Raw genomic sequence first — 144179 nt, 5'->3', positions numbered from 1 at the left:
CTCTCGGTCTCCAAGTTGTCTGGCCTCCAATTGCAGCTGGTTTCTTAGAAGCAATAGTTATTCTTTCTGAAACTGTACTTTCCCACTCCACAACTTATCTTCACCACTGCATTTACTGGACTGTCTGTGGCAACATCTCTTTGGTCACATGCATGCTCAATGGGAAAAAAAGGAAACTCTTCTGGTCCCGATTGGAGAAGATGCCTCATCCTGCCTTAAGTCAGTGGCCGCCAACTCTGATTTTTTCTGAATAGCAGCAGACAAACCTAGCCAGGTGCATGAGCTCAGAAGCTGATCTTTCATGAACTGTTCACAATACATTCTTGCTAGCTTGTTTTAGGTAAAGCTTAGATTAAAAAATCTGCTCTCAGCTTTCAGATTAAGAGTAAAAAGTTCTAGATCCTTGCAAAAGCCTCTTTTCAGGACACTTACACTGTGTCACACTGATCTCACATGCTGCCACCATCTCCCAGCTTGACTACACACTCAGTCCATCTCTTGATACTTTACTCTGGGAACACAGCACAGGTTTCTTTCTGTCCAGAGGAAAAGAGTCCAAATTTCTTAAAGGAGGGATTTCTGTTATCCCCTTGGAAAATGAGTTAGGCCACTACCAAAAACATTATGCACTATGCCCATTATGGGTTGATTCGGTAAAAGGGGGGAAAGACATTTGGGAAAGGCCAATTGGATTGCGCTGAGCTCAAGCTCATTTGCATGCAGTTTTGTGAGAAATTAAGACTCCTACATGGTGACATCACTCACTCGCTCAGGCTCCACAGCCTGACACTAGATTCTGAGGTTAGGCATTTTCTGTCCAGATCCTGCAGGGGAAACACTCCAGGTTTCACCTTCTATCCAGTCATCACCCTACAGATTCTTTCCCATGACGACAGAGTCTTGTCTGGTTAGTTTTCTGAAGTCCTGAAGCTAGAAGTAACTATTAGAGATACAACTGATATCACAATACCAGATCTCAGTACAATATCGTTTCTGCTTTATTTATATTTTGCAATATTTCTGTTTCCATAATTTGCCAATAAAATTAAGACAACTTGACATGGTTAACAAACAGAGGAATTGGAATTTCTTATTTATGAGCGTAAGTTCAGCCTAATTGGTATTAATGAAACCTAGTGAGATGATTCACATAATTGGAGTGTTAAAAAAAAAATCAATGGACATAACCCATTCAGGAAGGCTCAAGTGAGCAAAAGTGGAGGGGGAGTGCCAGTCTATGTCAAAAATTATTGTTACTGAGTCACTGACAACTTAGAAGCAAATGATCTTGAATGCTTATGGATCAATGTCCTAACAGATAAAGCACAAGTTGGGGGGCAAGTTGGTGTCTGCTACAGACCATCAAATCACACTAGGGAAACAGATGACTAGCTCCTTAAGCACCTATATATTATGTGTAAGAAAAAAACTGCATTAGCATGGGGGACTTCAATCTGAGTGACTTATGCTGGAGTCTCATGCTGCCAGTCATCGGAATTCCTAAAGGTTATACATGACAATTTCCTAACTTAAAAAGTGTTGCATCCAACGTGGGGGATTTCGATATTGGACCTCATCTTGACAGATAAAGAGGAATTAATCACAGAACTAAAAAGCATAGTTAGACCTGGATAACGCCCAGTAGACAAGATCTTTTCAGTCTAGACAATGGGTGGGGAAGGGCCTATTCAGTGCAATAGCCCATTAGGAAAAAACAATAGGCCTCAGAAGAAGCTTATCTCCCACCTGTGGAGCCTTCCTGTGAACGCTCCAAACAGCCTGTGAGTGATGGCTGCTATGACTCTATAAAAACATATGATGTGACCACGTCTCTAGATCAGTGGTTCTCAAACTTTTTTTTCCGCGGACCACTTAAAAATTGCTGAGAGTCTCGGCAGACCACTTAATGATCTTTCCAAACATTGTTTGTACTGTTAGCTAACTATTGTAAAGTACTTTGGATAAAAGCGCTATATAAAGAAAAAATAATAATTAATGTTTTTTGTTCTACAAATAAAAGCGTGTAACTCATATTTTAATATCAGTAGTCTTACTTTTCTAATGTGATGGATGTGCCCTCTCTCCCTCACCACGGCAGTCTCCGAGCTGTGCCTGGGAAGGAGTAGGGGGTTTCCCCCACCGCGACAGTCCCTGAGCTGGGGCTGGGAAGGAGGAGGGGGGGTCTCTCCCCTGCTACAGCATCCACAGAGGTGAGGGTGGGAAGGAGGGCCATCTCTCCCTGGCAGCCGAAGCCCTGGAGAGTTGGGGAAAGTCACCTCTTTCTCTAGCCGCCACAACCCTGCACGTCCCAAAATTCTCCCACCCCCTCACTCCCTCCCACGTACTCCCTATTCCACCCAAGGCCATCTCCTCACCGCACATGTGCGTCTTCTCCAGGGTCCAGGCACCTAATCAGTGGAGCCACGCCTTCATTCTCTTGTGTGCGGCTGCCCAAGTGCGCACCTTAGAAGGAACTATCCGCAGACCACCTGAATGGAGCATGCGGACCACTGGTAGTCTGCGAACCACAGTTTGAGAACCTCTGCTCTAGACTCCATCTTGGGATATTAAGTGTTTTTCCACAGACCAGTTTGGGAACCAAGCTTTGAAACAAAGGGTTCATGCCATAGGCAAAAGCTATATAATGCAGGGAGTGACATCACCTGGGGTTCTTTGCTCCCCATACAAGAAGACTCCTGGAAGCACCTGAGGAACAAAGAGAACTCGGGGCAGTGCTAGACCCAGACTAAAGGGATTTTTAGCCTGTGAATGGAACACCTGGGGATTCCAAGCTGTAAGCAAGTGCAGCTTGACCCTTAAGAATCTGCAGCCTGCTTGTGTCATCTGTTAGGGTGAGAAACTGCTATTCATATCCAATCTAATTACTATATTAAATTTAGTTTGCGTTTTCTGGTTTATTTTCTAGGTAATCTGCTAGCTATCACTTAAAATCTATCTTTTATAGTTAATAAACTTATTTTTGCTTTATCTAAACTAGCGTGGGGGAATCATAACTCAGGAGCAAAAGGCTGTTCCATATTCCTCTCCACATTGAGGGAGGGGGCGAGTTTTATGAACTTACTCTGTACAGTTCTGTGTGCAGCGCAAGACAATATAATTGTGGGTATATAGTCCAGAGGGGGTGTGTGTGCCTGAGGAGATGATAGTTGCCCTAGCTGTAGCTTTCCCATGCAGGAATTGGTCAGAGAGCTTGCATGTAACAGCAGCTGGGTGTGTCCCTACCTGTATGTATGCTGGTGAAAGTGCAGGCTGGAGAGGACTTTGCAGCTTGTCACATCAGTACAGTGTAAAAGGGAGCCCAGGCTGGTGAGTCAAGGGGGCTCAGTGGTAGCTGAGGTGGCACTCTGGGGAGAACCCATCACAGATGTATAAATTGGGGAGTATTCAACTGCTACTGAAATAGTGTCCAGTTCTGATGTCTACAATTCAAGAAGGATGTGGATAAACTGGAAAGGATTCAAAGAAGACACACAAGAACGAGTAAAGGATTGGAAAGCATGCCTTATAGTGAGAGACTCAAGGTCCTCAATCTATTTAGTTTAACAAAGAGAAGGTTATGGGGTGACTTGATCACAGTCTACAAGTACCTACACAGGAAACAAATATTTGATAATGGGCTCTTCAGCCTAGCTGACAAAGTATAACAAGATCCAGTTACTGAAAATTGAAGCTAGACAAATTCAGACTGGAAATAAAGTGTAAATTTTTAATAGTGAGGATATTCAATCACTGGAACAACTTACCAAGGGTTGTGTTGGATTCTCCATCATTGGCAATTTTAAAATCAACACTGAATGTTTCTCTAAATGATATGCTTTAGTTCAAAGAGGAATGAATTCAGGAAAGTCCTGTGGTTATACAGGAGGTCAGATTAGATGATCACAATTTTCCTTTCTGGCCTTAGAAGCTATGAGTTTTAAAAACTTACTCTGGATATTTATTGTTCCGTTTTCCCTCAGAAAAACTGAAACTGATCTCTGGTAAGTCAGAATCAGAAAACATCTTGAATACAAAGTCAAGGACAAAATGAGTGCAATTGCTCTCTTCCAAAATAATACCAAAGTGAGACAAGAACAGTTTATCACATGGTACCTGGCATGGTTTTGATATTATGCAGCATGATATTATGAAATGCCTGACAAAAAGTGATGATTAATATTAACACATTGTTAGTCTAGCCTCCCTGCCCCCGACTTCTTGATAATTTCCAAGTTTATTTTTAATTAAAATATTCAATGTTATTGGTCAAAGTGCTTTTAATATAATGTTATATTTTAAGTTTTATTCAGTGTGTGACAAGAGCAATGAAAAACAAAAAAAATGTTTTTGATATTCAAAAATTCAAAGTTAGTGCAAACCAGATAGCCGATACATAAAAATACACTCCTAAAACTGAATAAACTTCCTCACAGCTGTGTTACGAAGATTAGCCACTGTTTATACAGAGCCTTAAAGATGGAAAGCACTATACAAGGACTATGTATTCTTAGCATTATGGTAAAACAATCATAAATGCATAAGAGTCAGGAAATTCAGAGATAAGTTTCCCACAATAAATGTACTAGTTATTCCAGTCCACAATTACCGTATTTCATATGACAGTGTATGGAGCTATACAGATAGGTTCCCCATCCCTGCCCAGCAACATAATCTACCTAGACATAAAATACGCTAAAATATAAGAACATAAAAATGTCTATATTAGGTCAGACTAATGGTCCATCTAGCCCAGTATCCTTGTCTTCCAACAGTGGTCAGTGTCAGAGGCTTCAGAGGGAATGAACAGAACAGGGTAATTTATCAAATGACCCATCCCTTCTCATCTATCCCAGCTCCTGACAGTCAGAGGGCTAGGGACATCCAGATAATGGGGTTGCATCCCTGATCATCTTGGCAAATAACCATTAATGGAGCTATCCTCCATGAACTTATCTACCCGGTAATTCTTTTTTTAAACCATTTTTACTTTTGACCTTCACAACATCTCCTGACAATGAGTTTCATAGGTTGACTGTGCTTGGGTGAAGATGTACTTCTTTACACTAGTTTTAAACCTGCTGCCTATTATTTTTGTTGGGTGACTCCTGGTTCTTGTATTATGTGAAGAGGGAAATAACACTTCTTTATTCACTTTACCCATACCATTCATGATTTTATAGACCTCTGCCATATCTCCCCCCATCAGTCGTATCTTTTCTAAAATGAACAATCCCAGTCTTTTTAATCTCTCCTCATATGAAAGCTGTTGCAGACCTCCAATCATTTTTGTTGTCCTTCTCTGTACTTTTTTTCAATTTTAATGCATCTTTTTTTAGGTGATGTGACCAGAACTGCACTCAGTATTCAAGGTATTGGTGTACCATGGATTTATAGAGTGGATTATGATATTTTCTGTCCAATTATCTATCCATTTCCTAATGATTCCTAACATTGTTATCTTTTAGACTGCCACTGCGCATTGAGCAGATGTTTTCAGAGAACTATCCACAATGACTCCAAGACCTCTTCCTTCAGTGGTAACAACTAATTTAAACCCCATTATTTTGTATGTACAGTTGGGATTATATTTTCAATGTGCATCACTTTGCATTCATCCACCATTCTGTTGCCCAGCCACCCAGTTTAGTTAGATCCCTTTGTACCTCTTCGCAGTCAACTTTGGACTTAACTATCCTGAGTAATTTTGTATCATCTGCAAATATTGCCACCTCATTCTTTTTTCCTTTTTTAGATCATTTATGAAGATGTTGAACAGCACTAGTCCCAGTACAGATCCCACTATTTACCTGTCTCCTTTGTGAAAACAGAGCATTTATTCATCCCCTTTGTTTCTTGTCTTTTAACCAACTACTGATCCATGAGAGGACCATCCCTCTTATCCCATGATTGCTTACCTTGTTTTAGAGCCTTTGGTGAAGGACCTGTCATAGGCTTTCTGAAAGTCCAAGTATACGATGTCCACTCAATCACTCTTGTCCACGTTTGTTGATGCCCTCAAAATTCCAATTGATTGGTGAGGCATGACTTCCCTTTACAAAACCCATGTTGACTCTTCCCCAACATATCACGTTCATCTATGTCTGATAATTCTGTCCTTTACTTCAGTTTCAAACAATTTGCCTGGTAGTGAAGTTAGGCTGACCAGCCTGTAACTGCCAGGATTGCTTCTGAAGCCATTTTTAAAATAAGTTACATTAATTATCTGTCAGTCGGAGTCTGGAACAGAGGTTCATTTAAGTGATAGGTTACATACCACTGTTTGTAGTTCTGCAATTTTATATCTGAGTTCCTTCAAAACTCTTGGGTAAATTCCATCTGGTCCTAGTGACTTATTACTCTTTAATTTATCCATTTGTTACAACATCTCCTCTACTGACACCTCAATTTGGGACAGTTCCTCAGATTTGTCACCTAAAAAGAATGGCTCAGGTGTGGGAAACTCCCTCATATTCCCTGCAGTGAAGACTAATGAAAAGAATTAATTTTGCTTCGCTGCATCGGGTTGGTCTTCCTCGAGTGGTCCTATAGCACCCTCCATCCAGTGGCTCCACAAATAGTTTGGCAGGCTTCCTGCTTCTGATGTACTCAAAACAAAATTGCTTTAAAGATTTTGTGTTTTTTCTAGTTGCTCTTCAAATTCTTTTTTGGCCTTCCTATACTTTTACAATTCACTTGCCAGAGTTTATATTCTTTTCTATTTTCCTCTATAGGATTTGACTTCCAGTTTTTAAAGGATGTGTTTTTGTTTTGTTTTGTAAAACTACCTTTTACTCTGTTGTTCTGCCACCGTGGCATTTTTTGGTCCTCTTTTTATTTAGGGGTATACATTTAATTTGACCATCTATCATGGTGTTTTTAGAAAATTTTCATGAAGCTTGCTGGCATTTCACTCGTGTTACTATTCCTTTTAATTTCCCTTGAAATAGCCTCCTCATTTTTGTGAAGTTCTCTTTTTTGAAGTTAAAGGTTTCTGTGGTAGGTTTCTTTGGTATTTGCTCCCCTACAAGGATGTTAAATTTAATTACATCATGGTTGCTATTACTGAGCGGTTCAGCTATACTCACCTCTTGGACCACATCCTGTTCACCTCTTAAGATTAAATCAAGAATTGGCTCTCCTCTTTGGGTTCCAGGACTCGCTGCTCCAAGAAGCAGTCACTGATGGTGTCTAGAAATATGTCTACATCCCATCCTGAGGTGATTATGTACCCAGTCAATATGGGGATAGTCAAAATCCCCCCTTATTATTGGGGTTTTTTTTGTTTTTGTAGCTTCTCTAATCTCCCTGAGCATTTTACAGTCATTGTCACCATCCTGGTGAGGTGGCTGGTAGTATATTCCTATGGCTATCCTCGTATTATTCAAGCATGGAATTTCTATCCAGGGATTCTATGGTACTGTTTGATTCATTTTCAATTTTTACTATATTTGGCTTCATGCTCTTTTTCACATACAGTGCCACTCCCCCACCAGCACAACCTACTCTGTCATTTCTATATATTTTGTACCCTAGTATTACCATGCACCAGTGATTATCATCATTCCACCAAGTTTCTGTGATGTCTATTATATCAATATCCTCATTTAATACCAGGCACTCAAGTTCACCCATCCTTAAGTTTTTATCTGTCATATGATATAACTGAATGGGAATCTTTTTCATTTGATTGTTTCTCTTCAGTTCCTACCTGTACTTTATCAACTTCTATCTTCTCCTCTTTACTAGGATACAGAATATTCCCTTAAATAAATACTCCCCTAAAGGATGTGTCGTCCTGAACCATATACTCGTCCGCACGCATCAGCCTTGCCTTCCCCAAGCTCTTAGTTTAAAAACTCCTCTATGAATGTTTTAATTTTACATGCCAGCAATCTGGTTCTGTTTTGGTTTAATTGGAGTCCATATTTCTGTATCCGTTCCTCCTTTCCCAGAAGGTTCCCCAATTCCTCCAAACACCATTCCCTCATCCATGCATAGAGACTCTTCAGTTCTGCATATCTAACTGGCACTGCAAAGGGAAGCATTTCAGAGAATGCTACCATGGAGGTCCTGGACTTTAATTTCTTTCCTAGCAGCCTAAATTTGGCCTCCAGGACCTCTCTCCTACCTTTCTCTACATCATTACATGTACCACGACCACTGGCTCTTCCCTAGCACTGCACACCATTTTAACTAGATGTCTCAAAAAGTTTGCAACCTTCAAACCCAGGACACAATTTACCATGCAGTTCTCCTGTTCCTCACAAATGTGTATCTATATTTCTAATAATTGAATCCCCCATTACTATTACCTGTCTTTTCTTCCAGATGACCATGATGTCATCTGGAAGGAGGGTCCCACCTATGGGATCATTACCATCTGCACCCACTTTATGTTCTCCTTCCCTGAACCTTTCATTCTCCTTAAAAGAGCATAGAGGCTGTCAGACTGGGGGTGGGACTTCTCTAATATGTCCCAGAAAGACGTATCTATGTACCTATGTTTCTCCCTTAGCTCCTAGAGTTTAGTCACTCTGGTCTCCAAAGCTCGTACTCTGTCTCATGAACTGCTTACACTGAATGTGCACATATGCCACCTGCTCACAAGGCAGGTACTCATATATGCTATATTCAGTACAATAAACTGGACAGCCCCCTCTCTGCTGCTGAACTTCTGCCTGCATTATTTTTTACTATTGCAGCAATATGGCAATGTGATCAAGTTACCAAATAGGAACCATCACTTCAAGCTCTTCTATTTAAGCTCTCAAACTTAGCATTTCATTAATTTATTTTTTGCATTTAATGTCCTTGTTTTTTTAATTAAGGTGGAAAAACCAAATAATCACACTGAAATAAATTAAGTGCATTTATTTCACAATGTGCAAAATCCAGTGTGCACAGCTCTAAATATATCCATTTAATTAAATGTCTCATATCTAATGTATATGCAATCATATATATGTGTTTAAATAAAAAACAAAAAGCAATGAATATCTAAGTAGAAAAGAATGTCAGATTCCAAAAAGAATATAGTTGGCAGCTTACCAAGGTCACAACTACACCATCAGGTCATACGTAGCTACCCGTGGGCCAAGCCTACAGGAGAAACAGAAAACATCTAAACAAAACCAAGGAGGCTATTTCTTGAGGACATCCTCAAGAGGAGGACAAACTGCTTTGAGAACAAGAAATAGTCAGGTATTCAGAAAGCCATTCAGGTTCAGAGATGATAACCACTGACAGAATAATTCTTTCATCTTTCAGGGGGTTCGGGTGGTCTACTTTCTCTCTCCATCTTAGCCACATCCATTTGTATGTTTTATTAATTGGGTGTATTAGTGTGGTTGCTATTTTTAGTTGCTGTTATGTATTATTTTACATTTGATTTCCAAAGAGTAGAACAGAAATGACTTCCTTCCTGGCTTCCTTTAAATGCACCACAATCTATTAAGAAAGCAGGATTCTATCACCAACCCCTTTTATTGCTGCCTTCCTGTTTCCAGGGAAAGCTGTATTCAGCAGTGGCTCCTTTACCTTTTCTTACTCCTCTCCTTCGCTGTGCTGCTGGCACCGACATGCAGAACTCTTCTCTACTGGAAGCACCAGCACTCACAACTATCAAAGGACAACCCAGAGCGCAAATTGTGTTGGTATATAGGGTATCCCTTACCTTTCCTGAGTTGCTATATTGTGCCCCAAAATCTGGGCTTTAATTTTAAAAAGTAAGTCTCTAACTGATATGGTTATGAAGATGATTTTCTAAATATTAAACAGCGTGTATCTGATGCAGTGAGGTCTATCTGAATTTGCAGAGACTAAAACAATAGCTCAAAGATGTACTGAATTGCATAGTTAATCTCAACAGGTGAAGACCCAATAATGATCATTTAAAATTAACAATGTTAACATTCAATTAAATTAACTATTTTACTGACAATCAAATCATGTAAGAAAGGAGTCGGGGAATCATTACAAAAATCTTGGCAGTCCACTGCACTCTTTATGGTGCTTGAAAAAGTACCATCACATATCTTTACCCCATATCAGGGAGGATCCACGGCCAAGAAAGCTAACAGAGCTCAGCAGAGCATCCAAGCCCAAACAAGGGAAAGCTAAGCCTGTGGAGCCTAACAGAACACAAATGGTCATATTCTGAAAATCAGCACAACACTATTCTGTCCAGTTCCACGCCACTCCCTCCACACAAAGTATGACCCCTGAGGCCTCCACATCATAGGCAATCCCAAGCTGATCTATTTGTGTTACTCAACAAGATAAATGTAAGCTTTCTTTTTTGAAACTTTACAGACTGAGGACTATACAAACACTAAGTTTAAAATGAAGCTAATTTTGAATTATCCAAGGATGATAAAAATGTCTGACAAACTTTTAGAGATGGAAAAAAACTTGTTTAAAAAAGACTCAAAATCTTCAACAGCATGAATTTTACATATATATTGAGTTTGCATAGATTGTACATATAATAAAATTAGTAAATCACCTCCTGACTGATAAATGATAAAGCATGATCAATTTCTAAAATCCAAAGTTTTCTGAAAGTTTACCACTTGAAGACAGAAGTTTTCTTTTCCAAGCCATAATTGTATCACTATTACTACAGTACTAAGGCATACAGGATATATGTTTTTAAGTTACAGACAACTGGATAACTTCTGTACCAGCCAGATCAATATAAAGTCAACAAGTCATAATCCCAGGAAAATATGTTTATAAAGGCAACATCTACAAAATCTGAATGAGATTATTGTAACATTATTTGGTACTGCATAAAAAAAGTTTACTGAAATAACTGTAGGCAAATAGCAATATAAGACTCTATTATAGAGAATATGTTTAGTGGCTTCATAGTACTGCCCCCTTGTTTAGCATATTACTTTGAGATACTGCCTGATTATATGAATGACAAAAACATATGTATCTCAATATCATTGCTTGTGAAGTGTTTTTAATTAAGCCTCCTTTCCCCACATTAACCATACATTTTTTATTTATGAAGTAGTCTTTATTTGTTTTTAAAATTCACTAGCCTACCTGGCATTTATGGTCTAAACACAGAAAGACACTTTACATGAAATCTTTTAAAATGTCCTGTTTTTAAAGGCAAATATATTAAAATTTTGAATACAACAAATTACTTAATTTGCTTTCCTTCTTTAAAAAAAGAAGGGCTAAAAAGAATTGCACAAGCTTCTCTAACAAGAAAAAAGAGACAAGATATTCAGGCTTTTGAGCAGACACTTCTTTTTTTTTTCTCCAAAATTTAAAGCTGCAGCACAGCATAATCTTAACAGTATCACACTACATCCAATTCACAAAAGAATAATGCTAGCTCATTATTGTTGACGTTATTATGTTAGAAAATAGTGTTAGTTAAGGATAATAGTCTCTTGCCTCTACTGTAGTAAAAAAGATATAGCTAAATTAGACCACATGAATAATTCATTATAGTAGATCTGATTTTGCATTATTTCTGGTGTTACTTTACAATTGCAGGTTGCACTGATGGATAGCACAGATTCTTTGATTTGACCAACCCCGTAATTCTTGGAACTTTCTAAGGCAATTTGAGGCCCTTCTTCTACAAAGGGACAAAACATATAGCCAAAGGTTATTGTGCTGGTTTTAAGAAACATGAAAATTTTGGCCGCTTGTTTTTCTATTTTTTAAAAAAGATATCTAACATAATTTTAAGCAATAAATAGAGCTATTAACTTACCTTTTTTAAACTTGTCTTTTAAAATCCAAAATACACTTATATTTTTGCTTTGAAACATGGTAAACAAGATTATTCCAAATAAAACTAAAATAAATGGAAAGACTCACAGAATTCAGCTGTTAATAATTTAACAAATTCTGAAAGCCAAAGTACAAGCTCCTGGGTTGCTAGTAAGATCTTTCTCAGTAGCATAAAGAAGTTTCCAGAACTCTACAGTGAAGGATGAGATTGGCTGTATTGAAAAAAGAAACACACAAATTAAAAAGGAGTCTTAGCTTTAGTCTTTAATTTCCTGATTTATATAAAGTAACATTATATTATTAGACCCTTGGTAAGTCTTCTAAAACAAAATGTAATACTGTACCAGGTAATATAACATTGCAAAATAAAGCAATTTCAATTTGTAACACAGTCACATAGAAGGAAGGTTCCTGAAGAGCTTAAATAGTGTTTTTCATTCCTAACTTATAAACAGGAAAACTTATTGTCCAAGTGTTGTTAAAGAGATATAGATAGATCTATTTTGATATATTTTATTTTAAATGACAGGTTTCAGAGTAGCAGCCGTGTTAGTCTGTATTCGCAAAAAGAAAAGGAGTACCCGTGGCACCTTAGAGACTAACAAATTTATTAGAGCATAAGCTTTCGTGAGCTACAGCTCACTTCATTGGATGCATGTTATCCTTAAACTTGCTTCCCTTATCATTGTGCTCTTCCTCCCCCTTACCTGAGAGGTATTGGAGGGACAGGAGCCATTGAGGGAAGAGGTCGCTGTATTCTCTTTCTGCCTCATCTGAGTCACACAGCCTTCTCTCCACCTCCTTGCAATGTCTTGACACTCTGCCCTTTAGTACAGGCACACAGAAGAGCCAGAAGAGGGACTATAGGGTACCAGAAAGGGCAAGGAAGCCACTTTGCAGTGATTACCACAGCAGTGCCTACTGACCAGCAAAGCAAATTGCTCAAAACCTATCAATATAATTTTGCAGCAATTTGAGGCCTCTTTTCCTCCTGAATACAGCTGGGAAAAACTTTTCAAGCAAAACCTTTTTTCATCGAAAAATGCAGTTGCAGGTTGACCAAAACAATTTGCAAATTTGGGTTGATTGTAGTGAATTGTTTCTGCTCCCACCCCCACCCAATAAAATTGTTTCATTAGGAAAAAACCTGAAATGTCAAAATGAGTTATTTCAACTTTTCATTCCTTAAAGACATTTTGTTTTGATATTTCTCTCAAATTTAGTTCCAAACCATTTAAAACTGTTTTCAAAATCTCAATATGGGAATGAAATGTTTTGTTTTAGGTGGACTGAAACATATACATCTACCTGAAATTAAATGTTATCACAATTTCCATTTGTCAGATTTCTAAACATTTTCATTTTGAGTTAACCCAGAATGGACCCACCGCCCCTCCTCCCAGAGTTTTCAGATGTGCACCTGAACTGGATAGATTCGGACAGCCGTACTCCTGAGGCATCCTGTGAATGCTGGTTTGGCAAGCTAACACCACTCCTATCTAGCAGCCTTGACCTGTCTCTGCTCCCTGTGCTTTCTCCTCCCCACCCTCTAGAGTACACACATTGGAGTACCCATAATTTGCCCTTATGTTATGAACTCCCAAAAGACAGGAATATTATTGAAATAGTGTGAGCTGAGAAACACACAAATGTGACTGTTATGCTTATTAGTAAATAGACTACAACTAGCTTAAAGATTGTAAGTGATAAGAGAAGCAGAGTTTGCATACATTGTCAAGGCAAAAGAGCTGTTCTGAAAGGAAGGCGAAGATCGCAGATTGTAACTATCTTGATCCTACAACTAAAACTACTAAAGAGGAGCCAGACAGATTTGTAATGTAGTTCACAGCACAATGTACACTCAGAACCAAGGACATGATAACTCAGAATACATCAGAATTCATAAATAAAAATGTCCATGAAAAAAACCCTACATTTCCATCTACTAAAACTAAGGGCACGGCTACACTTGCAGATGTAGAGTGTTTTGTAGATGTAGAGCCTTCGCAGAGCGCAGTAGGAAAAGCGATGCAGTCTGTCCACACTAACAGCTTCAAGCACACTGATGTGGCCACATTTTCGGCACTTTCAGCGGCATTGGGAGCAGTGCATTATGGGCAGCTATCCCAACATGCAAGGTGCTTTTCAAATGAAGGGGATGGGATGGAGTGTGATAGGGAGTGTGTTGTGTGTATGTGGGGTGAGAGAGTGGGTTTTTGGGGGGCTAAGAACATGTCGGTGTGCTGTCTTGTAAATTTAGACAGCAGCAGACCCCCTCGCCCCCTCTCACACACACACAGCATTCCACAGTAATGGTTGCTTTGTCTCGGAGGAGATAAGCAGCTGGCTGTAAGAAACGGAGCTTTCAACGGGCATTTCTGCATTCCTACAGCTGATTCTAAACAATGACAAGAGTGGCCACTTGATTTAAGGGGATTATGGGACGTTTCTGGAGGCTGATCAGAGCGCAGCAATGCAACACCTCATTCACACTGGCGCCGCAGCACTCCAGCGGGGGCACAGCAAACATTATTCCACTCACCGAGGTGGAGTACCAGCAGTGCTGTAGCCGCTGAATCAGAGCACTCTACATGCCTTGCCAGTGTGGACAGGTAGTGAGCTAGTATGCCTGGGGCTACTTTATTGCCCTCAAACTCACAAGTGTAGCCAAGCCCTAAATAGCAGTTTTATGGATAAAATGTGGCATATGTAATATGGACTATTCATCTTTGTAAATTCATCTTCACTATAACTAATGCTGGTCAAGTTCAATTAAGTAGAATGCATGATCTCAGTAAGCTGTGATCATCATTGTTTTAAATTAGCATAAGTACAATATTAATTAAGCATTCTTATCATCACTTAGAAAGCAAGAAAAATTAGGTGTGAAGGGGGAACAGATATCCATGATAAAAACCCTCAGGTCAAAAACATACTAGAACACTATTATTATAGGAGTACTTGTGGCACCTTAGAGACTAACAAATTTATTTGAGCATAAGCTTTCGTGAGGTAGAGCTCACTCCATCAGATGCATGCAGTAAAAAATACAGTGGGGAGATTTTATATACACAGAGAACATGAAACAATGGATGTTACCATACACACTGTAACAAGAGTGATCAGGTAAGGTGAGCTATTACCAGCAGGAGAGAAAAAAAAACCTTTTGTAGTGATAATCAAGGTGGGCCATTTCCAGCAGTTGACAAGAACATATGAGGAACAGTGGGGGGGAGGGGGAAGTTTTACTTTGTGTAATGACACATCCACTCCCAGTCTTTATTCAAGCCTAATGTAATGGTGTCCAGTTTGCAAATTAATTCCAATTCACCACTCGTTGGAGTCTGTTTTTGAAGTTTTTTTGTTGAAGAATTACCACTTTTAGGTCTGTAATCGAGTGACCAGAGAGATTGAAGTGTTCTCCGACTGGTTTTGAATGTTATAATTCTTGACGTCTGATTTGTGTACAATTATTCTTTTACGTAGAGACTGTCCGGTTTGGCCAATGGACATGGCAGAGGGGCATTGCTGGCACATGATGGCATATACCACATTGGTAGATATGCAGGTGAATGAGCCTCTGATAGTGTGACTGATGTGATTAGGCCCTTTGAATAGATATGTGTTTTTGTTGTGTGGTGTGTGGTTGCTGGTGAGTATTTGCTTCAGGTTGGGGGGCTGTCTGTAACAAAGGACTGGCCTGTCTCCCAAGATCTGTGAGAGTGATGGGTCGTCCTTCAGGATAGGTTGTAGATCCTTGATGATGCATTGGAGAGCTTTTAGTTGGGGGCTGAAGGTGATGGCTAGTGGCGTTCTGTTATTTTCTTTGTTGGGCCTGTCCTGTAGTAGGCAACTTCTTTGTACTCTTCTGGCTACCATCAGTGATCTTCCTGAAAACACCATCCTAGCCACTATGGATGTAGAAGCCCTCTACACCAACATTCCACACAAAGATGGACTACAAGCTGTCAGGAACAGTATCCCCGATAATGTCATGGCAAACCTGGTGGCTGAACTTTGTGACTTTGTCCTCACCCATAACTATTTCACATTTGGGGACAATGTATACCTTCAAATCAGTGGCACTGCTATGAGTACCCACATGGCCCCACAGTATGCCAACATTTTTATGGCTGACTTAGAACAACGCTTCCTCAGCTGTCGTCCCCTAATGCCCCGACTCTACTTGCGCTACGTTGATGACATCTTCAACATCTGGACCCATGGAAAAGAAGCGCTTGAGGAATTCCACCATGATTTCAACAATTTCCATTCCACCATCAACCTCAGCCTGGACCAGTTCACACAAGAGATCCACTTCCTGGACACTACAATGCTAATAAGCAATGGTCACATAACCACCACCCTACACCGGAAACCTACTACAGGACTCTCACAGATCTTGGGAGACAGGCCAGTCCTTGCTTACAGACAGCCTCCCAACCTGAAGCAAATACTCACCAGCAACCACACACCACACAACAAAAACACTAACCCAGGAACCTATCCTTGCAACAAAACCCGTTGCCAACTCTGTCCACATATCTATTCAGGGGACACCATCATAGGGCCTAATCACATCAGCCACACTATCAGAGGCTACAATCTACCACAATTTATGTTCAAATGATGGGATCTTTAGTCAAGCTCCTGTGTGCAAGTTAAGCCTAAACTCTACAGCCCATGTTGAAACAAACAGAAAATTCTGTAGCAGCTTCTCTTTAAAAAAATAATTAATTAATATGAAAACAAGCAATAGCCTCAATACAATACATTCTTATTTTTATATTTAAAATTCAGTTTATTTCATAGTGCCCTCATATTTACAGTTTTACATATTTTTGTTTTGTCAATGTTTAATTGCATCACAGAAGTTGTAAATGGAATCTGGAGGTTTTGGCAGCTGCATAAGAGCCGTAAAAGCTTTTGGCACCTCTGGGGGAGGCAATTTGGGATAGGCACATTAACCAGACATTGCTGCTAAAATGATCAGCAAGGTAATAGATGATTGTAGACTTTTCACTGAGGGCCCTCTACAGGATCTATGAATTAATCTGAACCTCAGCTCCCACTCTGGATACTGTACTTCTAAATACAGTAATGGCACATCAAATACATAATCTCCTCCTCCACGCCCTCCTCTTTGAGTTCCTCAACATTATCTCCTTGGGGTTAGAAACTTCAAAGGAAATCAAGCAAGGAGAGCAATTGTATCTGATGGACACACAAGTTTCAACAGCTCAAGGTACCAAAAAAAAATGTATGTATATATGTGACTCAAAGACCTCTTGATGCCAGCTGGCAGAGGGTACGAGGATGTATAAGGGTCTGGAATTTACATTCTAGTTCATCGAAGACTATCACGTGAGGTTTCTACTAAAAGCCAGTGTCACACTGATCATCATAATCTTTGCAAAATGTATGTCAGATAATATGGAAGAAGATGTGTCTGTATATTGGAAATTATGTTCCTAAAGCCCAGTAGTTAAAGGCAGGTCACCCAGCGGTAGCATACCTTAAGTCAGGTAACACCAAGCAGGATATGGGAGACATCTCTGTGGCTGACCATTGTGTCTTGTGTTTCTGAGTTAGTTTAATTAATAAATGAAAAAATGAAAGTAACTACAGAATAAATAGCCAAAAACTTCAAATGCAATCTTCCCCTACAATAAGACACTTTTTTCTATTTCTCCTTTTTCTGTGCCTGTATTTCCCGTCTCCTTTGCACAGGTTGAGTTTCTAAATGCTGCATGTAACATTTATTTCTGCCAGTTCATCCCCATTTTAGTTTCTCCCCTTTCCCTCACTCCAAATCTTTTGGCCCCATGTCTTGAAGGATCCTTCCTATTTGCTCCCACAGATTTCAGTTCACCTCCTCCAACCATAAAGTTCATATAATATGGCAATTTTCCCTGTAATGAGGAGGGCTAGGTATGGGTCTGCGATGATCAGGGCTGGGATTGAGAGGAGGAAAACCAGGATTTTGCATGACAAAGGTGAAAGTCAAATAAGACAGTGGCATGAAGAATTTGTCCTCATTTTCCACCTCAATACTCAGAGCAACTCTAAGCTCCTAAAGGTCCACAAACTTACTGGGGAATGAAGTGTCAAGGGCGACAGAACTCTCTTTTCCTATTTCAAACAAAAGATTTGGAAAGCAAGACACTAGTGCATGACCAAAATGGAAACTTATGCAGAAGCCCGTATGATCTGTTGAGCTGTCCTCACCTGTCATTCTAGTACTGGGCAGGAGTGATGATCTCAAGTACTGGAAGCAACAATCACTATACTTAAACATCAGAGAACAGATAGATAGTAGTGACGCATTCTCACTGCAGGGCACTTGAATATAAAATTCCTTTCTTCCACTTGTCCAGAGAAATTGGAGACCCAATGCAAGGCTCATTTCTTTTCACATGCTTTTGCATGTTGGGGGTGAGGAAGAGGTCATTATATAGACTACAGAAGTATAGTATTTAAATCAAAATTTTATAAAGTCAATTTTTCATGAAATTCTGTGTATCATGTGTTCAGAAACTTCAAAAATGGGTGGGATTTATAAAATCATAAAATAGCAGTAGTTAAATGACCATGCAAGGTAAATGAAATGCCCTCAGTTTGTCAAGGATACAGTAATCCAAGACCAAAAATACTTGGCACACTCTGGGGAATAATCTATCAAAATGCAGCAAGCAGAAAAGACTTTTCACATGAGACTATGTTTTGCAGATACAATATGTTTTTAGACTCAACCAGTACACTAAAAACCTTTTGAGGAACAGAACTTTCTAAATATACTAGGTGGTAAGCAACTAAGCTGTTAGTTGAAGACACACTAGATTCCTCATCTTGGTCTATTTTCCCATCTGGGACAGCAGTTATTGGCAAAACAGAAGAAGTTGCTCAGACATGAAACACACAATTGATGGACCCACATGGGGACCACAAAGACAGCATTTGCCTTGCTTTGACAAATCTTTCAAAGAATTCGGGAATCCAAAAGATACAGGACGGAAGGTGTTGAGAAACATCCTTCTTCCAAGTGGAGAATAAAGGAAATTGATAAAGTTTGCAGATGCCACAAAGATTTGGAGAGTGATAAATAACAAAGTGGGCAGGTCACTGACAGAGCATCTAGATCACTTGGTAAACTGGGTGCAATCAAATAATACACAGAATCATAGAAATGTAAGACTAGAAGGGACCTTGAGAGGTCATGTAGTCCAGTCCCCTGCATTCAAGGGTGGACTATATAATAACTAGACCATTCCTGACAGGTGTTTGTCTAACCTGTTCTTAAAAAACTCCAATTACGGAAATTCCATAACCTTCCTAGGCGATTTGGTCCAGTACCTAACCACCCTAATAGGAAGGTGGGTTGTTTTTTTTGCCCTCCATCTTGTAACAACCCTTTATGTACTTGAAAACTGTTATTATGTCTCCCCTCAGTCTTCTCTTCTCCAGAATAAACAAACCCAATTTTTCAATCTTTCCTCATAGGCCATGTTTTCTAAACCTTTCATCATTTTTGCTGCTGTCTTCTGCACTTCCTCCAATTTTCCACATCTTTTCTGAAATGTGGTGCCCAGAACTGCACACAATACTCCAGCTGAGGCCTTACCAGCGTGGAGTAGAGCGGGAAAATTACTTCTCATGTCTTGCTTACAAAACTCCTGCTAATACATCCCAGAATGAGGTTCACTTTTTTTGCAGGCCCCAGATCCCTTTCTGCAGTCATTCTGCCTTCCTATGCTGTCATTTCCTATTTTGTATGTGTGCAACTGATTGCTCCTTCCTAAGTGGAGTACTCTCCATTTGTCCTTATTAAATTTCACCCCATTTACTTCAGACCATTTCTCCAGTTTGTCCAGATCAAAATTTGTGAATTTTAATCCTATCCTCCAAGCATTTGCCACCCCTTCCAGCTTGATTAATGTATTCTCTATGCCAGTGTTCCCAAACCTGGGACCCCGCTTGTTCAGGGAAAGCCCCTGGCGGACCGGGGCGGATTGTTTACCTGCCGTGTCCACAGGTTTGGCCGATCGCGGCTCCCACTGGCCACAGTTCACCGCTGGGGCCAATGGGGGTTGCAGAAAGTGGAGTGGGCTGAGGGACAAACTGGCCGCCGCTTCCCGCAGCCCCCATTGGCCTGCAGCAGCGAACTGCAGCCAGTGGGAGCTGCGATCGGCCGAATCTGCGGACGCAGCAGGTAAACAATCCGGCCCGGCCACCCAGGGGCTTTCCCTGAACAAGTGGGGTCCCAAGTTTGGGAAACACTGCTCTCTGCCATTATCTAAATAACTTATGAAAATATTGAATAGAACCAGACCCAGAACCGATTCCTGCAGGACCCCACTTGATATGCCCCAACAGCTGACTGTGAATCACTGAGAACTACTTTCTGGTAATGATCTTCCAACCAGTTATGCACCCACCTTTTAGTGGCTCCATCTAAATTTGTATTACCCTAGTTTGTTTATGAGACGGTCATGCGAGACAGTATCAAAAGCCTTACTAAAGTCAAGATGTACCACATCTACCACTTCCCCCCATCCACAAGGATTATTACCCTGACAAAGAAAGCTATTAGGTTGGTTTGACATGATTTGTTCTTGACAAATCCATGGTGATGGTTACTTACCACCTTATTATCTTCAAGGTGTTTGCAAATGTATTGCCTATTTGCTCCATTATCTGTCTGGATACTGAAATTAAACTGACTCGTCTGTAATTCCCTGGGTTATCCTTATTCCCTTTTTATAAATTGGCACTATATTTGCCCTCTTCCAGTCCTCTGGAATCTCTGCCATCTTCCATGACTTTTCGAAGATAATCGCTAATGGCTCAGATATCCGTTCAGTCAGCTCCTTGATCATTCTAGGATGTATTTAATCAGGCCCTGCTGACTTGAAGGTATCCAACTTGTCTAAGTAATTTTTAACATGTTCTTTCCCTATTTTAGCCTCATTTTCACTGGCATTCACTAAGTTAGACATCCAATCACTACTAACTTATTTGGTGACAATTGAAACAAAAAGGTCATTTACCACTTCTACCATTTCAAAATCTTCTGTAATTGTCTTTCCTTCCTCACTGAGTAATGGGCCTATCCAGTCCTTGGTCTTCATCTTGCTTCTAATGTAGTTGTAGAATATTTTTTGTTACCCTCTATGTCTCTAGCTTTTTGCTTTGGCCTTTCTAATTTTTGTCTCTGTATGCTTGTGCTGTTTGTTTATATTCATCACTTGAAATTTGGCCTAGTTTCCACTTTTTGTAAGACTCTTTTTTGAGTTTTAGATAATTGAAGATCTCCTGGTTAAGCCAAGGGGGGTCTCCTGCTGTACCTCCCATCTTTCCTATGCAGTGGCATAGTTTGCTCTTGTACCATTAATATCTTTTTAAAAAACTGCCGACTCCCTCAAACTGTTTTCCCCTTAGACTTGCTTCCCATGGGATCTTGCCTGTCAACTCCCTGAGTTTGCTAAAGTCTTCCTTCTTGAAATCCATTCTCTTTATTCTGCTATTTTCCCTCCTACCATTTCTTAGAATTGTAAACTCTACCATTTCATGATCACTTTCACCCAATCTGCCTACCACTTTCATATGCTAGCCAGTTCCTCCCTATTTGTCAAAATCAAATCTAGAACAGCCTCTCCCGTACTTGATTTCTCCACTTTCTAAAATAAAAAATTGTCTCCAATGCCTTCCTTACATACTTCAATACAGCCAAATATAAGGTCATACGTGTAGAACCAAGAACTTAGGCCACACATACAGGATGAATGACTCTATCATGGGACAAAATAACTCCGAAAAAGACTTGAGCATTGTGATGCTGTCAAACCAGATGCCAGCTCTTGCAAAGGCTTTAAGCCTCAGCCAAACAATGAAAAATTCATTGCTAGAAACTTGTCTACATCAGTGTGGGGCTCCCAGCCACATAAAAAACAAATTACCCAAAACTTAAGATCACCCCACAATACACACCCACAACCCTCAATGTGAGTTTGCCCCAGACGCAGCAGTAGAGAAGGTGAAAGGCCAGTGAATTATATTAGGACTGAATCTTGGGAAGGCAGTGAAGAATTAAGGATGCTACAGTAAATGGCATAGATTGTAAGGGCTGGAGGGACAGGCCATCACCCGACATGAACCATATCCCACACCCCGAATAGAGGATCTACTGGATCTATTAGAGGGGTACAAAATTCATAAGCTCTCGGGACTTGACTTGTGAGTATTAGAAAAATTCCCTTAAATCCTGATGCCCCAAAAAAATCTGCTTATATTGTGGAATCTGGCCTATATGAATTTAAGATTATGCCTTTTGGAATAATTAATGCAGGAGTTAACTTTCAGAAGCTTGCCAATGAAGTGCTGCAGGGGTTACAGACCTTTTCCAGGGCCTGTATAGATCAACTGGCTATTTTCAATAACACCTGGCAAGACCATTTGAACCATGTGGGAATTGTGTCACAAAGGCTTAGAGGAGCCAACCCCACTGTCAAGGTGTCCAAATCCAAAATGAGGCGCCAGAGGTACCATATCTAGGACAGTGGGTGGACAGTAGGCTTGTTCGCCCTAACCCTTTAAAAATAGAAGCCATTCAGTGTTGGCCTGCCCCACAGACCAAGAAGCAGGTCCAGTCCTCTAATCCATCTGGTCATCTATTACTGGAGGTTTGTAAAGGGGTTAAGCAACATTGTGGCCCCCATAACAGATCTTACAAAAAAAGGGGATGCCAGACTGGGTGGTATGAACAGAGGCCTGAGAGAAAGGTTTCACAGACATAAAAGAGGCTTTGTCTAAAGAGTCTGTTTTGGTCAGCTCTGATTTCAGCAAACCATTTGTGCTGTGTACTGATGCGCTTAACATTGGGTCAGATGCGGTGCTGAATCAGGATAGGGTGGAGAACAAGAAGCATCCCATTGCCTTCTTAAGTAAAAAACTGACCCCGCCCCACTAAACAGAAACTATGCTATCATTGAGCGGGAATGCTATGCCATCTTTTGGACTGTTAAGCAACTTAAACCTTATTTGTACAATAAAAAAAATTAAGATTTTGACAGTTGTAGCACAGCTCAAGCTAAGAGGACCAGTTCTAGATTATGTTGGACCCTAGCTCTACAGGAATTTGACATGGAAACAATCTATATCAAAGGGAAACAAAACATCAAGGGGGAAACACATACCTGATAGCAATAGTGAACACCATTGTGCCATTCTCAGCATGAGTCATGAGTTCTTTTTTTACTTTTTTTAGTAGCACTGCAATTCAACTATCTTACACAATCTTCCTTCATAATATATAAGGAGATACAACACATGCCTGAAAGAGCACATCATTCAAATTTTAACACAGATGAAAACAATTGAACGAAAGCACCCCCATATTCACACCCTGCACACCATTGTGATAATCTTTGTACAAAATATGTCTTGTGAAGTATCACTTGAAAATTAAGGATTTGCTGGTCAAGAATATCACGGTGAAATGTAAGTAGTAATATTATATGTAAAGTGATGAATTCCCCTGTATGATGTGGTTAGCACATGTTCAAATCCACTTAGCCCTGACTAGGCAAAAGTTGTTTAACAGGTCTATCCAAAACAAAGAAACATGTTTCAGAGTAGCAGCCGTGTTAGTCTGTATTCGCAAAAAGAAAAGGAGTACTTGTGGCACCTTAGAGACTAACAAATTTATTAGAGCATAAGCTTTCGTGAGCTACAGCTCACTTCATCGGATGCATTTGGTGGAAAAAACAGAGGAGAGATTTATATACACACACACAGAGAACATGAAACAATGGGTTTATCATACACACTGTAAGGAGAGTGATCACTTAAGATAAGCCATCACCAGCAGCAGGGGGGGGAAAGGAGGAAAACCTTCCATGGTGACAAGCAGGTAGGCTAATTCCAGCAGTTAACAAGAATATCAGAGGAACAGTGGGGGGTGGTATTTCTCCCCCCCACCCCACCCCCCACTGTTCCTCTGATATTCTTGTTAACTGCTGGAATTAGCCTACCTGCTTGTCACCATGGAAGGTTTTCCTCCTTTTCCCCCCCCTGCTGTGGGTGATGGCTTATCTTAAGTGATCACTCTCCTTACAGTGTGTATGATAAACCCATTGTTTCATGTTCTCTGTGTGTGTGTATATAAATCTCTCCTCTGTTTTTTCCACCAAATGCATCCGATGAAGTGAGCTGTAGCTCACGAAAGCTTATGCTCTAATAAATTTGTTAGTCTCTAAGGTGCCACAAGTACTCCTTTTCTTTTTAAAGAAACATGTGTTCACTTCAGTTTACCTATTAGTAGTAAATAGTGTCTTGAAGACAGCAAGAGGGGGTAAACAAATTTCTCAAAGACAAAGGACAAGCTGACACCTCTAGCTAGGTGTCATCAAAGTTGATTGCCAATCACCTGTCAAGTGGCCATTATTTGGCAAAGAAGGGGGACAGGAACAAATCGATCTGCATTTTAGCAAACAACATAGAACTTCTGTCACCATGAGACTCCTGTCTCCGTCCTCAGAGCAGGAAGGAACTTTATCTAGAGGCAATCCTCAGGAAAATGCATTTCAAAAGGTGACTGGGCTATAAAAGGGAGGAGCATGAACATCCCAAGGTTTCTCTGCACCCTGTCTCACTTTCTTTCACCTAAAAGGAACCAGCCATTTGACTTTGATAGGGAGATTCTAACCTGAGAATTTAGTCAGCCCTATTGCTGGGAATATGTGGTAAGGATTTTACCTTGAAACAAGTTCCAGCTACTAGAAAGTGTTTCATCTTTATTTTTCTTGTCACCATTTCTGACTTTAACACCTTATACTTGTACTCACTTGCAATTTATCTCTTTGTACTTAAACAAACTTGTTTTATTTTTTGTAATCAGAACTAATCCAGAGTTGTGTTCAAACTGAATTGTTTGAGTAACCCCGGTTAAAATAGCAAACTGTTGCATATTGACCCCTTACAGGGGCAATGGACCTCTAATAGCTGAACTGTCCAGGAGAGAGCTGAACACATGTGTTGGGGAAAATTCAGGACTGGGAGTGTGTTGGGCCACCCTGCAAGAGGTAACCATGGCTGGTGGAAGCCAGAGTGTGACTGGTCTGTTGCTGACAGGCTGCTAGGGTCAGAGTTGTTGGACCAGGGCTGTAGCTATACACAGATACTCAGGGCATGACCTGCATGCTGTTTGACAGTTTGTGAGTGGCCCAGGTTGGGAGCTACAACAGCAAAGAATTGCGAAGCACCCAGGTTGTAGGGCAGGTTGTGACAACTCCTCTTTGGTCTGGATTGCACCCTCCCCATATGACACTAACCAATTCTGAAAATTCTAGTAATGATGTAAGGTTTTCTTAGATGAATGTCATTTCGTTTTATTGTCGATCTAATGCCAATTAAGTTTCTTATTAATAATTCTGAGCAGCCCAAAGATATTGATACAATGGAGAAGAGTCAGAGAAGCATAATAAAGTCATTATGAGGCTGCAGAGGAAAGCTTAAAAAGGAACTAAATATGTATATAGAATGGCAAAACAATGACTAATAGAGAATATAACCACATCTAGTATTTCAAATGGTATGGAAAATGTCAAGAACAGAAAGGAGAAATTACTTGCGATGGTCACAGGTGGTAGCTAGATGTAACAGGACTAAGTGAAAAAAAAAGTAAGAGGAATAACAGGAAATGTATTCAAATGCAGAAAAACACAGTTTTTCTTTAAACTACAGATTATTCTCCCTAGTAAAGTCAAGTGAGACCCACCGTTTGATCCCAGACTGAAGAGAAAACTGAAAAATGCAAGGTAGGAAACAAATCTGCACTTGCATGAAAATGATCACAATGATATAACAGAGCTCATCCAAAGCCCTATCTACAATAACTGTGATTCCATGCCAGCATCTAGGAAATTGGCACAATAGTTCTGGCAAACTCATTTATGAAGACAGCAGCAACAACAAATTAAAGTCATTAAGAATACCATACACCTATGTCCCACCAATACATGGCCATCCTTAATACTGTTTTGCATGACTTCCAAATATTAATACACAGTTAGATCGTGTACATTAAACAATAAATAATTTTAAAAAATAACAGATCTCAAAATACTACTCCAGAAAATGACCTGTAAATTAGTCGTCATATACGGTGGTTTGGAGAAAAGGGTGCACGTTTGTTCAGAAAACATGGATAACTTTCTATCCTTTTAAAGAATGTTAAAGGATCTTTAAACAACCAAAGTGAACACTAGCAAATTGAAGTTTGCTTCATAATATTGCACTAAAGCATAGGTATTCTAGGAATCCCACAGCTATTTTTTCAGTTGCAAAAATGCTGTAAATTGAAATCTCTAACACTGAATGTATGCATAAGTTCAGAGAAACACACACTCAAGCTTTCAGAACAGGTTATTTAGGTCAGTTGTATATAAGGGATCTGAACAATTTACCCGATAAAGCTCACTTACGAAATAAAATTAGTCTTATCTAGTCATCTTACTTTACAGCTAGTCACTTTCAAAATAGGCAACTAAAGAGCTTGAAATCAGTTCTGAGACAGTAAATGCTTAGGGTGAAATGCATCCCAGTGCAGAGGGTCCACACATTGCCCTGCTCACCAGCTAAGACATTTTAAGGACTAAACAGTGCTTAAACAGTGACTAGAGACCCTTGTGTGACCCTCTCCACGGTTGTGAATTGCACCTTAGGGTGTTAGTATTCCTGCACAAAGGGAAGCATGAAACAAACAAACAAACCTGATGCACACCTACTTAGTTAATTCCATTGTCTTACCCTGTTGGTTCAGAGAGAAGCACTCTGTGCACAGAGTTTCACTCTGGTTGCTGCTGCACCTGACAGTGTAGCTAAACAAGCACAGTGTGCAGGAGCAGCACCACCAACACAATCATCCTTTCAGAATGGACCTGGTAGGGGAATTTTTAAAGAGTACAATGGCACGAAAAGGTAAGATAACCACAAACCCGTGCCCATATTTAATCCTCCCACAGGTCACTCAAGATTCAGTCAATTGAGTTAGAAAGTGAGCAAAGCATCACAGTAAATTATATCCATTTAGTAATCACTGAGTAAACTACGCATATATAAAAGAGTAGTCTACACTCTTGTATGTAACTGATTTTTCTGAGTCAATGATAGAACGATGGGGGTGTTGAAGGGACAAGAGGAGATAGCTTCATTTCAATTCAGCAGAACCTATTACTTGTATTGTGTCCTGCTTTTACAGACTGAAAAAGGATCTCCTAGCAGAAGACACTTTCTGTTAGAAGAAATGAATAATCTTTGTTTTAAAAGAGTTAAAAAGGCAATATTGTAGTCTCTTTAATTAAATGTTTTCATTTTAAAAAATACCAAGAAATCCCACACATTTCTAGAGCTGCCAACGGTAGGTATTAGTTCATAAATTGGTACTAGCTTGACAACAAACAGATGTTTAACAAAAGCAATTCTTTGTTTGCCTAGGAATAGGCTACAGCCCTCAAACTGGTGGTGGATTAATGACTTACTGTACTAGCAGTTATGAGTTAATTTGAATTTCAAGATGTTCTATGAGCTAAAAAAAAATCTTTAAGGAGTGAAGAAATATCACTAAAGCTAACAGCTTCAACCTTAAAACTTGCCACTTGCCCGGAAGACATGCAAAACAGCCAACATTCTATCTGTACCTGTATCAAATTCAATTTCAAGGGGAATCGTTAGTCATGTAGTAAACATTTTTTTCAAGACCCTTGTGACAGAGATAGCACCTCCATTACAGTAAAGTTTTTTATCCAGAATTCTTGCTATATCCACTAAAAATTTAGTTTATGTCATGACAGTCTGCAGTAGCTATATATAAGCAACCAGAGAGCCCAGAAACAATAGTTAATTGTGGAACAAATAATGATACTTTAACCTATAACATTCGTAGATCAATTCATAGATTTAATAGTAAATATACCATTAAAAATTTCAACTTTCAGATGGTTATTTACCAAAAAAAATTAAATAGAATTAATTTATAGTTAATACTTTGAGTCTAATTTTTAAGGTTTCAGAGTAGCAGCTGTGTTAGTCTGTATTTGCAAACAGAAAAGGAGTAACATATCGTATATAAATCTCCCCACTGTATTTTCCACTGAATGCATCCGATGAAGTGAGCTGTAGCTCACGAAAGCTTATGCTCAAATAAATTTGTTAGTCTCTAAGGTGCCACAAGTACTCCTTTTCTAATTTTTAAGTGTATTGAAGCAAATGGACTCTTTTGTACTTATGTGAGTAATTAAAGTACAAGAGCTTCACAGACTCAGAAATGTAATGCAGCCCTTTTATCAAAAGCAGTCATTCTATCTCAGCCTGACAGTTAACAGCATATGATCTAGTAAACAAATACTTTCACACAGTACAAAAGTGCCATTAAAGGCCAAAACTGTCAACACAAATTCCATTCTTGCAAGAAAAAAAAAATAAACTGTTGATCACCTCTGGTTGCCTTAACTAGCATGGAGGTTGTCATGGAAACATTTCTGCGAAGTTCACAGTGATGAAACACAAACACTTCCAGTTTAATTGCTATTAGGTTTAGCATACCACAGTTTATTTATACTCAAAGCGCATTATGATAAAATGCAGTCAAAAGTAAAGCTAGTAATGATCTGGAATACCAAAGCAAGGTTGTTTTTCTAAAAGAAAAATAAAATTACATTACACCAAATATAGCAGAAGTTTGTGATGTAGAAGGACAGTAAACAAGACCAGAGTGAACCACCTCTTTCTCAGAATGATCAACAAAACTTTTTACTAGAGCACAAGTTGTCTAGAACTGTCTTAAACTAAAAAGCTTTAAGAAATTCTAACAATTTTGTTAGTTTTTTATTAGCAAAGATTCAATTGACTCAGCTGGTAGAATTCAGGAATGGGGTGTCACATGGAGGTCCGGAAGGGCTTGCAGCAGCAAAAGCCACTCACCACCCTACCACCAACAGGCTGGAACCAGCCAGCATAGCAACGGAAATGACCAGGGCCAGGATTCAGAGCAGGCCACGTCTGCTATGCATGTATGGAGGGGGAGGGGGAAGTTGTCACATTTTCTTTGTAGGAAGGGCCAAAATTCTTGTTTATCATTTGTGGGTCTAGATTTGTATATATATATAAGGACTACATACTGACCTCAATCTATAGTGGATCTCCCACTCAAGTCCATGATAGGTTTCGAACAAAGATCAAAGAAGGGAAATGGCCTTTATGAAGTAACTAAATTTTCAGTTATTCTTACTGTTATTTGTTCAATACCTTATTATTACATTCAGCATCATTCAAAGAGAATATAAGCTCCTCTTTAGAGTAACTGTTTCTGCTTTTTCTTGCTCTTCCATCCCCTTCCTCCTTTCTCAATTTTTTTCCCTTTTTGTGTATGTCCTACTGCTTCCTGGGAACTTCCTACTCTCCAGTAACTCATGCCACCACATGAGCTTCACTCTCTCTGCTTTGATCCACTAAAGTTATCAGCAATTAAACAGTTAATGTGGGCATTAAAAGGGTCACTATTAAGCTTTAGAATTAGTACCCCCAAAAAAATTTATAAGGGCAAAGGAGCTCACAGTTCTTAGCCATTGTTTCATGTTTCCTGTAGATTCAAGAAGGCAACACTGCATCAATTTGTACTCTATTCAAATTATTAAGGTTATTTTAGAACCATGAGGGCTAGAAATAATACTTGATTAAAATGAAAGCTTAGATTCTACAGAATTTGAAAATGCCACAAACACATCAAGTAGGCCGGATACAGTCTGCAAGCCAAGGCTTAGACACCTCTGACGAACAGGATAACTTCTTTTACAATATTTTTAATACATGGATGTATTTCAGTTAGTTCTGAAGAATTAAACCTCTGAGACGATATTTCCTGTTCATGGTAAAGATTTTGATCAATGTATATATTAAGGTGTTTTTTCTTAATATAATTGAAGTACTGAGTGTTACTTAAGTCTTGACTGTATAGAGACATGGGGTGAGACAAACATATTCAAGTATGGCAAGCCTTAAGCACACTTCAATATGAAACAGAGATGGACTCGAGACCTAACATGAAGGTTCTGTATTCCATTATCAATGCCCCACGACACTCATATCCCCCAAAATGTAAGTGTTTCTTTTCCAAATGAATTAAAAGTCTAAAAAGAAAAAATTGTTGAGATTCTGGCTGGCTGGCTGTTTTCCCTTTTGACACTAATGCTATTATAGGTTAGGAAGAACATCAACAGATATTATTGCTTTCTGGCTTGGCTGTTAAATTACATAGTCTCCTCTATGGTTTCATATGTTTATTATAAAACCTTAGTTGTCACATCACTCTTTAACAATTAAAAGCTGCACAGTTTTCTTTTATTCTTTACTTTATTATAGTACACCACCAGCCTCTCAGCTGCAGTTGAAAAAACAAAAACAGAAGAGAAAGGAAATAAATCTCTGACAAAATTATCAATAAATTTACAAAAACTAATTCCAGTGCTGTTAATCCCATTTACTGACAAAAGCAGATACAAACAAGCTGCTACACTATCAAGTTTACAGCTGATGGATTCCAGCCTACTCCAAAATTATGTCTATATAAGATGTTCACAATAGCATATAAAAAGTCTAAAATTTATTAAGCTTTCATGCTGATCCCTCAGTCTGGAAAATGTTTGTAAAAAGAAAAAATGCAGTGTTAAGTAAACATTTCAGACCTCAACCTTCTTTATATGCCTTTGAACCTTTGCTTTCATGTGCAATACCTGACAGCCCATTGAGAATAACTGCAGAAAGCCCCAAAGATGGGTAAAACAGAATTTCTGACTCAGGAAATAAAGATCAGCTGAATATGATTCCCATATGGCAAATCAGATCAATGGAAAGCAAGACCAAAATTTACAATATCTATACTGTACAGTACACATGGAGGTTGTCTTTTATTGCTAGTAGCAAAACTCCCAGTGGCAAAGATGAAAGCAGACACAACGATTATATTTCCACTAACAGTGAACTATAAAAATAAATATATATATATATGTGTGTGTGTGTGTACATTTTAGAGTGGATAAGGAAAGAGATCTCCATTAGCCTTTATTTAGTGCCATTAAAACACCAATCACCAACTAAAAAAATCAATTAATTGCATTACAAAACATGAGGGTATGTACTGGTCAGATGTTTTGAAAGCAGAAAAAATTCAGAGGATTGGACTACATGATATGAGAAGAAACATCCTCTGTGCAAAACTCAAACAGCTGCAAAGCTACTTTTGTGATATCCTATGTGTTTGAATGTGAGAAAATGTATAACAATGTTATTACTGTTGTTTAAAGAGTCCTGCAAAACCTCAGGTCAGGCTTATGAAGATGTTCTTAAAATGCAAAGATAAATCCAATGAAGAGGGTTTTAACACACTGAGAGATGGAATATTGAAAAAAATAATTGCACAATCCTGAACCTCTGAACCAGCATATCAAGACACTGACTTCTATTAACGGGGTTTCACTGTATAAAATCCAAAAGCAATGCAGATATCTAGCACTAACAGTAAATGTCTGGCAAAGGTAGTTAAAAAGCAAACAATAAACAAGTTTGCAGATTTACGTGTCTTCTTCTAATATTGAAAATACAGAAATAATCTTGAGGGGGAATTCTTTAAAGAGCACCATTGGGAGTTTAGAGAAAACAATAATATACATCTAATAAATATCCAAACAGCACACATTAAAAGATTCTGAGGCAGATCCTCAAATCATTAAGAATGCTTGGTTTCATTTGGTGCAGCACAAGCAATCAGTAACATAGTAGAATTCTCTGGTGGCATAGTCAGTCCAGCCAGTTCTTTGCCACCCACCTTCAAAGCCTCATGGATAGAGGGCCAGATCAAGACAAGGGGGCAGCAATCCCCAACTGCCAGAATCACTCTTTCAGGATGCTCTAAAAGACTCCCTGCAACTGTTCAGGGGGCCCAAGAACTAGGGAGTCTCAAAAAGATGCATAATGGCAACCTTTTGTTTCATCTGAGCCGTCTACAGGTAGGACTCATGGTACCTGAAGTAACCTGGCCTTCCAAGTGGAAGGATACAATGTTCTAAAACATTTTCAGAATAGTTGTCCTACACTATGAGTATTTCCCAGAATATAGGTTTTACTGACACTCATTTGGGAGGATCAGCATACGTCACTTGGGATTTTACCACGAGTGAGCAATGCAGCCATCTCACACACACAAACTGACAAATACTATTCTATATTATGCCACCTCATTAGGTATTCTGTATTTATATGCATATTTATATTCATATTGTCCATTGTATACTTGCAGAAATAGACTGAAATGGACTTTAATCATAATGTCATAATGAGTTGCAAATGCTACCACTGACAGAGCAGCCATGGAACAGCAAGGGACAATCATGCTAATGGAACACTCTGGAGGATCTCCCAAAGCGGGGAGGGGGGAGGTTGTTAAAATGGGGAGAGTCATGGGAAAATATAGAACTCAAGTTCCCACAACTCAATTTAAACCCATGAGAAGGGCAATTTACAACAAAGCATAACAAGACCCAATGACTGAAAGCTGAAACCAGACAAATTCAAATTAGAAATGAAGCACACATTTTTAACAGTGAGGGTGATTAGCCATTGGAACAAACAACCAAAGGAAGTGGTGGATTCTCTTTCTCAGTGTCTTTAGATCAAGATTCGGTGCCTTTCTGGCAGACATGCTTTAGGCAAACACAAATTATGCTTTAGTCAAACAAGTTACTGGGCTTCACACAATGCACAGTCAATTAGTAGAACTCATTGCCAGGGGATGTTGTGAAGGCCAAAACTATAACTGGGTTCAAAAAAGAACAAGGTAAATTCATGGACACTAGGTCCATCAATGGCTATTAGCTAGGATGGTCAGGGATGCAACAGAGCCAGCAGGATCCCCTCTACCTATCTCCGATAGACTATTCCTCTGTAACAGAAAGGGTTCTCCAAGCTACCCCCTCCCCATGTCCATACTATTAAAAATCTGTGTAGTTCTGGCATCTTTTCTCTGTTAAGCCCACCTCCTGATGAATTAAAATCTTGCATACTAAGGGATGTATGGGGTACAAACTTGCAACTCAAGGCATTTTCCCCTAGCTAACAGGTACTTGAGTGGCGAATTGTGTGTTGTCTCTCCTTCAAAAATCACAGGAAGGCAAGAGTTTAATCACATTTTCACAAGAACTCCTGCAACAGAGGCAAAAATTGTGCTGCTTGTGTCATAAATATAAAAGGAAGGGTAACCACCTTTTTGTATACAGTGCTATAAAATCCCTCCTGGCCAGAGGCAACATCCTGTTACCTGTAAAGGGTTAAGAAGCTCAGCTAACCTGGCTGGCACCTGACCCAAAGGACCAATAAGGGGACAAGATACTTTCAAATTTGGCGGGGGGGGGAAGGCTTTTGTTTTGTGCTCTTTGTTTACGTGGTTGTTCTCTCTTGGGACTGAGAGAGGCCAGACAGAAATCCATCTTCTCCAACCCATCTTAATCCAAGTCTCCAATATTGCAACCAGTATAGGTAAGCCAGGCAAGGCAGATTAGTTTATCATTTGTTTTATGTGAATTTTCCCTGTGTTAAGAGGGAGGTTTATTCCTGTTTTCTGTAACTTTAAGGTTTTGCCCAGAGGGGGATCCTCTGTGTTTTGAATTTGAATACCCTGTAAAGTATTTTCCATCCTGATTTTACAAAGATGATTTTTAACTTTCCTTTTTTTTTTAAATAAAATCCTTCTTTTAAGAACCTGACTGATTTTTCCATTATTCCAAGATCCAGGGGTTTGGGTCTTTGATGATTTTGTAACAAATTGGTTAGGATATTATTCTCAAGCCTACCCAGGAAAGGGGATGTGTAGGGCGTGGCGGGATATTTTGGGGGAAGACGTCTCCAAGTGGTCTCTTTCCCTGTTCTTTGTTTAAAACGCTTGGTGGTGGCAGCATACTGTTCAAGGACAAGGCAAAGTTTGTATCTTGGGGAAGTTTTTAACCTAAGCTGGTAAGAATAAGCTTAAGGGATCTTTCATGTGGGTCCCCACATCTGTACCCTAGAGTTCAGAGTGGGGAAGGAACCATGACAGCTTGTAATAAATTTGCACGACTTGGCATACTATGTTCCTAGAGGTTTGTTACTGTTTTGTTTTTTATTTAAGAAAATACTTTAACCATTATCAAGAGTCAACTTTAACGTCCTACACAAACATACACTGTCTGTCTACAGAAGAATTTAAATAAAAAATACAATAGTGTGTAGGAGATTACACTGAACTGCAAACAAAAATGGAAAAAGCAATTAATCCACTTTAAGAGAGTAAAAGCTTTAGATCAATAATAATACTTAGCACACATGATAATTTTGCAAGTTGTCACAAAAATGTTTTTTGATTCCCAGAACGCAGAACTTTTGAGAAAGACTTCATTTTGCTTAAACTGAAGTCCAAAGATAGAAACATAGTTTTTGTAATTACTCTACATACATATTTATGGCAGATTTTTTAGAACAGATTTTTTTAACCTCTGCAGTTTTAGAGTAGAACTGCAATATCTATATGAAGCTTCTCAGACTTGTGGAAGGAACAATGCCTCTGATAATGAGGTAGGGAGGACTGCAATAATCAAATTAGGCAGGTCAAAGGTGGGTCTCTTTAGAACCTGCTGATTTGCATTATAACCAGAGCTAACATCAGATTAAAAAACTCACTCTTCCAAAGCCTCATAAAATTTTGTTCAGTAAATAAGTATAAAATACTTAGAGGAGATTCTTCATCAGGAAAGACAAAATACAGAACTTTACTTATGTACAGAATATATTTGTAAGAGGCGGGTGGAAGAAGTTTGGTCACACCCAAATTATTTATTGTTTTACCTAGGACCTCATAATAAAATTTAGACATTTGGAGGAGGGAAATTTAACTCATAGAATTTTTAAAAAACGTTCAAGGATTACACATTATAGATTAGGGACACTGACCCTACCAGTTAGTTTTGTTTCTGCAAGTCCCTCCATGACAAACTAAACTTCTACAGCGGTACTCAAGGCCAGAGAGTGCATGGGCACCTCGAAAAATTCATTAATCTAGCAACCGAACTTACTTTCCCAAAGTGGCATCTACATTAAAAGATATCAAGGACTCCCATGGGGCGGCTCCCTTTTGCTGGTCTAAAAGAGAAGCAGAAGAGGGAGAGATGGACCTTACAAAATAAGATTTGATAAAAGGCAGAGCCTCTGTACCCATGGCAGCACAAGATTCCTCAATAATTTTACAACTCAGAAAAAGAGAAGATTTAGGGGCCATTCAGCCTTTGTTGTGGCCCCAAAAATTATAAACTGGACATTTGATTTTCTATCTTCTGCAATTTGTTTTGCTTATTTAATTAAAGAACTCTTCACCCTGAATGTATGAAATCGCTTCTTGGTCTGCGCAGAAAAAGAAGATATGCCCAGACCCAAACAGAAAAGGTAAAAGAATGCACCAGAGGGAAATGAAGAAGAGGCTTAATCAGTACCTGGTGTTGATATTACACCAAGAAGGGATGAACTTGTATTAAAGAATTTAATTATCCTCCATGAGGGAGCAGACTGATGAGAGGACTGCTAGAAAAATGGCTTAAAGGGTGAAGAACCACAATGAGAAACCTGAGAACACCCTCAAAGATCAAAAGGGAGTAATTTAGATTTCAGCTGTCCTTAAACAAACAAACAAACTCCCTCATCACATCACAGAGAAGCATTCCATGTTAATCTATATGTAGCAGCTGCCCGCTTCTTCAAGCAGCTGGTGCCCAGGTCTTTATTCAACATGTTGTGAAAGAATGTTAGGAACGTCCCCTATAAAATTATTTAATTGTATATCCTTGTATTAAGACCTGAAGGAAGCCTAGACTCTAATATACAGAGAACATAATAATCTTACATGTATGCAGCCATGTGTGTTCAAGAACTGACAGCATACTGGGTCCTTAAGATGGTCCTGCTTGAGGGAAAGATTAAGCATTTGATCAAGGAGAAAAGCAGAAGTTGAAGAAACAAGAGTCCCTGGCCAACTCAATGTCGACTGTCAATCAACTTTGACGATAAGACTGCTCTGCCAGTAAGACAGTGTCTAGTCCCAGGACCAAGAGTCCCAGAACCTGAAGGAGAATACATCTACCTTTCTGCTTAAGTCAAAGCCCCTCAAGTCCAACTACAGAGTTACTATTTGTGGCCAAATCCAGAGGAATGCTGACTTATGCAGTTCCCATTCTAATGGTTCAATATCACTCCAACTCAGTCAGTCTGTTGGGGTTCTAAATTTCAATTCCAAGTAGCTGGCCAAAAGAAACATGAAATTTCTTTCCATCCATAAGATAACTCTCTGCAATGATGATTCTCCACTGGGTTTTCACCATGCCCCTGCTATTTATGTCCCCTAATTGTTAATAATATTACAGGGGTGGAGTTGTCCCAGTTGAAGTGATGAACTGCATGCCAAATACTGTGGCCTTTAGTACATTAATTATCCAGTCATAAACAGCCCTTTCCAAACTTGAGGTCCCACCCCAAAAGACATTTACCTATTACTATCCAGTCAGGAACTAAGAGAATAGTTTAAGGATGACTCTTGTCTAGTTTTCTCATCCTGTAACTGCAAGAATAGCAGGGAAAAACACAGGTTGAATTAAGGTAACCAATTGATGGAAAAAAGTGGACAAGGGCATTTATGGAGCCATATTTACCTTGTAATAGCCATAAATTCCATCATCAACTCTGGTACCTATACATAAGTCCAGGATGTAAGAGAAGCTGATTTGTTTAAGAAGGTTATTTGTGCCTCAATTTCATAAGCCAAGAGAAGTACCATGGTAGACCAAGTATCATAGCTCCAAAATAAACTAATCCCTGAAAGAGTGACAGATTTCTTGGTTTAGTTTATCCTGTAACCATTAAATTCTACAAATGACTATGACTTGCTTAACAGGCTCTCTCTTTTCATTTCCTGCCTCAAAAAAAATCATCCAAGTATGAGTAGATTATGGGTATCCTCTCTGGGCAGCTATGGCCATAACCACCCTCACCACCGAATCCTTCAGGGGTGTTATCCAGCCAAATGAGATAGCACTTTTCTTGTTCACCTCTATTGTATTTGAAATCCAACTCAGTAGCTACAAGAATTACAGAGTTATCCTTTGACATGATGTAAAGACACCTGACAGGTCTTGGAAATAACAACAATGCTTTGGACAAGAAAGGACAGAGAAGTGAGCCAGGAAAATTAGTCTGTCTGTCAGAGCTAGCTAGAATAGGTTCACCATCCCCTTTCTGCTTTGGAAAGTTCTCTCAGACTAAAAGTGTAGACCACTTGCTTAACACATACCCTTAGACTATCCTTTTTGAAAAGTCTAATTTCAGATCTATCCAACTCCCCATCAGAAGTTAATTCAAATCAACAATGGTCACTTGAGGGCAAAGAGTTATCTTGAGAGAAAAGCATTTGGTCTACCCGAGGGAGATGGGAAAATTAGCCTCAATGGACAAGGATCCAGTTCACATCCAAACCAGTTCCCCTCTGAGGGCCTAACTTACTTCAGTAGCTACTGTGCTTATAGTAGGACTAAAGTCACAGGCTCATGAGCTCAAAGTGCTTTCACCTAGTGAGTGGTAAATGCTGAATGAATGAGATCAAAATAGTTGGGTCTATTTTCACTGAACTCAAGAAAGCTATTTTTTTAATATCAGTTTTCCCATGGCTCATCCCACTATGGTGTCTGTGCACCTCCTAATAGTTTAATGAATTTATCCTCACAACACTGAGACTAGGGGACTCAACCAAAGATACACAAAGAGATTGCATCTAACTCAGGAACTCTACCCAGATCTTCCAGTCTAGCACCTTAACCACAATACCATCCTTCTTCACAATGAGGGGAGGGGATATAGTTTACCCTAGGAGCCAAAATGCCTGTCTCGTGGCTGTTTAAAATAAAACTGGGACACATAGTGAAACTGGAAGTTACTTTCTCTCAGGACCACCTTTACCCACTGCAGAACAGGAATATATCTTGTGGGTTTCCCCACAGTCAGCCAGTCCTGCCCCTAGAAGATGAGCGAAGGTTCTTAGAGTTAAAAAAATTTCTGAGCTCTCTAGGCTAGTAAGAAAGTTTCTTCCACAAACTCCCATATGGGCTGGTATTAAGAAGTGTTATGGGGGGAAGTTCTTTGATTATACAGATATTCCTTTTCACTCATGACAAACACTACACATCATTCTAGATATCTGATAAACATATTATGAAAATTCATTATTAATGTAGATCTCTCAACAAATCAACATTTTAGCAGTGCAATGGAAGAAAAACAACCCTTCGCTCCACAGATGTGAACTAGGAATAAAAGAGTGTGCAATTCAAAATTGTCCATCTTTAAATTCATTATATTCCTGTATCTAAAGATCTTCAAAAGTCACTATTAGTTCACACTCATTTGTCAAGAACAGAACTAAGAAAAGACTTCTGGCAGTTTTTCAAAATTCTGCTTAAAATTTTAATTTTAAGTTACTGTGTTTGAAGCCTACTGAATACAAAATAATTGTGATTTTATCAGCTAGTCATATCTGATGCCTTGGTTTATATAAAGAGTAATAAAACTTTTCTGAGACAATGATTTCCATTAGGTCATGGACTATTCATAAAAAAATAATTGGAGAATAAAACAAATCTTTTCAATATGTTGCATTGCTTTAACAGACAAACACACAAAGCAGAGTGAGAACAAATTACATTCAGACACTACTAGAAATAAAACTTGGGGAATTTAACATCACTCTACTTACTACTAATATATAAAACTCCCTGCACAAAGGTTGCCCCTAATTCCTAAACACATTAAAAACACTTAATATAATGTACATTTTACAACACAAGAAAAGGTTATCTCCCACAAATAGCCTTATAAAGAAAGTATCATATCAGTCAAATGGATTTTTAAGAAAGGATCCAAGAAGCTATTTTAATCTGCAAATTATATTTCCAGTCTTCATCAGGGAGTTAACACAAACCCCGCTGAGAGAAATCTATTATAAACCAAAACCCCTAAAGTACCTAAAATGGCACAAATAACAGAATCTTGTAGGGTTAAAGCTACTGCAGGGATTGAAAAGTTGACCAGATACCTACTAACCAGTCACAGACAAATATGGAACATTCTGGTCACAAGTAAGGTCTATGGACAACACCTCCAGTTCATCAGCTGCCATGTAGCTTTCCAAAGTAGCAGCAGAGTGAAACCTTAGTTTCACTGCTACATACAGAGTTCGGAACAATAAAGGTGAAACTGGCCAGAGGCTCATTAGTTTCATTCGGCTGCTGCAAATAAATAGCAACTACAAAGTGCTTTATCTAAAAATAAATCCTGAGGAAACCACCTTGGTGAGTAACACTGGATTTTATTTTTTTATCTGTCGCTGAAACATTCAACAGCTGTGTCAATTTCAACTGCAACAAAAATATTGTGCAACTGCAGAATACTTAGTTCTAATTATGGTAATGCTGCAGGTGATTGTATGAAAGATCTTGTATTTGAATGGTTTATCCCAATTTTTTTCACACTCAAATTGGTTTAAATCCAAAGTAATTGAACTGAAGAAATTTTTGCTGATAATTCAATCTGCAACAAAAAAATTCTGCATAAAATAGTGCTCTATATAATGATATTTTCCCCTTCTGGTAATAATTTCCTCAGTTACAAAGAAGCCAGGAAGAGTCAATGGATATTGGAATATATTCATACAAACCACACTACAGTCATACAAACCACACTAAACAGTACTATTAAAAGAATCTTAGGTTTTGATTTCAGTTATTTTGACTTATGGGCAAACTTATGGGCACCAATTTTAGAACCTTGATAGAAATGCTTAGTTACTGGATGCCTACTATGATAGACAAATGATGTTAAAGTAACATTCTAATATATATCTAGTTATAGGAGGCTTATTTTTAAATATGACTTACTTTGCTTTTCCAACATATCTTTATTTAAAAAGAGTATGTATAAGTACATTTTTTAAAAAGTATCTGTACTGTATACCCTGAAATCTACACCCCAGCAACTGATGTATCAGAATGCCCTAGTTGTTAATAATTAATTGATTGTGTAAATGGAAATGAACCCCTAAGTGTATTGAAATATTATGAAAAAGTAATTTCAACTCCTCTTCAGGAGCTACATCTTGGAAAACCATTCCAACAATCACTTGCTAGGACTCCCACAACACTTAGTTTAAGGTCCTATGTTTTATGAAATAGTGAAAACAGTTCTCACTAGTTGTTTTAGGTTTTTTATGGGTTTTTTGGGGAGGTTATTTTTTTTTGCGGCGGGGGGAGGTTAAGCAGGCATCAAGAGCATGCTTGGCATAGGAATGTGTAGAGGGAGACAAACACCTTTCTTTGGATAAACATGGGACATTCTGAAAGGTCAGTGTGACAGGAACTGACAAAAGGTCCTCAGCAAAGAAAAGATACTTTCTGAGTATCAGCAGCACTCGCCTAGGTCTTGATCCAAAACCCACTGAAGTAAATGGGAGTTTTTCCACCAACTTCCAATAGCTTTGGCTCAAGGTCTTAAAGTCCTTTTAATATAAGTATGTGGTAGAACAAATTGAGGAAAGGAATAAGTGAGATTTAGACAGTAACCTTCCTTCTCACCCTAGACATTTTTTTTTAAGAAAAAAAAATCACAAAAACCACCATTAAGTTTTGCAGGGTTGGAAGTTTCTGCTCAAGAGAATCCCATTGCTGAAACATAAGAAGCTTTTTAGGTTGGAACCAAATGTTGCACAGCACTTTTTTTACTACATTATGCTCACCTATAGGGAATGTTCGACCCCGCAGTTTGAAGCACACCAAATCTACATAAAAAAGTTGGAAGCCTCATCTACACCTGTCTTAGACCATGCAAGGGTGTGGGTCAGCATCCCCCAGCATGTGTCTCTGTGCACGCCCATACAAAATACCAGCAGAGTCCCAAATCTATGGTGGGAACTTTAGACAGCAACCACAGACTCTCCTCTCTGGACAATTTCTTCCCACTAATTTTGCTATTTCCCAGCCCTCCGTATGTTTACTTTGAGGGCATGATCTGGATCCTGGTTATAAAAAATACTAAACACACATTTTTAAATAAACCACCTAGCAACTTTACAAGATATATATTTGTACTTGTTTAGATTTATTTTATGTCCTTTCCTGGGCAGCATTAATATAGAATTTTCAGGAGCAAGTCAGCTACCACTTTATATGCTAAACAAACCTTTAACTGTTTTACAAGACATTAGTCACCTAAAGCAGAGCTGAACAACAAATATTTCTCAGCTAATTTCTCTCTCAATAAAACTTCATTCCTTTTGCTAAGCAGAAGAGTTTCCAAGGATTTATTACACTTTCTGTAACTCTTCTTGTATGTTCGGTATATCTTTCTAACTACCATTTTAGCAGTTATCATGTACTGAGCACATCATCACAATATTAAAAGTAATTTAAATTAATTCAGCACTGATAACAAATGAGTTTGAAGGAATTTTCTAGGTGAAAGCATATCATGATCTTTAGCTAAGTAGCATCCTTATATTTCTAAACTGTTAGCACCCATATACTCCTTTAATTGTTTTTTAATTGACAGTTATCTTTACAATAAGCCTTCCAGTAGTCAATATCTTCTGTTACATTTACTGTGTTCTGCACATTATCATCAGTATTTCTTTTCCTAATAGTATTCTCTCATTAAGTTTAAATATGTTGTTTTTACACAAAGATTATGAGAAATTATTGATACAACAGAAGAACACAACACTTTATCAGCTATGCATATCTCTGCAGTCTCTGCATACATGACTGCATTAGGTCTTTTCAACTTCCATTTTTAGGTCATGCGAATATTGTAAGTACTGTAATGAAACCACAACCCTGTCTGTGCTTTCTCACACAGCAGTGCCTTGAATCATAAATATTTCAATTACTTTTTTCTTAACTCTAAAAAGATACTGGTTTGCATTTTCCGTAAACTCTTCACTTTAATTTTACCTCTTTTTATCTTCAAAAGAACTCTGTACCTCTTGTGTCACTTCAGGAAACTGGTATTTAGATGTGCACTGAGAAAAATAAATCAATCAATCTTCACTTCAGCTACTACAAGTACCTTTCAAAAGGCACATAAATCATTAATAAAATTTAAGCATTTAAGATATTAACTCAGAGGAGTCTAGGAATTAATTCATCGCTGTTATAAGTAAACAACTCCAGTGAACTGGTTCTACCTGCTCACATCAACAGTGATTTTGGCCCCCAGTTCATAAAATAAATATTTTATGCATATTGTACTTATACAAATCATTATTTCCTCACTTAGAAGTCATGGTCAAAATCTGTCTCATATGTAGTCACACACAAGTTCTTAGATTTAAAAAATAAAATAAACCACCTTTATTTTTCTTCTGTACACCTGAAGTCCCTCTATTTTTTTCAACAACATTTACCCACCTCCTTGTTTTGCTATCTTGTGCCTTTGCTGGATTCTAAACAATCCCATAGTTTTTTAGGCTCGTTTCCACACACACTCCCCATCTCTTCCTTATTTTTGCCTTGTCACTTTCTCTTCCAAAGCTGTAGCAGCTTCCCACAAATAACCATTTCCAATTTCCTCTGAATTATTTTTACATGTTAAAACTGTAATTTCCAATTTAATTATAAACAATGAAATGTCAACTACAGGTTTTATTACAAACGTATTAAACATAACTTTTTTATTTTTACGGGTTTGAATCAAATTCCAGAAGAATGCAGTGAGACTTCTAAACTTTAATAATGACAGAAAGAAAAAGAAATAATTGAGATTAAACTTTGTTTATAGGTAGAATCAGGATTGACTGAATGACACAGATTAATGGGATACAGAGCATTTCACCTTTGGGACATTGTTCTAGTCACTCCTGATGTTGGATGGATTCAAAATCATCATCTGACAGCTCTTTAGCAATGTACTGTTTCTGAAATTTTTGGATAGCCTTTGGCCAGTTTTTAATGTAGTGTCTCTCACCATCTGTATGCATAACTTGTTAGCAGCCTGTTAGTACGGAAACTGAACTGTCCCCTCACTCTTCCAGTTGGTCCCAATGCAGAAGCACAGCAGTATGGAAAGCCTGCACAGTCACTCTCCTTCCTTCTATGGATCAAGACCCCTGCTAACATTTTGGTAAAATTCATATATACTATTACTAAGCTCATTTTTAAAAATAAGAATGATTAAGTACATATCTAGTAAGTGCATTTTTATATATATTACACTTTTTGTTTCAGATCACAATAAAGGATTCACTCGGACTTGAAATGTTGTTTAAAAAATTGCCAGTTTTGGGCCCAATCCAGCAGAAAAATATCCAAAACTTTCTGGGCCTTAAGTCGCAGTACGCTAGTCTTTCCAGAATGAACTCCAGCCCATTGAGTGTCCAGAAGAGATGGACAAGCTCTGCATACTATATTTCTGGAGATGCCAGGGTTAAAGAAGAGGAATTGGAGAAGAGAGGTGCTCATGGAAGCTGGTTCTTCCTTTCTCACTCCACCTATGAAATGCTGGCAGCCATGGAGAGCTACTCCTGAAATGACTGAATTCACTCAGCTATGCAGCATCAAAAAGGCTAGCCTATGGATTTGCTTTAAAAGTATAATCATATATTAGATCACTCTCCCAACCCCACCATAATCATATATTAGATAACTCTCCCAACCCCACCATAATCATATATTAGATAACTCTCCCAACCCCACATGCAGTATCAGAACTGACAGTCATGAAGAGCCGAGTATTTTCAGGCTATGCAACCACAAACCTTCTTCAAATACTAAGGGGGTGCACAAAGCATCATAGCTGAAGAACAGACTAATTTTCCTCTAATAATAGGGAACAGCCTCCAAAAATGCTGAGTAGTGGTGCATCAGAAATCATATAGGGCCCATGAAATTTAAATTGCAGAATTGTCCACAAAGAACACAGAAATAAGAATATCAACCAAATATATATAAAATAAATAATATAAATAAATAAAAAGATCAGTCACGGTAAAAATGCTATAACGTCATGTAAGATTTCAGTAAAAAAGGTACTGTCTTCTTTTTTAAAAAAAAATCCAAACCTCCATAAATGTCAAATACCTTTAACTGAAAGACTAGAAAAAGTCTCATTCACATCATTCCACTCTCTCTAGTAATAGGATACATATTGTATAAAATCTGTGAAATTACCTTTTTTATAAAACATCTTGAAATCACAGATTTCCAGTGGTATGAGGAAAATGTGTGCTTTCATCACAACAAAGTACAAGCCAAAATAAAAAGAATTATCTCAGGTTTACCATATAACATTTTAAAATATTGTAATTAAGGGCCCAATATTGTAGCCAAAGTCATGATGCTGCAAAGATTTAGCCATGCACTTAATTTTATGCAACGTGAGTCGACCCACTGATGTTAATAGGACTACTAACAATGCATTAATTTAAGCAGGATCAGGGCCCAAACCTCCTCTTATTTAAGTATTATGGACCTGATCTGCTGGAGTAACTCCACTGCAGTCAACGGGCAGATTCATCCCATGGTCACAAAGCGAGAGGGGGAGGGGAAAGGGTAGTGTCAATCTTCCTGTACTCAAGGAGGCAGCTGTACCATAGAAGAATAAAATTCATCTCTCCCCACCCCAAGGAAGAGGTCTTTAAAAATCTGGTTAGAGTTGTAATTCAGGCCACTTTGGGGGCTGAACCAGCTGGTCTCAGAGTTCCCAGCAGTGAGGATTATAGGCAGTTTAAAAGGCTGTGGCCCTGCTCCAGGTGGAGTTATTGCTAATGACTCACCCAACTGGTTTTAGCCAAAATAAACGGAACCCAACTAAGTTGAATGCAACCCAAAGTAAGAGTAAAATCAGATCCAAAATCTTGAAAACATGAAGAATTAACTTATTTTACGGAAAATTACACTTAATTATAAATCACACTTTATAATCAAAACAGTATCCCTCTGGAATTATAAAATGTATTTAACTATAAATGTAACTGAAAATTAACAAAGCATACATGTAACTCTAATTCTTTAGGTGGCTTTATGTACAGAATCTGTTCCATTCAAGAGGGGTCCACTGATATTATTGTTGATGCAATAATTATCCTGCAATAAAAGGAAATGCTATTTAACAACTAAAAAAAAATCTGTTTCTCTCTTTTGCGCGCACACACACAAACACTTAAAAGCACCCGCTCAGATACTGTCACATAGTAAGTCACTGTGCTCTAGAAACTCTGATGTCAGCACATCTTCATTGCTCCTGAATGCACGAGGAAATTAATTAAAGTGTGTGATTATCAGCAATGGTTAGCTATGCTAGGACAACTGCAGCTAAGCATTGTGCCATTAAATGGACTGAATGGCCATACTCAAGGCACATTTAGAGTATGGTACACAGAATCCAAGGGAAATAGCTCTGGCTTCTACAATAAGCTTTACCAACTTATATATGTCTGTGTGCATGCACGTATATATACACAGCACTAGGACTTTGTGTGTGTGAGAGAAGAGAAACACTCTCATGCGCTATCCTAGTTAAAGAAAAGGCACTAGCATCGCAGACACCAGCAACCAAAAAAAAAAGAAAAAGAAAAGAGAAAAACCAATCAGTCTGCATGTATTCGTATACCCATCCCTGGAACCACTTTGCTATTTATTAAAAAGGACTTACAACATAGGTTGATACAATTTGTTCAATATTTTAGTTTAAAATGCCTTAGAACAGGAATTCAAAGCATTACTAAATGGATTCAAACACTGTCTAGTTTTACTACAACATCTGTACATAATTTGGTACCTACTGCTTAAATGTTATTTTGGAACGACAACCAAAACTACACCTTGGTGTACCAGAGATGCCCTACCTGTAGACTACAGAGAGTCAGAGACTACTTTCACCTTCTTCAGAGGTAAGAGCACACAAAGGTTATCACTGCCTATTTTACATCTGGTCTCTCCCTTCTAACTAAAAGAGTCCTGCACTTAAAAATGCAGACATAACAAAAATGAATAAAGGAGAGAAGCAAAAACTAATACAAATCTACATCAATAAACATCTGTGTCTGATAGAAAGTAAAATCACATAAAAAGTTTATTCCAAAGTGAAATGTTACTTATCAATTGAGAATATTAAAAAAGGTGGCTATTATTCTTAGCTTTCTGAGGTTGATCTAGAAGTTTTTAAAGTGTAAATTTAAACAAAAAAAAAACCTTACAAATTCTAAGTAAGAAAATAAGCACTTCTAACCTGCTAGGCTCAAATATGAGGAAAACCCCAAAAATGAACAGTCTTGATATATATTTCTGGAATCTATAGACTATGCTGGATTAATACATTTAGCATAATTAACTTTTTCTATAAACTGGGTCTTTTTAGTGTCAATAATTTAAATAGTATAGGAAAATATCAAGTCAAAATGGGACAGAGGAAATTTGGGTCAAAAATTAAGGGTGTCCCTTCTACAAAGGGATAGATGTGAGCTATATTGTGGTCATTAAAAAAAAATAGGTAATTGACATTATTTCTAGCACCACTGTCCCAAAGTTTAAAAAGAGTAATCAGTTTGAGTGTACCAAGAATTAACATTCAATTTTTGTAATGGAGTTGATAGTATTTGAGTTTAACTGTGATTTACAATTTTCTCCACTAACAATCATCCCATGAGTACTTCTTAGTGACCTGTGTCCTAAATCACTTTCAGTTCATGCACGTAAATGATCTCTCCATGATTTAACTCACAGAGGAACAACATGAAGAGTCACATCACTCTTTCTATTTCACACCACTACTAGAATTAAACTGCACCAACATAAGTCTAGTAAAAACTCTGAAGGAAAGGGACAAAATAATACTTTGCATTTAACAAGCATTAATAAATAATCTTCATGCCTGTGAAGTAAGCAGATAGGTGGTATTACACTAATTTTGCAGATGAGCAACAGACAAAGAGGCTACCTTAACATTCCCAAACCCACATAGAAAATCACTGGCAGCACTGGGATCAGAATGCAAGACCAGATTCTGCTAGACCAGAATGCCACGTGCCCATGCAATGCTGAACCAGATATATAGCCTCAAAATGTGAACAGCAGTTTTTAATTCATTTAAAATCAGTCCTGAAAACAAACTGAAAGTGGACATAAAGTAAATGTTGTGATTACAGTTTTGTCACTTAAGAACATACCACTTTTCTAACTGATAAATCCATAATATAACTTATTTCAATGCATTTTAACTGTAGAAATTTATTTAAACTGTATAAACTGTATAAACTAAAGAATTTTATGTTCTAAAATTTCAATATTTGAAGGCTATGAAACCTGAACATGAGTACAGTTGTGCACATTAGCTCTAGGACAAACATAATATCATCCATTTATTAATTAAAATACTTAGCTCTTATGCAGCACTTTTGATCTTCTAGGCACGCTATAAACATTAACTTGGTTGGTGTTTAAAGGATCTCTAGTAATTTTATAAAACTTTTCAAATAGCAGTAGGCACAAACAAGATTTTCTTCCTTAAATGATTCACATACCTTACCAAAACAAATTAAGATTTCTGGGACAAAATTAAATTAATTAAACCAAAAAAACCCCAAGTGTGTTTAAATTTGTCATCGGCCTGCAACAGTGCAAGCTTATTATCCAGTGTTAAAGCCTAATGTAATGGGAGGCCTCGTTTTAAGCAACTATTGGCTGTTGAATATTACCAAAATTGATTACAGTAGCAGATTATGCATCACTTTTGATGTTAATAAATTGACTGGCATTCAGATTATTATACATATTTTAAAAAACAATGTATTTGAAACCCTCTTCCCTTCCCTCAAGTGTTTACTGGTTTGAGTACTTAGCTAAATAATATAAATGCATATGATTTATACCTGATTCATATGGATTTAGTGCAGCATCAAAGAATCAAATTTAATAAGTAACCCTTATTTTCTTCATAGCAACATTACCACCAACAGTATCTTTTCCCTGACAGATTTAATTTACTTAGTACAGAAAAAACAAGAACAGCAGCTAAAGCTCTTAAAGTTTATTTTAACTTCATTTTTCACAAGCTAACATGATACTCTCATGCAGTATGCAACTTCCCAACTTCAAAATTTTAATCAAGTTACCAAGGGCCTGATCCAAAGCTCACTAAAGTCAATCAAAAGACTCCCACTTATTACTTCAGTAAGCTTTAAATCAGGCCCTAAAGCAGCAAGGGGATGCAATAAAACCCATTTGGAAAGTGAGTGTCACTGATTAAATATTTTTTAAAGGCTCTTAAAAATGGAAATGCTCCCCAACTCTACATTACTGTATGTTCTGGCTTCTATGGCTCAACTTGCACTCTCTTTTTCTAGACAGAGTTGATGCTAACTTTAAAATAGTCAGTTTAGGCATGTTTTTAGAAAGAACACTTCACTGGTACTCTGTCTTGTGCAGGTACTGCCATCTGTTATATATATATTTTCCTCCATATACAGACTATAACTCTCTCAACCCCTGATCCAATTGTTACCTCTGTCCTCTCCTCCCCATAGAAATTCAATGCTGAAAGCTCACCAATGTAATCAAGGGCTACCCTTTTAAACTGGCTTGGAATCTCCAAAAGTTTGTCTCTTGAGTCAATTACTAGAACCCTGACACAAATTTAACAGATGAGCAGAGGAACAGAACAAAATTGTCTTTATCATTGTAGTTTAAACCTGTGGCAAATTGACTGCTGCAGGTTTTAAACTAACTTAGATCCTGAGCTGTATTTTGCATTCAGTTTTTCAGAAAGATCTCATCTCATGTTTACGTTCATCCATATGCTCAAAAGAATTTTTAGCTGTGGGAAAGCCCAAAAAATTTGAGCAAAAAGGAGTTAGCAGTTTTCTCTTTTCTTCCCCTCCTGTCCTTACACTCATAACTTTAAAAAATGAAGCCTAACACGCCTTACAACCATTTACCTACTAGATCTCAAAGTCCTCAGAATTAAACTTTCACAAGTTTCTAGGTCTCTGAGTACTACTGAATTTCAAGAGTGAATTTCAGGAGAATACTCCCACAACAAACTATGAACTGTGCCTCAGGAACTTCATAGCTCTAACGTATTATTTATTAATCTATTGTTTTAGGCTAACACGTTTTGTTGTTGTTCAAGGTTAACACTAATCCGCCAAGCACATTCAAAAGGCATTGCGAAGGTAGAGGAGGAGGAGACCCAAGAGCGGCAGCGGTAACCGCTTGTGCAGGGAAGATCAATGAGATGCAATAACTCGCCCTGGCCAGAGAGACTGGATGGCGAACACCTTCCTAAAACAGGTTTCAGAGTAGCAGCCGTGTTAGTCTGTATTCGCAAAAAGAAAAGAAGTACTTGTGGCACCTTAGAGACTAACAAATTTATTAGAGCATAAGCTTTCGTGAGCTACAGCTCACTTCATCGGGTGCATTTCCTAAAACACTGCACGTGCAGCTAGTGGGAAGAAGAGGGCTCAGTTCATAGTGCTGGATCTGGCTGAATGCAGGATCAATGTTATAGCTGGTCCCTCCTCCCCCCTTTGCACGCTGGACAGAGAGACTGAAAGGTGTTTCTCTCTCACACACAGAGAGATCTCAAAAAGAAAGAAACGTGACATGCTTCTTTACCAGGATATCCATGCTTCCATACTTTTTCAAAGCCAAAAGGAAAGGGGAGACTAACAAGCCCCCTCCCCACTTTGAAATTTCGCCCCTCAAAACCTTCCCAGGATGAAGGGAGAATATTTCATTGTAACACATTTTCTTTATTGCCCATCCAAACTAAAAGTTGTGGTGGGGCTTGTGAAAAGAAAACTCCAGCTTGCAATAGGCGCTTCTAAAATAAAGCCGAAGTTTGGTAGCTTGCAGCACGATTTCCGAAGTACAAAATGAACTGATGAGCACCAACTTGATCATTCAACGTTTGCGTGTTTCAAACGCTAGATGCTATAGCCGGGAGGGCTAAGGGGTGGGAAGTAAACACTTGGGTGTCTGCATCGCACTTTTGAAACGTGTCCGCTCTATTAAGGCAACATTTAAGACACGTTTCAAACTCGAATGCATGGAAACATAAGCGCATACCAAGAGGCCCCCTCCCACATCTCACAACTCGCCCCCCCCCATCCCCCTCTTCGTTACAATATTTTAAAGGGACAAGTGGTACCAGACGCCAAGAAGAAATCTGACACATGTCACATTTGTACCCACCATGCTTAGAGCCGCGGCAGCTAAACTTTCCTGCAGCAGCAAGTAAAGCGGGGGAGGGGGGCGGGAGGGAGGGCAGGAGAGAATGAAAGTAACAAGTCAAAGAAGAGCCTTGGGGCGGGAGGAGGAATGAAACTTACCAAGAGGAGACACTGGGTAGAGCGTCCCGATGAGCTGCCACCGAGAGAGGAGCTGAACTACCCCCCCCCCCAACCCACATATACAAAGTCTTTGCAGGAGCAGCGGCGGCGGCTGCCGGGACGCGCGAGCAGAGACACAGGAGGTGAGGGGAGGATTAGGCTGCAACAACAAGCAGCAGCATCAATAAATGGGCTGGATATTCCTCCGCAGGCGGCGCTGGGGCTCTGAGCCCCCGGGCAGGGGCAGCGGCAGGCTGGGGAGCAGCAGCCCCAGCGCAGTGTCTCGCGCTTTCTCGGAGGCTCGCGCTGTCTCTCGCGCGCTCCCTCCCCCCTGTGTGTGTGTGTGTGTGTGTGTGTGTGTGTGGGTCTGGCTCTGTGCGAAGCCTGTGTGTGTTTTGCTGGGAATGCAAAAAAAAAAAAAAAAAAAAAAAAGTGCCCCCACCGACTCCTCTTTGTGGGAAGGGGAGTGAGGAGGGAGCGCGCTCACATGATCGCAAAGTGGCCTGTACAGGAGTGATGCTGATGCGGGGGTGCGGGGGGGGGGAGGGTTGCAACAACAAAAAAGTGCGGAGGGACCAGCTTGGCAGTGCCCCCGCTGCTGCTCTCCTTCGTTCCCCTGCGCCTCCCTCGCGGAGCAGGACAGTGTGACGATTCGCTGTAAAGTGCCCTGCTTGACGTCAACTCCACCTGCTATGTCAACAAACCAGGGGAGAAGTTGTTTGCTCTCGTCTCCCCCCCCCTCACCCCCCCGTTAGACACAACGAGTTTAACAGACCGGGAGGAAACAAAGCCTGGTGTGGTGCGGGCAGTGCCGAGGGCTGGGGCTTTCCCGGCAGCCCTCGAAGAGCCGCCCGCCTGCAAAGGCAGAGCCGCTGGCCAAGGGAGCGGGGGACTCCGGCGGCGGGGAAGGGCAAAGCGCCTCGAAGGGCTCCCGAGAAAGCGGGGTTAGGGGGACCGGGCAGGACTTTGGTGGGATTTACAGCAGGGGGACGAGTCTCCCCACCCCCCGCGCAGCGTTTTGGGACGTTGGGTGCGGAGAACACTTGGCTTTGTCATCACCGTGTAAACTCCCCGCCGCTGGAGCGGGGGGGGGGAGGGCGGGGACCAAACGCGCGGGCCCAGCTCCGGCCTCATTTGCGCACAAGCCCCTGCAGCTCCGGGAGGCGCAGCGGGAGAAGGTGACAGCCGAGCGGAGCGCGACCCGCGCGGGTGTGCGCCCTCCCCCCAAGCGGCGCCGCTTCGTGCGCCGCACGGGCTGTTGCCGAGGCAGGCTGAGCTGCAGCCCGCGCACGCTGCAGGCGGGCTTCCTGGGCGCCCCTTGCTCTTGCTCGTTCCCCCGTGCGGAGAGGGGGGTGGAGGCGGCCGCAGGAGTAGCCGGGCGAAGCTAGCGGCGGCGCCCGGGCCAGAGGCGCTAGCTCTCTGCCCTTCACTCTCCCAGCAAGGAGCAGCCCCGTTTCTCCCCTCCTCTCCAACGCTCACGGCGCCCTTTGCACTAGCAGCAGGGCCGCAGTCGCTTTAATTTCCTCTCGCTCAGCAGCAACCTCCTCGCTCTCTAGCACCATTGCTGCTCCCCAGCCCGTGGGCTGATGTCCTAGGGCCACACTTTGTGGGGGAGGGCACGGGCACCAAACATTTCACGGCTAGGTGCTGGGAAGCCCCCACCCCAGTAGCATGCAATGGACACCAGCTGCTAACTCTAACCTTTCGGCTGCCAACCATGATAAGTGAAGAGGCTGCGTTGACTTCTGTATGTGAGCGCCGCAAAGCACGTGCCTGGCCCTTTCCCTGAGCCGAGACACACAAGAGCTGTTGCTATTTACACACCCGACCCTCGCCTTTTAAACTCATCACCAGGCTCAGCAAAACTTCAGGCTTCTCCCGCTCTCTGTAAACACGCATCACGGCTCCTGCTGAAATCCTTTTAATTAACAAGCACGAGAGCCACAGAAAGCAGAAACAGGAGCAATGTGTCCTCTCCTGAGCTTCTAATGCTTAGACTTTTCCTCTTTTCTGTATCATTTGATCGCACACACTAAATGTTATGGCAGGGTTCCTGGGTAAACACCGGAGAAGGTAAATCCGAAATAGAAGAGTGCAATGTGTGTGGTTTTTAGTGAGAACTCACCTAATGAAAGCGCACCAACCTCGACCCTACACTTTTGAATTAAAAAGGCTCTTCTGTATTCATTGAAGACCTGAATCAAAAGTGATTGTCACTCAGAATTAACATAAACTGAATTAAAATAAAAAAACTTCGCTCGTTGGTGTACTGAGCAAATTGAAAGATTAGCTGGTTGCCGCGCCGTGCGTTGGGCTCATGAATTAATGTTGCAGAGTGCTCAGAAACTCACAGGGTTGTGCGTGGTTTTTTGAAGGGAGATTTCTCACCCACACTTCTGTTTGCCTTTCTCTTTCTCGCTTGCTTTTAGGTGAAACGGGGAGGAATGTAGCTAGCGCGGGGGTGGAGTTAGGATAAACTTTTACATCTCGCTGAGCTTCCCGGAAAGACTGTGGGGGGGGGGGGGTGAGGTGGAGGCGGGGGGCTCGCGAAAGAATCGCTCACACTTCGGCAAAGGTGGCAGTTCTCCGAGGTGTAATCGCTCCTGTCTGTGAAAGCTGCGAGTGCCAATAAAATGCAAAGAGTAAAACCTGCGTGCGCGGGTAAGATGGGGGGGGGGGGTGCGTGGTGAGGAGGGGGGGGCGACAGAAAGGCAGCTCTTTTGCCGCAGTTGGTAATTTGCAGTGGATGGCTGAAAAAGTGGGATCAGATCCCCGTCGGCCCCCCCACCCGGCCGCCGCCGCGTGTGTAAGAGAAAGGGAGAGGTGTAGACGACAGGTTTGGGTGGGAGCTGAGCTCTCTACTCCTCAGATTCCTAACTCTCAGCCAATGGGGTTTGATCGGGTTCGAGAGGTGAAAGTTCAGCCTAAGGGCACACACGCTCGCTGCTCTTGCCTGCCACTGCCAAAGGAAGAGAGGGTGGTTAATGATGGGTGGCCATAAAATATATTTATTTGCTCCATCCAACTGTTATCTCCCCCCCCCTCCCAGCCCCTTAATCGCAGAGTTACCAGTAAAGCCTGCGTGCTTTATTTCACATTAGTTTGTTCGTGGAGGCGCTGCGAGTAGCTTTAATTGCACGCGTCCCGCTGCCAAGAGACCCCAGCCCTCCAGAACAAAGTTTCTGGGAACACCTGACTTCTGAAGCCCGGACAACAACGAACGCTCTCGTTCTCCAGACAGCTCTCGAGAGCCTTCCAACGAAATAACACGCCGTGAAGGAGAGCAGCAAGCGTGCTCCTAGGCTGCAGCCTGCGAGGGCTGAAAGGGCACGAGTACAGCACCCTCCCCACTTCTCTGCCTCCCCCCCCCCCCCCGCTCCCCGGCCGGCCAAAGGCAGGCAGGAAAGCACGGTCTTAGCAAAAGTTGACTTTGCCCGAAAGTCTGTCCCTGGGCGTGTCAAAAGACAGTTGCAGGGAGAAATGCTTTGCCACGGGAGGGTTTGAAAGAGGACCCAGACGGCAAACAAAAACAGAGGGAATGGTTCTGGCTGGCGCCCAGCCGGCGGGCAAGTTCGTTTCACGTGTCCCCCGCCAGCGCTGCTTGCCCGAAAGTGAGAAACCTGAGCGGACTGACCCCACGGAAAGGAAAGGGAAGGAAAATCCATCCAAGATACTAAGTATCTCCTTCTAGCCAGACCCATCCCAAGTCTCACTCCTTTGGAATGAGACTCCTCGTTTTGTATTAGTTTGAAGGCGGTATTTATACCCCCTTCCCTATGATGGACTGCGCTCTGTTTCGAGACGGTTTTAAATCTCACTACTCTACTTCAAATTGTCACCGTCTGACAGCCTCTTTCTAGTGGGTAATAATACATGGAGGTACAATACAACGCTCAGCTGCTTAAATTGTTTAGTATTATTAGTGTCTGAATGGCGTGCAAGTCTCTATTAAAAAAACAGAGCTAAGCAGACACACTTTTCAGTTTTTTAAGCGATGCGATTATTAAGGCTTAAAATTATAACTTGGCTTTCTAATGAAAAAGGCTAATACGTTGTATTTGTTCCTGTTTACGGTTTGAGATTTCATCTGCACAGTTGCAATGCATTTCTCGCTTCAAATAAACCACTTTCAAACGTCTTTCTTTCATTAATTTAATGTATTTTTCCTTGCAACTGGCAGATAGGTGAATATCAGATTGCCATGTTCCATTATGATTGTTTATAAAGGGAACTTGAAAACAATAAACAGGCTGCTCTTCTAAATGGGTTTATTCTCTCCCCACCCCACCCATTGTTCCAGAGACAGTTCGGGAAGAGAAAAAAAATACAGTTTTAAACCGAAGTCAAATAAAGGAGAATCTATATTATAACATCAAAGCGAATGGAGAAGTTGCAAAATTGGTGGAGTTACACCACCATCTGTCGTTAAGTCTCGGGACTACAAAACTTTGGACTTATAATAAATCTTAATGAGAACTGGCATTCCCCCTCCCTCCCCTAGAAATGATGCACCATTTTAGAATCGGTTTTCTGGTATTGTTCATCTAACAACCGTTTGAATCTTATAAGTGAAGGTGTGTAGGTTTCAGGTGCCTATTATGAAGCATATGTTCATTGCCAGTTATCATTACTTCTTTTTGAAAAAAGAAAGGAGTATTTTCCACACCTGATGGCCTCCAAACAATGCCTTTCGAAACAGACAGTCATCCAGACTTAGAGATATTTCCTCTAAGCCTACTGTAACTGCTTTTATGAAAAAATGAGGCTCCAGCATCTAGACTAGCCACCAAGTGTGTGAATTAGTTCATCCCATCATGCAACCCTGTTCCATGCTGTGCCTGGTTGAAGTATGTGTAAATCTGCTATATTCTATGCTATGGTTCCAGTGGAGAGGTGTATGTAAAAATAAATACGTTGAAATAATACCTGAAGATGCAGTAAAATTGATGAACCTGGACATAACAGGAAGCGCTGAAACCCAGTGCTGTGGAAACTGTATTATTATATGAAACCGGCCAATGATTTGATGCTACTGAATACAGATGTCACCATAAAGGTTCTCCATTAAGCTCCAGATCTTTTTAGGTCTGTCAGTAAGTCCTTAAATTACAGCATTTCCATTTACCATAACTATTGGCAAAAAAGTGGACCTAGTTTCTTTAGCATCTTCTGGTGCAGGGGTATTTTGTAATTCAAAAGGTATATTACTACTCAAGGGAAGGTAGAAGAGAACATTTGAGTAGAGGCCAAAGTAGTACTTAAAACAAACTACAGCGAAAACTTACAATCAATTTATCACAGTTGCTATTTTTCCATCTGCCTTAGGAAAGTGGAGAGCCAAGAATGGCAATCTGTATTCAGAGCATGTTAATGGATAAAGTAAAATCAACTGCAGAATTTAAGTTTGTGTTTCTCCAGCTGTGGAAAGTCTTAGCCCAATGCCATGTATTCAGCCTGACATTTTGCAGGTGTACATCATGCTTATACTGTAATTAGTTTTAGCTACCTTCAGGGTGCTTTGGATTCTTTTAAGTGAGTATGACAGTTTAATAGATTCATGTAAATCCTGTTTCCCAATCTAGTTTCTTGACACACCAATAAAGTAAGTTTACAGTATGTCTGGGATAAATGTTGATGCTTAGTGTGTTGGTTTCATTTTCAGCTTGACATCTCCAAAAAAAGTCAGTTTCATCTAGAGACTCCCATTTTTTGTGAAACATTATCTTGGAGAGAAATATTTTAAGCATGCCTTTATTTACCAATGTTCAGAAACAATTGCATTTTATACCTTCACCACAATCAACTGAGCTCTTCGGGTTAGTATCAAAAGCTAAGATTTCTGAATGGACCAGAGAGATGTTTGACACTTAACTGAACACAGGAAATCCAATAATATTTGCTCCAGTTTGGCAGACAACTAGCCCAACCAAAATGATAAATTATAGATCCTATTGGCACATCTGGCAAAAACTTGAATGTCTAACAATTAACTTTTTCAGTATTTGTATTTTTTATAATTCTAGGTCTGTCTTAATACTATTTCATTTTGACATAATAAAGGCAGCAACCAAATTGCTAACCAAATAATTAGTATTGCTGGGGGGGGGGGGGACTCACACACATGGACAACAGATAGTTTGATCAAACCTGTCATCAACGAGCAATACTTTTACCTATAGGGACAGAAAGGATGCTTTCTGGAATAATTCTACATTGGTGAGGAATAGATTAATGTAAAACTTCAAATTCTAATTTCTGTGATTCTATTCCTAGGAGATTTTATTTAGGGAGATGACACAAGTCAGGTTCAAATCTTAGACTGCTGGATGAACTGTAAAAGCACAAGAACATGTATCAATGCATTTTGCATGTACATGTCAAGATTAAATCTACAATGGTTTCCAGATTTTTCCTCCCTTGTGTGGCCAAACTTTGACAAAATTAGCCATTTAGTGATTTCAAGTAAATGTCCTGGGCCACAAATGTTAGGTAGTTGTGTACAAGAAAGCTTTACTTTAGTCAAAGGCAGAAAAACTTTGAAGGCTGCTATACTTTCAATGAATTCCCACAGTAAAGCCCAGGGCCACCCTACCAAACCTATACAAACTGAGTAGCTTTACACACATGAATAGTCCATTCAATTCATGCAAAGTTAAGTGTTGACAGGATTGGGGAGGAACTCTATGTACTTATAGGTACCATCAATGTATCTGATTCACATGTAAATTTAGGGAGAAGGACTTCTGATGCCAAGGGCGAGTTTTACATATTTTGAACTTCAGAGTTTTTTGTTTATTTGTTTTTTTTAAGAGGGAGAGAAGAGAAAATGAACCTTGAACTTTCTTCCAGAATTATGAGGGGGATGGTGTTTGCTAAAGAGTATGCAATCTGAAATTATTTTAATGTAATCCTTGTGTGATGTCTGATTAAAATATGACCATGTAGATCTAGTTATGATTATGCTATTTGTATGCATATACCATTTTGGTATTTGAAGTTATGACTGTTGGCTCTATACCTGTATTTCAAAATGTTTGCTCCTAGGTAGTCCACAAGGTAGCTAGCCAGCACATCTTGGAGGGATTATTCAAACTTGAGTGGCCCATCAAAAGAACATTGAACTCACAATGGAAGATGCCAACCTACCCTGAATAGACTTTCCTGTGAACATGCTGTTTGAGGTACATAATGGCTTCCACTGTGTCTATACGGAATTGTGCATGGACATGTGACTTGCCTACGTGACTCCAAACTCCATCTTTTACTTCTAATTTTCCACTAGCTGTGCTGAGGGCTTTTTTGGAAACAATGGGTTTCCCTCCACATGGCAGAAGCTATAAAAGGCCCTGGAAACACCTCCATTTTGCCTCTTTCCTGCTCATACCTCTAGACTATGAGCTTATGCTAATGGGAGCATTCTAACTAATGGACTAAGGACCTTCCAATGATTTGGAAGCAGCCAGAGACCTGATTTAAGACAGCAGTTTATTCCATCACTGCTACAAGCCTGAACCAAGAACTTTGCATTTATTGTATGTATTTGATTCCTTTAACCAATTTTATTCTTCACCTTTTTTTCCCCTTTAGATTTTAGATACTAAAGGATTGGCAACAGTGTGATTTTTGGGTAAAATCTAATTTGTCTATTGACCTGGGTGTGTGGCTGGTCCTTTGGGATCAGAAGAACCTTTTATTTGATGAAACTGGTTTTAAAGAACCACTCATCTTTAAGTCTAGTGTCTGGGTGTTGTACCCAGGACTGGAATACCTAAGGAAACTGCTTTCCTGACTTCTTGTTAGCCAGTGTGGTGAGACAGATGCTTACTTTTGTTGCTGATTTGGTATATCTTATGGAAGAATAACTGCCAGTTTTGGGATGTATGTACCGTATAATTGGAGAATTGCTAATATAGTTCCTATTTTTAAGAAAGGGAAAAAACGTGATCCGGGCAACTACAGTCCTGTTAGTTTGACATCTGTAGTATGCAAGGTCTTGGAAAAAATTTTGAAGGAGAAAGTAGTTAAGGACATTGAAGTCAATGGTAAATGGGACAAAATACAGCATGGTTTTACAAAAGGTAGATCATGCCAAACCAACCTGATCTCCTTTTTTGAGAAAGTAACAGATTTTTTAGACAAAAGAAACGCAGTGGATCTAATTTACCTAGATTTCAGTAAGGCGTTTGATACCGTGCCACATGGGGAATTATTAGTTAAATTGGAAAAGATGGGGATCAATATGAACATTGAAACGTGGATAAGGAACTGGTTAAAGGGGAGAGTACAGAGGGTCATACTGAAAGGTGAACTGTCAGGCTGGAGGGAGGTTACCAGTGGAGTTCCTCAGGGATCAGTTTTGGGACCAATCTTATTTAATCTTTTTATTACTGACCTCAGCACAATAAGTGGGAGTGTGCTAATAAAGTTTGCAGATAGTACAAAGCTGGGAGATATTGCCAATTTAGAGAAGGACCAGGATATCATACAGGAGGATCTGGATGACCTTGTAAACTGGAGTAATAGTGATAGGATGAAATTTAATAGTGAGAAGTGTAAGATTATGCATTTAGCGATTACTAAGAAGAATTTTAGTTATAAGCTTGGGATGCATCAATTAGAAGTAATGGAGGAGGAGAAGGACCTTGGAGTATTAGTTGATCATAGGATGACTATGAGCTGCCAATGTGATATGGCCGTGAAAAAAGCTAATACGGTCTTGGGATGCATCAGGAGAGGTATTTCCAGAAGGGATAAGGAGGTTTTAGTACCATTATACAAGGAACTGGTGAAGACCTCACCTGGAATACTGTATGTAGTTCTGGTCTCCCATGTTTAGAAAGGATGAATTCAAACTGGAACAGGTACAGAGAAGGGCTACTAGGATGATCCGAGGAATGGAAAACTTGTTTTATGAAAGGAGACTCAAGGAGCTTGGCTTGTTTAGCCTAACTGAAAGAAGGTTGAGGGGAGATATGATTGCTCTCTATAAATATATCAGAGAGATAAATACCAGAGAGGGAGAGGAATTATTTAAGCTCAGTACCAATGTGGACACAAGAACAAATGGATATAAACTGGCCACCAGGAAGTTTAGACTTGAAATTAGACAAAGGTTTCTAACCATCAGAGGAGTGAAGTTTTGGAATAGCCTTCCAAGGGAAGCAGTGGGGGCAAAGATCTATCTGGCTTTAAGTTTAAACTTGATAAGTTTATGGAGGAGATGGTATGATGGGATAATGGGATTTTGGTATTCATGATAAATAGGCCTAATGGCCTGTGATGGGATATTAGATAGGTGGGATCTGAGTTACCCAGGAAAGAATTTTCTGTAGTATCTGGCTGGTGAATCTTGCCCATATGCTCAGGGTTTAGCTGATCGCCATATTTGGGGTCGGGAAGGAATTTTCCTGCAGGGCAGATTGGAAGAGGCTCTTTAGGTTTTTTGCCTTCCTCTGTAGCATGGGGCACGGGTCACTTGATGGAGGATTCTCTGCTCCTTGGAGTCTTTAAACCACGATTTGAGGACTTCAATAGCTCAGACATAGGTGAGGTTTTTCGCAGGAGTGGGTGGGTGAGATTCTGTGGCCTGCGTTGTGCAAGAGGTCAGATTAGATGATCAGAATGGTCCCTTCTGACTTTAGTATCTATGTGTTTCTAAGCAATTTGTTCTGAATTTGGTATTCTCAGTTGTGACCCACAGAGGCACGGTTACACCTTGTTCTTCCTCAGTTTTTTTATGTTCAGATATTTGCAGTTCTTTCACTTTGATTCAAGCTGCTTTTGTTGTTCCTGAAGCTTCATCACAGCAGAATTCATTTGTAGAAACTAGAAGAACTTCTCCACTATGACTGATGGGAATCTCTGCTCCTCGCTCTCTCTTTATTCACTGGGCCCAGCGCAAAAACTAGGTCCAGTTTCATGGCCTCTGCCAATTTTTCACAACATTCCAGGCATTTTAGAATTTTTTTCCCCACCATCAGGGATATGGGGCTCTTAAGAAACTATCTCTACACAGGGCACAGAAAATAAACATACCACCAACAAACACTTGGGTCAAATTTATGAGTTTCAGAAGTAAACTGAAAAAGAGACAATGAATGCTATTAATATGGTCAGACACATGAGTATTACACCAGTCAAACACTAACTAAACAAGCCCTATTTTTGTAGAAGCTTTATGTAAGAGGGCTGCAGTGACTCAGTCACAGAATTTGTATCTTTAGAGAAATACCATCTTTAGATTTGAATTACACACTTTTATGTCACCAGAGCAGAAACAGAACTTGCCAAACAAGCTAACATTGAAATAGAGTCAGAAGAGTAACTGTTTGAATACTACCTTCTTACTCAACATATTGCTTATTGGGGGGGAGGGGGGTTTGCCTTTTTTTTTTTGGTAGTCAATTTGCATTTAAACAACAAACAAAAACAGCTTCTTTACTGTTATGGTAATATAGAGCCAAAATAGCTAAAAGGAGCCAGAGTGCAATTCTGCCTCAAGCACAATCAACAAATCTGGAAGTTGTAGCAAGTTCTATATCATGTTAGTCTTTACCCTGTTGTCTAGTGAGCAATACAGTATAAAGAAATAAGCAGCTCAGAAAAAACACACTTTCTAGGACAGACAGACAATGCATAAAAAGAGCAGGTTCCATCTAAAGTCTTAAGGATTCCTAACAGTCAGGTGACTGATGATTTTATATTTGATCATAAAAAGAAAAAAATAACTATTCTAAGAAATGCTTCTTACTCATAGCAGCCTAATTTTGGGGAATGGACTTCACTTCTTTTCACAATGACAAACAACTACCTTTAGACACCAGCCAAATCCTCTTTATAACACTCAGTTCCTACTTCTTCTCTTTGTCCAGTCATCACTTAGTTGGCTGCAGAGTTCCATTCTCCCAAATGAGAGTCTCCAACTGAGGCTTGACCTATTACATGCTAGAGTTTTAACTCTTTACCTGCTTAAATAAAATAAACTTCCTTAACTTAGTCCAGGTGCCTGATGATTTCTTGCATAAGGTCTATACACCCTGTCACAATGCATTTACTAGAATTATTTATTCTTTGTTCCTAACAATTAAGAAAACTATGGTAAAAATGTTAATAATATGAGAATCAGAGGTTTTTTAATCAACAAAACAGTGCTCTGTCCACGTGCTCCCTCTGGGCCAGCTTTTCAAAAGAAGTCACCCCCAATTTAGGAATTAAAATAAGTGGCCAGATTTTCAAAAATGTTCAGCACACCTTTTGAAAATCTGGCCATGTCACAATGGGAGTTTCTTGGTCTTGAAAATCTGGTCTTTATTTAGTTGCCTAAGTGGGAACAGAACTGAACTTCGGCTTTGAACTCTATTGAAAATCTAGCTCTACAGCACCATTGCTGGGACACAAGAATGCAAAAGAGCCTCTATTTTGTGCCTATACTGACTGTTCACAGAATAAAGGGAAAGGAGTAAGGCCAGATTCGCAAGGTACTTAGGTGCCTAAACTCTGGACTTAGGCACCTAAATCCCTGTTTTGGTTCCACTGTGATCCACAGAACTCTCATCAACCCCTGTAGGTGCCTAAGCTTGGTGAGCACCTACATTTTCAAAGTAAAGGTTCCCTGGGCTTCCCTGTCTCTATATCTGGACATGCACACTGTTGCCTTGTTCTAGTCTTCTAGCTTGATTCACAAAGCAGGGAAAATAGGAGTTCAGACTGCCTAAATTGTGTGTGGGTCCCAATCCAATCCAGTAGGCATGCTCAGAGGCCCACCTACAGATTAGGTCCCATTTAAAATCTTTCTGGAAAATAAGGGGGTGCCCACCTTATAACTTTTAACCCAGTAGTTAAAGCACTCAGCAGGGTTGTGGGATACCCAAATTTTATTCCCTCGTTGAGCTAGAGGAGAAGAAAGCATTTGAGCAGGGGGGCCCCCACCTCTCAGGGAGTGCCTGAACTACTGAGCCCTGGGATATTCTGATATGGGGCTTCCTCAATCTCTCTTGTTGAAGCTGTTCCACTGTGTAGATAAATAATAAAAGCGTCACTGGAGGAGGGGGACTGGACCCGGGTCTCCCACCTGCTAATTGGGTGCCCTAACCACTACTCAACTGTTTAAGTATTTATCCACAGTAGAACAGTCATCCCAAGCAAGTGCTCTAGCCTCTGAGCTAAAAGTTGTAAGAGGGGCACCACCACCACTTCCTTTTCCTCCAGCTGTTTTGTGTGTGAAGCAAGACAGCCACCTAACTAATTCCCTCAAAGAAGTGACTAGGTGCATGGGTATCTGATGACCGGGCTGTTGGGGGAGGCTAGCCCCTGGCCCCTCCCCTTGTGCCCAAGGCCCCACTGCTCCCCCTTTGCTTTGGTCCCCCTCCCGCACAGGAGCCCAGCGCACCCCCAACCCCAGCCCAGCTCCGGGTGGTGCAGCCGTAGTGCTCCCAGCCCTGGTGCACCAGGCAGCTGCCCCCAGCCCTGGTGTCCTGGGTGGCCAGGCGGTGTTTTCCACAGCACCCCCAGCCTCGGTGCACTGAGCAACCAGGCAGCAGAGCTGCAGCACTCCCAACCCCAGAGCACCAGGTGGCCAGGCAGCATGGCTGCAGCACACCGAGCCCGGGAGTGCCAGTTGTTGCAATCTGAGTGCCAGGCAGGCAGCAGGGCCCCAGCTCCAGCTGCCCTGAGTCCCTGCGGGAGGCACGCTGGCCAGCCCCAGCCAGCCTGGTCCAGGGTAGAGCATGGGGAACTGCAGGGGAGGGCTGGCCCCTGGAGACAGAGTGTGGGCAGGGCCACACCAGGCTGTTGGGGATACACAGCCTCCCCCAGCCTATGATACCCGCCACCCATGCCTAGGTGCCCAAGCCACCTGACTCCAGGCAGTGGATTCCCAGTTGTGGATTGATAAGCAGAGCTAGGCACCTCCCTGCAGCCTGGACTTAGGTGCCTATCTCTGAAGGGTCTTAGCACACATAGCTGTTGTCAGCATCTCCCATTGGGTAGTTTAAGCAGCTCTCCGCCTTGCATTCTGGCTTTTGTGGATCACATTCTTAGGTGCCTATCACTCCCCATTCATTCTGTAGGAAGCCTAGGTGGCTCACCTGACCTTTGTGGATTACAGTGTTATTCCTGTGATTTTCTAGGCATCTGTCAGTTAGGTGCCATGATGCTCAGTGTTGCAACACCTATGTCCCTTTGTGGATCCCACCCTATGTGGTCTTTGAGGAGAAAGGAGATACCCCCTACTGCTCTTCTACTTCCCATGTGTCTGCAAACTTCTTACTTACAGTATGTTATTATATTTAATGTAACAGGGAAACCGGTGCCCTTTGTCACAATGTTGGCTTAAGAGAGAGCATTCTAGGAGCTGATCTGCCAGTTCATCTATTGACTTCAATGGGAGCAGGAGTGGGCCTCCAAGGTAAGCAGTACCTAAAATCTGCAGCAAGGTTTCTGCTATATGATGAGTGGCACAATGGAAATTCTAAGACATAACTACATTGTAGAAATTGGAGGGAGGTTTGGGACACTTATGAGGAGTGACACTTTCTCGGGGAACCCAGAACAATGGGTGACCTTGTTATCCTTCAGCCTTAGCAAAAAAAGAGACTTGCTGGAGCTAAACTAGGTGACATCTCCCTAGCCTAGGAGATTCCCAAACAGTCTCCTCCAAAGCTCTACCAGGTTTTTGCCTTGTACCCTCAGCCCTGAAGCCCCTGGAAGAGCATTCCTCTATAGTGTCCAGCACTTACCACTGAACACTCACAGAAATTACAGAGTCTGCTGTTTCCAAAGAGACAGTATGCACACCAGCCTGCTACCTCAGCTGAGGAGCCACAGTTTAGTATTACAATACTAAGAAGAGCTTATAGTCAAATCAAGAATAAGTTTATTAGTAAAGAACAGATATTTAAGTGATAGTAGGCAAAGATAATAGAAACAGTAACAGGTAATAAAAAATATTCTGGTTCTACAAGAAGTTAATCTGACCTAAAACAATCCCTCACCTAAAACTTTTCTGTAGAACTTGCTGGTATTCAGTCATATTAGGGTCCATATTTTCATGATTCCCTTATGCCCACAGCGGTTTTTTTCAGTAAATGGATAAAACCATGTCTTTCCCCCCGTTCTTATAGTCCAGTACCCCTTTGAAATGTATCCTTTGAAACATACCCCCAGACAAAGTCCCTCTCTCCCACTGTTTGTTCTTCTGAGTGTTGTTGTCATGCTGTCTATGTTGATTTTCTGATAATTTGCTTTTCCTGTTGCCTCAATATGCAAATATAACCTCCACAGTCTTTGGCTAAACCTGCTTAATTTACATTAGAGACAGGGAGATAACTAACTCCCCTCCTATCTGGAATAAAACCTGTGTCGACACAGCCTTGTTGCTAAAAGTCAGAGTGTGTGAACGCTCTCTGCCGGTATTTTGTCAGCAAATACTTCGAGCCCCGCGTTGGCAAAACTGTTGTCTTTCTTGGACGGGAGGGGCTTTTTAAAGTACCCATGAAAGACAAAAGTTTTGTCGACAACGTTGCAGTGTAGACAAGACCTTAGTAAGTAAGATCTTAGTAAGACAAGATCAGTAAGTATCTATAATTCCTCCGATAGTGTTATATGTTCATTTCACAATATTAATGACCAATGTGCTATATATTTTCATGTGATACCTTATATAACATTTATAAATATATGCCATGACACAATGTGTTAGGTATAGTAAATTTGTTAGCCTGATAGGAGTTTCTGTTACATGACAGAGAACCTTTGCCAGTGGTCATTGCGGGGCTCCTAGAGCACATGAGACCAGTGAAGTGTTTTGCACAAAGAAAGGGATGAATCTTCTCTTCCCTCTCCCTTGTAGTCAGACAGGCATGGAATTGACTTTAACGTGTTCTGCAGGAGGCTTGAAGTCCCAGTTAACCACAACAGCAACCCTAAAGAGCAACACATGCCTCACTGTCCTGCTCCAATATACCCACTACTGCATCTGACACTGATGGATAAGCAAATTGTTATAGCGGGATTTTTTTCCTAAAATGATCAGCAATGAAACCGTTAACTCTAATAACAAAAGGGGAGGGTGAAAAGGAGGAACAAATGAACACTCAATCAAGATGCTGATAACAAAATTAATCAGGACACCAAAGGATGTGAAGAGAAGAGAAGAAAATGTTTAATTGCCTATATAACAATTCTAAGAGCCTGGGTAACAAACAAGAGGAATTGGAACTGCTCATTTAAGAGCATAACTTCAACCTAAATGGTATTACTGAAATCTGGTGGTAAGATTCACATGACTGGAATGTTAAAATCAATGGCTATAACCTATTTAGGAAGGCTTAAGTGGGCAAAAGGGGAGAGGAATGCCACTCTAAGTCAAAAATGGCATTACCTGTTTCTGACTCACTGACAACTCAAAAGCAAATGATCTTGAATGCTTATGAATCAATGTCCTAACAGAGAAAGCACATAATGAGGTTCAGATGTCTGCAAATCACACTAAGGAACAGGATGACCAGCTCCTTAAGCATCTATCTATATTTATGGGAGGGGAGGGGAAGCTGCATTCTTATGGAGGACTTCAGTCTGAGTGACATATATTGGAGGTCTCATGCTGCCAGTTCCCATAATTTCTAAATATTATAAATGACAATTTCCTAACTCAAAAAGTGTTGCATCCAACATGGGGAGAATTCTATATTGGACCTCATCTTGACAGGAGGGATTGATCATACCACTATTTTTTAGTTCTGTCTTAAGTACAAGAGATCATGACTTCATCACATTTGTTATGTACAAACAGAATAAAGTCCAAACCAGCAAAAAACAACAACAAAACTTGGTGCTTTAAAAGGGCCAATTTCACAAAGTTGAAAACAACTATGAGCAAATCAAATGGGAGAAAGACTTTAATCTGAAAAGTGTTAATAATAGTTGGGAATTGTTTCAGAACATTTTACCAGATGCCTGAAAAGCCCCAGTCTCACAACTGAGAAGGAAAGCACACTCGTTAGAAAACAATCTGACTTTGAGGAGAAGTGAAAGCAGCTATAAAATATATATAACAAATGAAAGAAAGGGGAAGTTGATATTAATGAATATAAATCAGAAGCTCACAATTGTAGAAAAACTGGTAAGGAAAACAAAATGACACAAGAAGTTATCTATAACCAGCAGAGTTAAGGACAGTGAGGAGGAGCGGGTTGTGGGGGAGGAGGGTTAAGTATGTTAGGAACAAAAGCAATCCCCACAACACTAATGGTCCATTACTTGATGGAAATTCTCAGTGGCATTCTCAGTAACAATGCAGAAAAGGCAGAAATGTTCAATAAATATTTCTGTTCTGTATTTTGGAAAAAGTCAGATAATGTAGTCATATCATATGATGATAATGAAACACTTTCCATTACAATAGTAACTCAGGAGGGTATTAAACAGCAGCTACTAAAGTTAGAATTATTTTTAAAAAACAGGTTCAGATAACTTGCACTCAAGAGTTTCAGAAGAGTTGCTGGAGGAGTTCCTGTTCATTAATGTTGATTTACAAAAATTCTTATAACACTGGTTACAGAAAACTGGAAGAAAGTAATGTAGTACCAATATTTAAAAAACTAAATGAGAACAACTGAATTATAGGCCTGCCAGCGATCCTGGGCAAAATAATGGAAGGGCCAGTCTGGGGATGGATTAATAAAGGATTTTGGGAGGGTAATATAATTAATGCCAATCAACATGGGTGTATGGAAAATAAATAATTAATAAGTATTTGTATTATCATATCACCTAGGAGCCCTAGTTATGACCAGAACTCCACTTTGCTAGGTGCTATACAAATACAGTCTATGCCCTAAACAGCATAAAATCCAAGTATAAGAGCAGAGATGGATACAGACAGATGGGTGAGTACAATAAGATAACTTGGACAGCATGATAGACAGTGGCATCAGCACACCAGCAGCCTAACTGTTGTCATGTTTTTGTAGTCATCACAACAAAGGAGAGTTTGAAGGAGATACTTCCAGGAAAATAATGAGTGTTATTTAAGAGGAGTACCTCCTTAAGAGTGAGGGCAGCATGGGACAAAATATGAATGTTCTCGTTTGAAAATTTAACAAATGGACAATGGAGGCGCATCATGGGTTGATCAGAAGCTTTTTGACCCTTTGATACTGAATGAGACATGATAGGTAGGGTGGGGATAGGCCATGAAAGGCCTTGAAATTGAAAACAAGTAGCTTATGTTTGATACAATAGAGAAAAAGAAGCCAGTAGAGGGATGGTAAGAGAGAGGTGACATAGGCAAAGTGATGGGCTAGGAAACTGATCTTTGCAGTAGCATTCTAAATGGATATGAGTGAGGCAAGACTGCGTTTATTAAGGCCATGGGTTCCCAGCTAATGGGATCTGTGGGGGCCGTGCTTGGGGTGGGGGGCAGCATGCGGAACTCCCTGGCTGTCCCTACACATAGGACCGGAGCGTAGGACCACTGCTTCTGGGAGCCGTGCAGAGCCACAGCACATGCGGAACAGGGCCAACCCCACTCCCCGGCTGGAGCGGGGGGCAAGCTCTGGACCCTGCTCCCTGGCGGGAGCTTGAGGGCCAGATTAAAACATCTGAAGGGCCGGATGTGGCCCCCAGGACATAGTTTGCCCACCCCTGGGCTAGATGATGGTATTGGCCACAGTAATCGAGAAAGGAGATAGCAGAGAAGGCTCTGGGGCATGGTGGATGAAAAGCTTAGTTTTAGCCATGTTGTGCTTAATCCAATGGCTACACATCCACAAGGAAATATTAGAAAGGCAGGTCACGATTTAGTTTGGGTAGAAGGAGACAGGTCTGAAGTAGAGATAGATCTGAGAGTCGTCTGCATAGAGATGGCAGTTGAATTTGTGTTTGTGGATGAGATTACCCAGAAATAAAGGGTAGAGGGAGAAGAGAATGGGACCAACAACAGAGCCTTGTGGAAGCCCCACAGAAAGCTGGAGGTGGGATGAGGTGGATCCTCCAAAAGACATGCTGAAGAAGCAATTAGAGAGGTAGGAGGAGAACCAGGAGAGAACAGAGTCACAGAAGCCAAGGGAGGATGAGATTTAAAGAAGAAGAGCATGACCAATTGTGTTGAAGACAGCTGACAGGTCAAGGAGGATGAGGCTGAGGCTGGAGGATGAGGATGATTCTGAGATTTGGCTAAGAAAAGGTCATTAGAGACTTTGGTGAGAACATCTGCAAGTTAAGGGTGGAAGCCAGATTGGAGAGGGAGTAAGACAGAATTGGAGGAGGAACTCCAGACAGCAACTGTAAACAATGTGTTCAATAAACTTAGAGATTAAAGGGAAATAGGACAGTAGTTAGAGAGGCAGGTGGAGCTGCAAATGTGTGTTTTTTTGATTTTTTAAAAATGATGGAAGAGACTAAAATATGTTTGTACTGTGAAGGGAAAGAGCCAGAGGAGAGTGAGAGGTTACGGAGATGAGAAAGAGAAGGGACATGAGAGAGCATGAAGGAGATCAAGAGGTGGGGTGGGATGAGTCATTAGGATCAGAGAAAGGGTAAGAGGAGGACAGCAGATGAGAAATTACAGTATCTGTGACTGAGAAGGAGAAGGAGAGAGCTATAAGAGAGGAAGGGAAAACAGGTGAAGGGGAGAGAGAGAAGATCACTTTGTATTTTGTCAACTTTTTCTTGAAAGAAATCAGCAAGATGCTGTGCAGAGAGAGAAGGTGAGGCATAAGGAAGGGATGATTTGAGGAGTGGGGAAAAGGCAGCTGGAATTGCAGGCCTGGAGTACATTTATGTTGGAGGAGTGGATTTGTTTATATAGGAAGATGGCATAATTGACTGGGGAGAGAACACATTTGTAATGGGGAATTCAGTCTGGTCACAGGATTACTGCTTGAAACACACTGCACCATAAGAGCAGGAGTGGAGGAAGTGGATATTGGGGTGATCCAGGGCTGGACATTGGCAGGGCAGACTTTGTGATGAGAGAGAGGGGAAAGAGAGGGTGGAGGAAAGTGAGGAATGAAGAACATCAATACCCATATAGATCTTGTCAAATTAACTGGCTATCTTTTTTCCACAGAAGGCAAATTTAGTTGATCAACAAGGAGTCAGGTGGCACCTTAAAGACTAACAGATTTATTTGGTCATAAGTTTTCATGGGTAAAAAACCCACTTCTTCAGATGCATGGAATGAAAATTACAGATGCAGGCAGTGTCAGTATAATAATGCCTGCATCTGTAATTTTCACTCCATGCATCTGAAGAAGTGGGTTTTTTACCCACGAAAGCTTATACCCAAATAAATCTGTTAGTCTTTAAGGTGCCACTGGACTCCTTATTGTTTTTGTGGATACAGACTAACACGGCTACGCCCTGTTAGCTGATCAAGACAATAATGTTGATGTAATATCCCTAGACTTCTGTAAAGTATTTGACTTGATACCTCACAGCATTTTAATTAAGAAACTAGAATGATAAAAAATTAACACGACACACATTTAATGGATTAAACCTGACAGGTCCCTTCTGCTTGATGTGAAGCAGGAGTTTGAAAACAGGTCTTCCACCTATCAGGTGTATAGTCTAACCACCAGACTAGAGACTCATTCTTATATCTCTGTAGCCCAATGCATATTTAATTATTCCATACACAGGGAACAGCCTTCACAAAAGAGATTGAGGGAGACCCTCACCAGAAAGATGATGTGGCAAATTTTATGTACATAGGCCTAATTACAGAAAGTCCTCATCACATTCTTTGTAATGTTGCCCCTTTTTGATCGAAGTGGCTAGTCAAATTTTGGGGCCTTGGGTTATTCCAGTTGGGAGTAGAAATTGATTATAGTATTTCTCTGATGCAGCTTTATTTATTTACAAAGAATGTACGAAGTCCTGTGTCTCTGAATGCACAAGGAACAGTTTTTATCTGATATCCTCCAAGCCTCTTTAGCGAACACCAGACCAAAAAGCTCTCTCTCCAGCTTTTTCCAGGGTCATCTCACACTGCTCTCGGCTTGCTAGGCTTGCTTGCTTTTGGCCTCTGCCTCTTTGTCTATTCTTGATTGTCTTGAGTTTCCATGTGTTCTCTTTCTCCCTTTCTATCTCTCACACACACCCCTACACTTGGTCACAATACCCAGTAGAAATTCCCCACCCGGTGCTAATTGCTGGGCAGCCTCTATTAAGCTTTGTTGTAGATATGGCCCCTACCTGTCTTTTATGACAGTTAAATTGAAGACTCATTCACACATCAGTTTGATTTAGGTTTTAACTCATCCTTTAGCAAGGTTTCACCCAGCTCATAATAACCCCACCAGCTTTGCTCATCAGCCTGATGAGGTCAGAAAAGATGACACCGAATAACCAATCCCAAACAGAACGAAAAAATAATTTAACAAATTACAAAAGGATTCAAACTTAACTATTTACAGCTGTATGGTGTCTTTGTTAGAATAATTTCATATCATCAACATAAAGGAATTTTATTCCCACTCAAATCTTTTCGGGCTTTTCTCTCCCTGGATTTTCTCCCAACCTCCATGGAGGGACTCCTCTCAGTCAGCCCCTGAGGAACACCTACTGTTTCTATGGAATTTGCTGGCTGAGGCAGAGCCTGCCCATTCTGTTCAAATTGGGGATTCATCTCTGTAACAACTTTTCCAGCCTCAACTTCCACTGCTACATTCTCAGATTCAGGGGACTGCCATGTGAAAGCCTGTCCCCCAACTGTAAGCATTAGCAGCTGTGTGCAGTATGAAAGGGGTTTTGAAACACAGAGAGGCACAGACAGCTGCAGCGGCACAGGAGCTAGCAAACAGAGCTCTAAACAGGGGAGTTTGACTTGTGGTGCTTGTTTGGGGTTTGCTTTTGCTGGGGGGGTGTTCTTTTTGGTGTGGCTTGTGTTTCCCAGATTAACAGGATTTAGGTGGGAAGGAGATGACAGATACAGAGGAAGCTGTGGGAGTGACTCCTGCAGTGAAAGACACATTGAGGATGACTGGATGTGGAAGCTGTGGTATGTACATGATCCTGGAGGGGGGAACCGGTAAGAGTTTTGTCGGCATGAAATGCCGTCTGATAGAGCTGATGGAGGAAAAGATCCGAGGTTTGGAGATGCAGGTGGAAAGTCTCGTTGAGTTTAGGAAGGGGTTTGAGCAGATGATGGAGCAAAGATATGAGGTATCTGAAGGGAAAAGCTCAGACTCTCGGATGGAAGCAGGGCTGGGGAATTTTGAGGAGAGACTGGATGAGGAAAGTGGTCAGTGGAAACATGTGACTCAAAGAACCAGGCAGAGAAAAAGACGGGCTAGTGAAGGAGAAATAGAGCTTAGGAACAGGTTTGCAGAGTTGGAAAATGAAGGGGCTCAGCAGGTAGTCGCTGAAGGTGGAAGGGTAAGGAAGAAGAGAAGAGAGGCTAGCCCTATAGAAAAAGGGGAAGAGTCAAGGGAGACTACACCAATTATGAGCCCCAGGAGGATACAGGATGGGTTGAAGAGAATTGTAAGGGAAAATAGGAATGGAAAGAACTTGCAGCCAGAGGGAACAGGGGAGAGACTGGAGAATATCACTGTCACCAGGAAAAGGCAGGTCTATGTGATCGGGGACTCTTTATTGAGAAGAATAGACAGGCCTGTAACTAGAGCTGATCCTGAGAATAGAAGGGTGTGCTGTCTTCCGGGTGCTAAGATAAGGGATGTAGACCTGAGGTTGAAAAGGATCCTCAAGGGAGCGGGAAAGAATCCCCTAATTATCCTTCATGTGGGAACAAATGATACAGCCAGATTCTCGCTGGAAAGTATCAAGGGAGACTATACTAGGCTGGGGAAGACACTTAAGGAAATTGAGGCTCAGGTGATCTTTAGCGGGATCCTTCCTGTTCCTAGAGAAGGGCAACAAACGTGTGACAAGATTATGACTGTCAACAGATGGCTTAGGCAGTGGTGCTATAAGGAGGGCTTTGGGATGTATGGCCACTGGGAGGCATTCACGGACAGAGGTCAGTTCTCTCGGGATGGACTTCATCTGAGTAGGGAAGGAAATAGACTTCTAGGATCGAGGCTGGCACAACTGATAAAGAGAGCTTTAAACTAGGAATTGGGGGGAGATGGATGGGAGATGTCCGGAAAATCTCCACGCCAGATTTTAGCATTGAGAGGGAAGAAGATGAAGTAAGAAAGGATACAGCCATGGGTAGGAGAATGTATATAAGGAGCGAGGGCGGTGTGGATACTAGTCTAATAGGTTATAATGGCTGTAGAATGACTGTGCCTAATAGGGTACAAAATGTGAGCGAGGCCAAACAGCAAAAATTAAGATGTTTATACACCAATGCGAGGAGTCTAGGTAACAAAATGGAGGAACTAGAGCTACTGGTGCAGGAAGTGAAACCAGATATTATAGGGATAACAGAAACATGGTGGAATAGTAGTCATGACTGGACTACAGGTATTGAAGGGTATGTGCTGTTTAGGAAAGACAGAAACAAAGGTAAAGGGGATGGAGTAGCATTGTGTATCAACGATGAGTTAGAATGTAAAGAAATAAGAAGCGATGCAATGGATAAGACAGAGTCTGTCTGGGCAAAAATTACATTGGGGAAGAAAACTAGTAAAGCCTCTCCTATGATAGTGCTTGGGGTGTGCTATAGACCTCCGGGATCTAATTTGGTTATGGATAGAGCCCTTTTTGATGTCTTTAATAAAGTAAATACTAATGGAAACTGCGTGATCATGGGAGACTTTAACTTCCCAGATATAGACTGGAGGACCAGTGCTAGTAATAATAATAGGGCTCAGATTTTCCTAGATGCGATAGCTGATGGATTCCTTCAACAAGTAGTTGCTGAACCGACTAGAGGGGATGCCATTTTAGATTTAATTTTGGTGAGTAGCGAGGACCTCATAGAAGAAATGGTTGTAGGGGACAATCTTGGCTCAAGTGATCATGAGCTAATTCAGTTCAAACTAAATGGAAGGATTAACAAAAATAAATCTGCAACTAGGGTTTTTGATTTCAAAAGGGCTGACTTTCAAAAATTAAGGCAATTAGTTAGGGAAGTGGATTGGACTGAAGAACTTATGGATCTAAAGGCAGTTGAGGCCTGGGATTACTTTAAATCAAAACTGCAGAAGCTATCGGAAGCCTGTATCCCAAGAAAGGGGAAAAAATTCATAGGAAGGAGTTGTAGACCAAGCTGGATGAGCAAGCATCTTAGAGAGGTGATTATGAAGAAGCAGAAAGCATACAGGGAGTGGAAGATGGGAGGGATCAGCAAGGAAACCTACCTAATTGAGGTCAGAAGATGTAGGGATAAAGTCAGAGAGGCTAAAAGTCGAGTAGAGTTGGACCTTGCAAAGGGAATTAAAACCAATAGTAAAAGGTTCTATAGCCATATAAATAAGAAGAAAACTAAGAAGGAAGAAGTGGGGCCGCTTAACACTGAGGATGGAGCGGAGGTTAAAGATAATCTAGGCATGGCCCAATATCTAAACCAATACTTTGCCTCAGTCTTTAATAAGGCTAAAGAGGATCTTGGGGATAATGGTAGCATGACAAATGGGAAGGAGGATATAGAGGTAGATATTACCATATCAGAGGTAGAGCGAAACTGAAACAGCTTAATGGGACTAAATCGGGGGGCCCAGATAATCTTCATCCAAGAATATTAAAGGAATTGGCACCTGAAATTGCAAGCCCATTAGCAAGAATTTTTAATGAATCTGTAAACTCAGGAATAGTACCGAATGATTGGAGAATTGCTAATATAGTTCCTATTTTTAAAAAAGGAAAAAAAAGTGATCCAGGTAACTACAGGCCAGTTAGTTTGACATCTGTAGTATGCAAGGTCCTGGAAAAAATTTTGAAGGAGAAATTAGTTAAGGACATTGAAGTCAATGGTAAATGGGACAAAATACAACATGGTTTTACAAAAGGTAGATCGTGCCAAACCAACCTAATCTCCTTTTTTGAAAAAGTAACAGATTTTTTAGATAAAGGAAATGCAGTGGATCTAATTTACCTAGATTTCAGTAAGGCATTTGATACCGTGCCACATGGGGAATTATTAGTTAAATTGGAGAAGATGGGGATCAATATGAACATCAGAAGGTGGATAAGGAATTGGTTAAAGGGGAGACTGCAACGGGTCCTACTGAAAGGCGAACTGTCAGGTTGGAGGGAGGTTACCAGTGGAGTTCCTCAAGGATCGGTTTTGGGACCAATCTTATTTAATCTTTTTGTTACTGACCTTGGCACAAAAAGTGGGAGTGTGCTAATAAAGTTTGCAGATGATACAAAGCTGGGAGGTATTGCCAATTCGGCGAAGGATCGGGATATTATACAGGAGGATCTGGATGACCTTGTAAACTGGAGTAATAGTAATAAGATGAAATTTAATAGTGAGAAGTGTAAGGTTATGCATTTAGGGATTAATAACAAGAATTTTAGTTATAAGCTGGGGACGCATCAATTAGAAGTAACGGAAGAGGAGAAGGACCTTGGAGTATTGGTTGATCATAGGATGACTATGAGCTGCCAATGTGATATGGCTGTGAAAAAAAGCTAATGCGGTTTTGGGATGCATCAGGAGAGGCATTTCCAGTAGGGATAAGGAGGTTTTAGTACCGTTATACAAGGCACTGGTGAGACCTCACCTAGAATACTGTGTGCAGTTCTGGTCTCCCATGTTTAAAAAGGATGAATTCAAACTGGAGCAGGTACAGAGAAGGGCTACTAGGATGATCCGAGGAATGGAAAACTTGTCTTATGAAAGGAGACTTAAGGAGCTTGGCTTGTTTAGCCTAACTAAAAGAAGGTTGAGGGGAGATATGATTGCTCTCTATAAATATATCAGAGGGATAAATATAGGAGAGGGAGAGGAATTATTTAAGCTCAGCACCAATGTGGACACAAGAACAAATGGGTATAAACTGGCCACCAGGAAGTTTAGACTTGAAATCAGACGAAGGTTTTTAACCATCAGAGGAGTGAAGTTTTGGAATAACCTTCCAAGGGAAGCAGTGGGGGCAAAAGATCTATCTGGTTTTAAGATTCTACTCGATAAGTTTATGGAGGAGATGGTATGATGGGATAATGGGATTTTGGTAAGTAACTGATCTTTAAATATTCAGGGTAAATAGGCCAAATCCCCTGAGATGGGATATTAGATGGATGGGATCTGAGTTACTATAGAAAATTCTTTCCTGGGTATCTGGCTGGTGAATCTTGCCCATATGCTCAGGGTTTAGCTGATTGCCATATTTGGGGTCGGGAAGGAATTTTCCTCCAGGGCAGATTGGAGAGGCCCTGGAGGTTTTTCGCCTTCCTCTGTAGCATGGGGCATGGTTGACTGGAGGGAGGCTTCTCTGCTCCTTGAAGTTTTGAACCATGATTTGAGGACTTCAATAGCTCAGACATGGGTGAGGTTTTTCATAGGAGTGGTGGGTGACATTCTGTGGCCTGCGCTGTGCAGGAGGTCAGACTAGATGATCAGAGTGGTCCCTTCTGACCTTAGTATCTATGAATCTATGAATCTAAGACAGAAGCAGTCACAAGAACCCTTTTCAGCTCTGAAAATGCTATTTTTACTATTCACTGCCTGTCAGAAACATTCAGCAAATGAACTGGCTTCCATTTCTGAGTCACATCCACAAGAGCTTTAGAAGTTAAATTCCTCAAGACCCTAGGTCCCAAAACAGGTTTCACTCACTCATCTCTTGCTGGAAAGCTACAGTGCCTGTTACAATGGGTTCTGCCCCTAGAAGTGGGACAGTTTGTTCACTGTAAAACCAATTGCTACAAAGCATTTATCTTACCTGGGCCACATCTTTAAAGGGAATTTCCAGAGATTGAATTTGGCATTGATTACATAGTTATTACCCAAATTCCCATTAATGTTGTTATACTCCCCAGATCTGAACAAAAATTGATTCTTGTACCTCCACTAAGCTGTGCCCCTTCAGCTTGGTGTTCCCCCATTTCCCAAACTGGGACAGAGGCTCACAGACTATTGCTTGGCTTTCTTGATTTTTGCCTCTGCCTCTCTCTCTCTCAGTGTTTTCCTCATCTGTCCTCAGTTTCCATGTGTTCTCTCTCTCACAAAGACTCTGGTCACAATAACCATTGGAAACTTCCCTTTCCCTGCCACTAGTTTCTGGGCAGACTGTTTGGCTTTGTTTTAGTTGTGACCCCTTAACTGTCTTCTACAACTATCTCAAATGGAGGATTCGTTCACACATCAGTATGAATGAGGTTTAACACAATCCATCACAAGGCTACACCCAGCTCACACCGGTAATCAATCACAATTCCACTAACTCATCTAGCAGCTACTTCGTTGTAGTATGAAAAAATATACTAGGTTTAAACTTAGCAGAACCTGGTCTTGAAAGCATTTGTAACAGGGAACCCTCTCCGTTCTTGCCTTTGTCTGTGCGCACAGACCAGATGGAGATTCTCTGCTTGTCAACACTGCATGTGGTTTATTAATAGTAACCCCCATCACCTTTATGACATTGTGCAGCATCTTTTTGAAACAGCATATCATCCTTAGCCCCTAAGTCAAGGATAGAAGAAGTGGGCAATCTCTCTCTTGGTTCTAACTCTGAGACACTGGCTCTCTCCCACTGGCACATCCTTCCTGTGCCTTTTCTAGGCTAACAGGTTAGTTAGCTTTGTAGCTCTCTACAGCCCAGCCCCAATCGATCAGGCACAGCTATCACCTCAGGTTTACCCCCAGGCAACTAATTTGGATTGCAGTGACCAGGGTGCTAGTTCAGCTCTGTTGCCCAGCACTCTGTCACAGCATTCTTGATTTTGTTGTTGTTGCAACATAGCTACTATCACTAACCAATGGGGCAGATGCAAGTAAGAGAGCTGCTGAAGAGTACATTTTCCCAGCATATTACATGTACAAAAATGCTTATGCTAATTAACTGTCTAAATGTAAAATTCACAGTGTCCAGCAGCCCACAAAATATCTTACTTTGTGGTGTGATGGTGCTGATGGTTGCGTATTTGCCTCTTTATAGCATAACAACACAGAGAATCATAGAAATGTAGAGCTGGAAGGGATCCCAAGAGGTCATTTAATCCACCCATCTCCCCCACAGCCCTGTGCTGAGGAAGGATTAAGGCTACCTAGACAAACCCAGATAGATGTTCAATGACAGGGATTCCACAACCTCCCTAGGCAACCTGTTCCAGTGCTTATCTCTCCTTATAGTTAGAAAGTCTTTCCTAATATCTAACTTAAATCTCCCTTGCTGTAAATTAAGCTGATTGCATTTTTCCCCTCTCTTAGCAGACATGGAGAGCAATTGTTCATCTTCTTCACATATTTGAAGACTGTTTTCATGTACCCCCTTAGCCTTCTTTTTTCTAGACTAAGCAAGCCCAATATTTTCAACTTTTCATCATAGATCATGTTTTCCAAACCGTTATTATTTTGTTGATTTCCTCTGGATTCTCTCCTATTTGTCCACATCATTCTTAAAGTGACACAGTTCTCCAGCTGAAGGCCCACCAGTGCTGGGTACAAGGGAACAATTACCTCCTATGTATTACGGAGGGCATTCCTGTTAATACATCCTAGACATGTAAATATATGGGATGAAAACCTTGTACAGAAACAAGGATAACACCTCCGCAGTGCAGTGAGGGATGTTTTTTCACAAGTTAAAGTAATGAGTGTTATCTCTTCTCTCTTTTCGGCTATCCTGCAATGTGACAATGTTGTCTGCCAAGGGGGTTCATTGGTGGGTTTTCAAGTGACTAAGGAGCCTAATTCATACCCTGCAGATTTTCCCACAAAAGTAACAGGTGTAATCTTGAAGGAGATATAGTTGTTGGCTGGACTGTTGTGACTTTTCTTTCCTCCTTTGTCGCTTCTCCATCTGATGAGCACGTCTGTTCTCCTCAAAGTGAGCTATGGCTTGGTGTATGGTGTGGCGCCACTGTGTTCTGTTCCGTTCTGAGTCCTCCCAGTTTGTTGGGTTGATGTCTCCCTTTTTAAGATGTACTTTCAGTATGTCTCTGAAGTGCTTCCACTGCCCTCCACAAGCCCTTCTTCCCTGACTTAACTGAGAGAAGAGTACTTGCTTTGGGAGGTGAGTGTCAGGCATACGTACACAGTGGCCCGCTCAGTGGAGTTGATGTTTCATGACCTGTGCCGCTATAGTGCTGATGTTGGCTATAGAGAGAACGCTGATGTTAGTGCATCGTCTTCCCAGCTAATCCTGAGAATCCTCCTGAGGCAGTGCTGTTGGAACCACTCCAGACACTTGAGATGTCGTCTATAGGTTACTCGGGTCTCACATCTATAGAGAAGGGTAGGGATGACAAGTGCCTTGTAAACCAAGATCTTGGTGCCTGTTTGCAGATCCCTGTCATTGAAGACTCATTTGAGTAGTCTTCCAAAGGATGTGCTGGCACAGTGGATCATGTATTCAATTTCTGTGTCAGTGCTGGCTGTTTGGGAGAGGTGGCTGCGAAGGTTTGGAAAATGGTCCACATTTTCCAGGGGTTCTCCATCGATGGTGATTTATGGAGTATGAAGAGTAGTTTGTGCACGTAAAGGCTGGTAGAGTACCTTGGTTTTCCTGATGTTGAGAGAGGGACCCAGGCTGTGATAGACATCTGCAAAAAGATTTAGGTTGCTTTGCAGGTTGGCCTCTGTGTGTGCAAGAATGAGGCAGTCATCTGCATGCTGAAATCAGTGATGCCAATTCTTGTGATCTTAGATTTTGTTTGGAGATGTCGGAGATTGAGGAGTTGGCCATCTATATGATACTCAATCCTAATTCCATCAGGAAAGCTGTTGTGAATGAGAATCAGGAGCATGGCAATGTAAATATAGAAGAGTATTGGAGCAATGATACAGCCCTCCTTGACACCAGGGCGAATGATGAATGGGTCAGGCTCTGAGCTGTTGTACAGAATGGTGGAAGTCATCCCACCATGGAGTAGTCTGATGATGGAAATGAATTTTGTGTACAGCCAAACCTACACAGCACCTTCCATAGGGCATCGTGTTGAGAGTCAAAGGCCTTGGTTAGGTTGCTGAATGCCATGAACAGATCCTAGTGTTTCTCTCTGCATTTCTCCTGAATCTGTCATGCCACAAAGATCATGTTGGTTGTGCCTCAGGATGGCCTAAAGCCACACTGTGATTCGGGAAGGAGTTCCTCAGCAAGTGGGAGGAGGTAGTTTAGTAGCTTCTGGGCAAGGATCTTTCCTGCGATGGAGAGGAGGGCAATGCATCTGTAGTTCCAGTACAAAAATGTGTCCTCTTTCTTAAATATTGTAACAATGCTGGCATTCTTAAAGTCAGGTGGAGTTTCTTTGCAAGTCCAGATTTTGTCGAGGAGTTGGCAAAGTTTGTGCTAAAGCATTGTTCCACCAGCTTTAAAAACCTCAGCTGGGATGCCATCTGGGCCTGGTGCCTTGTGATTTTTTGTCTGGGTGATGGAGGTGGGGGATGGGGGTTCAGAAAGGTGTTCCATTGCTGAGCGTTGTGGAATAAACTTGATGGTGTCTTCAGAAACCATGGATTCACAGTTTAGTACATTCTCAAAGTGCTCCTTCCAACATTGTTTAATGGCTGCATTGTCCCTGAGGAGGGTGGATTTGAGTTTGGCCCATATATAGCTTTTGTTGCTTGAAAGAAGCTTCCCATGTCATCCTGATCTATGAAACCCTGGATCTCAGAGGCCTTCTCTTGCCACCACTTGTTTTTGGTGTCACATAACCTCCTTTGGACTTTGGCTTTGAGCAGGTGATAAGCCTCATGTTTTCGTTGGTTAGATAAATAATTTTGCCAGTTACAGAATACATTTCTTTTCTGTTGAATTAATGCTAAGTTTTCCTCCTTATTTTCATCAAACCAGTCTTGGTGCTGATGAATGGAATATCCTATGGTTTCAGCACATGCACTGTGAATGGTATTTTTAAGTTGATCCCAGTGCTCTTAAATGTCATTGCTGTTATCAGTCAAGTTAGAGAGTTTCTCAGACAGGTGTTGTTGGAATGCCTCGCAGCTGGCTTGGTCTTTAGATGCTTTGACATTGTACCACTTTTACTTAGTCGTTTGCGGTGTGGTGGAGCGAGCTGCAGATACGTGACTGATCTTGCTAATCAGTGGTCTGTCCAACAATGATCTGTACCTCTCATGGCTCATGTTATCCGGAGGTCAGTGTAATCTTGGACTCTGACTATAACATAGTCAAGGAGGTGCTAGTGTTTGGACCGAGGATGTTTCCAGGTGGTCTTAAATTTGTTACTCTGCCTAAAGATAGTATTTGTGACGATCAGGTCTGCTCCATACATTTGCTGAGGAGGAGAATAACACTGGGGTTTACATTTCTCACCCCTTCTTTCCCTATTGTGCTGCTCCAGAGTTAGGAGTCCCGTTCAAGTCTGGCATTGAAATCTCCCGGGAGGATGAGTTTGTCTGCATTAGGTGTGGCTGTGAGGACTGCATTGAGAGTGGTATAAAACTGCTTCTTGTTGTCTTCCTCATCATTGAGTGTTGGGATGTATGCACAGATGACTGTGGCATATTGGCTGTTGCTGAGCTTGAGCTGAAAAGTCATGAGATGCTCGTTGATCGTTGTATGCCAGCTAGAATGCCGTGAGAAGCTCCAAAATCTGACTGGCAATCTTATTTTTGATGGCAAAGCCAATCCTGTGAATGTGTCTCTTTTCAGGTGGCTTTTCTTTCCAAAAGAAGGTGTAGCCACCTCCATCCTCTTTTAATTAGCCTTCATCAGGCAGGCAGGTCTCAAAAGAGCTGCAATGTCAATGTTGAGTCTTTCCAGTTCTGTGGCAATTATGGCAGTTCTTCTCTCTGGGTATTCACTGTGCTGAGAGTCCTAAGGGTGCGGACATTCCAGGTGGTGAAATTCATTGTCTTATATCTCTTGTTTTGGCTTCAAAGTTGAATGATCCCACTGGATGTGGCCATCCAGTTGGAAGAGTGTGCGACAGCCTATGTTTGGGGCACCATTTCTAGCCCTCTCACCATTAGGAGTGAGCAGAGGAGATCCTAAAAAGGCCTTCTCAGTCAGAGTTGCTGCTGCCAAAATGCACTTCTGTCTCACCCAAGCACAAGTCGACAATCACTTGGCTGCCACCTGTGTGCAGATTTGTGACTAATGACTCCCAGAGATCACTGCCCCTGCCTGCACCACCACTTGCCCGTCACCGCAGGGCTTTGTGCAGGCAGGTGTGAGCCCTTTGACAGAGGCCTGTGTGTGAACTCTTTTAATATGGGGAAACCGGTGCACAGACGCTAACCACACAAGACTTGACCAGAGGAAAACCCTGACCCCGTGGCAAGGAGATGTAAGACAACCTCCTGCTGCAGCCCTCATCCGCCGTCACAGCCACAGAGTACATATACCACAGAGTATATGTGCCTGATCCACACCTGGGGTCTTGTGAAGTTTGGACCGCAGTTAGTCAGGAGCTATGCCTCAGACCTGCTCACTAAGGGGGACCCTACCAGGAGTATGAAAGTTCTGGACAATATAGCTCTGAGGGTCTTTAGCCCACGCAAGCCTCTCCACCATGACAAGGGTTGTGGTCCATCAGAGAGGAATGAGTGTTATAGGACATATATGAATGGATCATTTGTACATGATAAATTAGTGTTATGAATGGACCAGGAGCTCTTCTTATGAGAAACACATCTCTTTCTTCCCTCTCCCTTATCAATTTCAATTGGATATTTGAACACTGGGTGTACAGAACTAGTCTGAACTACAAGGAAAAAAATCTCCATGAACTGGTTTTTGAGTGCCTTGTCTAAAGACCATTTTTAAGCTATATCAACATGGTCTATGATGTGGTTACCTCTCATTAGCGAACAAGATGTGGTTACCTCTCATTACCTCTCTATTATAAAAAAGAAAATGTGGGATAGATTCTCTGGTCCAGAACCTTTGTAATCCCTGAACAGCACAATTGGTTCAGAATCTGTTCAGAGCTGCCAGTGTGAGAATTCTTCTGGCAAAGGGGAATGCTCAGATGGCCTAAAACCAGTGGCGCTGGTTCGTGTCTTCTACTCCCTCCTAGGGAGTATGTCGGGAAACGGATAGGAATGTCAGGGGCAGTAGGGAATTTAGGTTCGCACTGCTGGTCTCTAGGTGGCATACAGGCCAAATCCAGCTGCCATAAATTAGAGCAGACCCTAGACTACTCTCATGTTGAGGGCAAAGCCAGGGCCATTTAAAACAGAAGAAGCCATGAATGGTTTCCTGGCCGCCCTTCCTTCTGCATTAAGCAGATCTCAGCAAAGGACAGAAACTGTCTCTAAGTTATGTTCAAAGCAAACACTGTATATCACAAGTAACAAAAGAGAGTTACAACAGATAACAACACAGTTAAATAAAGCACAGAGAAATAAGGATAGTAGTGATCCCACTTACACATGTAATATATCTAATAAAAAGCACAATGATTTTATCCCCTTTCTATCCACTCTCTTCAAGATTTTTCCTCCTTCTTACTACCTATTAATGTTTTTCACAAATGAATTGGGATTGATATCTGGAGAGATGATAGGTCAATGAAAACTTGAGATAAAGAATCCCTTATTGGAGGTTCTGGAATTTAAGGTAGGCTAGGGTAAAATAATGTAAAATAATTCTGTACTTCCATGCAGCTCTTGAGTAAATAAGAGCTTTAGGTAAGTGTTTGTCTCCTTGAACCAAGTCTTACAGGTTGGGTTTGTGATTATAACCCTAAACTTTGGAATTAATTTTTCACTTGAGGATCAACATAATGTGAATTTGATGGTCTTCTTTGGATAAGATATAAGGAAGAATGGACTTGTGGATAAAGCACACTGGAATTCAGGAGACCTGCTTCTCTTCTAGTGCTTCTTACCTGATCTGTCTTAATATACCTAAAACAGAAAATAGTTTGAGAAGATTTAACTAAAATACTTAGGATTATAAAAGTTATTTAAAAACTGATCATTTTAGCCTTTTTATGTTTTCCCATAATACAACAAGGGGATATATGAAGAAATCAATGGCAGGTTCATTTAAAACAAAGAAAAGACAATTCATCTTCACACAGCAAGTAGTTAACCTATGGAATTTACTACTAGAAGAGATTGTTGAGTTAAATAGCTTGATTTTAAAAGCTATTTAATAATTTTATGACCAATAACAACATTTAGAATTATGTTCAGTAAGGTAAGGGCAATCAGTTTTTTTGCTTTGGGGTTTATGCTGATCTCTGCAGGCGTCTGGAAGGATCTTTCCCCTCATGTAGAGAATTACATAATTTGCTACATGAATTATGCTTTATTTCCCTTCTCCTTCCTATGAAGCTTCAGCACTGGCTACTGCCAAGGGGAAGAAATTGGTCTTGATGGATCAAAGGTCTCATTTGTATCACAAATCCTACATTCTTGGGGTCTTGCCTGCACTTAAAACACTACAGTGGCATAGCTGCATCGCTGTAGCTCTTCAGTGTAGACACTATGTATGCCGATTGGAGGGATTCTCCCATTGGCATACATATGTCAGTAGGAGAAGCTCTCCTGACGACATAACGCTGTCCACACTGGCACTTTGGTCAGTGTAACTTATGTCGCTCTAGGTGTGTGTACTTTTTTCATATCCCTGAGCGACATAAGTTATACTGATATAAGTGGTAGTGTAGACATAGCCTTAGGTTGTCTTAACTATACTGCTCAGAGGAGTGAATTTTTCATACCCCTGACCAAAATAGTTAAACCAATCTAACTTTCTGGTATAGACCAGCCCTAGGACTGATTGATACAAAGGCCGACTGTTCAATATCTCACTACTAAAAAGGCTTGAAATATTGAATGAATCAAATGAGAGACAATGGCAATATATCTTTCACTTTTGAAGGCCTTTATTCTTTTCAAGAAAATTCTAGGTATTCTACAGGAAGAGGTTTTACAATCATAGAATCATAGAATATCAGGGTTGGAAGGGACCTGCTCCAACCCCCTGCTCAAAGCAGGACCAATCCCCAACTAAATCATCCCAGCCAGGGCTTTGTCAAGCCTGACCTTAAAAATCTCAAAGGAAGGAGATTCTACCATCTCCCTAGGTAACACATTCCAGTGCTTCACCACCCTCCTAGTCAAAAAGTTTTTCCTAATATGCAACCTAAACCTCCCCCACTGCAACTTGAGACCATTACTCCTTGTTCTGTCATCTGCTACCACTGAGAACAGTCTAGATCCATCCTCTTTGGAACCCCCTTTCAGGTAGTTGAAAGCAGCTATCAAATCCCCCCCTCATTCTTCTCCTCTGGAGACTAAACCATCCCATTTCCCTCAGCCTCTCCTCATAAGTCATGTGTTCCAATCCCCTAATCATTTTTGTTGCCCTCCGCTGGACGCTTTCCAATTTTTCCACATCCTTCTTGTAGCGTGGGGCCCAAAACTGGACACAGTACTCCAGATGAGGCCTCACCAATGTCGAATAGAGGGGGACGATCTGCTGGCAATGCCCCTACTTATACAGCTCAAAATGCCGTTAGCCTTCTTGGCAACAAGGGCACACTGTTGACTCATATCCAGCTTCTCATCCACTGTTGACTCATATCCAGCTTCTCATCCCCTAGGTCCTTTTCTGCAGAACTGCTGCCTAGCCATTTGATCCCTAGTCTGTAGCGGTGCATGGGATTCTTCCATCCTAAGTGCAGGACTCTGCACTTGTCCTTGTTGAACCTCATCAGATTTCTTTTGGCCCATTCCTCTAATTTGTCTAGGTCTCTCTGTATCCTATCCCTACCCTCCAGCGTATCTACCACTCCTCCCAGTTTAGTATCATCTGCAAACTTGCTGAGCGTGCAGTCCATGCCATCCTCCAGATCATTATTGAAGATATTGAACAAAACCAGACCCAGGACCAACCCTTGGGGCACTCCACTTGATACTGCCTGCCAACTAGACATGGAGCCATTGATCAGTACCCAATGATCTAGCCAGCTTTCTATCCACCTTATAGTCCATTCATCCAGCCCATACTTCTTTAACTTGCTGGCAAGAATACTGTGGGAGACTGTGTCAAAAGCTTTGCTAAAGTCAAGGAATAACATGTTCACAGCTTTCCCCTCATCCACAGAGCCAGTTATCTCATCATAGAAGGCAATTAGATTAGTCAGGCATGACTTGCCCTTGGTGAATCCATGCTGACTGTCCCTGATCACTTTCCTCTCCTCTAAGTGCTTTAGAATTGATTCCTTGAGGACCTGCTCCATGATTTTTCCAGGAACTGAGGTGAGGCTGACTGGCCTGTAGTTCCCCAGATCCTCCTTCTTCCCTTTTTTAAAGATGAACACTATATGAGCCTTTTCCCAGTCGTCCAGGAGTTCCCCCAATCGCCATGAGTTTTCAAAGATAATGGCCAATGACTCTGCAATCACATCCGCCAACTCCTTCAGCACTCTCGGATGCAGTGCATCCAGCCCCATGGGCTTGTGCTTGTCCAGCTTTTCTAAATAGTCCCGAACCACTTCTTTCTCCACAGAGGGCTAGTCACCTCCTCCCCATGCTGTGCTGCCCAGTGCAGTAGTCTGGGAGCTGACCTTGTTCGTGAAGACAGAGGGAAAGAAAGCACTGAGTACATTAGCTTTTTCTACATCCTCTGTCACTAGGTTGCCTCCCTCATTCAGTAAGGGGCCCACACTTTCCTTGACTTTCTTCTTGTTGCTAACGTACCTGAAGAAACCCTTCTTGTGACTCTTAACATCTCTTGCTAGCTACAATTCCAAGTGTGATTTGGCCTTCCTGATTTCACTCCTGCATGCCTGAGCAATATTTTTATACTCCTTCCTGGTCATTTGTCCAATCTTCCACTTCTTGTAAGCTTCTTTTTTTATGTTTAAGATCAGCAAGAATTTCACTGTAAAGCCAAGGTGGTTGCCTGCCATATTTACTATTCTTTCTACACATTTGGATGGTTTGTTCCTGTAACCTCAATAAGGATTCTTTAAAATACAACCAGCTCTCCTGGACTCCTTTCCCCCTCATGTGATTCTCCCAGGAGATCCTGCCCATCAGTTCCCTGAGGGAGTCAAAGTCTGCTTTTCTGAAGTCCAGAGTCTGTATTCTGAAGTCCAGGGTCCGTATATACAATAATAACTAGTAATACTTGGCACTTCTATGGTGCCTTCAATCTTAATGTTTACAAACATTAATGAACTGTCTGTCAATGCTCGTGTGAAGCAGGTAAGAACTATTATTCCCATTATAGGCTCTAAGGTCAGAAGGGACCATCACAGTGGGGGAAATTAAGGGACAGAGAGATTGCCCAAGATCACAAAGGAATTCTGTGGTAGAACTGGGAATAGAACCTAAATATCCTGACTCCTGGTCCAGTGCTTTACCCACAAGTCCATCCTCCCCTCTTGGTGATACTGTAAGTACCATCAACAGGTGAAAGTTTGCCTACTCAGTCAGCATTGAACCAATACAGGACATTGTGTTTCTAAAGGCTCTGTCTTTCTAATGAAATGTAAAACTAAAGCCTGCCCACTCATCATCTGAAAACAGTGCAGAAGTAATGGTGGCAACAATGTGACCCCCACACACAATAGCTGTGGAACCCCCCCCCCATGGCTTCCTATAGGGTTGGGACCCTCATGGTTACAAAACCATGAAATTTCAGATTTAAGAATCTGAAGCTATGAAATTTAAGATTTTTAAACCCTATGACCGTGACCAAAATCAACAGTGAATTTGGTAGGGCCCTAGCTATAACAGAATGGTTGTCAGGTCAAATACCTGGTAGTAAATAGTTATTAGATGAATTTAGTGTGTTTGTGCACTGTAAATGGCTTAGACAGTTTTCTTACATTTTTTCCATGGAATAATGTTTGCTAATAATTTTTGAGAGGCAGCATTGTCTAGTGGATAGGGTACTGAATAGGCAGTCTTGAGAACTTGGATTTATTCTCAGCTCTATCACTGACAAGCTGTGTGAGCTTGGAAAAGTCACTTCATCTCTCTGGGTCTCTATTTCTCCTCACACCTTTTGTCTGTCTTGCTAATTAGACTGTAATCTTTTTGGGTCAGGAACTGTCTCTTACTATGTGTTTTTAACATCTAGTATAATGGGATCCCACTTTTAATTTGGGCCCCTAGCCACTATTGTAATCTAAATATATAAATCTTGGTCTGCTCACAAGCAATTCATTGCATGCATTCTGTATGCAAAATTCAAAATCTGAGCTGTCTTGCTTAGTTTTGATTGTGCAATATAACAGGTGGAATAATTTCTATTTCCTCATTGGCAGAATTAACTTTTAGGATCAAGTTTCTAGAGCAAACACTCACAATTTTCTTTCCAAAAATATTCTCTAACATTTGCTTAAATTCCATTCACTATTTCCATGCACATTCAAGCAAGTATTCTTGGAAATATTTTAATGTATTTGACCTGCTCTGTTTCTCATTTCCCATCCCAGAGTTAGCAATATTTCAAGTGGTGGACACTATATCAACGTACAGTAAGGTCTAATTTTAAAAATGTCAGTTAATAGAGAATCATTGCAAATAGTCACTAGGCTGTCTTTGTGCACTACTGCCTTAGGCCTCAATCCTTCAATCACTTATGCAAGTGTTTAAGATTAAGCAAGTGAGTATCATGAAAACCTACTAAATGGGACTAATCACACACTTAAGGTAAAGTGTTTGCAAGTCTGGAGCTTTAGTCTGAACCTGAATTTCCTGCTCTTGGTAAAAACAGAAAGATGTTATATGAAAGAGTAATTGTTCTTCTAAAACAAAAAGGTTTGTAACATTAAACGAACCAAAATAGAAACCAATAGCAATATACCTGCTACTTTAAAAAGGATTTTTTTTTTGTAAAGGTGACTTTACAGGAAAACAGATTAGTCCTGGTGATGCACTACTAGTTTTAGAGGGGATATTAATAGAAAAGTGAGCTTTCAGTGAAATATTCTACTGAAATATTGTTGTCCAAATCCAAGTAAACCAAATAATTGTTTTACCCCTATTCTTAGATAGTTTGGGGATTTCTTCCATTACAATCAATTTTCCATGCAGTGCGTATCTCACAGGTGGAGGACATGATACAGCTATAAGGATAATTGACACAGATAACAAGCCTTAGTACACAAAGAAGATTAAACAACAGATACAAATTCTGCTTCCAGGAAGGGGAAACCATAGTACTTTTCTTGACCAGGGGCCTCTTGCAGAAAAAAATAACATAAAGCAAGGTAGTCCAAGGTAGTCTGCCCTTGATAATCCCAAGATTGGTTTAGTCATTGGCACCTTGGGCCTTCCATTTGACCAAGGCTATAAGTCATATAATGTTCTTCTTTTATAGCAAAAGAGTGTGAACTATCACCAGAACACCACTGACATCCCTGAGCCAATAAGAATCACCCACCAGGCAGACCAAAAATCCAGTGGGTTTTGATAACATCCTCTAGTTTGGAATAAACATTTATCTCCAGCCTAGTCACCAGGGAGTCTCAGATCCCTTTCTCCCCATTTTCAGCCTAACATGGAAATCTTAAAACTTTAGATTGTACAGAATGTGGCTGACCACTTACTGGGGTTCTTGATATAGAGTAGGGGTGGCCAAACTGTGTCTCGTGAGCTGCATGCGGCTCTTTTATAGTTAAAGTGAGGCTCGTGCAGCCCCCCACTGCCCTCCCCATTCTCCGCCTACCAGACTTGGGGGGAGGGGCACTTGGGACTTCTGCCCTGTGGCGGGGTGGGGGGGTGAGCGGCTTCTGCCAGAGACAACTGTTGCCTGCTGAGTGTTGAGGGGCACAATTTAAAGGTTCACTCCCCCATAACAGCTTTAGTCACTTCCCCCTTACCCTCAGTGGCCCCTTCCTGCAGCTTCCAGGTGTTAGCTCTGCATGGAGAAGTACTGGCAAAGAACTGGGAGCTACAGGGAGGGGATGCTGCTTTAGCTCTCTGGGAGATGCAGTAGAAAAACCAGCAGCTCTCCCTGCACCTCCCAGCTGTTTGCCAGTGCCTATCTCCACAGCCACAGCTCCCAGCTTGCTAGCTCCAGCAGCTGCCCTGCATGGACGGGGCCTGGATGCACCATGTGACCAAGCAGGGCCAGCAAACCCTAGCAAAAATCTCAGAGTGCACGTCACTCCATGTGACACCCGCCACCACGCATCACCTCTGGCTTCTGCCCAGCAGCGAGGAGTTCTTGGGGCTTCAGCCCACAGGGTGTGCCTGACAGGGCTTAGGGCTTCAGCAAGAGTGGGGCTGAAGCCCCCAGCCACAGCAAGCGCACTCCAGCTCTTGAACTTCTGAAGATTGTCGTATGCATCTCGGAGGGTCAATAAGTTTGGCCACCCCTGTTATAGAGCATACTATACCAATGCTCAATACATTCCAGTTCATTTTTGAATGGGATTCAAGGTGGCAGTTTTGATACATAAATCTCTTTGTGGTTTGGGTCCTGTCTTCTTTTAACTTTAGTGTGGCTTTTTCCTTGTACACTCTTTTTGGTCAGTTGAGATCAGCTGAAGTGCTCCAGATGACTATATATCTTGTATGGTTAAGGTAGGGTATTTTCAATGGTGGGACTTTGGCTCTGGCATTCATTTCTCCATTGAGCCAACAGATTTCAGGCTGATGGCTTTCAGGGCACATTGCAAAGATTATCTATTCACTCAAGCTTTTTTTAATGGAGTGGATTAAGTGGGATTTTTTCCCTATGTGCTGAGAGTTTTTAGTACTGTTGATATTTTGTAAATGTCATTGATTTTTGTATGTATTTTATGGTAAATTGGGCTAAAGTTATTATAGACACACTATTATTATAATACATTATTAGTAGTAGTATTACAATAACACCAGAGGCTCCAAACTGGATGAGAGCTCAGTAGTTCTAGGCACTCTACAAAGTAAGAGACAAGCATTTTCCCAAGCTAAGGAAGAGTTGGCACCTCCAAATAAACCTATGATGTTGCAAGAAGTGGTGCTGGATATTCAGTAAGTGGCACTTTTCCAGTGGATCAGAACTAACTGAATGATTCAGTGCTGGAGCACTGTGCTGCTGGATGTGCAGTCTTTCAAATGAGAGGTAAAACTGAGGCCCTAATGATCTGTGGTTACTAAAGACAACAGCCCAGATTAATTTCAGAGTCTATGCCATCAGAAGGTGGTGTAGACCGTCATATAGGACCCTTTCTAATGGAAAATTTGTCAAGATGGAGTGAAGGGGCGGAGAAGAGGAGGAAGTTGTTGTAGCACAACTACATTCTGCTCACCTAAAATTTGCCTTACAATTTCATTAGATATGGCATTTTCTCCACTTTCTTTTGTAAACCGTTGTATACTATAGCTCATTCACTGTGAAAGAGCTGTTGTATTCCACCCAAGCAAACTTTTCATTTCTGAAGTAGATGAAGTGACATGTAAAGTCAGATTGTGGCATTTAGCTCCTAGCCAATGTTGGGGGCAGTATGGAACCACTCTGCCTTAGAAGGAGGTATAATCCTTCTCCGATTTCTCTGGGATGCAGGAAAAGCACACACACACTGCACCATAACTTTTGATGATGCAGCACGTTTGCCTCTCTGCATTTGACCAACTCTGCAGGCCATTTTATTTTTTATCAGTTATTTTTAGGTTTAAAATAATAAAGACATCTACCCAAGGCTCTAGGCACCTTAATATTATCAGTTATATAACAAGAACAATTAAATCTCAGCAGCATTAAAACCATCAATTCCTCAGAAACTCAGTCAGCCAGCCAACAAATCCCTCATCCAGGAAGCATATTACTCAAACCCTCTCCAAACTCTTTCACACAGATGTCTTTTTCAGCAAGTTCAGAAAATGGTAAAATTCAGGCCGTTATGGAGAGAGGGGAGTAGGAGTGTGTCCCTGCTTCCTTCCAACCCTCTCCTCTTTTCCTTTGGGGGACTTTGTGCCAGAAGGGGTGCATGAAGAAAATGATCTCTGCTCCTCCCTGAGTTCAAAGTCTGCTGCTGTCCTGAGCCATTGTGTGGGTTGCCCAAGTGTTCAAGAAGTTTCTTTGCAACCTGCTAACCCCTGCACACACATGCAAAAGCTAGGGACAATCTGATCTATTGTTTGTAAACATAATGCAGGATATTATTAAAACTTGTCTGAGATTTGTGCAACTAAAATCCTTTTCAACTGAAGAATTACAATTCAGGATTTGATAACAGAGGTAATAAGAGTTTTGGGGCTTTGCATGATATTTAAAAGCTTAACTACATTGATTTAGTAAATTCAAACTTTGAATGAAGTCTTGGAATCACTATCATGAATTGACAACTCAGTGTTAGTTCCTCATATAGAGGTCAAGTGAAAGTGAGCGTATAGCATGACATAAGATCAAGCATTAAACCCTTACGGTGGTATTTTTGGATATAGTTATAAAAAAAGTCCAACATACGAGTATATGGAATTATACCCAGTACCTGGATTGATTGGTGAAGAGATTAATGCCTATTAGCAAGAAGGAGAGCAAGAAAGAGATCCCTGAAAAATCCTTCAAAGTCCAGATGAGGTTTGATTCTCCTTTGATTTATACCACTATAAATCAGGATTAAATCCACTGACGTTCATGGAGCTAACCCATGTAAATTTGCTATAAAGGAGAGGAGAATCAGTCCCAAACTTTGGTGTATAGCTTATTAGAAAATGTAGTAATGGCAGTTCTGTCTGTATTCGATATCAAAAGTCACGGGCAGAATAAGTTACCAGCATGCCTTCTTACTAAGTTTCTGTCAAACTAAAAAAAGGTGTGAAACCTTTCAAAGTCCTGAATCCTGTAGAATATGCAACTGACAGAAAAATATGCAGGAAATTTATACATACGGTGTCTAAATGTAGGTTTCTGAGATAGTATGTTTAATGTTATTTAGCAGGGATGAATCTACCATGGAGGATAGGTCCATCAATGGCTATTAGCCAAGATGGGCAGGAATGGTGTCTCTAGCCTGTGTTTGACAGGAGCTGGGAATGGGAGACAGGAAATGATGATCATCAATCACTTGATGATTACCTGTTCTGTTCATTCCCTCTGAGGCACCTGGCATTGGCCACTGTTGGAAGACAGGATACTGGGCTAGATGGACCTTTGGTCTGACCCAGTATGGCTGTTCTTATGTTTTTATGTTCTTATGTACCTAGGAGTTGTAAAAAATATTTGTGCTCTTTATGTCCAATGAAACTAGTTCTTATGGGTTTATTAAAATGGTATTGGGAATCTTCAGGAACAGTTCAAGGTAAAGTGTATTCTGGCAGATTATTTGAATTGAAGTTAGAAATATTTATTTAAAGTGTGCTGAGAACATTTGAGAACCATTAATTATGGCAGTTTTTCTTATGATATTTAGTGCCTGTTAAGACTGCTAGATTGACAAAAATTGCAAACTCAGTTTATCTATTAGTACACATAACAGATACAGGCCAAGAAGTGCCAGGGCAGGTTTTCTAACAGTGCTCACATACGTGCCTCAACCCTGATCCTTAGTGACCGCTTTTTAGGGATCTCAGAGTCAGGCTAGTTTAGTTTCCATGCTCGTTATTATATTTCTTGGATTAAAGACACTACATAAAGTAAGTGCAAAATGTTATCATCATTAAATCCTTTACTGAGTCTACCAACCAGGATGCCAATTAGTGCCAAGTGTGATAGTAGGTTGTGTGTTGAGGAACACCTGTCTTTCAGGAACTGGACTGACAACATCAAATTATTTCACATAGGCTACTGAAGAGCTGTCTGAGGGCAAATAGTTTTGGTCACATCCAATCTGTTCCAAATTTGAACTGGTGACAGATGTAAAGTTCCATATTTCAATACCAAACCCCTGGGCCATATATTCCCCTCCATAAATACAGCGATACTGTTGTCTCCAGATGGCAATACTCTCCTGTGTTGGCCTCATCTACATTATAAAAGTTTATCCTTAAAGTCTAATGAAAACAAACTAAGGAATGAGTGGGCAATTTGGTCCTATGAGTAAACTTGCACTTGGGTTGTCATTTTTCTAAATGACAGATGGGTAGAATTTTTCTAAAATTGTTTTTGTCTCCCTTATTTCTGCCTTAGGTGTATCTTTCATTCATAAGCTTAAATTTTTCTAACCCACAAAAAGACAATGGATATTTATAATTTAGTTTCAAAAAGTAACAAAAACTTGTATAGTACACTGATGAGAGCTTATATCTAGAGCTGATTGAAAATGTTTCAAAACTTTTTTTTCCATTGAAAAATGCCATTTCACTGAAAGAATTGTTTTGCGGAAACTTATTGGTTTTGAAAATTTTGTTGAGAAGGTTATGACAGGTATGGCACTTTCCTGAACAAACCTTTCTGAATTAAGTTAAACCTTATTGAATTAAATGTAAGTATTTTAGGAGATCATTGCATTAAAAATACAAATGTTTATGTGGTATCGTGGGATTGTATGTAACTTGTCTAGGAGACCTGACTAATGTAAACTTTGGGAAGTGTTATGAGCTTCAAAGGACTCTTTTAAACAGGGGCCTAAAACAAAAACGAACTGTTAGTTGAGTAGCTTTCCTAGGAAATACCTGGGAGGAGGGGAATGCAAATACCCAAATGGCCCATGTCATGACCCACACGGCTTGAATATGGGCCTGCATGGGAGCAGCTAGATGCTAACTCTCCACCTAGCAGCATATTGACTACCAGGGAACCTGGAAGCCCAGCTCCGGTGTGAGGCTTCACTCCTGAGGTCCGACTGGCAGAGTGCTAGAGTGGCTGATTGGCTCGGTGGCCCTACTTAAGCCAGCAGCAGGAACAGGAGGCTGCCTGAACAACTGATCTCCGCTCTACTCTGGGTTGTGTACCTTGTGCTTCCTGCGTCCTCTCCCCCTCTCCCAGCTTGATTTCCTGGGATCTCGACCTGGCTTGACTCCTGGCATCTGACTTGTGGTTCCCACCCTCCAGTTCTTCTCCTGCCGTTGACCCTCTGGTATCCTGACCTGGCCTGACTCTGGTTCCCACCTCATTGTTCTGATCTCCAATTTGTCTCCTGCTTCTGATTTTCTAGTATCCTAACCCAGCTGACTCTTGACTCGTGTCCAGTGATTGTGGACTCTGGCTCTGACTATGAGGTCTGGCCAACCACAACCCAGCCACTTCAGCTTTTTCATACTACAATAACCCCACAGAACTGAGCCCACTGTGTGAAGGATGGCCTCAGCAACACCACCGTGACCAACAGAAGCATGAGACTCATCTGAAGGGGCCCTTCACCTTCAGGTGGATAATCAAGCACCGCAGGCCCAAGTTGCACAGCTGTGACAACCAGTGACTGCAGAAGCAAGCAAGGCAGCTGAGTACTGAGGATACTGTGCTACAAATAGTCTTCAGTGCCTTGCCCTGAACCGATGCCTGCAATATCCTCTGAACAGTTTGATGGGAACTACTCGTTCAGGGGCTATATGAACCAGTGCCACCTTCTGTTACTGATGCATCCCCAAATAGCTGCCTCTGACCAGGCCACAGTGAGCCTGGTAATTAGCCTGCTGACTGGAGATGTGTTAGACTGGGACTGTCCCCTGTTGGAAGACCATAGCATGGTGCTGTCAAAATGAGATGCCTTTCTCCAGTCGATATCTACCATCTTTGATGACCTGGACTGAGTTCAAATGGCTGAGGTCACCCTAAGGGGAACCCAGCAGGGGCAAGGCACAGTGGCCTCCTATGCATTTTGTTTCCAGCACCCCACAGTGGATACAGAGTGGAACAAAGCAGAGCAGTTGTAACTGGTTTGGTGGGAGAAATCGAAGATGAATTGGCCTGCTTAGAGATGCCTATGGGCCTAGATGCTCCTATGAACATAACCATCTGCATAGATAATAGGCTGCAAGAACGAAGAGAGGAGAAAAGAGGTTCCCTTCAGCCCTCCTCCCCATGTACTGTGACCTCAGCTCCTGTATTGCCCAACAAACCCATGCAAGCCTATCTGGCTTGTCAGCGACTCACACCTAAAGAAATGGAACAGCGGAAACCACCTGTGTTTCTACTGAGATGAATCTGCCTCACCATCTTGGCTTTCTCAGTACAAATGCTGAGGAGTTCAGGGAAAGAAGTCAGCCCAGGCATGGTAGGAGGAACCAGCCTGGGCCTTGAGAGAAGAGAACTTTCCTGTACCCTAGTTCTTACTGAGACGCAAGACTATGCTTGACATGATTGAAATTATTGACTCAATGCTGTATTCAGCTCCAGTTGTGGAAGAGATTGTCCTCCTGGAGGCCATTATTCAGACACACAGAGAAATAATACAATCTGGTGTGATCCATTCCGCGCATTTTCCCTTGATCTTCTGGCTGACCCTTCATGACGCCTGTGATGAATGTATAAACCCCCTACTGGGCAACAAGGGGTTAAGCGATTATTTTGGGCCTAATCAGCCACACCTGCAACAAATGCTCTATTGGTGGAGGAATTAAAAGACAGGGAAACAGCTCATTTGGTGGAAGATCTGGAAGAGAGCACCACAGCTCCAGCAGCACAGAGCGGATGGAAGGCTCAAGTCTAACAACTGTCCCAAAGGCCCCTCCCTGAGGGAAAGGAGGACCCACCCCAGAAACAATCAGAGAGGGAAGTATTGGTACTCCCTTTTTATTTTCTTGGTTTGGACTATCCCAGCAGGGGAAAAGTCTTGGACTGAGCTGGCCTGGAGGGTGGGAGAGAAAAGATAGGAAGTGGCCCAGGGAGTGCAGCCGTAAGCAGCCTCCATTGCCAGACCACTGGTAGCCCCAAAGGGCCCTGGGTTGGAGCCCAATGGAATGGGAGGGCCTGGGATCACCTGCGAACAACCCTCATGCTGGTCACAGGTCGTGGCCCTGATCACTAGGCCAAGCTTTCCAATCTACCCCCAAGTAAGGACCATTACACCCCCTCATTCACAGGCAAGAGCAGGTCACTTTCCCATCAGAATTCTGCAGACAGCATGGTCAGGGATAGTCAACATTGAACGCAGTCCCAAGAAGGCTCAAGTAAGTGTAGTTGCCCCCATTGAAACACCCACTGGAGGAACTATGGAACTTCCCCCAAGTACCACAACCACACTGAATCTTTGACAAGAAGAATAAAGAAAACTTCCCCTACATTGGGACTACAACTGCCTCATTTAAATTTAGCCAGGGTGAAATTACTGTTTGGGAAGATATACACAATGTCAGAGCCTGAGCTAGTGGTATTGCAAGAATATCTCCAAGAGAACCTGGCCCAGCTGTTCATCTGTAAGTTGAGTTCACCAGCCAGTGCCCCAGTCCTTTTCATAAAAAAGAACAGCAGCCTCTACCTCTGTTCCAATTACCGAGCCTTAAATCAAATTACAATCTGGAACTGTTACTGCCATCCTGATCTCTGAGTCATTGGAGTGGGGGAGTGGGTGGTGGCTGCCTGCACATTCACTAAACTTGATGTCTGGGGAGCTTACAGTCTCATCTGTGTCTGAGATGGGGACAAATGGAAGAGAGCCTTTTGGCTCTGCTATGGCCACTTTGAATATTTAGTTATGCCATTTGGACTGACTGATGCCCCAGCAACATTTCAGCACTTCATTGACAGTGTGCTACAAGACTTACTGGACTTTGTTTGTGGAAGTATACTTAGACAATACATAGATCTTTTCATACTATCTGGACCATCACACCACTTACATCTGCACAGTCCTGGAGAGACCACTACAACAAGGTCTCTATGCTAAACTTGAGAACTGCACATTCAATCAGACCTCAGCTGTGTCCTTGGGTTTCAACCTGTCCATGGAAGGAATCAAGATGGATCTACACAAGGTCCAGTCTGTCTGCAAGTGGACAGCACCCCACAATGTGCATGACCTTCAACATTCTTTGGACTTCTAGCAGGGTGGTTACCCCGCTCCTGAAATAAGAAGAGTGAGAACAGCTGGGGGAAGCTGACTGAGTAGTTTACCACAGGTGTGGCCAGCTCAGTCAGGGCCCAACTGGCCCTGATAAGAGAGCTACAGACCAGGAGCTACAGTCTCTCTCTAGCTGTGGAGAAAGAAGGACCTGGCTGCCTGGGAGCTCAGGGTACCGGGAGCAGAGCAGTGCTGGGGAAGGGCAAGAGGAGCTGAGGCCTTGATAAAGGCGTATGTGGGTACTGGTGCTGGGAGGTGCAGCCCGGGGTTAGGCAGAGACAGCTGGTCAGATCCCCTTGCCAATGATGAGCGGCCATTACAGACTGCAGTTTTCCCCAGTGAGCGGAGGCTAGATGATGACTGGTAGTAGCCACTGAGGCAAGGTGGGTTTAGAGGGTTGGGGGTTCCCCTGAGAGGGGAGACCTAGAATTCGGGGGTTCTGTGGTGGGCAGAAACCCAAGGGTAAGGGGCACCAGGGTCCAGGAGGGACATGGGGCCTGAGGCAGGCAAGCCACCAGCCAGGAGAGGTACTCTGGAGCTAGAATTGAGCTAATTCCCAAATGACCAGCAGTAGGTGCTGCGCCAGTGAGTCTGTGAACTGCTACAGATGTCACAAACTTCTACTGGAGGTTTATTTCAAATTTTTCAAAAGAAGCTGAGTCTGTCACTGACCTGCTCTAGAAAAATGCCCATTCCATTAGCTGCCCAATTCCTAGTATCGATTCGAGCCGTTGAAGCTGGCCTTCACCAGTGTTCCAGTATTGGCCCACCCAGACATGACAGAAGCTTTTGTTGTGAAAGCTGATGCCTCTAGTACAGTGATCAGGGCAGTCTTTTTGAGCAAATACTGCATCCCATCAGCTACTGCTTGGAGAAACTCACCCCTGCTGAGCAAAATTATTTGATCTTGGACAAGGAACCTTTGAAGAGTGGCAGCATCTGATCCAAGTGTTTACCAATCATAAGAACCTGGAATACCTTCCCAGTGCCCAGATCCTAAACAAACAACAGCTCCAGTGGGCCCTATTTTTCTCCCAGTTCAATTTTACCTTGACTTACCACTCATAAACCAAAAATGGCAAAGTTTGGCAAGAAAAAATCCCTTTTTTTCTGGTGGCCCCGAATGTGCCACACAATAGAGACCTTTGTACCTTTCTTCAAGGTATGTGCCTGTACCAAGATCCCACATCAGAAACTCTGCGGTCTTCTCCAACCCCTGGACACCCAGTTTCAACCCTGGGAGGCCATATCCTTGGACTTTGTGATGGAACCACTAGAATCTAGTGGTTTTGTGACCATTCTGACAGTGGTAGATTACTTTTCTAAGATGGCTCCCTTCTTTCCCTGAATGAGTTTACCCTCCGTTGAGGAAACTGCCAAGCTCTGAATAAACAACATAGTCTGTCTTCATGGCCTCACAGATTATGTCACCTCCAAATGGGGGCCACAGTTTACTGCCCATTTCTGGCATAAGGCCCTATGTTTATGTCCACACACACACACACACACACAAACACACACACCAGTCTTCATCCTCAACTGAACAGCTAAATGGAAAGAATCAACTTGATCCTCAAACAATATTTAATGCTACATCAATCATCAGCAGGATGACTGTTTTTCATTGTTACCCTATGCAGAGTTTTCGTACAATAATGTGGACTACACATCCACAGGCCACAGGCCCTTTTATCAACTACAGGAACCCCCCATGATTTCACTCACAACTACCCACATCCTCCCATCTGCCTTGGATCTAGTACAACGCATACATCACATCCAAGAGGAGATGAAAGGACACCTTGAAAAGATGAAGGAGGACTACAAAAGGCATGCAGACAAGTATAGACAACAGGGCCCTGCCTACATTGTAGGACAAAAAGCATGTCTTTCAACAGAACACCTCTGCATGGACAGACTAGATTATCAGTTCCTTGTCTTGTATGGATTTGGTGGCAAATCAACCTTCAAGCTTCCGTTTCCTCAATCCCCTATTTTAGGGTATTTCTACACTGCAGTGTAAACCCAGGGTTAGTGAGACTTGAGTCAGCTGACCCTGGATTGAGCCAAAGGGGATTGCTTCTGTTTTCGTTTGAGTCAATTGGAGATTCTTGGGATAGAGAAGACAAAGGAAGTTGGCCCATGGGATTATGGGATACTTTTGGTGGACTCCCAAGACCCGAGCTGGGGGTGGAGGTCTACATCTACACTGCAAAGCAAGAGGGCTTGAACCCTGCTTCCAACGTGACTTGGGCTCGGATCTTCCACTCCCTGCATAGTCCTAGGACCCTAGTCTGAGCCTGAGTCTGACAGATTTGTATGTAAAGAGAAGTGGGGTTTGGGCTTAAGACTGAGTCTGAGCCTGTGCTTATATTGCAGTGTAGACATACCCATAGAGTCCACCCCTTTTCCCACATCTCACTACTAAAAGCATACAACAAGAATACTTTTCCCCATAGAGTCCAATTACTGCACCCATCAGTGGAAGTACAGGATCAGGAGGAATATATTGTTCACAAAGTCCTGGACTCTGTAATCATGTGGAGGCAAATTATGATACCTGATTGATTGGAAAGGTTACAGCCCAGAGAAATCACTTGGGAGCAGCTGGAAATGTTCATACTCCTACCCTGGTTCGGGCCTTCCACAGGAGCCACTCCAACAAGTGTAGACCCACCTCACGTAAAGGGCACCCCTAGGTGAGGGGTGATGTCATAACCCAGGGGTCTCAAACCCAGGCTCACAGTGTTCAGCCATGCTCCAACCCTCCACCTGGCAGCCTACTAATGGTAGCTTACCTGGGACCCACAAAGCCCATCCCATTGTGTGGCTCCACCCCAAGGGCCGATTTGCAGAGTCCTAGAGCAGCTGATTGCCCCACTGGCCCTACTGACGCCAACAGAAGGAACAGGAAGCTGTCTGAATAAGTGGGCTCCACCCTGCTCTAGACCGTGGTGCCTTGTGACTCCTGCTTCTGCTTCCCTGGTTGATTTCCTTGCATCCTGACCCGGCTTGACTCCTAGTATCTGTCCTGTGGTTCAGACCTCTAGTTTGTCTCCTGCCTCTGACCCCCGGTATCCTGACACAGCCTGCCTCTGGTTCCTGACTCACAGTTCTGATTGCCAGTCTGTCTCCTGCTTCTGACCTCCCAGCTGACCCAACTGACTCTTCATCCTGTCTCATGACTGTGGACTCTGGCTCCAACTACGAAGTTGGCTGTCCATGACCTGGCTGGGAAAGAGTAACTTGCAGATTCATGTGTGTTCTTGATCTGAGCAAAAGGAGTTATGCACAGCATAACCACAGCAAAACCCCTGTGAGGAATTTGAAGGGTGGTTCATTTGCTAGAGCTCTTGTTGGAGTCGGGGTGATCTCTGGTAAGCTTATTAGCATGTATGTAGGTTCTTTTATTTCTTTAGTGTGTTTTCTCTGTAATGCTTTCAGCTTAAGAATAAATGTGCTTACTTAGATAGAGCGTGTGGTAACTTAACTGTGGCCATTACACTGTTTACCATCTCTGAGGAAGGAAGGCAAAACAGGCCTGCTTAGGCAGTCTGACTTTGCTGGGGAATTCACAGAATAGGTAGGAAGCTGCAGGGGCAGGGAGTTGTATGGGCCCATGGTGCCCAGGCTCCAGAAAATTCAGGGCCCCAGAGACACGGCTAGACCAATGTTTGGGGCCCCGTCCCACCTGACTCGCCCATGTGCCTCCCCCAGAGTGTCCCACAGTGCCAGGGGCAGGCTGAGGTGGCTGCGTTGGCGGAGGGTAGAGGGAGGAGGGGAAGAGGCACATGGCAGCCCACCCTCGGCAGGCAACTCTGAGTCGCCTCTGGGCGGGGGGAGACTTAGCTTGGCTGGACGTCCTGAGCAGCAGCCTGGTGGGGCTTGGGTAAGTGTCATGCTGGGGGGGCTGAGGTGGGGTCCCACCCCCAGGAGCTCGCTGCTGCCGGCGGGGAGAGGGCTGGGAGGAGTCCTCCTCTCTGTCCCCCACCCAGCCCTGGGGCAGCCTGTCTGCTGCACCCTAAACTCCTCATCCCCTGCCCAGCCCCACACCCTACACCCCCTCCCACACCCCACCTCTCTGTCCAAGCCCAGAGCCTGCACCCAGCACCCAAACTCTATCCCAGAGCCCGCACCCCTCCTGTACTCAAACTTCCTCCTGGAGCCTGCACCTCAACCCCCGCCCCCACCCAAACTCCCTCCCAGAGCCTTAGGCAGGAGTGTGCGTGTGTGGCGGGGTGGGACTTGGGCCCATTCTGGACACCACCAAAAATTATACAAACCTGCTGCCCCTGGAAAGCTGTGCAGCCTGGAAATACCCTGGTCAGGAGGGAGAGAGATGTGTGTCTTCACCAGGAGAGATGATGGCTGGGGAGCTGGAAACTGGAAGCCTGAGAGTGGGTGATCTTGGTGGACCATAGAGGGGAAATCCAGCTGCAGTTGCCCTGAACTCTGAGACAGGTTTCTGAGGTTCAGGAGGAGAGAGCAAGATTTAGAGTGAGCGAGCGCATGGTGGTTAGGACACTCACCAGGGATGTAAGCAACTCAGCTTCAAATTCCTACTCTGTCTGATACAGGGACTTGAATATGTCTCTCACATCCCACACAAATGCCCTAACCACCTATCTATTCTGTGGTGGGTGTATTGCTGAATTTTCACAAACAATTTCAAAAGGTCTCATTTTCACTCCACATTATGATGAAGACAAATTTCAAACCTCAAATTTTGTTGTTAAACGGAACTGTTAAATGGCCAGCCCTATTTATACCTCTCAGAAAACTTGGAAGAAATGTACAGTGCCACCATAATTCATCTTCCCAAAACCTGCAGGTTAAAAACTACTCTTATTAACTGAGGCCCAGGGATATCCAGCTAGATCTCTGCTACAGACTGAAACCATGCTAATTGAGAAAGTAGGTTGTTTTATAAAAGGATTAGAACTTGCTCAATAATAAAGAAGGTCCAGCCTATATGACAGATTTAAGGAAAAGGTGGATCCAGGAGCTCTGGAAAGAAAAGGAAGAGAGTTGGAAGATGAAGAGAAAATATGTCTTGATTCTCAAAAGATTTCTGTGTGCTCTAAGAGAAGTTTTAAGACTATTGTATCATCCTTTCTGGTCTCTAACTGAGGTTTGAGCCCGTGTATCCTGCAATTAGTTGGAATAGGGTGGGAGAGGAAGAGGGAGAGGGTGGGGAGAAGAATATGCTATCTCATGTGTGTGATTGTCAAACTATGCTTAGAACACACATTTGCTCAACAAAATAATTCTGTCTTGAGTTTCATTTATATCTTTGGCTACATCAGCAGAGAGATATAGACAGAAAAGGTAAGCTCTCTCAAGTTATGTCCCCTGAGAGGCCCCAAGATCAGGTGCCATAGTAGACTTCAGTGGATTTTTGGATTAGGACCTTTGAGAACTAAGGCAAGTCACTCATCTAGGCTGTGCCTCAGTTTATCCATTTGTTAAACTGACATCACATACCAGATGTATGTGCTGTGACACAAGTGATAGTCTGTCAGGCAACTCCCACAAAGTTTTCTCCCTTCCACCTTAGGCCTCATCTATGTGTGATAAACATCCATGTCCTGGAGTGGCATGAGTTGGCAGAGAGGAGGAATCTGTTTGTGTGCCCCCATTGTAACCCAAATGCTTTGTCATAACGAGATTCTAGGCGGGAAGCAGCAACACTTGGTAAATAAACTTGTATTAAGTGCACTTTGCTTGAAATGTTTTTACTTTGTTCTTGAAAAATATGCTGAGTATGAGCACTAGAGCATGGCATTCAGCTTTGAAGTTCAAATTTGAAGAGGGTGAGTGGTAGAAAGATGGAGAGAGCTTTTGTAAAAATCTGGTGCATTCCCAAGGCAAAAAGTTTGTGTGGGAGGAGTATTTTAATAAGTCCTGAGGGCAAGGCATCTGTGAATCCAGCAGAAAGAGGTAATTTCATGGGAGACAGTGGCTTTACTCCAACTCTCCCCTCAAATTGGAGGTGGATATTTAAAAAAGGGCTCCCAGGCACACCCGTAAGCCCTCTCCAGCCAATCACTGTGATCCCAGTTCAATATTGTACTTCAAGTTAGGCAAGTGCTTTAGAATATTATAGTCCCACTGATGTCAGTAGGACTATTCATATGTTTAAAGTTAGACATACGTTTAAGCACTTTGCTGAACCGTGGCTTGTGTGATGCCTAATAGCTGTTTATAAAGGGCTGGCCACAGAGAGGCTCCCCATCCTGGAGAGGGAGCAGCGCTATGGTTGCTCTTAGAGACATTCTGAGCAGTGGCAAGGGGAAAAAAAGTCCCTGCTAGGCCTCAGGTACTTGGAACTCTGAGTGTAACTGCATTCAGATGTCTTTTCTGTATGTCAGCTGTAGGTGGGGAATTATATGTGGAAGGCTGATAAGGAAAGAGTGGAAGGGAGTGATATAATAGGCATCATGGAAACTTGGTAGAATGAGGACAATCAATGGGACATGGTAATACCAAGGTATAAAATATATAGCAATGACAGAATAGGTCGGGCTGGTGTGGGAGTAGCATTTGTGTGAAGAAAGCATAGAGTCAAATAAAGTAAAAATTTTAAATGAAACAAACTGTACCGTAGATGAGTCTCTATAGATAGAAATTCCATGCTTGAATAATAAGGGTATGGCAGTAGGAATATACTACTGGCCACCTATATCATGGGGATTTTTAAAAATGCCATAATAGAGGTTCAGACTAATAGAGGTTTATATACCCCAAATTAGAAAAGACAATAAGAGGATCAAAAAAATGGTCACCATGGTTAAACAACAGAGTAATGGAGGCCATTAGAGGCAAAAAGGCACTCTTTAAAATGTGGAAGTCAAAGCCTAATAAGAATAATAGGAAGGAACACAAACTCTGGCAGGGTAAGTGTAAAAGTATAATAAGGCAGGCCAAGAAAGAATTTGAGAAGCAACTTGCTAACAATGAAAAAGCTAACAAAAAGAAAATTTGTAAGTAGATCAGAATCAGGAAGCATGCCAAACTGGCACTGGGGCCACTAGATTACGAAGGAGCACTCAAGGAAAACAAGGCCATTGCAGAGAAGCTAAATGAATTCTTTGCATTGGTCTTCACTGCAGAGGATGTGGGCATGGGCGGCAGGTGAACAGGCCTTTGGGGAGGCTAGCCCCCGGCCCCTCCTCTTCTGCCCAACTCCCCACCCCTCCCCAATTCCTTCTGTCCCCTACTCCTGCTGGAGCCCAGAGCACCCCCACCACAGCTGCTGGCCACCACAGCCCAGCCCCGGGCTGCCCCAGCGCCCCCGACCGCTACCCCGGAGCGTGGGGCAGGTGGTGTGGCCGGAGTGTTGCCAACCTGAGCCCTGGAGCTCGAGGCAGCTGGCACAGCAGCAGTGCCCCTAACCCCAGCCCCAGAATCCAGGGCGGGTGGTCCTGCCCAATGCCCCCAACCCCAGCCCTGGGAGCACCAGGCGGGTAGCCCCAGCCTCCCAGAGTCCCAGGGGCAGGCCATCCTGCCCAGCCTGGACCACGAAAGAGCAGGAACTCTGGAAGCAGGCACTCCTTGGGGGTGGCCAATGGGCGGGGCCATGCCAGGCTGTTTGGGGAGGCTCAGCCTCCCCTGGCCTATGATACCCACAGCCCACTGATGTAAGGGAGATCCCCACATCACAACTATTCTTTTTGGTGACAATTCTGAAGTACTGTCCCACAGCGATGTGTAAATAAAAGAGGTTTTAGAACAAATTGATAATTTAAACTGTAATTTAATACCACCAGGACCAGATGGTATTCACCAAAGAGTTGTGAAGGAACTCATATATGAAATGGTAGAACTACCAACTGTGGGAAGTAGCCTATCACTGAAATCAGCCTTTGTATCAGATGACTGGAGCGTAGCTAATGTGACACTGATTTTTTTTAAAGGCTCCAAAAGCAATCCTGGCAATTACAGGTTGGTGAGCCTAACTTCAGTATCAGGCAAATTGGTAGAAATTATAGAAAGCACAGAATGATCAGATACAGATAAACGTGATTTGCTGAGGAAGAGTCCACACAGTTTTTGCAAAGTGAAGTCATGCCTCACTAATCTCTTAGAATTTTTTAAGGATGTCAACAAATTTGTGGATAAGGGTGACTCTGTATATAGTGTTGGATTTTCAGAAAGCCTTTGACAAGGTCTTATGCCAAAGGCTCTTAAGCAAAGTAAGAAGTCATGAGATAAGAAAGAACGTTCTTTCATGGATCAATAACTGGCTAAAAGATAGGGTAGTAATAAATGGTCTGTTTTCACAATGGAGAGAGGGAAGCAGTGGAGTCCTCCAAGGATCTATACTGGTACTTCTACTGTTCAACATATTCATTAATGATCTGGAAAAGGGAGTGACCATTGAAGTGGCAAAGTTTGCAGATGGTATAAAATTTATTCAAGATAGTTAAGTCCAAAGCTGATTGTGAAGAGTTGGAGGGGACTCTCACAAAAGTGGGTGACTGTGCAATAAAATGGCAGATGAAAATCAACATTGGTAATTATAAAGTAGTGCACATTGGGAAAAATAATCCCAACTACATGTATACAATGATGGGTTCTAAATTAGCTGTTACTACTCAAGAAAGAGATCTTGGCATTACCATGGATAGTTCTCTGAAAACTTCAGCTCAGTGCACAGCAGCAGTCATAATGGCTAACAGAATAATAGGAACTATTAGGAAAGGGATAGAAAGTAAGACAGAAAATATCATAAAAGCAGTATATAAATCCATGGTGCACCCACCTCTTGAATATTGTGCCCCATCTCAAAAAGAATAATAGTGGAACTGGAAAGGGTTTGGAGAAGGGCAACATAGATGATCAAGCATATGGAACAGCTTCCATATGATGGGAGACTTAAAAGACTAGGGCTGTTCATCTTAGAAAAAAGTTGAGTAAGGGGGATATGATAGAGCTCTATAAAATCATGAATTGTGTGGAAAAAATGATTAGAGATATGTTATTTATCCTTTCCTACAATACAGAAAACAGGGTCACCTGATGAAATGAATATGCAGCAGGTTTAATACAAACAAGAGGAAGTAGTTTTTCACACAATGCACAATTAACCCATGGAACTCATTGCTATGGGATGTTGGGATGGCCAGAAGTATAACTGGGTTAAAAAAATAACTAAGTTCATGGAGGATCAATGGCTTAGACAAGATGTCAGGGATGCAACCCAAGGCTCCAGGTGACCCTAAATATCAGAAGTTGGGAATGGAAGAAAGGGATGGATCGCACCAAAATTGCCCTTTTCTGTACACTCTCCATGAAATTTTGGTATGGCCACAATCGGAGACAAGATACTGTGCTAGAAGAATGATTGGTCTGATCCAGCATGTTTTTAGGGTAAATAGAAATGGTCAAAAATTTCTGACAATTTTTCATGATATCAAAATTTCTGGTCACATACAAGACCAGTGAGAAACTGAGTTATGTGTGCGGAAATGTTCGCTGGGTATTGTTTAGTGACAGAGTGAGTCTATAAGCAGAAGCACATGGAGAAGAGTTAGAGAGAAGGCAGCGAAAAAGCCAAGGAGATTCTGAAAGCCGGTAGACCTTTTTGAGCTGAGTGCTGGCTGGAAAGAGGTTTGGAATTGTAAGCAAAGAAATGGCCTCCTGTTTGATTCCTACTATGTTCAGGGAAACATTAGTTTGCATACATTCTTTCTAAATACACAGGATTGCATCAAAGGAATATCTGACACCATCATTACTTTCTCTCTTTAATGGAATTAATCTGCAATGCTCTGAATATTAGCTAACCACTGAGGTCGAAAGTGTAACAATACCATAGCAATATTTAGGTCTCATTACTCTACTGAGGCATGGATCCAGTTGGAGGTCCTGCTCTTAGATGCCATGATGATGAGTGCAGTATAAATGTTTACACACAGGTCTCATGCCTTTCTGAAGACACCTTGCTTACTTTGCACATTGCCCTAGTTGCACAAGTTCCCTTGGCAAAGCTATTAAAGAAGGTAGAAGGGACCTTCACATGCCACTGAGTCCATCCCTTGCACTGAGGCAGGTCCAACTAAACCTAGATCATCCCTGAAAAATGTTTATCCAATCTGATCTTAAAAAACTGCCAGTGATGGGGATTCCACAATCTCCATTGGAAGATTATTCTATTACCCTTATAGTTATAAAGTCGTTCCTAATATCTGACCTAAATCTTCCTTGCTGCAGATTAAGTCCGTTCCCTTTTGTCCTAAATTCAGTGGATGTGGAGAACAATTGATCACAGCCTTCTTCAAAACAGCCTTGAACATATCTGAAGACTTATCAGGTCCCCCCTCAGTCTTCTTTTCTCAAGACTTAACATGCCCAGTTTTTTTATCCTTTCCTCATAAATCAGGTTTTCTAAATCTTTTATCATTTTTGATGCAGTCCTTTGGACTCTCTCCAATTTGTCCACATCTTTCCTGAAGTGTTGTGCCCAGAACTGGACACAATACTCCAGCTAAGGCCTCAGCAGTGGCACAATTACCTCCCATATCTTACATACAACACTCCTACTAATATACCCCATTAGCCTTTTTCGCAACTGTTGTGCATTGGTGACTTATTGAATTTGTGATCCACTGTAACGTCAGATCCCTTTCAGCAGTATTACCATCCAGCCAGATATTCCTCATTTTGCAGTTGTGCATGGACGGCAGGTATAATAGGCCAAGGAAGGCTAAACCTGCTGCGGACCCGCCATCAGACACCTTGGCTGCGGTGGCCCTGCCCTTTCCCCTTCCCCAAGACCCCCATTGCCTCTGCTGCTGCTGCCTGTCTGCCTGCCACTGCTCACCGTGTCCTTCCTTTTGGGGGTTGAGGGAGTTAGGAGGGAATGTGGTGAGCCAGTGGTAGCCTGGAGGGTCTGGCAGAGGAGTGAGGCTGCTCGGCTATGTGCTGCATATGGCTGAGCACGGTGGGGCTGGGGCTGCTGGGGGGCTGGGCAGGCACGTAGGGGGAGGTGGCGGCTCAGCCCAGCCACAACAGCTTGGGAGGAGGCGGCGGCGGCTTGGCCCGGTGTGGCTAGGACTGGATTGGCATTCGAGGGAGAGCGGCCCATCATGGCTGAGATGGGCAGACTGGGACTCCTCCAGTTGCAGGGTGCCCTCAGGGCTCCCCTCCAGAGTGGGGGTTCGGGGGTCCAATATGTGGGGGGCCAAGCCTCCGGCAGAAGAGCTGCAGACAGCAGAAAGGGTGCAGCCCTCCCCAAAGCAGGGGTTTGCCCTCCATCCATGTGGTTGTGCATTTGATTTTTTTTGGTTCCTAGATGAAGTACTTTTCATTTATCTTTACTGAATTCGTCTTGTTAAATTCAGACCAATTTTCCAATTTGTTGACGTACACCCCGTTAGCCTTTTTTTGGATTCAGTTCCTGTCCTCCTCCCAGCCTGGTGCCATCTGCAAGTTTTATAAGCAAAATCACCACAGTAGTATCCAAGTCATTAATGAAAATATTGAATGGTACTCGACTCAGAACTGACTCCTGCAGGATGCCATTAGATATGTTCTCCCAGTTTGACAGGAAACCATAGATAACTACCCTTTGAGTATGGATTTAACCATTTGTGCACCCACCTTATAGTAATTTCATCTAGACCACATTTCCCTAGTTTGCTTTTGAGAATGTCATGTGGTACTGTGTCAAAAGCCTTATTAAAATCAAGATATCATGTCTACCGTTTCCCTCTTCTACTAAGCCAGTAACCCTGCCAAACCCTGACAGTTGGAACATTGAAATTTAAGAAATAGAACTGGATCGATAATACCCACATCTGAGCTCAAGGTTTACTGACTATATCCCACAAGATGATTGGCCCTCCACTAGTTACTGTTAGATTTAAGATGCCACCTGATGTTTTCCCAAAATAAATTTGAAAAGAAAATGATTATTATTATCTTCATTTATAATTAGGCTTTAATCTATGGTGGGTGGCAGAGTTTATATATGTATTTGTACTGGTAACTTGATTATTAGTGTACATATCTTTGTGGCATTGGTCTTGTTTATGTCCCAGCACTCCTTAAATACATATATTAGTATAATGTATATAGGAAGTGATATTAGTACAAAATCTTTCCTTCCTTTAATAAATGGAAGCAGTTAATCTCACGTGGCACTATCCTTCCCAAGAAAAAGTCATCAGAACTTTACATTTAGATCAGCCACAACTAATTTACTTTTTAGTGCATTTTAACTCTTGTATGATTAAAATCCTTGCTAGTTTAGATCCTTGCCTTTTTAGTTTTAAATAGGCCGACATTGCAGGTAAAATGTAGGTGAATCCTCAGTATTTGGCACACTCTAATATCTACTAAGCTTTTGAGCCACAGAAAGTTTACGACTAATGGCTGTTTGGTGCCACCTAGTGGTTAATGGGCCATTAGAATTGGTTTAATTGTAACCATATCAATTTAAGGACATTTTCAATATTTATTTACCCAATTTCAAACTAACCACAATTGTGTAAGACTATGTATTTCTTGGGAAGAAAGCTACAAAATACTATGAAAACAAAGTCTTCTCTGAGATTTAACAACATTATTGAACAAGAGTTAGCTTCACCCACAAAATCCTTTGTTTTATATAGAACTGCATAATACTTTGCAAGAGGAACTGTTTTTAACTCTATGCCAGAAGAAAGGATTTTTGGCTCACCAGTGATTAGGTTTGGGTTCTAATGCAAGGGCTGAGTACTGGTAGGATCAGGTGCCATCCCAGGAATATAGAATCATAGAATCATAGAATATAAGGGTTGGAAGGGACCTCAGGAGGTCATCTAGTCCAACCCCCTGCTCAAAGCAGGACAAATCCCCAACTAAATCATCCCAGCTAGGGCCTTGTCAAGCCTGACTTTAAACTTCTAAGGAAGGAGATTCCACCACCTCCCTAGGTAAAGCATTCCAGTGTTTCACCATCCTCCTAGTCAAAAAATGTTTCCTAATATCCAACCTAAAGCTCTCCCACTGCAACTTGAGACTATTACTCCTTGTTCTGTCATCTGCTACCACTGAGAACAGTCTAGATCCATCCTCTTTGAAACCCCCTTTCAGGTAGTTGAAAGCAGCTATCAAATCCCCCCTCATTCTTCTCTTCTGCAGACTAAATAATCCCAGTTCCCTCAGCCTGTCCTCATAAGTCATGTGTTCCAGTCCCCTGATCATTTTTGTTGCCCTCCGCTGGATGTTTTCCAATTTTTCCACATCCTTCTTGTAATGGACACAGTACTCCAGATGACACAAAACTGGACACAGTACTCCAGATGAGGCCTCACCAATGTCGAATAGAGGGGAATGATCACATCCCTCGATCTGCTGGCAATGCTTCTACTTATACATTCCGAAATGCCATTGGCCTTCTTGGAAACAAGGACACACTGTTGACTCATATCCAGCTTCTCATCCACTGTAACCCCTAGGTCCTTTTCTGTAGAACTGCTGCCTAGCCATTCGGTTCCTAGTCCCTGGGATTCTTCTGTCCTAAGTGCAGGACTCTGCACTTGTCCTTATATGTGCTGCTCGGTCTGCACATGGGACATTCATTGATATCAATGGGAGTTCCCGATGCAGACTGAGGACAGTTTGTGATTCATAGAAAGGAGAGGCTTAGGGGTGGAGATTGTTTGTACTAAAGGATATATTTTTAGCAATCCAACTCTCAGTATTAACAAGTTTTGGGTGCATAATATACAGTGAATGTCACCAAAAACCTCTCTAAAAATGTTAGATCAGTCCATGGCCAGGCAGAAACCACAGACTAAGTTTTGACTCCCAGACTTGTAACTGCATGGTGGGAGGAAGGAAGTGCACCACATTAGCAGCATTAGCTGGAAACAGTGGACCAAATTCAGAGATGTTTTAGATGGCGTCAGTTAAATTATTTAACAGTCAGTTGCATTCCCTTACAACTACTTATATCCATTCCAAGAGAGTGTGTTACTGCAAGAGGATCTAACTTACCTCACCTTAAACCTCACCTCTGAATTATGCCTTTTATGTGTACAGAGACTTGAGGCAGGCATAAAGCCTTTAAGGGGCATTGGGGAAGCATACTCACCACCAGTCTTTATCAATAACCATGTTTATTCTGGTAGATCTTAAGGGCCAACCAAGAATGGTGCCCCACTGTGCTGGGTATTATACAAACACAGTAGTAGACAGTCCCTGCCTTGAGGAGCTTAAAACCTAAATTGACAAGATACAGGGTGGGGGCAAGGGTGTAACACACAAGCAGAGTGAACAATAGGATGGCAGCAAACAGTTTGTTTTTGTGTAGTGTGTATTTTTGTTTTGTTTTGGTAGGCTTAGTTGGTAAGGGATGAGCTAAATGGAAAGAAAAGTACAAAAGAGGGAACACTGAAGAGAAGTGGGGTGAGGGGGGCAGGGGAAAAGAGGATAAGTCTTTGCTACACCTGTATGGAAAAAATAGCATGAACTTCATAGTAAAATGCAGCCACCTACATATTTTCAGGACAAGGCCATATCCCAGATCCTCTCCTTCATTCCCTCGGTGGCAATGAGTGTCCCAGCACCATTATTGACATCCTCTTTCCTGAGTGTAGACAGCCCTCATTATGGCTTCTTTCTCTGTGCAGGACTGCTAAGGAAGCATGAGGCTCCTGCACCCTCTCTCTTTACTTGTGCATCTACTCATGGGCGGTCATCATTCGGCCCTTAGAATTGCATATTAGAGTTCAGATTTATGTTGCTGAAAATTGTTTTTTTCAGTGCTGAGCATTTGCAAGTGCTCTTCAGTGGTTAGCTATTTAGAACATAAAATGTTTCCCTGAACTGTTAGTTCTAGGATTTTAAAGTTATCTTTGCCAGGGAACGTTTAGAATTTGTTCTTAAGATGCAATTTCTCTTTGAGTATATGACATGCTAGAGATGTTCTAAACTTCAGAAATCACTTTATTGAAATATTTGTGGTGAAGTCCTACAATGCTTACTCAGTCAAAACTTCCACTGAGTTCAATGGGATCTTTTACCTGTATAAGGACTGCACACGTTGGGTGAAATCTTTGCCCCATTGGAGTCAGTGACAAAACTCCCTTTGATTTCAATAGGGTCAGGATTTTATTCTTTATCTCTTGGTTGTATAAAACTGCTCCAGAGAAAAAGTGAAGCGTTTTTATTTACAATTACTTTGCTTCATGTCTGAAGGAAAAAATAGTGTTGTTTAAAATTTCCTGACTCATTTTTATAACACTGCAGCTATCAGAGCATAAATCCACGGATTTTTAAATCTATTCTTATGCATTATTCTGACATGTAGATCTGTTTTGTGTGTTGGAGAAAAATATCCTCTTTATGTATTACTCTGAAGCTGGAGGAAAAGGTTAATATACAGTAGCCCCAGGACTATATACTGTCTCAGTCCATATGTAAATCTCTCACTCTTATGTAAACGGTTCTAATTATTCATGTTTAGCTCTCCTCTTTGGAAAAAGAACACTTCATAATTAAAAGACTTCAAATGCTGCAAACTATATGAGATAAATACATAAATAATATAGTTCCTTCAAGTGAAAAATACAGATCTACAGTAATTTGGAATCCAATAACTACCCATCCTGAATATCTGAACACCTCCACACTGTTTAGAGTCGGTATTAGCACAGTCACTCTTTGCTGTTCAGTAAGAACTCCCTCACAGAGAAGGTATATTAAAAAAATCAATTGAGAAATCAATACATCTTACCCAAGTTATTAGAAGTGCTGCAGATACTTAAGTTGCTAAATAGCATTTGATTCAAATAAAATATATCTCACATCCTTTGTATTAAAGGGAGAGTTGGTTTAGTTTTTTCCTTATATTGATTAGCATTTTGCACTCTGGCACCTTTATGTCAGGTTTCAATTGTTAGGTTTTTTTAAGTCTAGCAAATCATCTCAACAATCATGGGAAATCAAGCAATATAAAATGCTTTTTAGTTTTATTTCCCAAATAAAGTGGTATAAAAATCCAATATAATGAAGGGCTATGGGAGAGATCTCCAGAAGTACTTAGAAAAAAGCAACAATCAGTGAAGTGGAAAAATAAGGGAACAAAGACTGGATTTCATAGTAAACTGTTTCTGTTGGATTTCATCTCTAGATATTACATTGAGATTTTATGTGCATATAAATTATATTTCTTGGGAACACTAAGGGGTAAATTAACAGTTCATTGCATAGAGATTAGACATGCAAATGCCACAAATGGGAGATAAGTGCATTGAAAATGTACCCCTAAATCAGCGTGTAGTTAACACTTTGGCAAAACAGTTAGGAATGTCAGTAAAGCATTTTAAGACCCTATTTTATTATGCAGGAAAATACATATCTTTCAGTAAGTCTGTCGGTAATGCTGTTGTCAAATTTTCTCATCAGAGCATTAATCTTTGAACCTTTAATTCAAGACTAATAAGTAAAATAATTATTTTTTTATAAAAGAGTCAGTTTTTGGAGTAAATATGTAAAAAACAAGGGATAGTTGGCTTTACAGACTGCTAATGAGATACAGAGCCTCTCCACTGTAGGTATGAATCCTGTTTAGTCAGTAGTAACTGAAAGTTGTTGTTGATAGCTGTTTGGAAGCCACCTTACATGAATTGATCAAGGTTTCTGTTAGTTCCTACTCCTCAATATCCGCATTTAAAAAACCATCATCAAAATTTACACTAGTTATAACCCTTGTTGGCAGACCTAGCAGAGTGGCCAAGGTATGAATGTGCATGGAGACTGAAGTTATACAATCCTGGAGGAGGTATATTGGTGAGATATTATAGGAAAGCTTGCACTGCCATTGCCTCTTCTGTGGATAAAAAAAAAAATCTTTGTATCCAGAGCTGTTAATTTAACAGCTTTCAGAAGTAATAAATTCATCTCTAAAAGGCAAAGTTTTGTAGTGCTGATCAAAAAAACTTTTAATTTCTGATTACTTCCCTTTAATCTTTGCCACCTCAACCTAGTATTTAGAGCACAGTATGAACTCATCACAACATCCACTGGCCATGTTAGGCAATAGCTCTGCTTTGATCTTCAAAATAAGAGAATTCTATTTAAGTACAATTAACAAAATTAATCTTTCTAAGTTGTTTTTCCCTTGAATACATCAAACTGCCATCCTAGGGAACAATTTATTAGTCAGGCATGTCTGGTCTTGAAAATGTATTGCCTGCTTTTGTTTGTAATGATAGCACAATCGGTTACATTTATACAATCTAAGGATTTAGAGCAGGGACTTTGCTTTTTTCAGCATCTTCTGAATCAGATGATCATGTCCTCCTTGATTGATTTCCTATAGTTGCTGGAGGACAGGCATTGGTGGACTCTGGTTTCTGTATCTATATCTTTGTTCTAGCTTTTACTTCTGCCTTTGTATTTTCCCCTACCTAATCTTTTTTTGCTGTGTTTCATTGCAATTTGCTTAAAAAGAAAAGGAGTACTTGTGGCACCTTAGAGACTAACAAATTTATTAGAGCATAAGCTTTCGTGAGCTACAGCTCACTTCATCAGATGCATTTGGTGGAAAAACTTAAATTTAAAATTAAACTAAAAATTTGCTTAAAGAACATCCAAAAGTGTACAGCTATCTACTGGTCTCTGGATGGAATTTGTCTGACTGCAGACTATGGATTTTTAAAATGCATATGATTTTTGACCCTTTAATGGAATAGCATATATTATAATAAACAGGGCCCGGTCTCCCCTGTCTTGCATAGTCATTTACTCCAATGCAAAGTGGTTATAAAACTACCAATCTGTTTTACTTTGCAGTTTGCTGTGATGCTGGGATTTCCTTTCCCTGATTTGAGGAAGAACTCTGTGGTTTGAAAGCTTGTCTCTCTCACCAACAGAACTTGGTCCAATGAAAGAAATTAACTCATTTACCTTGTCTCTCCAAATCAGAATGGTAGCGTTTTGCCCCCCCCCCCCATTTTTTACTCACATCATACGTACACAAGTGACTACACAAGGAGCAAAACACTGGAGAATCAGGCCCACAGAGTACACTGCACGTTACAGAACATTTCTCCGCAAACACGCAGGCTTCAGTAATTAGGTCCTAATACAGCAAAGCTCATAAGCATATGCTTTATGGATGGGAGTAGTGTAATTGACTTCAATAGGCCTACTCACCTGTTTAAAATGAAGCCAGTGCTAAAATATTTTCCTCAGTTAGGACCGCGGTGTGTTACAGAAGGACGACTAGGATTTCTCACACAAGCTTCATAGAACTGCCACAACTAGGTCTGATCCAAAGTCCATTGAATACCTTTGGACTGGCTTTGGATCAGGCCCCTAGAGTAAGTTGTTCACAATGAAGGAATTGGCAGACAGAGCACATTTTTTTCTACTCACAGCCTGCTCAGGACTGAACTGATTTTCCCCCCAGATGTTGTTGGTTATTTGTAACTCTTCAAAGAAGAGTCAACAACATTGCCAAACCCATGCATTCAAAAATCATGAGTTAGCTCCCCCATCTCCGCCCCCAAATATTGATCTTGTCTTAAAAATAATACAGTCTGGATACTTTTTATTTGTCTGCCGGTTTTTGAGCCTTTAGGATGCACGCGTGTCACATTTTCTCTGCAACCATAAAGGCTATAAATTTCCTTTTTTATCAAAATAAATGGTAAGATTCTCACTGGTCACATTAATGCAGTAGCTGGGGCTTTAGGAAAACACTAAATATCATGAGACTCACAATAAAAACACAAGCTGGCAACACTGATGTCTATACAAATAAATTTCAGTTCCCAGATTGTTTGAGAATTTTGTTAATTTTGTTATTTATTATTACCAAGGATGAAATTATTCAAATGAAGTCATTTGCCAGAAAATGGCTTTTAAGAATGTTTTTACAAGACTAATTATGTTTTTTCCAAATGTCTCAGTTTTCAAGTATTTTGATGAAAACTAAACAAAAACTGACCTGTTTGTTTTTCAATCTTCATTTCAGTCTCTATTTTTCATTTTGTTTTCTTAATTTCCAGTTACTACAGTATTGCTAACCCCCAAAGTTCAAAAATCATGAGGCAGACCCCCCAAAATGATAAGCTTATCCAAAAAAATAATAATTTAACAAAAAAAATCTGTTTTGTCTTCTTAATTTTGAAATCCCTTTGTGCACTTCTAATGTGTGAGTGATAATAAGCCGCTCTGAGCGAGGTCACTGTCACACACTAATTCTAGGTTTCAGAGTAGCAGCCGTGTTAGTCTGTATTCGCAAAAAGAAAAGGAGTACTTGTGGCACCTTAGAGACTAACAAATTTATTAGAGCATAAGCTTTCGTGAGCTACAGCTCACTTAATGCATCCGATGAAGTGAGCTGTAGCTCACGAAAGCTTATGCTCTAATAAATTTGTTAGTCTCTAAGGTGCCACAAGTACTCCTTTTCTTTTTACACTAATTCTAGTTTACTTTGCTTTTCCAAAATCCATACCTGCCTACACCTTGCGACAAAAAGCCAGAGGATCTTTAATTTGCATAAAATGGCAGAAAGTTACATCATAGTGCTGCCTGAAAATGCAGAGCTTCCAGCTTCTCCCTAAGCCCCAAAATGATCATTAATTTTCTAACACCCTCTCCCCCACCATATATCAATTATGCACCCTACATCAAGTGATTATGGGTCTTCCAGCATCACATTAACTCTGCCCACTCAGCCCTACATATGCCTCTTGCCCCTCAGCACACGTCTGTTCTTTCTTCACCTTCCAGGATTGGATGCTGACAAGCTCCAGGGGCTCTTCAGATCTGGGGCAGAGGCAAGTTGTAGCAGAAGTCCTCTTCACTCCTTTTCCAGGCATAATGGTAATGGAGGAGAAGGGAGCAGAGAAGAGTCAACTCTTTCATGAAAGGGGATGCTCCTCTTTTTCTAAGAAGGTAGAGAGGTGGGGAAGCCAGCCAATCAGAGGTGCTTTTCTCCTTGGCAGGTCTGGAAATTGCATGAAGGCTGTAGCTGTTTACATCACTTGGCCCTGCAGCAGGGCCAAAATTGTGTTACTCAAGAAAAAATCACAAGAGTTGGCAGCATTGCCATTATATGGTGGCTTAGGGTGACTGAGTGATCCCCTTTTTTGTTTGTTTGATTTTTGGTGGTTATTTGTTGTTTGGGGTTTTTTGTATGGCCAGTTTTGATTTGTCAACTCAGTCTCATGATGGGATTCTTTTCAGAATGGAAAATCCAGTACCTGTGAACATTAAGTTGCTTTTTCTAGGTGCCTAACTTTAAGTTTGAAAATGTTGGTTTCAGTTCACAGAACCAGTACACTAGGAGACCCTGACCTTCACAGTTTTAGAAAGGCAGTCTGTTCTGGAACAATTTTTCCACAGTGTTTGAGACAATCACTTTCATCATTAGCCAGGACAATATGCCTTCTTCCCATCATCTTTCCTTAATGCAATATTTAGTGTAGACAACGCAAATTGTTGTCTCCCCATTTTCATGTAAGTTGTCCTTTGTCAATCATAAGATATCCTGTGGCAGGAAGACAACGTAATATCTTGTTTCAAACACACATCTGTTTTGTGGATCTACACTAGATCTGCATTTTCTACACTAGTGCCAGAGTATCTGGAGTGCTATTTGTCTTTTCTATCACACCATACAGGTATGTTCTTCCTTTTTGGAGGGAAGGCAGTTTAAGTTTTAAAGGAAGCCCAGATAGTGTAGATCCAGTGCTGAGTTAGTTATATCTCTAGATATTTTGCCTTCCAGAACTCTTTTATCATCATCATCATCTGTTACTGCTGCCCTCAGTAGAACAGTTGGAGTGAGGTGTATTCCAGTTGTCTGACCACAAGACTAGCAGCTAAGATTTCACTCCTGGATTCTAATCTAACTTGAGACCCTAACTTCTCCTGTGACCAGCCTTGTGTAATTTACTCGTCCTCATCATATCAGTTTCACCATTTGTAAAGTGGAAATAACTTATATAAATAAAGGGCAAGTTATGGACTGGCCCTTGTGTGGAAGGGCTTGGTGGAAGTGAGAGAACAAGAAATTCCCCTCCCTACAGACCTCTTCTATGGTATTCAGTGATCACTCAAAGCCAGTGAGTCTGTTACATTCAGTGTATGAGTTCTAGGAGATTAGTATAACTTAACAACAGATTCTAATGGGCTCTTTCCACAGTGTCTTAAAGGTACAGTTTGCTATGTCCCTCATCCAAAGGTAATAATCAGCTTCAGTCTCTGTGCTTCATCCTAGTGCTATCAGGGGCACAAGCCACCCCAAATAACTTCAAGAGAAGTGGGGACAGAGCCAAAGTCCCTTCCACACTATGCAATGGAGAAGGGAGCTGGATGCTGCAACATGTTCTCCTCTCCATTTGTTACAGACATGTGTAGTTGTACATTGGCAAAGGATAGAGAATCAGTCTGTTTCAACAGAGGAGAAATAGTGATGAAACAACACACCAGCATCTCCCTTAAAAAAAAGGGGAACTAAATGCAAATAACAAACAATGACTTAAATGGAGTCTAACAAAGCACTAAGAACATCTGAAATTTGAAAGTTAGTATTGCATATATCTCACTAGAAGTCTGTCTGAAATATATAAATAGTGTCCTCTATAATTAAGCTCTAGCCTAGTTGAAATGAAGAAAAAGGTGTATTAGAGAAAGTGTAGAAAACCTGCACTGAGAATCATCAGTAACTAGTACAGAAAAATGTTCTAGGTTGGCTAAAAGAAGGCAAATGAGGCTGCATTATTTCTTATTGGGACTCCTAGGCAAAATAATAAATACTAGTGATCTCTCTCCTGTTTCTACAAGAGGAATATGAAGGCTAGCCAGGATCTCACATAAGAAAATTGAGATCAGTGGTTCTCAAACTATTTACCATTGTGGGCCACATATGCTGCTCTCTGTGTGCTACGTTGGCCACATCCACACAATATATATACCACTGGTATGACACTGAGGATGTCAAAAGGGCCACAGCTGTGTGCTGATTGAGCCACAAGCGGCCCACGGGTTGTGGGTTGAGAACCACTGAACTAGATCAAATTAATGGGAACTAGTTCTACAGATGTTGTAGCTCAATTTATCATTCTTGGAGATTTTGTTTTCCAATGGACAAAATCAGGACATTATGCTTTGTTTAAGAAATGCAAGAATACTGTGAACAGAGCATTCCCAGCTAGGGTTGCCAACTTTCTAATCGCAGAAAACTGAACACCCTTCCCTGTCCCTGCCCCATCCCTTCCCAGGGGCTCTGCCACTGCCTCACCCCTTCTCTGAGCCCCTCTCCACTGGTTGCTCTCCCCCATCCTCGCTCACTTGCTCATTTTCACCAGGCTGGGGCAGACGGTTGTAGTGCGGGGGGAGTTCAGGGTATAGGCTCCAGAAAGGAGTTTGGATGCAGGAGGTGGTTCAGGGCTGGGGCAGGGGGTTGGGGTGTGGGAGTGGGTGAGAGGTGTGGGCTCTGGGTGGTGCTTACCTGAGGTGTCTCCCAAGAAGCAGTGACATGTCTCTCCAGCTCCTAGGCGGAGGCACAGCCAGGCAGATCTGTGCTCTGCTCCTGCCCACAGGTGCCACCCCCGCAGCTCCCATTGGCTACAATAGAAGCTGCAGAGCCATTGCTTGAGGAGGGGGCAGCACATGAAACCCCTGGGGCCACACCTTTGCCTAGGAACCAGAAGGACATACGAGCTGCTTTCTGGAAACTATGCAGAGCCAGGCAGGGAGCCTGCTGGCCCCTCTGCACTTCCAACTGTACGTTTAATGGCCCAGTCAATGGTGCTGTCCGGAGCTGCCAGAGTCCCTTTTCAACCAGGTGTTCCAGTCAAAAACTGGTCATCTGGCAATCCTATCTCCTGCACATGTCCTATAGTATTCACACACACAATAACCTTGCACACTTCCAGCACAGCAGGTCCACCAACTCTAATCTGGTTGATTCCCCACTGACCGGTAGCAAGAGCAGGTGGCCAGCTTCCAGAGAGTGATTGCCACTCTCTTCACATCAAGAGTGACTCTCCTCCTGATTTTCTGGTGCTGCAGGGTTTAAGTGAGTTCAGCACAGAGATCCAGGAAAGTCACCTTCTACTTTTCTGTAACAATCTTGGGGTTCATTAAATAATTAACCAGTGAATGAGACAGGAATAAAACTTTAATAAAACAAACTGGAGAGCATCTCTGATGAATGGCTGTACACAGCCATGTGGATGTTTCCAACCCTCGCCTCCAGAGCACATCTCCAAATTCCCACACTCACAATACAATCCCTCATGAGGGAGCATCTCCAAATCACAATCTTTCATGAACATATCTCTACACTTCCAAAATTTTGTACTCACTGCTGGACATCCCAAGTCTCCAGAGCTATCCAGAACCACCACTCTATACTCATGGCTCTGCCCCAAAGCAGCACTCCACATAGTGTAGCTGATCATAGAATAGTTCATAGAATAATGTAGCTAGATTTCATCACACCACACAGATTTGATCTCTAAGTCCTCCTTCCTTCCCCTGTATCTCTGCTGAAACATCTGCTAAAACTCCCATTGCCTCCTGACTGCTTCCATAGTTGCCATTCTCAGTGTTGCCACCTCTGGTGACTTTTTTCATGAGTGATGAGATTTTGCCTGGGCTGGAGCCAGTCGCATGATGGTGTGAGAAGTTGCAGACTTCTAGTGAGTTTGAACTATCTGGCTGGCTGTCAGTCCCACTTGGCCACCTCCTGGGGGAAAATAACCAATCAGACCTGCTGCAGGCAGAGCTCTTTCCCCACAATGTGAAGCTAGTCTCACAGGAAGAGAGTCAGGAGCTAAAAAGTTGGCTCAGGGCAGCTCTGCTCCCCCTCTCTCCTCCCCTCCAGTGAGTAACTGGGTAGGACAGTTCTCTACTTCTGCCCCCTCCAGCACCAGGGCTGGTGTTAGGGGGTAGCAAGCAGGGCAATTGCTCAAAGTGCTACACCACAGGGGGCCCCTCGTGGCGGGCTTCAGGATTCAGCTTCATCCCCTCACAATGGGGCTCAGGCTTCAGTTTTCGCACTGAGTGATGGGACTTGGGCTTCAGCTTCAGCCCCGTGTGATGGGGTTTGGGCTTGGGCTCCAGAAATGTTGCAGAAATCCAATGTGTGAGCAGCATAAGGGAGGAGGGGTCAAGGCCACTCCTTAGTTTCTGCCTTGGGCCTGAGTAAGTCTAATGCTGGTCCTGTCCAGCACACAGACTGGGAAGGGCGGGGGGCAGGGGGTGTGAAGAGTGCCTGGGGTTGTCCCCCAGCCTGGAAGGGACCCTGCTGGAGCCCCCTCCAGACCTGGGAGAGGGGGATGAAGAACCCCAGGAGGAATAGAGGTGAGGCTGGAGGAGAGTTGAACTGAGGGATTGGGGGCTGAGCAGGCTGAACTGATTGGGGGGCAGGATTGTGGGCAGGGGACAGGCTGATGTGCGGATGAGAGGCACTACAGCAAGGGCCAAAAATCACCTTACCTAATACATTTTGGAGAGGGGGCAACACTACTTGTCACATACACATAGACTGAGGCTGGGCAGGGGGAATTCAAACATCAAAAGACAGACCAAAACCCACAATATAGTCTTTAAAAAAAATCTCATGATTTTTTGGGCAAATCCAATTATTTTTTATCTCTTGAGGCAGGCAATACTGAATGCTAGGGGCTCTCAAATAGCCCAGGGTCTGCTTTTCTGACTCAGTAATTGACCAGATCACAGTATGCCCCTTGGCCTTCCCCATGCTAAGAGTCATCAGTTTGGAACTGATGCTGAAACTATGTAAATTCTGGGGTACAGCAGGTAAAATTATTCTCCTTCCTGCCGGGACATCAATGCCATCATCTGGTATGAAAAGTGTCCATAATGCATCTGGCCTGGACATAATTCCAGAAACCCTAGGATACCTAATCATATGGAAGTTGATGCAGCACAATCCAACATGGGCACATGGCACAAATATGAGGTAATTTATACTGATACAATTACAACAGTGTGAACACACAGAGTAAGATACATCAGTTTAATTACATCTATGCATGTTAAGCTAGTGGAACTTTGTAATGCAGACGATCCTTCAGTAGCAAAGAATGGCTGGACTCCCCTCCCTCTCGTTGCTTTTTTGCTATAGGGTAGAAGTTAGGGAGATGGATCCTTGTGGCTGAAAATTGGGGTTGAAGTCCTACTGGTCCCTGTCCCAATAATTATGGCTGTGACTACTGGCACAGTGAAAGAAACTTCCGCTGAGTTGATGGGATGCAAGTTCACAATATACTCTCTTTCTCAGGATAATTTGATTCTCTGTGAAAGGAATCAGGTGAATATTTTGAATAGAGCCTCAGAATTTGAGACTCAGAACCTGGCATGCCAAGGAGTGTATAAAGATCAGCTCACATATCAGTCCTGTCTCCATTCATGCGGAGTGAATTGGTCAGTGCTTGGCTTCTTCTGATGGAGATGAGGAAGCTAACTGCCAGCCATGAGTGAGCTGAGAATAAAGATTTTGTGGCTGTGGTCAGGCCTTCTCCTATCCATTTGGACACAGAGAATCATCTTTGAAGGGCTGGTAAATCTGGGGCACATTTAATCTTAATCTGGATCATCCTAGGAAACTGCAATCATCCTAGGAACTCTGATCATCCTAGGAAACTAATACCAACTCTCAGTACTAGGTTCAAGGTCCTGCAGTGCGCATGAGTAATATGGGTCTTAGAAAGCCCTCATCTATTGGCTTTGAATTTGGTGGCGAGGCAGACACCAGAAGCCTCCCTGGTACCAGGTATTAGGACAGCAAGGTACAAATACTAGCCGGTGGGGAGTTCGCCTGCTGTAACACAGTTGTACATTTTTACTTTTAAGGTTTTTTTAAAAATAACTAAACTGGCTCTTGCCCAATTAGTTGTTGCTGGTTTCCCAGGGTAGTATGCAATGATTTAGTGTCCCTGGAGTGCCTTTCATGTGTATGGGGGCTTATTCAAGGAAGCCATCTGGGGAAACTCGGTTGAAATAAGGGAATCAGTTAGAGAATGTTTCCTTCCAAAGTGTCAAAGTTGGACTACAGCATGAATTTCAAATTCATGTGTGGTATTTTCACATTAGTTCATGTTGATTAGTTACATAAATTGTGCAGTCAGGGAACAGAAACAACACTACAGGATTTAGGTAACTGACACACATGAACTGAAAATTTGGCAATCAGATATGAGTTCCAGATTTGCTTTTTCTCAGGCATTTGAGTTAAAAATGTGCTTTGGAAAGTATTTGTTTCAGTAAAAGTGCAGTGTTTAAACACAGAAGGTTAAAGAGCTGTGAACAGGGTCGAATCTGAATTTACTGTTGAATTCAAATGAATATTTGGAGATAAAATGTGAGTGTTCACTCAGTTTTGAAATAAAGCAGACGTGTCTCAGATCTCTCTGTTTCCGTTATGCTGGGTACTTATCAAGTTGACTCCTGAATTATTTTCTGATAAGATCATTTAACTTCAAATCTTGATACTATACAGGTCACATTGTTCTGGTGATATTCAGAGGGGAATTGTCACTTTCAGACAACTATCAGTCACTCTTCTAGCTATATTTGATTTGTAGGCTCAGAAAAGTCTGATGGCAGTTATTAACTGCTCTCAAGAAATCTACTTACAAGATGGATTTATTCCTTGATTAATGAGCTTATCCAAGTATTAATTCAAATTTTTTGTATCACAAACGATGTTAATATCATCCTTGTTCTATCCACCCTTAAAATTACTATGATTACTCTAATTGTTAAAAAGCTATTATTTGGTTCTAATTTCCAGAGAAATTATCAGCCAGTAGCACATCTGCCATTTCTTACTGCATTTTGGAATGTATCGTTGCATCTCAATTAACAAAAGATCTACCAACTGAAGAATTGCTACATGAATTCTAGTAAGGCTTTCAGACACAACATAAATTTTGTCCTGATTGATTATTACTCTTGCTATGTGCTGTATAATTTGTTGGATTGCTTGCATTGCAGAATTGTTCTCCAAACCCAATACTTGAGAGTCTGATATTTTCTGAAATAATCTGAATATGTAGCAGTGCGACATCCATGTAGAGGTTTTCACTGTCTGCATATGCGTCATGACACTATTTTTATTCTTTCTGATTTGCAGTCTGTGTTCTTGTTAACTCTTACTCTTTTGTTGTGTCACAGGCTACAGGGATTAATCAGAATTATAGTTTGTAATCTCATCTTCAAAATGATGCTACTCAGTTACTACTCACATAATGGGATAATCATCTCTGCATTTCTAGCTTCTCTGTTAGTGAAGAAATTAAGACAGCAAATATCTCAGCCGTTAATGCTGGGTTCATCATTGATTTCCCCTTTATAACTGCTACTCTTCTGATATTTAGTTGCAGAATTTGATGCAGAATGATCAACCGCTCAAGCATATGTCAAGATTTTGAGCATCCTTATATGTGGCCCTTAAAGGTCTGTAGGTATTTCTGTATTAAAATCACTCTTGGAAATTGCTTATTACTCAACTGCTAAAATTCACCTTGTAATGAAATGACAATAGTTTAATCGATGAGTAATTTTGTTTTCTTAACACAGTAATTTTGTTTTCTTTACACATTGTGAAGCTTGATGTGTGCATGCTTTCAAGGAGATACTCTTTTGGTCTTCTCTGAAGGTTATTTTCAGACAAAATATCTGCTCCAAAGCACCTATATGCTTTTCTTGGACTCCTTCTCAGCCTTCAGGTTTAGGGACTATCTATCTAGTTGAAAGGATCCCAGCCAGACATTCCAAACCTGTGAAAAAAATGCAGAAATTGGGCTTGTTTTTGGCTTAATTGGCTTGTGAGTTGCTTGTTGGCTAGTTTTTGGCTTGTAGCTTGTTGCTTGTTTGGTTTGTAGCTTGTGCTTGTTGTAGCTTATTGCTTCTTTTTCTCGATTGGCTCCCAGCAAGCAGGGGCAAGGGGGAGGGAAAGCGGGGCAAGGGGCAAACAGGGGTAAAGGGTGGAGAGAGTCAGGGGTGCACAGCAGGCCCACCACAGTCCCAGACTTCAGGCCAGGGGGATATAGTCACATAGAGTGTTGGGATTCTTAAGGATTGGCTTGTTTTGGCCTTGTTTTGAAATGGGATTAGCTTGATTTCTGGTTTATTGTGAAAGTCGGGGTGATTATTTACCACGTGAAAGTTGGCAACTGTGATCTCAGCTACAAGATTGTACATAAATAGCAATCCCTACAACTATAACACATGGAAGCATATTAATGTGGTTATAACTGCTTGATTAACTGAGAGGTGACGGCTTCATTTACCACTTCCCTAGCTCTCCATCAACTGATACTTGAGTATTTTGTTGTATTGGTTTTTACACTTAATTATGTCTGTAGACGGGTTCTTAGAAAGTTTATTGATCCATATACCTCAGTCTCTGGGTTGAAGCAGTGGGAAGGATGAATTCTGAGTGCAAATGATTTCCTACTAGCTATCCAAGGCTGGGAAGATTACAATACTGCAGCTAGATTGTTCTTACGGGCTATTTCATTCTCTGAACTGGTTGCTTTTATTATTTATAAGTATTACCATAGCACCTAGAAATCCTGGTGTGTTGATTGAGTTTTAGGCTTTGTAATTAATTTTTGAGGTGCTAAGTATACTGGGCTTGACCAGAAACTTTCTGAGTTTTGAGGGGAGAGGCTTTTAGTCATAGAAGGATTCCCATAATTCTTCTGGGGCAATTGAATACCCTCTCTACAACTTTATGGTATGGATACCTCATTGAAATGGTGCCTAGACCCTTTATATTTTGTAGGGTGTTTGGCTCAGCACAATTATATTGTTTTAGACTTTGATTTTTATTGTGTAATCGTAAGTAATTAATTCCATTGTCATGTATTATTCTTATTAAGCCTACTCTGAATGTATATGCAACATTACAATCTCTTTATAGTACAGAAATATATACTATATTAAATTATTTTTGGACCTCAATATTTCAAGGAATGGCCAATTTGGATTAGCACGGAGTGGAATGGTTGTTTTGTACAGCTCCCTCCTTTTTTTTTTGGAATGGAGACTTTCCTGAGGAATTAGAGTCGGATATGGTAAAGCACTCAAATCACTTGTTCATTCAGTTAATGTAGGATGAAATTCACTAAGCAGCACAGTGGGGTTTTTATATCCATGGTTCTTATGTGTCAACTGAGTAGTTACAGGACACTTACACAGGGGAACTGTGCAGCCCTGTGTATGAAGAATTGAAGTCCCTGCCAACTCCACAGAAATCAGCATAGAGGACAGGTGCAGGGGATGGCAGGGAGACAGAGAAGTCTGACCAATACCTCTTCAATCTCATAGACAGGATGCACGGGGGCTGAGTCCCCTAATATAGCCAAAGTGGCCCCTATTACATGCTCTAGCCACAGCTTGTAAAGCCAGTTCCATCCCCCAACCTCTATATATTTGTTCCCCAGCAAGGTTTGTTTTACTCTGGATTTGTGCAGGGCAATGTGCTCTTTATTAATGCTTTAGTTACTTCTTAGAGTTCTTTGTATTTACTTTTTTTGACTTTATGGTTATTTAGATACTGTGAAGACATGGATGTACATCTTCTATATCCAGCTTCATTCCTCAGTTTCCCTACCAATAACAGCCTCCAGGGTTTGGTTGGCTGCATTGGTGTTTTTCACCCTGCTGTCAAAGGACAAGTCCTCCCTTTCAAGGGATAAACAAAGACTCTTAAATAAAATAAGTACTTTCACTCACTGGCTGCTGGAGTTCCAAACAGTCCCTTAATTCTTCAGCTATGGGAGTCTCAACTCATTACCTCCAGGTGGCATAGCTGAAGTGTAGGGAAGCTCAATCTTTATCTCTGTCCCAGGCCCTAGATGCACACCTTGTTCACAGGAGTAGCCATCTGCTCCTGCCTCAATATATTGATCCTTTCTTCACTCCAAGGCTATGTCCTACCTTAGCTCTCCCACAAGCCCAGACTCTAAGAAAAATCTTCCACAACTCCTTATGACCTTCACACCCAGGAACCAACCAGCTACTCGTTCACCTTGAGGAAAAGCTGCCTTTTCTATATCCTGGCTTTCAATCACATGCTCTTACTAAGCTAGATGTTCCCTCTCAGGATTACAAACACTTTAAAGGCCAAGCCTTATAGAGGCCAATACCTCATAACAGTAGCCTGGACCAGGCCATCCCCTTAAAGGGATCTGACAGTTGAAAACAAATCATTAAAAATCATATTATTACATCAAAACAAAAATTCTACAGAAATTACTGAAAGCGCCAAAGTTTTTTTGTAGGGTTTGTAGCTCTGTCTAGGGACCAGACTTGAAGTTCCCAGAGACAAATGTGTTTTGACCAAAGGCATACATTTGCTGAACTATTATATTGACTGAGGCTAACCACAGTACTGCCCTACACACAGACATCGGAGAATTAGTACTTCATGTCTCTTGATAAGAATAAACTTCATGGGCCTGATCCTGATCCAGTGGCGCCAATTAGTAGGTGTTTGAGGGGAGCAGTGAAGTTCCCTCGCCCCCACAGGTTTTTGTACTTGCTCAAAGTTCTACAGGCCACAGAGCAGGTGAGGGGAGATGAGGGGGGGAGGAGGAGGTTAGGGGGTCAGGGTCTGACCACTTTTAAGTGGTGGTTCTGTATTAAATCAGTACAGCTGCTGCCAGAACAGTCTGGAGTGTCATTCCAGCTGCGTGGTCCCAATGCCACCAAAATATGATCCAGTCACCCCTCCGTACACACAGGGAGTGGCCAGGCCAAAAATCAGTGAGTGATGTTGTGACCTGGTGCAGAGGGTAGTCTGTTCCTGTACATTAGAGTGCAGGGCAGTCTGCTAAGAACTTGACTCCTGTTAGAGTGGTCATATGTCCCGTTTTGGCCAGGACACTCCCCTTTTTAAACCCTGCCCTGGGGGGCCCAATTTTGGGGAAAAAACTGATCATCAGTTGGCAAGCACAAATGAGACACAGGCCAAGTTTTGCCAGAAATGTGGGACATGCCCCTAGTTGGGGCAAGCCTCACGCAGTGTCTCATTTTCCCTATGGGAAATATGGCCACCCTACTCTGTGTGGCACCAATTCATGCACTGTGTGGGTAAGAAAGAGGGGAGACTTCCCAGCAGAGGGAGACCTGGAATCCCTGCAAGAGGTGTGACTGGGTGGACAGGCAGAGACAGAGATCGGGTCCCTACTGGGGCAGGAGCAGGATGGGGACCAGAATTTTCTCCCCTTCACAGCCAAGCCCCCCACCCCAAATATCTGAATTGGCACCACTGTCCTGATCTCAGCCACTCCATTCTCATGCTGGTGCAATTCAGTTGTCTTTAGTGGAATTAATCCATCTGTACAGTTGTAACTGTGCTCAGAATCAGCTCCATATCTTCTTTTTGCATTGTTCTTTTTGCATGTGTCCAGCTATTGAAAATATGATTACAGCAAGGGTTCATGAACTTTTTCTCAATTCTAATGCACTCATGTGGCCTGGCTTCTGAAGTTAGACTTGAATCTTTATGGCTTTTTGTTTCTCATCAAGGCACCTGTGGAAAGAAAAGGAACAGTGTAGGGCCAAGAGAAAAACGTTCATTAAAAAAAAAGCAGGGTGAAACTGGCGCAGAGAGCTAAAAAAGTGAAAAACAAGTAGAGAATGTGTAATAGGAGCAGAGGTGGGGAGGAGGAAGAGAAGAGAATGTAATGAAATAATTATGGGCCACATTCTCAGTTGCATCTAATAAACACTGGGCACAGCTGAGATGTGGGAGACACAAAAGCTCATTCATGGATCCTGGAGCCAGTTATCTGCTAAACCAGTCCAGAACATAGTCTAGTGTAGCCTCAGGGATCACTGGAGAACAGCAATGCTCTGACCACACCCTCTTTCTCCCAGCCTATTCTGAACTATACCTATATATACCTATATATCTACTCCCTATTCTGAAGTTTTGATGAGACAGAATAGCACAGGAGGTGTTTCACAGTGGCCCAAAACTCCCAAGGATACCCCATGCCAGGGGACTCCTCAGATGGCCTGGATATAAGCCCCTTGTACCAGCAGAGTGGCTCAAAGAGGTCATAACATGGTGGAAAATCTGGTTATATATATCCATATATACATACAGACATATACTCACACAAACTATGTCAAAATGCAAAATGGAACTGAGTTTAAGAGTATGTATCATAAATTAGACTAAAATAAATCACAGGGATGTTGCAATTAGCTTCGAACAAAGCATTATAAAACCCAGTCAATTCTGAGTTAAGATCACACTTAAAAGAAATCCAAACAAGTTGAAATATAGGAAAGTACTGTTAAGGCACCTAAACAAACTTAACTCTGGCCTCTGGTGATTCCATGCAATAACCATGTGATTATGATTAAGGCGTTTGAGTGTTTGTAGTCCTATCTACTAATTTTTAAAGACACATTAGATTTTATTTTCTGTCATGGTGTCTGTACGGGCCAAACTTGGCAGATCCTCAGGAATCCATGTGGAGAAGCCTTAGCAGAGCCAGAAGAGGTGTCTAAGCTTTGCTTCTTTGCAGAAGGGGAGAGATTTCCTGCATGCACTGATGCAGTGGGCACAATTTGGATGCTTGCCTTGTGAAGAGAAATATATATAAAAGTTAGGGGCTTCTTTTTCCAAGGAAAAACTTCACTCATGCTCTTGGAAAGATATTTTTTTATCCCTGAGAATTCTAAACTTGTTATTATTGTATTTATCAGCTAAATTGCTTTGCATAAATTAGGTATTGCATAGTACTTAGAAATCAATGTTTGCATAAACTGGGGAAGTCAACTGAAAATGAATGTTATTTACATGTCTTAAAAATGACTAAATGTAAATGGTGCCAATAACAGGTTTTCACTTTCAGGTTTAATTCTTTTAATATACAGCTAAATTATAATTATTGAAAGAAATTTTACTTATAGGATGTCAAATGATGTCCAATATGTGATTATTGGATACACCATTTCATTATGCCTGGGAAGTTTTACTTGATGGAAAAAGAAAAGAGCAATTGACAGTATTTATTTATAAGTGCATACATGACCTCAGTTCTAGCTATTTATGTCATACACTGGCATTTCATCTGTGTACTCCACAGAAGTAGAACTGCTGTAAAAAGATGACCTCTGTCTTATTTATGGGCAGAACAGAAGAGGCTCAGTCAAAATGCTGAGATTCTCTCTCACTTCCTCTCATTTTTACCAACTTCATTAATGCATTTCAGCTGGAAAATATTAAGGTTGTCAATATGCAGGTTTTGAATATTGTATTACTGTCACATCTGGTGTAATTTGGAGTTTGTACCTGTGATAGTTGTCACTTCCAAGAGAGCCTCTTACATCACATGCACTGCCTCAGACACTCCATACAAGCATACATCAGCAGCTGCCTAATTTTCAGGAGCATTTGAGGCTTCACATCAAATGAAAATTGTCTGTATCAAGAATCTGGTGTCCTCTCTAATTATAGGAGAGGATTTCAAAATCAGAAAATTATATGTTTTCATATACTGGATGGATTTTGTTTTTTGAAATTCAGTTAAAATATGGACTTTTCTCAGATCTTTAAATTTGATTCAGTTGTGAACTTCACCTCTGGTGGTCCCAATATAATATTATACACCCACACCCCCAATATTAAAATAACATGATTAATTTTGAAAAGTCAAGCACTCAAAAATTAGGAAATGCTAGAATAAAAGTTGCCCATGCAATCTTAATTTGCCCCCTTGTGTATATGCATAATGATGCAGTCTTTAATTACATGACTACATATTTTTTTCCAAAGGACCCTTGCCTCATTGAATACACAAAGTTGAGCTGCTTTGGGGATGAATAGTGTATAGTGAAAGAGGCCATTGCTTAGAGGACCCCCGGCCTCATCTGTTACAGATGTTGAAAGTGTGTAGTGAAGGAGGCAGGGGATTGTAGGAAGAGAAAGGATGGTCTCATTGTTAAGGTAATTGAATGCTGCCCTGGAGAACTGGTTTCTATCCAAGCCCATGCCACAGCGTTCCATATGATTCTAGGGAAGTAACTCAAACCAACTTTGGACATGTGGTCACTAACTGTGTATTCCTCACTTTCTGAGTGCCTACTTGAGATCCTGAGGTCTGTTTTGCAGAATTACTAAGTATTCGCTGTTGCAGCTGAAGTCAATGTGAGTGGTGCTTTGAACATTTAATGTGCTATATAACACTATTTACTCTAAAAAGTCAGGTCCAAGGTGTCATAAATTGGGCCCCCTAAACTACTGGATACTAGAGGAAACAGGTTTTCTGTGCTTCAGTTCTCCATCTGTAAAATGGGGATAATATCATAGCATTGTGAAAATAAACTAACTGATGTTTGTGAAGCTCTCAGCTAATGTAGTGGTGAGCACCATAAAAAGTCCCAAGAGGAAATTAATTATTCTGTTTTCAGAGCAGAGTTTGAAAAGTATGCAGTAAAAACAGTCTGGGGCCACCTATTGAACAATTAAGAGAAAGCAAAATATCAAATAGCTGTTTATTAGCAACCAGCATCCATTCTGTGCACTGAATGAAGCAGGAGTCATGTTGAAAAAAATAATACATGATGGTATATAATGACTATCACAATGCCTATGCACAAGGATGCCAAATTAAGATGTATAAGAAATCTTAATTTTGGCATTTCCTAACTTGACTTTGCAATCTTAATAGTATTCTTCTAACTTAGTGTTTTGGGTATAATTCCCTAGGTTTTTTTTAAAAGGAAACTGAATAAAAAACAGAAATTCCATCATGTGCCATCACATTGATGCCCATCTGGGTCATCATCAGACTTAGAACTTTTAGATCCACCATACAGACATCTGTCATTTGAGTTAATGGAGTAATTCATAGCAGTAGTAGGTTGTCATTCTCTATGTGGACCAGCAGTAGAGGGGCATGTGACACTTTGTCAGTGGGTTTCACTGATGGTTGCTGACAGCAGAGAAATGGTGAGACTCAGAAATCTTGGGTTCCATGCTCTGGAAGGGAGTGTGTTCTACTGGGCATAGACTCTTCAGTCAGTTCCCCCAAGGAATTTCCATTCCTTCTACCCCATCCCCTCAAATCTGCCCTTATCCAAGTCCTGTCTCTTCCCCACCCTATGACTCCTCATTCCAGCCTCATTCTCCTCACCTAGCCAGTCCCAATCTGCACATCTCAGCCTTCTCATTCTCAGTCCTCTTGCCCAGCACATTCTAGGATTACCCCTCCAAACTCTTATCCCAGTGTATCCCAGTCCCAGTTTCCTTGCGGAGCCATTCCCAGTCCCAGTCTCTGCCCTCCACATTCAATCTAAATCTCTGCTCCAGGGGACCAGTCCCAGGCTACTTGTCCATCCAGTCACAGTCTCCTCTTCCACCCTAATTCTCAGTTTCAGTTTCCCTCTCCCCAACCTGGCAAGCCTCCAGTCCCAGTTTCCATCCACCACACCAGGTTCCTTGTCCCTATCTACAAGCCAATTCTCCCCTCCATGCCACCAGTTTGGCTTTTGTTCCCTCTGCAATTGATTCTGACAGCTTCCTTCTCATTGCTACCTGGGCTCAGCAAGAGGGTCATGGAGAGTGCAGGAGAGACAGTCCTCCTGCTTTCAATTCAGATGTCTAGACCTAGGCCCACCATGACCTGCAGCAGCCCAGAGGTACAATTGCTGGTAAACCCCGATCATCCCTAGGCTGCAGCATGCTCAGTTCACATGGAATCTTTGGGAAATCTCAGGGCTAAGATCTAACTCTCTATTGAGTATGTGCAAACTCATTTTTCAAAGGTTTATAACTTCATCAAATATGGGAAGATTTTCACAAGATGGCAAAAGGAACATCATTGACAAAAAGGCTTCTCTCTGCCAAATTTAAAGTCCCTGCTCCAAAGCATGGGATTGCTAGAAATTTTTTTAAAAAAAGTTGCCAAAATTCTTTAACATGGACAAGACAATGCATTTTTCCTAGCCTCATTCTCAGAAATAGCTGAAACCAGTCTGGCTGAAATTTTCCATATAAATTCATCCTGAAACAGACCCCAGCTTGGAAAATTTCAGCCTGAACAAGTAAAGTATGGCAAAGTTATAAGCAAGGGAAACAGTTATCGCTGGAAACACTTATCACTGGAAGCAACCTTGATAACAAGCAGTGCTGCCATCACTGTCCATAAGGTTGGAGGTAGGTTGATTAATTTCAGTTTCTATACTTAGAAACTATTTCAGATACATTAAATACATGGTGGTTTAAGGTATATTGCTGGAATATGTTGTCACTATTTTACAATACACATTGCAAGGTAGATGTAAATAGTTTATCAAGTAAAAGTAAATGAGCAGTTTAGATGGTCATTAAAATATTTCAGAAATAAACTGAGAAAAAATATTTACACAATCCCATGCAAAACTGCTTCTTATTTTGGTAAACAATATTATTATTCAGGTGACATTATAAAAAAGAGTAAATTTTGTAATTTAGACAGGTTACACACAATTAATGGCTAAGCTATTAACTACTTAAATAGGTTACACAATATGCAGTTGTGGGTTTGAGAACCAAAATCAAAATGTAAAGGTTTTTTCAAATAAAAATTAAATTGAAAGAATGTTTTGATTGTGAAAAAGTTTATTCATCTGGATATTTATAAAAAGAGAAGGAAGTAGAAATTCCAGTAATAAAGACCTATATAAATGTATGGTGCCTGTCAAACATAATCTGCCAGACCATAAATAATATAAAGCGAGTTTTGCCTAACAATATCAAATACAATTATCAGAAGTCTAATTCATGTAGTATTTTAAAAAGTATGTGATAATTATAGCATTTCAAAAATATCAGCAATGGAGAAGGGAATATATTGTAATATTTATTACTATACATGATTTTGTTAGTAAATGTAAGCATATTACATACACGTATGCATATTGGCATCAGTTTAAAAAAGCATGGCGTTATATAACAGTAGTACTGGTATAGGACGATTCTAATTTAGTTCTGTTGAGTGATCAGCCATATTTGATTTACTTTTATGCTTTATAGGCTATACAACACCAATGATGTACAAGTACAAGTTTTTTAAAAAGCACATTGTTATAATTTCAAAAGTTAATACTCTAATTCATAATCATTGCTAATCATTGCCTTAGGTAACTAGGTAAGATTCTTTCTCTCTCCACACACACACATTATATATTATGGTATTATATCTCTATAAATGTTCACTAATACAGCTGCCTTTGAAATTACTGCACTTCAAGTGCAAGTGACATTCTTTCTGGTACTCACAATTTGCCTGAATGCTTAACTTTTCTGCTGACTGTCAGAGGAGAAAAAAATAGAATTAGGGAATGACTGTTGAACATTTAGAAAATTATTCTGCTGTGCAGCTGATGAAGTATGTAATCCATAGAACCAGTCCATATAATTCTCCTTTGGTTCATCAGATTGTATCAGAGGTGAAAACTTTCCTAGATTGAAACCATAATTAACATTCCACTTTTGATATTCATGTGCAAAATACAGCCCATCAGCATAAAGCATTTTCCAAACCGGGTCCAGAAAATAGGAATGTGTTTGGTAAAGTGAACTTGGTGCTAAATAGGAACAATTTTGCCACAGCGTGAAGTAACTCAGAGAGAGATAAGGCTCCAAATCCTTTTGATGCCCTCGCTTTCGTGTTCTTCGATGTTGCCTAAAGTCCCCCTGAACAAAATCATTTAAGTTTGCTGGGTGGATGCTCCAATAATTTCCTTTCCCATCCTCACATCTTCCCACTTTGATAAAACAATCATTTAGTGAAAGGTTATGTCTCACACTGTTTCTCCAACCTTGATCTTTGTTCTTGTAGTAAGGAAAATTATCCTCAATATACTTGTAAATTGCTGCTAAATTCAGCTTATTTGTAGGGGAGGAGAGAATTGCCTTTGCAATTAAGGCTACGTAAGATAAAGGTGGTTTTTCCAGAAAGCCTTTTTCATTCCTACTAGTGGAAAGACAACTGTCGGTCCACAATTCAGAACTAGAAGGGTTGGATGGAAATCCAGGAACCAGTTGTAATTCTTCTTCTCCTCCCATTTTACAAGTGTCTTTAATTCCGTCATTGTTTTCAAGACTACCGTCAGTCATTATAGCAGTGTGATGGTTACTTTAAGGTTCCTGGTATTTTACCATAAAAACTTAATGAGAGAATTTGTTTGTTGAAGCAAAACTGCAGCAGAAGTAAATGTTAGGCACTATATGTGCTGATGTAACTTGTTCAGATTCCTGTTTTATACTGTGTTAAGTCAACATCCTAAACAATTAAAACAGAACTGTCTATATTTACAAAATCAAGGTACAAATCGTAGCTGACTGAAAAAAAATGCAAAATAATTATAATATGTTAAGTATAAAGAAAAATAGACCAGGGCATTAGCCTTTCACTTCACTATGATCTGGGAAAACATCCTTCAGTGTTCCCCATTGAAACCTAATGATTAATGAAAAAACGATTATGGTTAGATAGCATTGTGAAAAGATTGAACCCTTCACTGATATGCAGAACAAATTGAAATCAAGACATTGGTTTCTGTGTTCTACACTAGTCAAATATGTTATATTTAGTACAATAAATGATTGTTTTGCACACTAAAAGGAAGTACTGTATGAAATGAAATATGTCATATTCTGTAGTTGCACATTACCTACTGTACATGAAATTGAATTAAAGCACAACGCTTTATTCTTACTTCTCTGCACCCAATTGTGCAACTGTTCCTCAAGCTGAGTAGTACTTACTCATGTGATTGGTCCCACTGACCCCAGGAACTACTTGTGTGAGTAAGTACCACTCAGAGTAAGTAGGCATTGCACTGTAGGGCCGGCAGAACATATAGTACAGCGTGAACTGCATCATTACATTAAGAGCCAATTTAGGGCATTCTGAGATCTGATACCACTAAGGACAGGCTTATGAATGTCACTTCATCTAATATGAATGGCTGGGGAAGTTCACTACATATTCTCCAGTATGTTTTATAATAATAAAAAAAAAAGCAGCTGAAGCATTACAAGAGTTTGAAGAAACTTGATCTTCAAAGGAACAAGTCCCTGTGGTTACTTTTAAGCATTTAAAAGGTTTGTCCTCTGTTTGGGCATTGCCTTTGCTCAGATATGTGTTTCCGATAGAAAACAATGATTCTATGGGGACAGCTGTGAGGATCATTCCTGTGAGACTGGAGCTCCTGGCATTTTGAGGGTTCCGTGGGCTCTGAAAAACCCTGCAAGTTGCTTCCTCCAGGAAATAACTCTGGCAACCAATGATAAAAAGAGTCCTCAGCATATTAAGGCTGCAGGTGCTAACGCTCAGACCCTGTGCAATCCCATTGGCTACCCAGGCTATGACCGTGTTCCCAACCTACAATCAATAATCCTCATTTGACATTTTCAGGTTTTTCTGGGTTGTTAGCATCAGCAGCTCAAACTTGTGGGCAGCTGTAAAAATACCCAGATTAGGACTGTTTGGGTGAAAGGGATGTGGGCAGGCCCTGGCTCAGAATCAATTTGTGCATGAATTAACTTAAATTGTAAGTATCACTGGATCACCCTCCTACCCACCCCAATCACTTATAAACTAACTGAAGTCAAACAGTCACTAAGGAAAATGGAGCCAAATACAGTTTGTGGGCAAGATCATGCCATTTAATTGCAGCCCATTCTAAGCAGCAGTGCAGAGTCACATTGCCCCTCAAGAGCTCTTGCACGTCATTTTCTGGGTGCAGCTTACTCCCTGATTGCCTAAAATGCTACTCATGAGTCATGATATATACTTGAAGGAGGACAGTTTAGGTTTTGTACAACTATGGGAAACAGAGGTGGCCACAGATGCTTTTTGAGCATCCAATACAATAAAGGGTCTATATTGGCAAACACAACAAACATAACATAGAGATATCACTTCATCATTGTCGAGGAACTCAGGACCACACTGACAAAGCCAAAGTACCACAAGGATCAACCCAGACAACCTGATCTGACACATTTACTCTGCTGCTGATGCTATAGTCCCTCAGAGTGGCACAGCATTGGTGGATTATGGGTCTTCTGAATGCACCAGCCTTTATCTCAATTAGTCATTGGAACCCAATATTTTTAAATCAGGTGTCCATGTACATTACCAGAATACAATGCTGAAGTTCAGCGGTGCTCAACCTACGGCCCATGGGCCACACACAGCCCACCATAGCATTTCATAATGCCCATGGCTGGCTTCAACACAATATATTAACAGGGGATTGATTAGTGTTTTATCATCATGTTTACATCATTTTAGTTTATACAAGTGTGTAAATAGACCATACTATACATAGAAACAATCTATCTAAATACATCTGAAACAAGCTGAATTTAAAATATAAATCAATACAGGTGACTTTAGATATTATTAAAATATGTAGAATCTGTTTGGTCCACACAAGGCTACGCTTAGGTTTATGTGGCCTCCTGTGTAACAAGGTTGGGCACCACTGCTATATTGCATAGGTCTCAGTGCATCCAGAATTTTTTATGCCAATGGTGCAATGTCAGCTTCTTTCTTGTCCCACTCAATCATAGAGCTGTGTCTTCACAGATCATTGGAATGACCTGGGTCAGTCTGGCATCATCCCCATTGATGAACCTTGTAAGTTAATGGAAAAGCCTCAAGATGTTACACAAAAACAACAAGGAGTCCGTTGGAACCTTAAAGACTAACAGATTTATTTGGGCATAAGCTTTCGTGGGTAAAAAAACCAGTTCTTCAGATGCATGGAGTGAAAATTACAGATACAGACATAAATATATATTGGCACATGAAGAGAAGGGAGTTACCTTACAAGTGGAGAACAAATGTTGAAGGCCAATTTAGTCAGGGTGGATGTAGTAGACTCCCAATAATTGATGAGGAGGTGTCACAGATGTTACACAGAGTCTCTGTTAGTGGTCACTCTGTGCCAAGTTTCAGAGTAGCAGCCGTGTTAGTCTGTATTCGCAAAAAGAAAAGGAGTACTTGTGGCACCTTAGAGACTAACAAATTCATTAGAGCATAAGCTTTCGTGAGCTACAGCTCACTTCATCGGATGCATTTGGTGGAAAATGCATCCGATGAAGTGAGCTGTAGCTCACGAAAGCTTATGCTCTAGTAAATTTGTTAGTCTCTAAGCTGCCACAAGTACTCCTTTTCTTTTTACTCTGTGCCAAGTGCAGGCTGCTGTTTTCTGGGCCAGAGTGGAGCTGTGCAGGTAGAAATTCTGGATGACTATGTGCTGTTCATATTTCAGTATTAGCTAATTATGTGGCAGGTGAAATTCCACAGTGTCACCATCTCCTGCTTTATGCTATGGCAGAGATGTTGATGCCTCATTTGAGAAGTCAACATGCAGCAGAAAACTATCTAAAATGGCTGCAACACTCTCAGGCAATGGTGAGAATAGTCTTCACCTGCTCATTATCTTGTACAAATTTCTTCACCTCTAGGTTGAAGTAGTGCATAAATCAGGGTCAACGTGTGAGAAACTGCTATCACAGCCTTCATTCTTCATATTTGGCCCATTGTCTGAGGCCATGAACCAAGGAGAGAAAAAGGATGTTGTAAGCTCTTTGGGAGAGAGACCATCTTTTTGTTCTGTGTTTGAATAGCACAATGTGGTCCTTATCCATGATTAGGGCTACTTGGTAATATGGTAATACAAATAAATAAGAATCTTCTGTGACAGTATTGATTTTTTCCAATCTGTAGCTAGCAGCAGGTTACTCCTCAAACACACATGCGGGCATGGTGGTGTGCTGATACATTTAGTTGTTATCAGTGCATTTAGTAATGCATTGTCTAAAGTGCTGATAGAACATTGGAAGCTGCCATCATTGTGTCAACACATCCTGACCAAGAGGAGGAAAATCTCAGGCTAACTCAGATAATGCTTTAGTCAAAGACTAATAGGTATGACAAGAAGAAAGTTATCATACAATTATATAATGGGCATGAGGTGGATTAGCTGAATTGGATTTTGTTATAATTTTCTATAAATGGAATTTTCTTGAAAATATAGCCTTGGTGAATACTGGGACAGTAACGGGCAAGTCTACCCTGACAAGTGACTGTGTAAGAATGATGACAGGTTTCAGAATGGTAGCCGTGTTAGTCTGTATCAGCAAAAACGACAAGGAGTCTTGTGGCACCTTAGAGACTAACACATTTATTTGGGCATAAACTTTCGTGGGCTAGAACCCACTTCATTGGGTAGCTTATGCCCAAATAAATTTGTTAGACTCTAAGATGCCACAAGGACTCCTCATTGTTTTTGTGTAAGAATGGGGCTCTCTCACACAGTTGATTTGCTCCTTGAGACAAAAACCTGGTATCACTGCAGTCAATGGGAGTTTTGTTATTGATTGCAATGTGTTGTGTGTATTCAGTGTATATACTACTTTTATTATTAAAATATTTTTACTATTGCTGTTAGCACTGTAAAACCAGCACAGGTTTCAGAGAATGGACTGGTGTCTATGCTGGCTCACAGAGATCAACAGAACTGATAACCAATTGGCCACTGCAGGTCCAAATTCTCTGCAGCTCCACTGAGATACTCAGAATCTGTAACTGAGGGCAGAATATAAAGGTAGCAAGAGTTGCACAGATACAACTTTGCTGTTACAGCCTTTATTAACTTGTATTGCTCTTAAAATCACTGTTTATGAGGCCAGAATATCTTGGCAGAACACAGATGAACATGATGTGTGCATTCTTTCTTAAGACTACAGACTTAAAAAAACAATGATTTCAGGATATTCCTCAGAGTATGCCAAGACCCTGTTTTCTAAATCTTTTTGGCTTTTTAACCATCTCTCCTCCAGATTTTATGGCCATCCAGCAACTGTCTGAGGTAGTCTGTTCCTCATGGAGAAACCATTTCTATAGTTTTCAGAGTAGCAGCCGTGTTAGTCTGTATTCAAAAAAGAAAAGGAGTACTTGTGGCACCTTAGAGACTAACAAATTTATTAGAGCATAAGCTTTGGTGAGCTACAGCTCACTTCATCGGATGCATTTGGTGGAAAAAACAGAGGGGAGATTTATATACACACAAAGAGAACATGAAACAATGGGTTTATCATACACACTGTAAGGAGAGTGATCACTTAAGATAAGCCATCACCAGCAGCGGGGGGGAAAGGAGGAAAACCTTTCATGGTGACAAGCAAGGTAGGCTAATTCCAGCAGTTAACAAGAATATCTGATGTTTCAGAGTAGCAGCCGTGTTAGTCTGTATTCGCAAAAAGAAAAGGAGTACTTGTGGCACCTTAGAGACTAACAAATTTATTAGAGCATAAGCTTTCGTGAGCTACAGCTCACTTAGGAACAGTGACAACAGACAGAGACAAACACCTACAAGATCTCTATCATGCATTCCTACAACTACAATACCCACCTGCTGAAGTGAAGAAACAGATTGACAGAGCCAGAAGAGTACCCAGAAGTCACCTACTACAGGACAGGCCCAACAAAGAAAATAACAGAACGCCACTAGCCATCACCTTCAGCCCCCAACTAAAACCTCTCCAACGCATCATCAAGGATCTACAACCTATCCTGAAGGACGAGCCATCACTCTCACAGATCTTGGGAGACAGGCCAGTCCTTGCTTACAGACAGCCCCCCAATCTGAAGCAAATACTCACCAGCAACCACACAACAGAACCACTAACCCAGGAACCTATCCTTGCAACAAAGCCCGTTGCCAACTCTGTCCACATATCTATTCAGGGGATACCATCATAGGGCCTAATCACATTAGCCACACTATCAGAGGCTCGTTCACCTGTGCATCTACCAATGTGATATATGCCATCATGTGCCAGCAATGCCCCTCTGCCATGTACATTGGCCAAACTGGACAGTCTCTACGTAAAAGAATGAATGGACACAAATCAGACGTCAAGAATTATAACGTTCAAAAACCAGTTGGAGAACACTTCAATCTCTCTGGTCACTCGATTACAGACCTAAGAGTGGCTATCCTTCAACAAAAAAGCTTCAGAAACAGACTCCAACGAGAGACTGCTGAATTGGAATTAATTTGCAAACTGGATACAATTAACTTAGGCTTGAATAGAGACTGGGAATGGATGAGTCATTACACAAAGTAAAACTATTTCCCCATGTTATTTCTCCCCCCAACCCCACCCCACCCCCCACTGTTCCTCAGATATTCTTGTTAAGTGCTGGAATTAGCCTACCTTGCTTGTCACCATGAAAGGTTTTCCTCCTTCTCTCTTCCCCCCCCCCCCCCCGCTGCTGGTGATGGCTCATCTTAAGTGATCACTCTCCTTACAGTGTGTATGATAAACCCATTGTTTCATGTTCTCTGTGTGTGTATATAAATCTCCCCTCTGTTTTTTCCACCAAATGCATTCATTTCTATAGTCTCACCCTACTCCACCTATTATTTTGGCTTCACACTCTGAATTGAACTGGATGCAATTTTTCTAGTGAGCTGGGGAACATACTGTTTGACCAGGGTTCCTGCTGCTCATTGTCAGTTGGCCTGAAGTCTTCTCTTGTGGCTTTAACGAAGATGCTTCCATGAAGCCCCTCCTGGAATGCTCACTGCACAATTTGTTGTGCTGGAGAAGCTGGTCCCTGTACTGCTGTGAAAGCTTTGCTGGGACTTGTTAATTTTTACAGTGATCCTGTTCCTGGCCCAATTGCTTTTAGTGGTTAGAATATTGCTTAATGGCATTTAAGAATATACAGAAACTGGTTAAATCTTAATTCAGCATTTGAATTTAATAATATGCAAAGGTAGATTATAAAAAGGGAAGCTGGAGCCCTAGAGAAGGAGACCCAGGCAAGTTGTGCCAGGAAAATGGGTTGAAAATACCTTCAGTGCAAGCCAGAGGGGAAATAAACTGCTCCTCAGTTCAGAAGTGGCTGTCTCTCTTTAAATCAAGACTAAAAGTCTAAATCAAGCTGGGATTGTTTAGAAACAACTAGGGGATGGATTCCACAAGCGGCAGGGTAGCATTTCAGAACCATAGACTAATCCTGTTCAGTTAAAACCCTGTGACATAAGTGATGTTATTTGGGTTTGGAAAAGTTTTGCCCTCCACTGTCTATTTCTGTTTTCCAGAAGGAACTGAAGAGAACAAACAGTAATTGCAAATAAAAGTCTGACCTATGCAGACAAGAGCACAGAAATCCAGACATGAGGATAACACTTTCTACTTAAAGCTCCTTGTAATGCACAGGTTTCAGAGTAGCAGCCATGTTAGTCTGTAAGCGCAAAAAAGAAAAGGAGTACTTGTGGCACCTTAGAGACTAACAAATTTGTACTCCTTTTCTTTTTTGTTAGTCTCTAAGGTGCCACAAGTACTCCTTTTCTTTTTTGTAATGCACAGTTACTAGTCATGTGATGTAACACTCTTTACGCTGGCAGAATTGGCCAAGACAGCCCAACAGTGGGCCTGATCCAGTGCCCACTGAAGTCAATGTAAAGATTCCCATTTACTCCTTGGGTGTTGGAGCAGGCCCAGACAGAGCATTTTTTCTGAATTAATAGGCTTAACTCCCCCTCCCACAAGCCCATCTCTACTCAGCAAGAGTTTCTGCCATTGCAGCTTTTGGTAACCTTCTGCTTACTCACCTCTGTCCTTCCCTTTTTGTCTAAAAGTGAACCAATTTTAAAAGGACTGCCTGGCACAAGATAAACCCTTAACTCCCGATTGCCTTCCTCACTGCCTTCCTAGCCTAGCCCTTCCCACCTGTGTGGCCTTCCAGAGAGTTCATCCAGGAGTTAATCCCTGTCTCCAAGCTACTGAGTCTCTGAAACCTTTCAAAAAGGCTTTCATAACAAATAAAAGGGGAAAATTGCAGTATGCAACAGAAAAGGACCAAATCATTACAGTAGCACTGCTGTAAGTAAGCTCCAGTGGTTTATATCATTGCTATTGGAATATTTTCTTAGGTTATCTAGGCGAAGAGGGTGTAAGACAGCCACAATTTACCACAGGCCTCACATGACCCAAATTGCACATAGTCAAAATGGTCAAGGGCATGTAGCTGCCAGGGTATAGGTTGCTGCAGCTATGCACCGCTTTTGCTCCTCATAAGCAAGGGCAGAAGAGAAACTGCTGTCATGTGAGAATTTACCTAGGGAGAGAAGATGGTGGCTGCTCCTTTGGGACCCCAAAAGACTCCCAACAGAGATCTCCCTCCTCTCTATCTTCAGCATGCGGTCACCAATTTTCTGCAGTCCTATGCTGCACAGATCCCCTGTCTGTGTGCAGAGGCTCTCTAAGCGGCATCTCCTTCCTTGTTGCAAAGCATGTTAGCCCCCTTATTAAAAAGTATTCTACAGCAATAGCCCGAAATTCTGCAGTTTACAGTAGTGATACTCTACCTACAACTACAATACCCACCTGCTGAAGTGAAGAAACAGATTGACGGAGCCAGAAGAGTACCCAGAAGTCACCTACTACAGGACAGGCCCAACAAAGAAAATAACAGAACGCCACTAGCCATCACCTTCAGCCCCCAACTAAAACCTCTCCAACGCATCATCAAGGATCTACAACCTATCCTGAAGGACGACCCATCACTCTCACAGATTTTGGGAGACAGACCAGTCCTTGCTTACAGACAGCCCCCCAATCTGAAGCAAATACTCACCAGCAACCACACACCACACAACAGAGCCACTAACCCAGGAACCTATCCTTGCAACAAAGCCCGTTGCCAACTCTGTCCACATATCTATTCAGGGGATACCATCATAGGGCCTAATCACATCAGCCACACTATCAGAGGCTCGTTCACCTGCGCATCTACCAATGTGATATATGCCATCATGTGCCAGCAATGCCCCTCTGCCATGTACATTGGCCAAACTGGACAGTCTCTACGTAAAAGAATGAATGGACACAAATCAGACGTCAAGAATTATAACGTTCAAAAACCAGTTGGAGAACACTTCAATCTCTCTGGTCACTCGATCACAGACCTAAGAGTGGCTATACTTCAACAAAAAAGCTTCAAAAACAGACTCCAACGAGAGACTG

The 144179-nt window shown here is 41.4% G+C and overlaps 1 protein-coding gene and 1 long non-coding RNA gene across 13 annotated transcripts in view; one reads left to right on the top strand and one right to left on the bottom strand.

Annotated features, from left to right (window-relative positions):
- Positions 1 to 50654, bottom strand: part of FOXP2 (forkhead box P2) — a 577535-nt gene extending 526881 nt beyond the window's left edge. For 4 of the 12 annotated variants that reach the window (XM_043495195.1, XM_043495179.1, XM_043495229.1 and 1 more), the window contains exon 1: positions 50246 to 50652. The gene's annotated coding sequence lies outside the window, so the exon portion shown is untranslated. Of the gene's footprint in view, positions 1 to 11847; positions 11973 to 50245 lie in introns of all 12 variants that reach the window. The other 8 variants (XM_043495262.1, XM_038401495.2, XM_038401503.2 and 5 more) reach the window with 6 other exon arrangements.
- A 6402-nt stretch (positions 50655 to 57056) lies between these two features.
- Positions 57057 to 124624, top strand: LOC122456354. Its single transcript, XR_006275228.1, has 3 exons — positions 57057 to 57426; positions 63544 to 63650; positions 124486 to 124624. It is a non-coding gene; the product is annotated as an uncharacterized LOC122456354 (long non-coding RNA).
- Positions 124625 to 144179: the final 19555 nt, after the last annotated feature.

Source organism: Dermochelys coriacea, chromosome 1 (genome assembly GCF_009764565.3).
Source record: "Dermochelys coriacea isolate rDerCor1 chromosome 1, rDerCor1.pri.v4, whole genome shotgun sequence".
In the NCBI taxonomy this organism is placed as follows: Eukaryota; Metazoa; Chordata; order Testudines; family Dermochelyidae; genus Dermochelys; species Dermochelys coriacea.
Note: the sequence above shows the minus strand (reverse complement) of the source record. Positions and strands in the feature narration are given on the sequence as shown.